The 134,988-nt window shown below is 35.2% G+C and overlaps 3 protein-coding genes across 3 annotated transcripts; 1 reads left to right on the forward strand and 2 right to left on the reverse strand.

Annotated features, from left to right (window-relative positions):
• Positions 1-10,835: 10,835 nt before the first annotated feature.
• LOC132565047 (S-antigen protein-like) lies at positions 10,836-18,821 on the reverse strand. The gene is made up of 2 exons (XM_060229652.1): positions 18,633-18,821; positions 10,836-11,678 (listed from the first exon to the last, which is right to left on the reverse strand). Exons 1-2 carry the CDS (start codon positions 18,819-18,821, stop codon positions 10,836-10,838), a joined length of 1,032 nt encoding a protein of 343 aa, XP_060085635.1.
• Positions 18,822-57,416: 38,595 nt separating this feature from the next.
• On the forward strand, positions 57,417-109,411 carry LOC132565031 (D(2) dopamine receptor A-like). Its single transcript, XM_060229637.1, has 4 exons — positions 57,417-57,929; positions 106,691-106,800; positions 107,709-108,658; positions 109,185-109,411. Exons 1-4 carry the CDS (start codon positions 57,417-57,419, stop codon positions 109,409-109,411), a joined length of 1,800 nt encoding a protein of 599 aa, XP_060085620.1.
• A 7,901-nt stretch (positions 109,412-117,312) lies between these two features.
• LOC132565048 (carbohydrate sulfotransferase 1-like) lies at positions 117,313-121,640 on the reverse strand. The gene is made up of 4 exons (XM_060229654.1): positions 121,559-121,640; positions 121,086-121,302; positions 118,293-118,648; positions 117,313-117,740 (listed from the first exon to the last, which is right to left on the reverse strand). The coding sequence occupies exons 1-4, from the start codon at positions 121,638-121,640 to the stop codon at positions 117,313-117,315; spliced, it is 1,083 nt and encodes a 360-aa protein (XP_060085637.1).
• Positions 121,641-134,988: the final 13,348 nt, after the last annotated feature.

The following is a 134,988-nucleotide window of genomic DNA, read 5'->3' on the forward strand; positions in this document are numbered from 1 at the left end:
TTTTACTGCACCCAGTCCGAGTGACTGATAAAGAAAAGAAATATTTTGATATTTATACTTTCATGCAAGAAGTCATCAACTGACGGACAAACTCGTAACACAGGGTTTCCAAAGATCCAGGTTGATGAAAATGAAGTTTTAGAGTCGTCAAAGTGATCTCAATGAGAAATATTCCATTTCTTTGTGTGATGTGAAGCTGGAGCTGGGCGGTTGGTTCCGTTGATGTCTACCTTGTTCTCATTTGAGAACGGGACATTACTTACTTTGATTGACTCAGGTTCCAGTTGCGAGTGTCGTCGATGAAACAGAAGACGCTTAATTTCCGGAACACCTGGTCTTTTTCTCTTTGTACCTTTTCAAGAGTATTTGTATAAATCTTTCTTCTGTTCATATTTTTCCCATGTTTGATTGAACTTGAGTATGGATTGGGCATATGTTGACATACCCAATAAAAGGTTAAACAAACAGTGTGTGCAGCTATTCGCTAGAATTTCATAAAAAGGAAATGTATATTTTCAATAGTAAGTATGATTTATTAAAGGCTGCGGTCAGCACATCTCACCGTCGATATTTGGACTTTCTGATATCGGCAAGGTTTGATTTTTTGACAGACGAGTCCTAATTTTAGGCTCAATAGCATCAGTGACCAATCGGAAAGTAAAACACATACATACAACTAGAGAGTTTGTTCCCGTATTCTATCATAAATAATTTATATATATGGGAAGAAAAATCCCCAGACAGTCTAATGTACTTAACAGCCATTCTAAATATTGTTCCACTTGAAAATCCTGAGGTAATACTTTCTTCATGTACTTCGGAAATGTTTTTAGCGAAGTATTTATTGAAGATCAATAAATGTTTCCCCTGGGTATACGGACTTTTGATTGAAAGAGCTAACATAGAAACATTTTAATTGGCTAAAATATAAATATACATGCAAAGAAAATAGTTTGATTGGATAAGCAAATATATGAAGCAGATATATAGAGAGTAAACAAACAAATCAGATTGTTTGTTCTCAGCTGGAAATTAAATAAATATATCATAAGGTTCGATAAATCAAGAGACTAGATTGAGTAAGATTAATAAATGGAGCAATTTGATTGGATGAACAAACACTTTGTATGTCGTAAAGTGCTGCTCGTGAGGTCGCTGGTACGGTAACCTAGTCACAGGACGAAAACTTCCAATATGGATTATATACAGATCTGTCATTATTACTGCACGTGCTGACAATTTGGGCACCAATATCGCTATTACAACATAACTTCACTGTAATATCACACACGGACAATGTGTAGCTGTATAGTTTATAGGTCCCAATTAACATTTGTGTGACATTTGCACTTAAGTTCATATGGAAGAAAATCAACATCAGAACCAATTTCAGTTATAATACAACAGATGTGGAATGTGGGATACACAGTCCGAGTTCACGTGAGAAACCTCGCTGTATAGTAGTGTTGATATTGTTCGAAAACAAAACAAAAATCTGTAACAATATTACATTTTTAGATATAAATCAGATAAACATATTAAGATGAATATATATATATATATATATATATATATATATAGAGAGAGAGAGAGAGAGAGAGAGAGAGAGAGAGAGAGAGAGAGAGAGAGAGAGAGAGAGACAGAGAGAGAGAGAGACAGAGAGACAGAGAGACAGAGAGAGAGAGAGAGAGAGAGAGAGAGAGAGAGAGAGAGAGAGAGAAGAGAAAGAGAGACAGAGAGAGAGAGAGAGAGAGAGAGAGAGAGAGAGAGAGAGAGAGAGAGAGAGACAGACAGACAGACAGACAGACAGACAGACAGACAGAGAATAATGATTATGAAAAAGGTTAAATGTTGGAAAGTATGACGAACCTCCACAATCCCCTTCCCCACCCCCAATCTCTTACCAATTGTCTGTTTCTATAGTTCGTATGATATATTTGTGATAATTACAGTTAGTACTAAAGTTTTAACTATAAATAGATATTACCTTTGTTTATAAACAACACAGAACAATAAAAACATAAGTCAACATGTTCAGGTCAGCATCATGTGCTTCATCAACGCCACCCACCATGGAACTCAGACAGAAAGAACAACTAAAAAATACTGACATTTCAATAGAATCTCAATTTGAACCCACATTCGATGAAACTAGGGCAACATACAAACAAACAAAAAAGACCTACACGGCGACTCAGTGTGCATCTGTTTTTAAGCGACGGAATGATAAAGTGTTCATCTGACTTTGTGTCAGTACGAACTCACTCATGATCAGGTATACTTCATCAAAACATCTTTTCCTTTAGGGAACAAAATCTATTTCATTCTTTTTTTTAAACTTTATTTACTTACAATTCACCGCAGCGCTCATCTGTTTTTCAAGTCACGGAATAAACAGAAACTCGACAGATCAAGTTTTTGAATTAATATGCGTTGCAACCGAAAAGTCGAATGGATAAAAAATTGCATCCTACAAAAATTCTCCAGACATAATCATGGTTCATCTTGATGAGGTGGTGCGTCGGATATCAAAAATAGGTCACTCTGACCTTCATTTTGACCTTTAATCTACATGAAAGAAAGGACCTGCTCACGTTTTGTTTACTCGTGTGTTATCTTAGCCCTATAAATATTTCACTCACATTCACTGCTGTGTTTAGTACTGCGCATGACCTTTTGTCGTATTTAGCGCTCGGGTATGCAGTGTATATCACAATTGTCATCACTGGTAACGAAGCCGGCCTACAGCTTGCTGTGTTAACATGCATTAAAACCTCGGGTATGTACAGCTAGCGATATGTAGCTGTAGGATCGTAGTCAGTGTTTTATTTCTGAGATTAACCAGAAAATTTCTGAAACTGCAGCACTTAACCTCTCCCTGACCAGTGTAGGCAATTACCGTTCATAATAAAAACTAGACATATAAATCGTGGGATATGTATCTGCACTCATTGACCTGCCGATGCCTCGGCGATTTTGTGAAAATAGTGACCTGTGATAGAATATGATAAGTTATCAAAACCTAGTTTGAGATACAATGACATGACTATTCAAGTCATTTTCCGATGAAGATTCGGATACTGGCGGAATGTATAGCTCAAACACAAACTGATATTGAAATGTAAAACTTCAAATACGACACTAACGAGGCCAACAAGAACGATGGATTGACCAGCGAAAGTAAACCTACATGTACACGTTTAAGATGCAGTTTTTGATAAAAAAAATATATATGACGAAGTTTTACAGCCGTCAAAGAGATCTCATTTATAAATATTCTGTTTCTTTGTGCGATATGAAGCTGGATGTGTTTGGTGCTCGTTTATTTGCCTGTTTGGTACGGTTGTTATATACATTGTTCTCATTTGAGAACGAACGTGACATTACCTACTTGGATTGACCAAGGCTTACATGGCGGGTGTCGTCGATGAAGCAGAAGACGCTTACTCTTCCGGAACGCCTGGCCTTATTCTTCTTGTAATTTTCTAGGATTGTCTGTTGTATATTTTATGTTTTATTATTCTTTTTGTTATTCTTTTATTGAATCAGTAGGATGTGGTTAAGGATTATGCGGTAATGTTTGTATTTTTATGTTGTTTTATGTACACATTTTGTCATAACCGTGTAAATAACAAATTTTCAAGAAATGAGCTTGATCAAGAATCTGCTGCTTCAGATTTTTCCAGTGTTCGTTAGATATCGTCTACCATTGAAATTCCACTTCAATCATTTGGTATTTTTCGTTCTATAATTGGATAATTTATCTGTAACCCTGGCAAAAAGTTGTAAAAAATGGAAAATAAAGCCCTGGTTGACCTACAGTCCACCAAAAGTGACTTCCACATACCCCTTATATCGAAGATTGTAGAAAAGACGAACAAGTGAATAGCACATTTTGACACAGAATAATGAATTAAACAACATATTTGACAACTTCTGCGATAAGTTCGTATCTAAAGTATTGGCTTCGTTTGGAAGTATTTTAATAATCGTTAACACAGATTAACATGTTCGTTTGAAAACAGGAAACCAAAATGACTTCTTACCGTAATCATTTCCAATCTCAAAATGTGTACTGGGAAATCTAGAAATCACTCAAACTTTCAGAGAGTCTTGGGAAAACAGATTAAGCGGTATGGATGTAGCGGCGTCCGCGGCGCTCTAAGACATCCACAGCACGTGCAGGTTTTGTTTATAAAGTTGTGTCAATATTGGTGTACCAATCCTTTCCTTAAGATGACAATACTTTATCAGTGAGTAATCTGACCACTTTTCCATAAGAAACCCCTTAAGGAACACCGTAGTTAAGCTAACAAATCATGTAGAGTTCAACATTTATAACTAAGTAATCTTCTTCAAGGAAAACATAAACACAGACGAGAAAACTTGAATGGACAGTAGTGTTTGATTTAAGATGTAGTCGAGAGTTATTTTACTTACATGCAGCTGACCAACGGTCAGGCTGAAGTATTGACAGGTTAATGTATTTCGTTCATCAAATTACGTGTTATGTTAAACATAATTCAATCTGCACGTGAGTCATATATTGAAATTTTTTTTTAATTTTGAAACTTAATGAAAACATTATTACCAAGTAAATGGTTTCTTGAATAAAGTTCACAACAAGATATTATATCTTACTGAGAGGCGTCTACCGATAATCAAAGTTAACCAGTCTTTCTAATGTAATTGACAGCTGTTGAAAGATTTTTAGCAGAGGGTCGAAAACTTCAACCGTTCGACCATCATCTGTTATACTTATAAATATGTATTTATACCGTAGTCTACGCACACTGTAGGTAGCTTTTAAGAATTGCATATTTGCTTGAACATCAATCTAACATGATCAATGGACTAACCCTGAACTTTGTACTGTGACTTATAATTCGAAATAAGAAAATGCAGCAAGGTAAGTATATCTAACATGTATGATGTTCTTTTTCATAAATATATATATATATATCCTGCAACTGGCGCTGCTATTATCGGAATACACCTGCTAGATATTTTTTTGTATTCAGCAAAGACGGGAAAAAAACTGTATCTTAGCACGTGCATTAATTCGTTAGAATTAGTTTTTTAATTTACTTAAAAATTACGCTTAACAATGTAAATAACTGTTGAGCTAACTGTAATGACCAAGTTATTTACGAAAATTCATAAAATCTCTGTTATATCCGTTGAAGTTTGGAACTACATTTCTGCGCGGAACAATAATTTATATAATATTAATTCCGGAAGTAGACTCCGTTCTGTTGCTGTGTTCCAGATATTCTCTCACTCTTATCTTATCATTTTCCGGATACAAGTCAATGCCTTGAATCCTATAATGACTGTTCCTTATGTTAGCACTGTCTTTGTCTTGGTATTTACTTTGAGGACGTGACATTATCTCGACTTATATTGAGTATCGTTGACTAATCAGAATACCGTTATTATTCGGAAGATGTCAATATTGGTTTACCAACCTTATCCTTAAGATGACAATACTTTATCAGTAAGTGATCTGACCACTTGTCCATAAGAAGCCCTTTTAGGAACACCGTAGTTAATCAAACGGTACCGTCGTTGTTTACCTTGTCGTCACTCTGACACCTATGTACTAGGGATGAGTAAGATTTACAAGGCTGATACTGAGAATAGAACCAAGTCTTCTGAACATAACTATTATAAGTTTCTGCTTCATCGAAGATAGATGCTAACCGATACAAATATTAAATTTAAAGTAAGTGAAGCTGAAACGTACTATGAAACGCACAAATATTTTTCCCGGTAGGAGATGACATTGTTATTTATGCCCCTGAATAAATAATCGCCTTCATTGTACTTAAAACTTAATCTTTATAAATATAATCATGGTCTTTACCGCAAGAACGATAAAAGCTCGATATGTAGCTCTCTGCATGACCTTAATCACTTTACATACTGGACCTCTGTGGACGTCGTTGGTGCTTGGGACTGGTCAGAGCAAAGTTAATCAACTCACGAGATTAACGGGCCACCAAATGAGACCGGAAGGTGGCTATCTTAACTCGGGCGCGTTCGTTAGCGGAAGCCATGCGTTGAAATACTGGTCACTTAATATTCCTGTCTAAATCTTTGGCTTAACTAAGGTCTTCTGTCACTCAAGGTCACGAGAGACATGCCCCTCTGTGTGTTCTCAATCCCTGTTATTTATCCTTATTTATTCTTCAATGAAGATCTTCAATCGCGACACCACCATATTTTCTGGTATAAATTATCTACTGAATCAAAACTTTTGCGACCTTGACCTACAAATCTCCATTCACATCTATTTATACAAAATAACTAATTGAAAGTCTTCGATCCCGAGGTCACCAATATTTCTAAAAGTAAGTTACCACCCACTACTTGTCCAAGCTCCACATCTCATACAAATCAGTGACAGCCGTTTTTTACCACATGTCGATTTTGTTTATCATGTTTTCTTTGCATTTTATTGTTACTCCAAAACAATGTTCGTTCGTGAGCCTGGTGGTTCCGTTACTGTTTACATTGTGCTCATTTGTGACTAAGGCTAACATAGAGGATGTCGTCAAGGATACAGAAAACGCAAATCTTTCCGGAACACCTAGTCTTATTTTTATCGAACAATTTTAACACTCTCCGTGTAAATAATACTTTATTATTATATATTTCCCCCTCGTTGTATTGAATTATGTTGTAATGATATGGACGATGAAGTTGCTTCATCAGTGGAAAATGGTGCTACAAAATAGATGTGTCGGTTTTATTGTGTTCTCCACATTTTTATTTTTATTTATTTTTCTTTTTTTTTATTTTAACAAAACTTTGTCAAAACTTTTATCATTTATGTGATTACTAGTGTCCCTAATTTGTTTTAATTGAATTTGAGGTTTTATGAAACTGACTGACAAATTCGTAACTCCAGGGTTTAGAAAATGTAAGTTGATGAAAATAATGGGGAAGATTTATTGACGCCAAAGTGATCTCATGGAGAAATATTCTATTTCTTTTTGCGGCATGAAGTTGGACGTATTTGATGTTTGTTAGTTTTGCCTGTTGGTTCCCTGGTTGTATACCTTGTTCTCATTTGAGAACCTGACATTACTAACTTGACCAAGGTTTACATGGCAGTTGTCATCGGCTAAGCCGAAAACGATTAATCTTCCGGAACGCCTGGTCGTAATATCTTGGTAATTTTTTCTCTGTGTAAATCTTTCTTTTGTTGATATTTTGCCTATTTTATGGACTTTGGTTTTAATTAGGATTATATTGCCATGTTGGTATTTTCTCAATGTCTCGTGAAATCCTTCATGTGCTATTCGCCATGAATCTGTCAGACGTACCGTTTTAAATTTTCATTTGCTCACATTTTGCACCTGTTTCCTCGATCCAAAGCTGTACGTTTTCGTTTACCTGAATGTTTTAATCCTTTGTTTTCCCTGTATATTTCGCTCTACAAAACTGTAGAATCCATCCACGACAATGTCCCCAGTGGACCGGGTAATTCGGTCACGTAATCACAAGCAAGATTTTGTTGCCTGAACAAATCATTCTAGCTACTAATTTCCTAGATATTCCCAGTCGAATCAAGGTTTCTTGGTGCGGCAGCATGATAGCAGAGTCGACAATATTCAATACAGGGATTGCATCCATGACGTCTTCCGGGCGTACGTGGTGGGATATAAGTAAGAGGACTTGTATAAGGGCGTACGTGTGGAAGACATATTAGAGGGCTTGTTTTACGCTATATAAGGGCGTATGTTTGGAAGACATATAAGAGGGCGTGTATAAGGACGTGCGTGGTGGGAAATACATATGAGCTGTACACGGGCGTACGTGTGGGAAATATATAAGAGGACGTGTCGTGTCTTATGCTGTATATGGGCGTATGTTTGGAAGACACATAAGAGAGCGGGTCGTACGCTATATAAGGGCGTACGTGGTTGGAGATATAAGAGGGCGTTTCGTGTCTTATGCTGTACATGACGTACGTGTGGGAGATATATACGAGGGCGTGTTTTGCGCTATTTAAGGGCATACGTAATGGGAGACATATAAGAGGGCGTGTATAAGAGCGTACTGGATGGGAGATATATAAGAGGGCGTGTCTTGCGCTATATAAGGGCATACGTGATGGGAGACATATTAGAGGGCGTGTATAAAGGCGTACGAGGTGGGAGATATATATAATAGGGCGTGTCCTACGCTATATAAGGGCATACCTGGTGGAAGATATATAGGAGGGCGTGTATAAGGGCATACGTGATGGGAGACATATAAGAGGGCGGGTCTTTCGCTATATTAGGGCGTACATGGTAGGAAATATATAATAGGGCGTGTCTTACGATGTACATATAAAGTTTTAACACATCTACATTCATATAACCTTTTCCTAACCATTCAGGATTTAGCTCGTGAAAAATTACTTTATATTGATAGGCTTTATTCATTTGTTTGTCTTATGTACTTTCTTTTTGTATATGATTTTAAAGCCCAAAGGGAAGTGTTGGCAGGAAAATCTCGTATGATCCTCAAGTGTCAGGTGTTGTGCTGACTTGTTCAGGTGGTATATATTATATGCATACATGTGTACGGAAAGAGCACAGTAGAAAATGTCATATAATAGAAGCTCATTTGAGAACGTGACCTTACTTACCTGGATGGCTGGTGTCAGCGATGAAGCAGAAGACGTTTACTCTTCCTGAACACCTGGTCTTATTCTCCTCGTTTTGTTTGAATTTGGGTTTGGATGATTTTGTTGAAATGTAGGTGTTTGGTTGTTGATTTTCGGTATCATCAGTGTTTACATGAAGACCTACAAAAACTGATGACTTGAAAATGAAGATGATGGAGAATATTAGTCCGCTCCATGATTTTTGCGCGTAAACGAAATCTGTGCACCGACTTGTTTAAGTGTGAAAAATGTAAAATGCATTTGTAGGAGTTGTAAACCTGGATTGTAAGTAACTGTAGAATGTCAAGACGTTTTTAATTTTAACATCTGACATCTTCTCTTTTATCTTCTCTTAAGGATCAGAAGGAGGAATAATATGGCATGGAACAATTCATTGTACGTGGGCATGTAATATGTAACATGACTTTGCGGTACCCTTAGTTAGGATGATAGATAGTTCAATAAAGAAACTTTCTAAAAGGCGATAATTTATCTAAGTAACCTTCAATTTGAGGGTTATTTATTCTCAGTGCTCAGATGCTGTTTCACTGTATCTGTGTGGCTCATAATTCACTGTGGATAATGCTCAGTGTATCCTCAGTTTAGTCTATATTTCAATGTAAAAAAAAGAAAAAGAAATTCGCGAAAATTTTTACCTGTGAAAATTACCGACTATAAGGTGCCCCTCTCTGGGAGGTACTCTTATTTTCAATACTGCCCTCTGTTCTGGGTTTAAAAAATTAAGGTGCCTCTCTCTGGGAGGTACTCTTATTTTCGATACTGCCCTCTGTTCTGGGTTTAAAAAATTAAGGTGCCTCTCTCTGGGAGGTACTCTTATTTTCGATACTGCCCTCTGTTCTGGGTTTAAAATTTTAAGGTGCCTCCTACTGGGTGGTACTCTTATTTTCGATACTGCCCTCTGTTCTGGGTTTAAGAAATTAAGGTGCCTATCTCTGGGAGGTACTCTTATTTTCAATACTGCCCTCTGTTCTGGGTTTAAAAAATTAAGGTGCCTCTCTCTGGGAGGTACTCTTATTTTCGATACTGCCCTCTGTTCTGGGTTTAAAAAATTAAGGTGCCTCTCTCTGGGAGGTACTCTTATTTTCAATACTGCCCTCTGTTCTGGGTTTAAAAAATTAAGGTGCCTCTCTCTGGGAGGTACTCTGGGGTCAAACACCCTCTGTTCTGGGTTTAAAAAATTAAGGTGCCTCTCTCTGGGAGGATATATTGGCTTTTTCACTGAAAACATACTGCCATCTGTTCTGGGTTATATATATATTAAGGTGCCTCTCTCTGGAGGTACTCTTATTTTCAATACTGCCCTCTGTTCTGTGTTTAAAAAATCGCCGTATCCCACGTGCCCTGGGGTCAACACACCTTAAACATTCGGATTTGTAATTAACATTCTTTATGAGTAGATATATTGGCTTTTTCACTGAAAACATGTGTCAGTATATCTGTGAATGTTAACATATAGTTATATATATATTGAACATCATCTGGACCAGAGGAAGAAACTTATTTAATTAGAGATAGGTCAGAAATCGACATCCGCGTGCTCATTTCAGGGATGTAACTAGTATTGATTGTTTATGTAGAAGTACACAACATATGTACATAATTGTGGTTTGGTTTTGGAGAGGTAGTTACATATTTCTGACGTTGAGTATACTTATTTTTATTGAAAACGTGGGTGTCATCATCTATTTATTCTCCAATATACTGTCTTCTCTTTCTTCTCCACCTCTAACTATGCCTCCTTTTTTGTATGACTACATGCCTCTCTTAGCTCTATACAGCTGCACCTCCATTTTTTGTTTTGACAAAGCCTCGTGAAGCCTTCATCTGTTGTTTACTCTTTCGCCATTGTTTAGTTGTTATTTATTGATCTATTTTTGTTTTCTCGTTCTTATTTTGTTGTCTCCCTGTTCTACTTCTTTGCTTTGTGGTCTGTTTGTTCCCTGTTGAAGTGTTGTTTCTTGCTTCCCTACTGTTTTCCCCCTGTTTTGATGTCCATTCATTCCCCTGTTTTGATGTCCATTCATTCCCCTGTTTTGATGTCTCCTCGTTCCCTTATTTTGTTGCCTCGTCGTTCCCTTGTTTTGATGTCTATTCGTTCCCTTGTTTTGTTTTCTCCTTGTTCCCCTGTTTGTTGTCTCCTCGTTCCCTTGTTTTATTGTCTCCTCGTTCCCTTGTTTTGTTGTCTCCTCGTTCCCCTGTTTTGCTGTGTCCTCGTTCCCTTGTTTTGTTGTCTCCTCGTTCCCTTGTTTTGATGTCTCCTCGTTCCCTTGTTTTGTTGTCTCCTCGTTCCTCTTTGTTTTGTTGTCTCCTCGTTCCCCTGTTTTGTTGTCTCCTCGTTCCCTTGTTTTGTTGTCTCCTCGTTCCCCTGTTTTGTTGTCTCCTCGTTCCCTTGTTTTGTTGTCTCCTCGTTCCCTTGTTTTGATGTCTCCTCGTTCCCTTGTTTTGTTGTCTCCTCGTTTCTCTTTGTTTTGTTGTCTCCTCGTTCCCTTGTTTTGTTGTCTCCTCGTTCCCTTGTTTTGTTGTCTCCTCGTTCCTCTTTGTTTTGTTGTCTCCTCGTTCCCCTGTTTTGTTGTCTCCTCGTTCCCTTGCTTTGTTGTCTCCTTGTTCCCCTGTTTTGGTGTCTCGTCGTTCCCTTGTTTTGTTGTCTCCTCGTTCCCATGTTATGTTGTCTCCTCGTTCCCCCTTTTTTGTTGTCTCCTCGTTCCCCTGTTTTGTTGTCTCCTCGTTCCCCTGTTTTATTGTCTCCTCGTTCCCTTGCTTTGTTGTCTCCTCGTTCCCCTGTTTTGGTGTCTCGTCGTTCCCTTGTTTTGTTGTCTCCTCGTTCCCATGTTATGTTGTCTCCTCGTTCCCCCTTTTTTGTTGTCTCCTCGTTCCCCTGTTTTGTTGTCTCGTCGTTCCCTTGTTTTGTTGTCTCCTCGTTTCCCTGTTTTGTTGTCTCCTCGTTCCCCTGTTTTGTTGTCTCCTCGTTCCCTTGTTTTGTTGCCTCCTCGCTCCCCTGTTTTGTTGTCTTGTATTTATTTCCTATAATTTCCTATGCTATATCCTCTGGTATCTTATTTACCAATTTACTTGTAAAATCCAAACAGCTTGAATATTTAAGATTGGTCTGTTTCATCGTATCAAAATTTGCATTTACATACTCAATACCTTAAGTGTAACACTTTATTGATCTTACCCCATATAAGGGAACCCTCGAAGATTTATTTTAACACTCGTGAAATTATTCATCATACTTTATGGGATCTCCTTTTCATTATCGCTCGCTAAGTGATAATTGGGCTCCCTGAGAATACGCAACGTGTTAACAAATAAACTGTTGCCATAATCATATTGCCAGTCAATGATATAAGGTAATCGGATTACAGGTTATCAGTATTTACATGCTTCTAAGGGTCATTATGTCAGAAGGCGAAGATTTTTACGATTTTACAACAAAGTTGAAGCAAAAGTTTACAAAGACGCGCAAGTGGAGGGCATATTTCAATGTAGGGATTGAAAGAAAAATCAAATGTAGAAAACGCCATTCCATATACAGATTTTATCGGCCTTCCGCATGATGTTCATTAAAGTAGTAACCCGCCGCTAGAAGGAGTCCTCGTCTCCAAATTACTCTTGCTGTTCGTAGGGCGATACACCGAACACATAATAGATGAATATGTTTATATAATCTTTATTTTAAGAATAAACACTTTTTCACCATCAAGAAAAAAATAGTGATACCGTGCACTTTTAGATATTGAAATAAAACTTACATTATCCTAAAATACCACGTCTGGTTCTCCTTCTTCATAAAGAAGGGGAGATAAATTTCATCGGGAAAATGTGCTTAAGTGGAAGAAACCTTACTTATCTTGTTCAGAATTCGTTCACGATGAGGCTGAGGATCGGGGACTTCAGCACGGCCAATCACTGTACATACCAGCCGTATACAAATATACAATACATCAGTCCAGGTTTTAATTAAAGGCTTAAAGCCGGGTTACATTAACTGTATCACGTGATATCGTAGTTCTAATTAAATGAGGATTTCTCTTTAGAAATGTTTGACATTGTGGCTTGTTATCTGTGTAATATCAGATTAAGGCTAAATGAAAACAATATGGAAGTGGGCATGTCGGGATGGTTGTGGAATTTACTTTTTATACATGTCCAATACCACGCAGATAACATCGGAATCCCAAATAAATGAAGACATGGTTCTTTAATAGTGGTAACATGTAAAATTTATACATAATTTTCTCTATAATTTGATTTACTTACTCACAATATGGTAAGACTGATATTAGATACGAAGTGGGCTATTTTCATTAAACATTTATTACCAGGTCTGGTAGGCATTTATCCATTATATCAATTGTATTTCAATTTGTTGAAATCAAACACATCTTCCTTTCATCAGTGCTTAATTGTGTAATATGTGTATTTTAGTATACTTAAATTTAAATTAATTCATTGCAAAAGCAAAATATAAATTGATATGACAAAGTTACTTACTTTCCGTAACCAATAAATACCTCCGGAATTGATTTATCACGATAAATTAGTTTATATATTATATATATATATATATATATATATATATATGAAAGAATTTCGAGATCAGAATGAGGTTACAGCAAAATAAGAAAGGCGTGGGTTAGGGACAGCAACGGGTACTTAACATATGTGTGCGAATAATTTTATTGAAGATCATATGTTTGATTTTCCTAATCTTGTCGTCATAAGTATTGAACTATTATATACATACAAATAACCTTTTAGTAACTTACTTCAGGTCTACGTGTATTGTGTTATTTGTTACCTTAAATGACACCGCGCATGCGTGAACGGAAGTCATTTTTGTTCGCAGTAGCGAGATTTTCAATAGTTCTGAACTTTTGAATATGAAAAGTGAATTGTTTAGGAAACAAATGACAGGGATTTCAGATTTGGAGATCATGTATCGGTTTCTTTCAATGAACATTAGTGTATATTTATAATTTAGATGTGTACGACATCCCACGTTGGTCGCCTATGATAGTTGATAAAGTAAAGAATTCAAGTGTCTTGACCACTTTCGTACGAAAGACGATTTAGGAAGATTAATTAGTTAATCTGTGTATACCACACGACAAAGGAATTCTTCAAACTGAAATTCATTAAAAGTCGGACAAAATATGAACAAAAGAAAGATTTGCACGGAGACTCCTGAAAAAGTACAGGGAGAAAAAGACCATGTTCTCCGGAAGAGTAAGAGTATTCTGTTTCATCGACGACACCCGCCACTTCATCACTTTACACGAGGTGTCTGTACAACTGTGAATTATAAACGATCTCGTTTAATTGAGATTCATGAATTCATACTATCTTATGACGTAACCAATAACTGAATGATTCATAATATCGCTTTGACCAAATTCATTTCTATTTTCGAAATATTCGTCATACATGTATCACTCAACTCTGTTGTTTCGGAACTCCTCGGTTCGTATTCTATACTGTTACACACTCACAGATGTTTACTGTTCTGAAGTAATAGTACACATTTACGAAGCTCTAAATGATTCTAATTGTAGACTAATTATAGAAATTCCATTGAAGACTCTAAGAACCATTGAGGGGACACTTGCTATGTCTTACTTGAAAGAGAAACAGTGATAAAACTATATCTTGTTTCGTTATTTATGTGTTCAGGGACTAGCACGGGGGCAATAACCAACTGACAATGCCTGACACACAGGCCAAATCATCCATCGTGTATTCCCACAATAAAACAATACAGCTCCTGAATATTTCAAATGCTTTGGATAATTAGTAAAGAAGCCGATATGTACAGTTGTGTTATACATTAACAGTTTTAATGCACGCGAGGGACCACCATTGTTGTTTACAACCTGAGACACGTTAGAAGATCTTTCCGAGTCAGTGTTTACCGAACGGCATACATTCAAACTATTGTCGCTTATTTTACCGTATAATATGTCGTTTTAGTGGTGGACTGATTTTCGCGAAAACGAACTTTGAAAAATTGTGTAAACTGATGTTAAAAATGCCAACATTGGATTGAATATTATTTAAGCCTTGAAAGCATAGAATACGGGGAGTTTTAAAAATTATGAAAATCTTAATTGTAAAAAGTATGGGAAAATGATGACCGTACAACGCAATTTCCACGCAGTATACCGGATGTGGTCCTGAAAAATCCGTAGTCTTGACACCGGAAGTAGTAGCAGTACCATGATTTAGCCGAACTCTTGTCAGGGGTAAGCTCTTCGTTAGTTCGGTTAATATAGAAAAGCTCTGATAATAGACGCCATTTATAAATTGTTTGAAGACCTTATTGCGATAACTGTGATTCATATTCATTTAAACCTCGAGTACAGAACAGAGATAATCACAAAAGAATGTTAATATTTATTTATTTTATTAATCTATTTATTTATTTATTTATTTACTTATTTATTTGTACAATTTTTAGAATCGTCAATTGAATAACAGTTACCGTTCATGTTAAAACAAAACATTTCTATTAAAAAAACACGTGTTATCGTGAATATTGGAGAGAAACTGAAAATATTAGACAAGTAAGTAGCATGTCCGCTTAGTTAGCGAGAGGTCAACCAAAGGTTATCAAAGCTATTACACCGCCATACGAAATGAATTAAAGTACATAAAAAATCCTCGCCTCGAAAAAAATTATTAACGATGTGTCGAGATAAGAAAGTCTATACAGGCGATGACAGTAATTTTCCCGATATCGCGGATTGAAAGAATCTTGATGAATTTACTCGTTATCAGTTTATCAAAACTGCTTTTTTAAAAACAAGTAACGATTTTGTAACGGGAGATGCCATTATTAGGAAGAGAAGATAACGGTGTATATTTTTATTTACGTGTTAACGAGAACTCGAACACTGATCGCTGGTGTGATAGTCGGCACTCCGTTCTGTGTGTAATTTACACAAGTGTTATATTTCAATATAAAGCGGTCTTGATGTCCAGACAATCAGATCACTTGAAAGGAAATTATCGCTTCAGACGTGTCCATGATAGCATTTTAACAACTTTTTGGAAAGATTCGATAAAATAATCAGAAACAGGAGTTCGAAATGGTTGCTGAAAATAAAAATTGGATTTTGAAATTGTTTGATGTGAAGGGTTGATATATAACAAAAAATCTAAACGAAGACTTTGAAAATATTTCAAAACCCAAATCACATTGCTCTGTGTGAAAGATTTTTTTTTATCGAATAATTTTATTTCGGAAAAATAAGCCGAAATAGTTCAATTTATTCCTCTATACGACCGATTTATTCCGGAACGGAAAGCATGTTTATTACTACAGAATCAATCATGTGACGTCATTAATGCATCACTTATTTATGACGTCACGGTGATTATGACAATATATATAAGTTATTGAATTATGACGTTATTGCTTCTCGTCATTTGGATTTTTTTTAATAATTATAATTTTGTTTGTTTTTCGACCGAGTACGAATTTCCTAAGTTGCTTCCTAGTTTATTTTACTCTATATCTTTTTAGCATCACTGGCGAGTCCTAGAAGGACGAAACAGCTGAATGATGCAGTGTCACTCTTTATATGACTCTGCTATATCGTCTTTTAAATTTGTGATGTTGATCACTATTGGTTTATGTGTCTTTTGTACAATCGTAAAAGTCATGCAATGTTTTATCTGTTAGAACACAAGCAATACGAAAACTGAGCATCCTTAATCAGAAGTGCTCTTTACTCGTATCCTTCTGGAAACTGATCCCGACGGATGTTCCCTTTCTAGACAATAAATATAAATAACAAATTAACATATATTTATCTGCCTCCCACTCTCTCACCTCAGAGAATTTGAAAATACCTTATATACTGGTCTCTTAATCCGCCCCAGCCTCGCGTCTTAACAATCTGTGACAGTTTTGCCGTTGATGAAGATCCAGTTGAAGGTTAAAGAGACACTATGTGAAGTCCATAAATACTTCAGACTTCATCAATGTTGTAAGCGACTCCCCCGATGATCGTATAATACGTCTGAAAACGGGGGGAAATTAACCTCTCTTTCATTTTCGCCTAAAAAGTGCAACGCCCGTTAAGCACAAAACGTTTATCCTTCCGAAACACATGGTCTTATCTTCCGTATATTTTTTAGGGATCTCTGTCTAAATCGCTCGTTTTTACTGATTTTCGTTCACTTTAAGTTTGAATTCGGGTTTTGTCGCCAATTCGCTCTATTCCTTGATGACCTTGTCTCCACAGTATTAGTCATCATCTCTTTCCTAAAATCATCAGGGCTCGATCAATTTTTTTTGCACCAAGACATTTCGTTGATAAAGATTTAGAAAACTAGGTACATGCGAACTAGGTTAAACTGGAAATAGAACTGAAATCAATTAGCCAAAGAAGACCTAGATGGGTCAGTCTATTGTCTTTTTATTAACCTCGTCGGCACAGACATAGGGGCACAAACACTGGCTGTAAGTAATAGCCTCACTTGTAAGTAGTCAGTGTATCCTATAGGTACATGAACTCCGTATTACCGCTAGTCGCTACATGTTGACAGGTTTTCCATTGTTCCGGATGGCCTTTCGACATCCGGATTTTGTCGGAGAGAACTGCATTGACCTCAGGATATATATAGGTATCACCAAAGGACAAACAATTCGCCTTAATTCAGTCAACAAATTCGATTTATCATTAAAGTTTTTGTAAACATCGTATACTATTATTTTTGCAGGGATGGTATTTTCGCTTTTTGTGACCGAAAAATATTAATCTGTGAAATTATACCATCCAAATTACGAAATTTTCATTCGTTAAAATATAATTCAACCATTTTTTTTTTTTTTCATGTTTTCTTAATTAAAAAATCGCAAAAAAATCTCGACCCATGAAAATTTCCAGCTACAATGTTTATGTACAATACTTTAATTACACTTAATATAGTGTTAAACATATTTTGCAAATTAGCGCAATGCGCATCCGCAATAATTACGATGTGATCAGTATGTTTAAAAGAGGTACATTCAGAGAAGCCAGCTCTGAAATCAGGGCAACGTTAATCTATATGTATGTTTATGAGTCATTGCTTTGTCAATCACGGTCGGTCCATGTAAGTAATGTCACATTCTCAAAATTAGAACAAGGTAAGAAACAACGGAACTACAGGCAAATTAAATTTTACATTAAGTTACACTGATTATCGATATTTTCGAGAAAAAAACCCCGAGAAACGTTGAATGAGCACGTTTTTCATGTCCAAAGCTGATTATTTGAAGTTCCGATTCCACTTTTAGCAAAAAAAAAAAAAAAGAAACAAGAAAAAAAACCCCAAAAAACCCTTTCCGAAGTTTATGAAGCAGACAGCGATTATTTGTAGTTCTAACTATAATAACTATATATTTTTTTTATTAAAGTAACAACGGTAATACTTTAAACCTATGGTATTAGGCGTCACTTGTCTTTAACTTAAAAGTACATCTCATTTGTTTACATAAGGTTTGTTTATGATATGGTTATCAAAACATGCATGGCAGGCACCTTGTTCGAGAATTTCGAAAATGACTAATTCCTGGCTAACATTAGATAAATTGTTAGCATTTCAAAACTTGTACGAAACTGACGGTAACAAATTAGCTTGGGCATGAAGTGAGATCGGAATAGAATGATGAGGAAGGAATAAGTATGTTATGACTACCAAACAGGTGTTTTTGTTTGTGTACCTGTAATGTTTATTGCAATAAAGGGTTAACCATGTTATGGCTAATGGACTTTGGCAAATATGCAAACAAATCGTCAGTCAAGTTTGAGCAGCAGTTCTGTTTGTGTTTAGACACCAATTATTGTTTCTTTATGTTTTGTGTGTATGAAGCGCAAAACCAATATCTATTCTTTGGTAAAATCAATTAAAATCAATATTACCTATTATTACGTCATATTAACGGATCCGCTTGACTCACCTCAATTTTATAGAATGACGTATCATAGACTGGTCTAATGACCCAGTGGTAACCCGCTCGCCTTTCACACAGGCGGCCGAGGTTCGATTCCAGGACTTGAATAGGTAAGAAGTCACATGCCATACCACGTGAGTTTTCACCCAGGTAACCAGTTTCCTCCCACAATAAGACCCCTTCGCGTTCTTGCATCCAGGCCAACCAGAGTGATTGAAATAAGTTTAATGATTGTTTTGCAATTCTTGTAAAATAAATAAGGTTTATATCATATTCCATATCCAAATGTGCAAAGACTTATTGTCAGAAAATACTTCGCTCTTTCTTGCTTTTTTCAAAATTCCTGATTGGTTTTATCTGTTCTGTTCTGTTTTTTTTTTTTTTTTTTTGAAATCAAATGCGACCTCAATTGGTGGTCACCAGTGCGTTTTAAACGCTGAATTACACCGACTTGGAAGCTCATGGTTACCAAATCAATTACCTCCTTGTTGTTCAGTTCCGTTCTGCTCCAATTATACAATATGTGTAAAAATGAAATTTCTGGTATATCCTGTCACGTGTCAGAACGTGTGTTTTATCATGTACACGTGATACACAGAGAAAGTACAAAAAAAACAATGGCTCTAACGATCTTAATTTATCTATCTCAATTTTGATCGTCCTCAGTTGCTCTCTACATCGCAATACCTTAATCCCTTAAACTACTGAGATACAGGTCGAAACAGCTGTGTTGCAGTTCACGTGTACTACAAAACAGCTATCAAGATATTAATTTTTTTATTTAATCCAAAGGTATATAACCAATTTTTTTTCTAAAGTCGATGTTTTTATGTGTGGATATTTTGAATAAAACGACGTTACAAACAAAAAAAACATGCTACGAATTTACATTGAAGGCGTTGATGCATAAAATCAACTGAACCATGCAGGTAGTTCGTGTATCGATGGAGCGATAGGTCATGTTTATAATAGATTAGGTTTTACATGTTACATACATAAACAGGCCGTTTTATACTATGAGTACTATTGTGTTCAGCACAAGTTACTTTTTGTGGTTTTACCAAAAAGTAAAGTAAAGTGTATCGATCATAGCAATTGTTTTCTCCGTCACGTCATTTTTTGAGAGATATAATTTTCCTGTTATACTGTGAAATCATAAATTTTCATGGGTTTCAAATTTCGGGGTTTTTCAAATAATTACAATTTCGTGGACATTTAATTTTGTTGATAAACAAAACTCAATCAAATGTCCTTAAACTAATTTCATGAATTCTTCGACATATGAATTCGTGTATTAAAGGTATCCGTGAAATCAAGGAAAATACATCCCCCACAAAAATTAATGATATATACAGAATTCTATTTTAAAAAAATCAACAACAACTACCAGCATGTCAGCATAATCATAATCCAAACTCAAATTCAATAAAACCAGGACATCCCTCGAAGTAACAAACAGCTAGTAAAGTAATATCTAATTTCGCTGCTCAGTACAACGAGACAGCGGTTCGGCTGTTTTTTGTAACATATGTGAAATAGCCGAGCATTCCATTTAAGTGTTTAAAATTTTGCGTCACGAACCGAACCAATCCTGTGTCACTGATAGATTTGAGCGACTAGACGCTCAACTCTAGAGTAAATTAGAATGCGTAACAAGTTTCAAGCCGTCTGGTGGTCCCAGTTAAATTTGTTTACTCTAATAAAGATGATTGGCTGTGTCCACATGGGAAATGTACCACCTGGAGAATTGTGCACCCCAACAGCATGTACTATTTGTGTACATTGGGGAAAGCACAAACTGAATTCGATAAGTGAGTGAGTTGTTCAAACCCTCAACGTTATCTCAGATAAATATTTTTGCATCAACCGTTAATTAATTTTCATGGCCTTTGTTACAGGGTGGACACCGCCGACGCAGTAATGCTTTGTGGAAATAAGATATTATCATTATTGAAATAGACCAAAAACCTTGTGAGACTCACTAAAGAACCCAACAGCGTAGCTGCGTATAAGCAATCTTCGATTTCCAAATTAAAGCATTATGTATATTGATGATAACAAGTCTGCTTGAGAAACAAAATCAACATAATTTTTATTTAAACGATATCACTAATTTTTATTTCATTGTCGTATTGGACGCAGCTGTTGCCTTTCCATATGTTGTTCCTAAATATTTCTTTACGTTGCAGTAAGTTCCCTGTTACTTTAGGTCCTGCTGTGGTGTTCCTGAATGTCCCTCCATTTTCCAGTTAGTTCCCTGTTACTTTGGGTCCTGCTGTGGCGTTCCTAAATGTCCCTCCATTTTCCAGCTAGTTTCCTGTTACTTTGGGTCCTGCTGTGGTGTTCCTAAATGTCCCTCCATTTTCCAGTTAGTTCACTGTTACTTTGGGTCCTGCTGTGGTGTTCCTAAATGTCCCTCTATTTCCAGTAAGTTCCCTGTTACTTTGGGTCCTGCTGTGGTGTTCCTAAATGTCCCTCTATTTCAAGTTAATACTCTGTTACTTTGTGTCCTGCTGTGGTGTTCCTGAATGTCCCTCCATTTTCCGGTTAGTTCCCTGTTACTTTGTGTCCTGCTGTGGTGTTCCTGAATGTCCCTCTATTTCAAGTTAGTACTCTGTTACTTTGTGTCCTGCTGTGGTGTTCCTAAATGTCCCTCTATTTCAAGTTAGTACTCTGTTACTTTGTGTCCTGCTGTGGTGTTCCTGAATGTCCCTCCATTTTCCGGTTAGTTCCCTGTTACTTTGGGTCCTGCTGTGGTGTTCCTAAATGTCCCTCCATTTTCCAGTTAGTTCACTGTTACTTTGGGTCCTGCTGTGGTGTTCCTAAATGTCCCTCTATTTCCAGTAAGTTCCCTGTTACTTTGGGTCCTGCTGTGGTGTTCCTAAATGTCCCTCTATTTCAAGTTAGTACTCTGTTACTTTGTGTCCTGCTGTGGTGTTCCTGAATGTCCCTCCATTTTCCGGTTAGTTCCCTGTTACTTTGTGTCCTGCTGTGGTATTCCTGAATGTCCCTCTATTTCAAGTTAGTACTCTGTTACTTTGTGTCCTGCTGTGGTGTTCCTAAATGTCCCTCTATTTCAAGTTAGTACTCTGTTACTTTGTGTCCTGCTGTGGTGTTCCTGAATGTCCCTCCATTTTCCGGTTAGTTCCCTGTTACTTTGGGTCCTGCTGTGGTGTTCCTGAATGTCCCTCCATTTTCCAGTTAGTTCCCTGTTACTTTGTGTCCTGCTGTGGTGATCCTGAATGTCCCTCTATTTTCCAGTTAGTTCCCTGTTACTTTGGGTCCTGCTGTGGTGTTCCTGAATGTCCCTCCATTTTCCAGTTAGTTCACTGTTACTTTGGGTCCTGCTGTGGTGTTCCTAAATGTCCCTCTATTTCCAGTAAGTTCCCTGTTACTTTGGGTCCTGCTGTGGTGTTCCTGAATGTCCCTCTATTTCAAGTTAGTACTCTGTTACTTTGTGTCCTGCTGTGGTGTTCCTGAATGTCCCTCCATTTTCCGGTTAGTTCCCTGTTACTTTGGGTCCTGCTGTTGTGTTCCTGAATGTCCCTCCATTTTCCAGTTAGTTCCCTGTTACTTTGTGTTCTGCTGTGGTGATCCTGAATGTCCCTCTATTTTCCAGTTAGTTCCCTGTTACTTTGTGTCCTGTTGTGGTGATCCTGAATGTCCCTCCATTTTCCAGTTAGTTCACTGTTACTTTGGGTCCTGCTGTGGTGTTCCTGAATGTCCCTCCATTTTCCAGTTAGTTCCCTGTTACTTTGTGTCCTGCTGTGGTGTTCCTAAATGCCCCTCTATTTCAAGTTAGTACTCTGTTACTTTGTGTCCTGCTGTGGTGTTCCTGAATGTCCCTCCATTTTCCGGTTAGTTCCATGTTACTTTGTGTCCTGCTGTGGTGTTCCTGAATGTCCCTCCATTTTCCAGTTAGTTCCCTGTTACTTTGTGTCCTGCTGTTGTGTTCCTGAATGTCCCTCCATTTTCCAGTTAGTTCCATGTTACTTTGTGTCTTGTTGTGGTGATCCTGAATGTCCCTCCATTTTCCAGTTAGTTAACTGTTACTTTGGGTCCTGCTGTGGTGTTCCTGAATGTCCCTCCATTTTCCAGTGAGTTCCCTGTTACTTTGGGTCCTGCTGTCGTGTTACTGAATGTCCCTCCATTTTCCAGTTAGTTCTCTGTTACTTTGGGTCCTGCTGTGGTGTTCCTGAATGTCTCTCTATTTTCCAGTTAGTTCCCTGTTACTTTGTGTCCTGCTGTGGTGTTCCTGAATGTCCCTCTATTTCCCAGTTAGTTCCCTGTTACTGTGTGTCCTGCTGTGGTGTTCCTGAATGTCCCTCCATTTTCCAGTTAGTTCCCTGTTACTTTGTGTCCTGCTGTGGTGTTCCTGAATGTCCCTCCATTTTCCAGTTAGTTCTCTGTTACTTTGGGTCCTGCTGTGTTCCTAAATAACCCTCTTTTGTCAAGTTGTTTTGGTCCTAAATGTTCTTCTATTTCTGAATTGCTCTAATGTTATTTGGGCCCCATTTTTGGTTTTTCAATTTTTTTTCAATTAGTGTTCCCTAATGACCATTTAAGTTCCGGTTGTTTGGTTGTTGACTTAAACTTAAGTATTTCCATACAAGCTCTTTGATGTCTCCTCTCTGTTCTTTCAGTTGCTGTCGTATTATTTTGCCATTTTAAAGGAACTGTTGAAGTTTTTTGTGTTAATTTGATATCACTTTTCCTATAATCGTGTCACATATGTTGAAATTTGTTTTTACATTGGTAAACAAACTCTCTTCAAATAGAGATTTGGTTAGATATTTCTCGTGAAACACTCACATCATTTCATATTCGTTTTCCGTCTGTCTGGGTTACTTTTCAGATTTTTGCACTTGCCAATGGGATCTGTTTCTTTTAACCGAGTCATAATAAAAATAAATGTTTGTTGTTGAAATATTTTAAGCTAATGACCATATTAAACTCATTGAATGATTATTGAACATCTGTTTTTATGTTTACGAATAACCTTTACTTACAATGGCCTTTCTGTACCTTGACACACCTGCTACAACTTTGTGTACTGTACGTTATATTTACGGTCGAGGTATTATGCTAATACCTAATACTACATTGACATTATAAAATATTTCCTAACGTCTATTTCTATAATGATCGTTTTGTTGTATAACAACATCTGTTATAATAACATATGTTTAGTTCATGTTCGACCTCTTATTGCTACAGTAACTGTAATAAACGTCTGAATCCGTCATCAATACGTGTATATTCTTATATTAAAAACCCATTGTACCTTTCTACTTGTGTTAACATATGTGAATAAGGAGGTTTCAGATTTTCCTCCGATCTCGTTCTTTGAGTTTACATGGTACAATGCAATAAAGCATATGTGATTGTTTATCGTCGAATTCATACGTTTGAACAAATGACGCAACTCAGATCTAAAGAAAAGGGAAAAAAAGACCTGACTGATAATGGAACCATAAAACCAACAAATTAGTCGGTAATTTGATTTACTTGAGGTTAAATCAAAATTATCCTCCAATAACCTAATAAAAAGAAGAAGAAAGTTCATCCTGAGATATGAGCAAAAATTTAACGAAGACTTCTGAAAAAAGAATACGGTGAATAAGACCTGTTGCACCGGAAGGCTAAGCGTCTTCTGCTTCCTCGTCCACTCGAACTACATTTTGAGCTTGATAACAGCTCTAAGATACGCATAATTGTGGATATCTATAATCAATGTCTTTTTATTGTTATATGTTTATATATATATTTATTCATTTTAAAACATAAATCATTTTTTTAATTATTATTGAACATTATTAAAAGGTTTTGCACTTTTTAATTATCATTTGATTAGGTTATCAATATGTACACATCAATAAAATCTAGATACCGGTATAAAAATGAATTAGATTGACGAAATGTCATCCATAACGCATATCTTATTTTTGGATATTGTTTCACTATCCAAGCTCATAGTGTTTAGATTCATTATTGACAGGTTTACCAATCTACCGATAAATCATGGATATTTGATCCACGTAATATTGGACATTATTCATGCCAACATGCGCCCCATTTTTCTGTGGCAGGTTATACTTGATAAATGTCTTCTTTAACATAAAACACATTCACTGGTTTGATAAGACCACAATGAAATGGTCGTCTGTGATGGCTGATGAATCGATATGAAAGGTATTATACCATGCTGTGGTCGACAAGATGTTATTAAAGCTTCGTGTGTATGATAATGTCATTCATTGTACTGATACCCCGAGGTTATGGCAGATAATGTCAAGCAAACAAACAGAATTCACATTGTGAACTTCAATTATCATGTTTATTTTACAACAATTATAAAACAAGTTTACCAACTTATATTAATCACTCTTGTCGGCCCAGATGGAAACGCGCGAGAGGTCTTACTGGGGGATTAAACCGGAGTACCCGGGGAAAACCTACCTGGTCGGGCAGGTGACTCCATACCTTTCCACGGCAATTGAACCCCGATTCATATACAGAAAAGAAAACATAAACACTTTTGACAGAAATGTTAAGGCGCTTTCAGATTAAATATTCAGGTGCTTTGTGATTAACTAAACATAATTGTTTCCAAATTAATAATTTTTCTCTATGTATATGTTTAGATATATGAAATATATTTCTCGAAACATATATTTTTTTTATTTTTTCAGTGTTTCCTAAAATTTAACTGCGTTTTTCAAAAAATATTGATAGATACTGCTTAATTGTCGTAATTGCATTATTAATATTGGGTAGAAATGACTGACCAAATGATATAGCTAACCGAATATGGGTTTGAAGTCGTGACATAACTGTATTCTGCTGTGAAAAAAAGATATCTGATAACACAGAATAGAAAAACGTGCAATATGAATTGCGGAGGCAAAATTACAGGTTGGTGTGAGACTGGCAACGAAGATCGCTCCTTAAACAATTGTACGCCACATATTGAACATTTTTTGCCACTAAAGTCCGTGTTTACTATTCACAACAACCATCGCAGCTGAAGGCATTGTCACGGACATGAAGGGTCGTCTCAAATATTGTCACGAATCTGTTTTTCACGTGCTTATTCCCTCTGGGTGGAATCATTCTTAGTCATCACTTTTGCGAATCACGGACAATTTTTTGAATAGAAGCGCCGCGTATATCCTTAGGTTCGAATATATTTAGGGATTTTCTTTGAATTGATATTATTTGTACAATACATATACAGCGTGGTTTGAAAAGAAACAAATATTTTCCCGAGGAAATACATCACCTTTCAAATATAACAATGTAGTCTTTCACTGGAAACAGTTGACGATGTCATCGCCAAATGTTAGATCTTGTTCACTGACCGCAAATCGGACATTTTGTGGAAGTAGAGGCTCATTAGTATAGTTACTCATTAGTTTAACGATGTATTGCATCGCATTTGTTCCTCTTATTTGTCATGAAGGACTCTTCAATGATGTAAAGGGCATGAATCGTAAAACACAGGCTGCAACCAAAGAAAAAATGAATTCGTTCAATACAAAAGTCAAAATATAGATTGGAAGGCGCACTTGGCCTATACTTCAATAGTAATTTTCATATATATTATCATTTCATAAAAAAAAACAAGTACAAGTGTACATTTTGAACCGTGACAGTATTAGAATTTAAAAAAAGCATGGCATGCAGGTTACTTCAAACCTGGGGGACTTTAAGGTCCACCAGCAGTGTCTACCAACAATCGGAAAGATTGTCAAAAATACGCAAATGAATAGCACCGTTTGATACAAATTTAAAATTGAACTGTCGAACATGTCTCTAGTCTTGCTAGTGGTGTAATAAAAATTTGGTTGACCGTGTTATATCTCTGCACCGTTTAATACAAATTTAAGATTAAACTGTCGAACATGTCTCTAGTCTTGCTTATGGTGTAATAAAAATTTGGTTGACCGTGTTATATATTGGCACCATTTGATACAAATTTAAGATTAAACTGTCGAACAAGTCTCTAGTCTTGCTAATGGTGTAATGAAAATTTGGTTGACCGTGTTATATCTCTGGTGATTTTATTGAATCGGCCATTTACCATTACTGAGTATAATTGAACATATTTCTCATTCTTCAAATATCGATGTTTTCTTGAATGCGTTAATGTATATTGGTGCCTACATGAAATCCTCATTTGTCAAAGTCTCCAACCTTGTTAAATGCATTATTGTTCCTCGGCGACTTCACATCTACAGCCTACTCAAACTAAAGTGTTCTGTACTGTTGATGATAAACCCTAACCAAACATTACTGACGAGTCCTAGAAGGACGAAACAGCTACATGGTGCATTTCAGTCCAATGCCTGGCTCTGTTGTTACTTGTTTCAATAGGTCCTATACACTTTTAGCAATCTAAATTTTCAGCTGAATTTTTTTTTTTTTTTTTTTTTGCTTTTGATATGATCAGGAGGCGTCTCTACTGTAACACTGGAACATTAAAAACTGCATTAAAAGACATTAGTATAGTTACTCATTTGTTCCTCCAATTTGTCATGAAGGGCTCTTCAATGATATAAAGGGCATGGATCGTGAAACACAGGCTGCAACCGAAGAAAAAATGAATTCGTCCAATACAAAAGTCAAAATATAGATTGGACGGCGCACTATAGGTCCTATTCACTTTTAGCAATCTTAATTTTAAGATTCAAATGTGTGGCACAAGCACTAAATTGCCCTTTGTCTCTATTTCAGGTACATTGTTGTATTCCTATGTCTTTTTTATGTCCTTTTTTCACCATGAACTTTTCCAAATTCGATCTTCAGCTAAATATTTTTGGCTTTTGATATCATCAGGAGACCTTTCTACTGTAACACAGGAACATTAAAAACCGCATTATAAGACACACCAGTGGATATATATTTTAGGTACGAATTTAAAATGAGATAAAAAAAAAATTCACCTGATGTCCTGTGTTACTTGTACTTACCATGTGGGGAGTCATGTTGACCTTTAATTTGATTAGTATGACTTTTTTTTAGTTAAAAAGTGTAAATAATTAAGCAGGTTTGTGTGCTAATGCAAATATGAAGACGAAAAAAATCTGTTTCAAATAATTACACTTTACCTGTAGTACAAAAGCCTGGGTTAAATCTTATACTGTTTGGTGTGCCTACTTGTGTTAGAGCCCAACTCCAACTGAGAGTAATTCTTCTTAAGAAAATAATTCTTTTACAATATTTGCGAAATAACCAGATGGAAGCATAGGAGGTCTTACTTATGTGTACTTTGGCTAAAAACGAGGCATTCGGGACACCTACTTTATTGAGCAGATGACTACGTCCCTTTTTACTTATGATCAGGGATTCGAACCTTGATCGTCTAAGTAGTAGGCGTTATGTTTTACCGACATCTTACGCGACCAACCCTGTTTAACAAAGCACGTTGTATGTTTTTACTTTTTAAATGTGATTTATTTTTAAACTGATACTATCACTCGTGTTGGCATAAGTGTCTTATGGTTCCTATCTCTGGGGAATTCAGAGTGTCCAGGGAAAACCTGTTTGTGGTCAGACGAATTCCTTAATTCATCTTCACGTCCGCTTGGGAACCTGATCCCTGATCCCTGACCTCTGACCTCCGACTCCGACACCCGGCCACCCTCGTTTAAAGAAGTAATCTACCGCCGCAATCAGTTCCATTAGCAATATATATCATATGTTGTTTCGGCGTTGGATCTTACCCTTGCTATCAGGTTTCTCAAAGTTTGAGAAAATTCTGGACATCTTATCAGGAAATCTGTCAAGTTGTAGCTGCCTGGAGATCTAAGGACTGTACATAACACGTAATATCCGACGGTAGAAGTAGTAAAAGACCTCTTTCCGATTACCTGATGTAAATAACAATGGCCAGCAATCCATTCCCAGTACTTCAATGATACCCCTTGTCCGTTATATGACAGATTTTACAGCGAGACACGTGTCGCTGACCAGCTACAACAATAGTGTATTGTTCATGGATAACCCCAGTGATGCTCTCAGAAACACAACTGTCAGCTGCACTTGTAGTAAAGGCGTTGGCTGAATGAAATCATCAATATGAGAGCAGGGATGGGTCTGATATTATATGATAACAAAACGATTCGATGATCCGGTATATGATAGTACATCAAATAATTAAGGAAGTCGTTATGAGGCCTCGTCCCAGATTCATTGTCGTACACAGTACAATTAATGTCAACTAAACCTAATAAACATACATACATACATACATACATACATACATACATACATACATACATCATACACACACACACACACACACACACACACACACACACACACACACACACACACACACACACACACACACACACACACACACACACACATACATACATACATACATACACACATACACACACACACACACACACACACACACACACACACACACACACACACACACACACACACACACACACACACACACATACATACATACATACATACATACATACATACATACATACATACACACACACACACACACATACATACATACAGGTGTACATACATACATACATACAGGTGTACATACATACATACATACATACATACATACATACATACATACATACATACATACATACATACGTACGTACGCACGCACGCACACACACACACACACACACACATACATACATACATACATACATACATACATACATACATACATACATACATACATACATACATACATACATACATACGTACACACACACCCTCACACACACACACACACACACACACCCTTACATACATACATACATACATACATACATACATACATACATACATACATACATAACTTGAAATCATTCGTTCAAAAGAGTTATGTAAATTACGTTAATGTTTCGTTGATCACGTGGTAAGATTATCAATCATGTGATTCGATATCAAGTCATGTGATAATACGTTTTGATCACGTGACCAGATGAATGATCACAGATTAAGGTGTGCGGTATATCGTGGTGAATTATGTTATTTTTTCATGACATGTTAAAGATCTATAACCTTACTATGAGGAACCTGTGGTAGATGTTATCTTTATAAATGTATGGGTGTGTCGATACGACCTAGTATTATGAGATATGGTCATTGGTTATGTATTAGTGCATTGGAAACAAATTACCTGATAATATTATCCTGATCGATTGTGATTATAAAAAAACATTAAATCATGAATTTATTTTTTTTATTTTTGACAGGTATGTGTGGTATACTTTTTTTTATCTTGAAAGAAATACTGATATTATAGGAAGTATAAGTACAAAGTGATATCATTTCACGTGATAAAGAATTCCGTGAATTCCAAATAATTTTATTCATCATTTTTTCATTTGATGTTTAATTCCCTTCATTTGGTTTGTCGATAGCCGAAATAGTTTTTTTTAAAAATAAACAAAAACGAAAGACAAAAAAATAAATAAATTAAATAAAATTTTAAAAAAAAAAAAAAAAAAAAACAAAATAATAATAATAATAAAAAAATAAACGAAAGTTTGTGCACATTTATTGGCATATGATTCTACATATAAGATTACACCTTGTCGGAGAAGATATCTTCTTTGTAAATAGTAAATATACTCGTTAAAATGAATGATACTATGTCGACAGATTTAACACCTGCTTGTAAATATATGTACATCAGACTGAGAATACATCAACATAGTTATATAACTCGATTCGCATTTACTATGATTTAAAAACACATAAGACCTGAATTACTCACGCGTGAATGTATAATTATATTGATAGTATCTGTAATAGTAGTTAATCATGCGTGTCCTTACCATTATACTTTTATTTTACCGATACAGACTGGTTCAAATTTGTTATGTGTTTTTTTCTATGATAAAAGATTTGAGTGCCACCTTTATATCGCCTTGTCAGGGTCCATAAAACGTTACATACCGAACGCTTAATTAAAAATACATACATTGATAGGACTTCAAAACGCAGAGGTGATCGTGAGCAATTCCAACTCACGCGCGCGGTGCACGGGCGACACTCATTAATATACGTTATCTGCCAGACCATCTTGAAGCCCGGATGTAGATAATGTAACCGAGCTTGTCATGTTTCTTGATGTTTTTGCGTAGTTCTAACCGACAGTATATGACAAGCGTGTACACGATACAGATTACCGCAGGAAATTATCAACCTAGATGTTTTGTGTGACCACGAGATTGTTGTCCGAAGTCTGGTTAACTTAAAAAAGGAAAACAATTAAGTTTTGGATAATTCTAAAAACTTGCATACGTTTTGAGAATATATCATAACATAATATGAATATTGAATATGAATATTGAAGCTTATAATCTTTTGTGCTACCTTATTCGTAAGTGAATTGAACTGTGATTTTCACTTCTTTTGAATCTGTCAAAGAAAAGAATAATTGCTTTGAACCAGGAAAATTTTTTCTTATTTTTTTTACTTCTTTTCTTAACCCGTCTTGAAATCATGCATATTTAATGAAAATTCAGACTGGCAATCACAAGGTTTAAATAAACACTCCCAGCATAATAGTATTGCATACATGCAACAGCGGGTTTAAACACAACTTCAAGAGCGTTTAATTTACTGTCTATATATTTCATCACGTTACGTTCACATGCATTCTAAACGCTGTTCAAAGAAACTTTTCGAAATAAATTAAGAAGATATGTTGCTTAAAGTGCAGTGTCATTTGAAATCAGCATCTGTCAATTTTATTGGTTTGCCTTCTTCTATTTCGCGGAAGATGAATGAACACAATGTGATATATTGTACATGTTACACCTGCTTCTTAAGCAGAACTCCTCATGTTTATTGTAGGGCTCCGTTCCTTTCATGATAATAAATAACGTTTAAATGCTATTGTTTTTCACCAAGACTGTCGCAATAATGAATTTACGACAGGTTGCAGATATCAAACTTTAGCTCGAAAATAAGTAAATAGAAATTAAATATATGAATGACAACGTTAGTTGGGATTCAAAAGCACCTGTCAAGCACACTGAAATCAAATGAATCGTGACCAAGAGGTGGTCATCTTTCTATAGCATACCATTTTTTTCAATTCAATTTCTATGTTACATTTGTCGTTTGTACGATCCATTGAAATGAAATCCATTATCTCAAGTTTGCAACAGCACAGAATCGTTGCAAGCATTATTGCATATACTTCCAGCAAACTTGATGTGTATGGGTGTTGCTTCCTGGATATATAACGTATGTTTGATTGCAAAGTCGTGCGATTCATCAGACCATAATTGTCATTCCTAAGAATTTTCATTGTTTAAACGTGTATTTCCATTCCAATTTTTTGCTTGAAGATCCTGGTCTTATTAAAACGTTTGGAAATAATTTTGAATATGTGACACAATTGTATCAAGAGTGTGCAAAAGACGCACATGAAGAGGTGTCCAATTTATATGATAGGTTGTACGCATAGTAATTATGGATGGTCTGCTATATGCATACAGCAATTTTAAATGAATGTTTATATATTGCATCATGCTCCAGGAATGGTAGATGAACCCTAGTAATATAGAGTTGGCCATTCCTTTACAATAAAACATCAAGAAAATAGCAACATGGCAACATAATAATAATTCAAACTCAAATTCCATAACACTAGCGCAAAATTTGAACAAAAGAAATATTTACACGGAGACTCCTGAAAAAGTACAAGGAGAATAAGACCAGGTGTTCCGGAAGAGTAAGCGTCATGTAAATGTGACATTCAACATTGTTGTCTTTTTATTCAAATGACGAAAAGTTGTTTTCTACCGATGGTAAGCAAATATGGACAAAAGAAAATTATAAGTTGCTGAAAAATTTGTGAATTTGTATCATATGTTTATCTTTGTGGACACGACTTTAATTACATATCGTAAATATTCATTTCATAGACATGTTAGTACATTGTGTAGTGATAGGTCCATACATAATCGGCTTCCTATATACATGAAACAAATATTATCTCAAATAACAATCACGTGATCATTGATTTAACATGCCCTCCTGATCGAGGTGATATAAACATACCCCGTTGCTATAGAAACGGATTCTGTGAAACCCTGACAAGAACAATAAATATTGTTATCAGTAGGATTTGACCTGACGTAGAGGTGTTGAGATAGTGTAATGTTTTGATATTGCTTACCTGATAATAGTTTATCACATAGACGTACTTATTGGGTATCACTTAATCCCATAGCATATAACTAGACATCTGTCAAGTGTTTTCCAGCACTATTTTGCAAAAAAGTCGATTTACAGAAAGTACGACGGCAGGTCTCTAACTCAAATGAAATATATATTCTGCTTATATTTATTTATATATCTATTCATCCATTTCATCGTAAGAAAAAAAACACGCATTGTCGATTATTATTTATCGACAAATCACCACTCCTAGAACATATCTACAGGCATGATCATTTTGTCGATATCGTTAAAACGAGAGCAAATATTAAAAACAAGAATTTTGTTCCTTGGTGACCCATGAAGGATAAAACATGATTAAAGCTTACTTATAAATACCCCAAATATTGTTCAGTGGGAAGTTTCTTTGCCCGAGATCTACTTAAAGTAACATGCCGCTTGGAGTGTTAAGCAAACATGGTAAATATTTACCTACATTAACTTTGTAGGTTATCATCAATATTATGTCAAACCCTTTATCTGGAACCATTTTTATCGATACAATGAACATTTGCTATTGCCCCTTGTCATAGTCTTCCTAGAATGTTGTACTTATGAGTGGAATATTGTAAAACTAGCAGTGCTTTTCTGTTTTCTTGTAACATTTCCGTCAAGTTGATCATTTGATATCACAACTAACTATAAAAGAATCTCATTATCTCGAAGTCGGTAGAACCGCGGGAAAACTATTCGACTTAAGTGAGTTCGAATGTTGAGTATAAAATTTAGCTGGACCGATGAAATACTTCGAATTAAACGAGGTTTTCTAGTTAAATAGTTATCTAGTTCGAGATAACGCGGTTCGACTCTAGTTAATTCTGTTGTTGTTTTATTGACTACGCTTAGCGAAATTATGGAATCGTGAAATAAAAATCAACATATGTCAGATATAAGGTAATGTTAATTTTCATTTCGCTTTGATGGTTTTTTTTTTCAATATTACTGTGGAGTTATTAATTTTCGTGAGTTTTCATTTTCATTAATTTTGTTAATACTCCTGATCATTAAGTATATGGACCAACGTTAATTACACATCTATGGCAGGGATATTTAGTCGAAATGATTTTTGTGAGAATTATTTATATACACACGAAATTAAGTGACCACAAAAAAATGAATCCCTGTGGAAAATATATGATTAAATAAAAGCTGTTAATCCATAAATACCTATATATATCTGTATTATCATCTCCTCATTTCTTTGATGGGTCTAAGGAATTCTTTAAAGGAGATAAAGATGGACATTTAATCACAGAAAATCACTGACAAATGATACATTGAAGATAATAAGTGTGTCGTTTACTTGATATTTCTGTAAAATCACACTTTTATTTTCAATTTTCTCATTAGAATGTCATCATGATTATAATTTGGAAATTTAGTTCTTGTTTGAAGAAAATAAAATTCTCAAATAGAAGTATTCGGGTCACGAATTTCATCGTAATGATATTAACTCCGGTCTAAATTCTAATGCTCATCACACCGTTTTACAAATTCAAACACGTTCCTGGTGTGACACTCCAGCAATAAGACATATTCAGAAAGAAATCACTATAGCTGCTTATATGTCTCAATAAATGTGAGATTATTGTGATCACGCTTTAGAAGTAAGGGCCTTGCCGACAAATATGCAGCACGTGACATTGTTATTGCTATTGTTACCGATTAGAGTGTCGAATGAAGTAACCATATTATAACCGCACAAGCCTCCATCTTTACTTGTATTTGGAAGTCGGCAACGACAAATATATTGAAAATTGCACAAAAGGCACACAAGTGAATAACATTTTTAAATACAAAATTAAGAGTTAGATACTGTAGAGACAAAAATTAATTTGACTTAACCACACAACTGTTTCGTCCTTCTAGGACTCGTTTGTACCGTTACATTATGCGGCTGTTTCGTCCTTCTAGGACTCATCGGTGATGCTACACCATACAACTGTTTCGTCCTTCTAGGACTCGTTTGTACCGTTACATTATGCGGCTGTTTCGTCCTTCTAGGACGCGTCAGTGATGCTACTTCATACAGCTGTTTCGTCCTTCTAGGACTCGTCAGTGATGCTACATCATACAGCTGTTTCGTCCTTCTAAGACTCATCAGTAATGCTACATCATACAGCTGTTTCGTCCTTCTAGGACTCGTCAGTGACGCTACATCATATAGCTATTTCGTCCGTCCAGGACTCGTCAGTGACGCTACATCATACAGCTGTTTCGTCCGTCTAGGACTCGTCAGTGATGCTACATCATACAGATGTTTCGTCCGTCCAGGACTCGTCAGTGACGCTACATCATACAGCTGTTTCGTCCTTCTAGGACTCATCAGTAATGCTACGTCATACAGCTGTTTCGTCCTTCTAGGACCCGTCAGTGATGCTACATCATACAGCTGTTTCGTCCGTCTAGGACTCGTCATGATTCTACATCATACAGCTGTTTCGTCCTTCAAGGACTCATCAGTAATGCTACATCATACAGCTGTTTGGTCCTTCTAGGACTCGTCAGTGATGCTACATCATACAGCTGTTTCGTCCGTCTAGGACTCGTCAGTGATGCTACATCATACAGATGTTTCGTCCGTCCAGGACTCGTCAGTGACGCTACATCATACAGCTGTTTCGTCCTTCTAGGACTCATCAGTAATGCTACGTCATACAGCTGTTTCGTCCTTCTAGGACCCGTCAGTGATGCTACATCATACAGCTGTTTCGTCCGTCTAGGACTCGTCAGTGATGCTACATCATACAGCTGTTTCGTCCTTCTAGGACAAGTCAGTAATACTACATCATACAGCTGTTTCGTCCTTCAAGGACTCATCAGTAATGCTACATCATACAGCTGTTTGGTCCTTCTAGGACTCGTCAGTGATGCTACATCATACAGCTGTTTCGTCCGTCTAGGACTCGTCAGTGACGCTATATCATACAGCTGTTTCGTCCTTCTAGGACTCGTCAGTGACGCTACATCATACAGCTGTTTCGTCCGTCCAGGACTCGTCAGTGACGCTATATCATACAGCTGTTTCGTCCGTCCAGGACTCGTCAGTGATGCTACATCATACAGCTGTTTCGTCCTTCTAGGACTCGTCAGTGATGCTACATCATACAGCTGTTTCGTCCTTCTAGGACAAGTCAGTGATACTACATCATACAACTGTTTCGTCCTTCTAGGACTCATCAGTAATGCTACATCATACAGCTGTTTGGTCCTTCTAGGACTCGTCAGTGATGCTACATCATACAGCTGTTTCGTCCGTCTAGGACTCGTCAGTGATGCTACATCATACAGCTGTTTCGTCCGTCTAGGACTCGTCAGTGACGCTATATCATACAGCTGTTTCGTCCTTCTAGGACTCGTCAGTGATGCTACATCATACAGCTGTTTCGTCCTTCAAGGACTCGTCAGTGATGCTACATCATACAGCTGTTTCGTCCGTCTAGGACTCGTCAGTGACGCTACATCATATAGCTGTTTCGTCCTTCCAGGACTTGTCAGTGAAACTAGGGGCTAAATTTTGAAATCTAGGAGGCGACTGAGGAAAATCCAAATTGATCTTTAACTTTAATGGGTTCATTGAAAAAGCGATACACAAGTGAATAACACCTTGTCATACAAATTTAGATTTTTAGCAGAGAGAAATAATCAGACAAAATTATACGTCCTTCTAGGACTCTTCAGTGATGCAAAGGACCTTTAAGTTTGAAACCAATAAGTCAACTAAGGAAAATGAAATTGATGGAAAGACATGTTAAGATGGGGAGGTGCATTTACCTCATGCTATAATTCCCTGATACTTTTCCTAAATAATTTCATACATAGGATCATTCTAAACCGTGCCACTATACAAATGAATTTATATGTTCGGATCGCGGTTAACCTTGGGAAGATCCAAACAAAAGCATAAAAATTCGCCAAATACTTCATTTATATATATATATGTCGAGGTCGTGTAGTGGGTCGGCTGTCTGGAATTTCTGTGACTAGGCGGTCTGGTGCAGCAGATCGTAAGTTCGAGGCCCGGACAGGACGCGAGTCAAAACTTGTCTTCATCTGTTAATTGTGTTACAATATCCAGAATATCTGTATATACATATTTGTTTCAATAATGAGAATAAGCTATACATATTTATGTAATGATTAAAAGTGACATTCACCAATTTGCCTCTTTCCCGTTTCTATCAAAACGATAATTTAGATAAATACTTCGTTCAAGAAATTTTAAACGGTATTCTAATTTCTAGAACATAACTAAAGGAAAGCTTGTTTCTTAAAAAAAATCAGATACAAAATGACGTGAAATTCCAGGGAAAAAGTTTTTACGGGGAGTTGTTTTATATAAGTGTGTAGGACATTGTACAGTAGACACGAGAAACAGGTCGGTATCTAGTGGTGAATTACTAGTACTGACAGGAAGAAGCAAGGAAATCAACAGGCTAGACACTCCAGAAAAAGGCGTCAATAAAAAAATGGTTTCATTGTTCAATTATTCTTGTAATTTCTTTTCGTGTAAAATGAAATCAAATTAAATTTTGAAATATTTCTAAAATTTCAAATTTCTGCAAAAATGTACAAAAATCAGGAACAGGCGTCACTTTTCAATATCAGTCGGTTATAATAGAATGAAGCTTGTGTGTTGATTGTTAAAACAATAGTTTTATGTTGTCACATCCGTACAAGCAGTCGTCATAGTAACATAAAACAATATGGAGTTGTCATCGTTGATTAGATGTATGAGATTGGTGTTAAATCCTCTTTTTCAGATAATTCAACCAAAAATTATAAAGTCATGAAGTAGAATTGAACCGTGATATTGTAAACTAAATTTATTTTTGGACAAAAGATTTGACAAAAGACACTAAAATAGAAAATCACCTTTCAAACACAAATTATAGCTAGACATGGTAAAGTCAAATAATGAATTAAACTGACATCATACAGATGTTTCATCCTTCTGGGAATCGTCAGAATGCTAAATGCCGATTTTTTGAGAACACGTAGGAGCACTTAGACATAGTGTTTCCAAACTTTGCGAGTTCACAGTTCTTCCATCCAAATTGAACAGCCATATTTCACCGCGCACCTTAATCCAATGTTTTGTCCGATTTTTAAACAACTGCAGGAAAAATACAGAAAACATTTTTGTGTGCTTTACGATGTTAGTCAACGTAATTCGTTCAGGTAAATGTGGGTTTTTTTCACACTGACGATGCCATTGTTTGTTACAAATAAGGCGATGCTTCCCGTAAATTTCAACTCTTATACGGATAAAAGATTAAAGTTAGCCGATCAGACCATACTCACAATCAATAAGATGTTTTTATACAGTACCATTGCTTATATCGACTCCGTGATACCGAGGTTCTAAGATTCTATGGTTATCAGAAATATTCTTAAATTTCAGTTATTTCCAAACACATGAAGTCGTTAGTTGTGTACTTGCTTTCATTTAAAATTCATCACTTTTCCATGTTTGTCAGTCCAATAGCCCAGATTACCGCACGTGGTTCGGTTTTGGAATTAGAGGGAAAATACCGCTTTATGCTGCTTGTGTCATTCTAAAGCTAGGTGCGTCTAAATCCAGCCTCGTTTTGGATACCTCCAGGGTTTACACGATATACCATTACAGTTGGGGATATTTAAATTATAGCCATTTTCAATAATCACATGGTCCCTCTTAGTTCGTAAGCTTAGATGTCCGTTAGTAATTGAACTGACTCGGAATGACCCTCAAGACCCAGACAAATGTTTGGAACTATGCATTTTTATAACCCTCTTTTCGTTGTGTACATATACTAAAGACTATCCCGGATCAAATTTGTTTTAATTGCTGCAGTGTCTACAACAAAACCAAATTCAACGTAACTCTTCCAAGGCGGAAGTACAAAATTGCGCTTACGCTATGTTGGCATCAGGTGGTTGCCAAGGTGATGCGAATCACGTAACGGATGAATATAATCCCATTTTGGTATCGTGAAACCATATCCTCATCTCTGTATTATATTCGTCGAGAGGATATTACCTAGAGCATGATATGATAAAGTCATCATATTTCAGCATGGTGTGTTCTTGAGATTTGTCGTGTCTTTTGTTCTTAAATTGGATGCGTCGTCTCTATGGTAACAAACGACGTTATTCTCGATGAAAAACCTTAAAACCCGGTGCGTTTACAAAAAATTTTCAAATTCAATAAGAGGAAGATGCAAATTGGACCCTACAACTATTAACTTTAATATATATATATATAAAGGAAAAGGGAAGACATGTTATGTAGATACAACATTCGCCAGACATATAAACGAGCTTTTACAAAAATGGGATCTCTCCAAATAAAATCATGCTAGTAACCACAGAAATACCATAAAACTCATTCCCTCTTTTTCTGTTTTTTTTTTTTTTTTTAAACATGCGGTATATGTTTGTTCGTCTACACTCGACATCTATCACGAAATCCACAATATCGGGGACAATCTCCGCGAATAAACAATCTGTGCAAAGTTATGAAATGCGAAAAAATGGCGGCGCCAAATAAAACAAACTGTTCTGATAAATTCTCGCGTTTTATTGTTTTCTGTGTCGGAAAATTGTGCTTGAATACTATCTACAGTTGATTTCAGCTTTATATGATGTGATAAATTTTTCTCATACACCTCCTATGTAGCTTAAATGAAATAGAAACTCGTTTTATAAGGTATAAATCTACTGACATAGGTGTTATCGTAAATACGTTTTCTACGCATATTTCTCTTCAAACATATATCATGACTTTATTGCGAAGGAGGAACGATAAATGTGCCGATTGATGATTTGAAATCAATATTTATTGGTCATTTTTATAGGAAGTAGAATCATTTGTCCAGCACTGTCACAAAGAGCATGAGAAATAAGCAATCGACCAAGTAGTTGTTGACGGTGCCTATTTCTATCAAAATGGTAAAAAATTCACATGAATTCCGAAAAATATTAATAATATCTTTGATAACGAGTTACATATCCAGAATCATTCAGAAAAGTCATCAGGCAAATAAATCAAGACGTTCATACGGGTTTGTTGATCATATGGTTCAGTATTGGTGAATGTCAACCCGTAACCTTCCTTACCAAACAAACAATGCTGTATATGCGTCATCACGGAATTATTGTTTTGCATCAGCGGCGTTATGGATAGTGTCTTTTTTCTGAATTGTATCATAATTATCAGGAAGACTAAGAAATGGAAGCCTTTTAATTGATGTATCTTAAGATTGATTTGTTTTGGTACAGAAAACAATGTCTTATAATCTTTGCTATTTTGATAGCTTGACGCAAACACTTTTGAAGAAAGGGGTCTGTATGACCGCCTTTTTAAAACTGATTTATCATTTTGTCCCATTTTTTTTGTTCCAAGCTTTGGTGCAAAGTATAGGTCCAATAATCTATTTTATAAACCTGTTTGTATCGTCTTCTCTTCACTCCTTAATAAGACAGAAACATTACCACATATGTTATCTATGATGTATAAAATGTGAACTGTGTAATCGGTTCTCATTTTGAGAACATGTCATTACTTGGGCAGGCCTATAATTTTATGACATGTTACGTTCGTGAAGTAAAAAAGGCATTGCACTCTTTCCGGAATGTAATCGATTTGTTTTCCAGTATTTCACGCATGTAAACATATATCTGTGTAAGTGACATCAGAATGATACAGTTTGAAACATTTTTGAATGGTTAATATTTTCGTGTTATATTTGTATAACAAGAAATGATGAAATAGATATTCTTTAGTTCCATGGAAGATGAACTATTCAAGAAATTAGATTACTTCTAGGACTCGTCAGTGATGCCAAGGGCCTAAATTTTGGGGCCTATGCTCGCTTATGTACGTCAATACGCATTGTGAATACTTGTACTGTAAAATCATAGTGCAACTTATACCCTACCACTATATTCCAGCACAAAGGAACACCTATTCACCTTTGTGTCTTTTGTTCTTTCCGTTGACGAGGTGATGTACCTTTCTGGTGATAGACTGATGACAGGGTACACGTTGTATTGTATGTACTGACGGCTTGGTATCTATTGTTTAATATATTGACATATATTTCTAGTGTTAATTTACGTCTACTTTATCACTTTAGAAGTTCACATCTGATTAATTACTTCCTCCGAATATCACAGTTGCCGGCCTAATATCGACCGCTGACCGACCAAATTACAAGTCAATGATGAACATTTAAACCACAGTAGTATGACCATCATTAGGTCTCTATGAGGTCGACTCATCGTTCCTTTGATACCTGTGATACACATTAATTGCGAGAGGCAATCTCTCCAAAACACCTGGTTTATAAATCTAAGACGCTGCTTTCAACTTTCCTTATCGCAGTTATATATCTGTTGGTATATCATCTTTACAATGCATTTATCGCTGCAATGGGTATGATGGTAAACATAACACTTTCCTGTTTTCAAGACATGAAATTCTGTAAATCTTCGGTAGCCGCACCAAAATCATATTCAAAGAATTTTGACGTAAAGAACATTCCGTACACTTCCACGCGAACAAAAACTGTAAGGAATATCACTTTCATCTAGTCTATTTATATATAGAATGAATTTATCAAACTACCGTAAAATTGGTAATTTTCGCGGGTCAATATTAACGCGATTTTATTTTCATATTTTCATACAATCGAATTCTATTTTAATGATTTAAAATTTCGTCCTCTGGATGCTTGGAACATCTTATACACACGTGTCTTATTATTTACGCGAATTGTCACGACCACTTCAATGTACCGGGAAATAGCGAAAATATCATTCCCGCGAAAATAACCGGCTATACGATATTTCTATTGCGTTTAAAATCGTTCCTGTAGATTGTATTGAATGTGAATTAAGGTTCGTATCTTACTTAGTGTTCAGTAAGTGCGCCTGACACGTTTACTTAGTGAAGACTTTTTTACCTGCCGTTTTATATATAGTATCAGTGGCCATGTGTTCATGGAACTGCCTCCCCATGTTATCATCACGACCCCTACGTTCATGAACACACTAGTGTCATTGAGAGGGATAGTGTATACACTGAAGAGAGTTAATGACTTTCTAACACATTCTCGATATCGTATTTACGTTTGGTTCCCGTCTTGATAAAACTACTTGCCACGATGCTCTCGTTTTGACATTGAAGCACGCAAACCGAAGTGTGGTTATTGCGTTTGTTAAAGGTTTTGCAACATTGCAAAAAGCAAACATTTGAAAGGTGATGCGAAGGCAATGAGTCGAAATGTCAAAATACTGCGAAAGTTGTTTTTTATGTTTTATTTTCGAAAAAAAAAATTATATTTCAATACATTTCATGTAGATATTTTTCATTGTTATAGCCTTCAAAATTATACTCGAACAGTTTACTTTATCTAAATGAAAAGAATACTTTTTTTTTCTTTTCTTGTTTCGCAGCCCTCTTGTCTTAAAGCATCTGTCGTCGCTCTCCCCTTTAAAACTCCGGAAATTGAGAGAAGATAGTTTAAACAAATTTACAAACATTGTATAGATGCTGAACTCGTCTTTCCTCTAACAGAATAGGTCCTGGAGCTGGTGTTTTACAGTATCTAAGTTTATATGATGTTAATGTTTTCACTCTTTTATTTTACAATTGGCCTATGTATAGTACTGTGTGACGTCATAGTATGTCTTGTAAAAGCAAATAGACACCCCACTCTGTACTCTCCCTTCTATTATCTCTACAATAATCTCAACTGACGGACGAACTCATAACACAGGGTTACAAAAGACGCAGGTTGTTGGAAAGTATGTGTAAGTTTTGCGATCGTCATAGTGACCTTATAGAGAATTATTCTGTGTCACTGTGTAATATGAATCTGGACGAGTTTGATGCTCGTTAGTTTACCTGTTGGTTCCGTTATGTAATATGAATCTGGACGAGTTTGATGCTCGTTAGTTTACCTGTTGGTTCCCTTATTGTATACGATTTTCTCATCTAAGAACGTGATATTACTTACTTGGATTGACCAAAATTTATATTACGGGTATCTTTGATGGAGCAGAAACGCTTACTCTTCGGGAACACTTGGCCTCATTCTTCCTTAACTTTTTAGGAGCCCTCGTTTAAGTATTTCTTTTGTTCATATTTTACCTAAGTTTTATTGAATCTGAATTTGTATTTTGATTCTGTTCACGTGTTGGTATTTTATTCTTTCTCTTATGCCACAAATCTGACTGTTTTGATTTAAGATTAAGACATACTTTTGTATGTAGGCATGCACGTCCTATCCAGTACAGGATTGAACTCTGTCTCTAAGCAGGTACTGCCATGGAATAAGAACACATTTCTTTTCTTCGTCAGTATCTGTTATCGTTTTCTCAATAGTCATCACACAATGATCCGTTTGATATCTTGAAACTGAGTTATCCCATTGGTCGATCTTCTTCATTGTTCATTGTTTATTGTTCGTCTCATTATCCCTTCATTGTTTACACTTCGGTACCCCTTGGTTGTTTTTATTCCATTATCATTTTACTGTTTACTAATCTGTACCTCTTTACTGTTTACTATTCTGTACCTCTTTACTGTTTACTATTCTGTACCCCATTTCTGTTTACTATTCTGTACCTCTTTACTGTTTACTATTCTGTACCCCTTTTCTGTTTACTATTCTGTACCCGTATGTTGCTTGCTTTCATATTGCTATCTCGTCTTGGTTTATTCTTCGGGATCCCCTGGTTGTTTTCATTTCGTTATATCTTCTTTGTTTACATTTCGGTGCGCCTCGTTTATATTCTTTCCGTTACTTATATTGTCGACACTTGTTGGTTGTTTTCATTTTGTTGTTTACACTTAGGTTCATTTATGTTGTTTCCAGTCGTTGTTTATAATAATGTTTAGCTGTTTTGATATTTTTTTGTTTACATCTCACGGCCTCTATATTTACATTTTTGTTGTGTCCGGAAACACGCACCTGTTGGTATTCATAATGAATGAGATATATTAACCTATGTCTACTACATAACAGTTAAAAGCACATAGTGTGTCAGGTGTAGATGATTTATTACTCGCATCCACACAGAGGGATATCAAACCACCCATTATAATTATCAATTAATGTAACCTTGTGATAGTCAATCTCCGCTAATGAATCTAGACAAGTGATATTCTTACCAGCCTCATCCAACATGAAACAACCAAATGATGAAATATCGTGCGTGGCGTGGACCAGGGGCAGGGGGAAGAATTCTGGAATTAAAAACCACTTACTGTCAGTGGCCATACCATTCTTCGGTAATCACTGCCCAGGCGAGTGTATCCCAAGGTCTGTATGACCTTCGGAAACCTCTGACTGAGAGATAAGTATCCCCTGTTTCTTCCAGGTGGCGTCATGCTAAACCGTAGGATCTCTACAGTTATCGGATGTGTTTTCATCAATGCTTGCAAAGGTTTCTGGACAGAAGACTATCTGATGTTTTAGTAGAACCTCAAAGAAAGTAACTTTTTTCTATCTCTCCTATAAAACGTATTGTTGGTATAATCACGACATCTTCCAGTCATGAAGAGCGATATGATAAGTGAAAATACCTTAGATCTTGTTTTAAATGGTTGGTCGGGTGCCGTAGGGGCAACGTTCTCGCCTTTCATCTTGGCGTCCAAGTTTTGATTCCCGGAATGGATGTGAACAGGTATGGAGGTCACCTGCCCGACCACAATTGTTTTCCCAAAATAATCCGGTTGCCTCCCACGTAAAGTCCTTGCGCGCGCTTCCATCCGGGTTAACAAGGGTAGTCGATATAAGTTGAAACAATCTATTTCTAAACTGCTGTAAAATGAAAACGAATGAACGAAAAAATTTTAAAAAGTAGATTGGGTAGTGCAATTAACTCACGATTTCTAACTTAATTGTTCGGTGAGTTCAATGAAACACCGATAACGTTTGTATAAGTAGTATGCTGCCACAATTCAAACGCCTCAAAACATGGCATTGAGAAATGATACACTCCACCCTTGGCACTCACACCGGCTTAGCATTTAATTCTCGTCAACCAGATCTTCCAACCATGGAGTACCAGCTAAACTTATACTAACTCTCCTACTGTTTTACTTTTTGCACATGTCAAATATATTCAAAACACTGTGCTGCCTGTTCAGATATTACAGAAAATTTGGAACATGAACGATGACACGATGATAACAGGAACCTACCATTTCTAGTGTTTAATTCCTAACGAGATTAAACATTCTAAAAGTATTTTTATTACTTCATGATTCGATATCAGAAATTGATGGACAGCGCAAGTATCAATATAACCTTTATAACGAATGTACATAAAAAGCACATGTCTGTTAAAACGTTCCGACGATTTTAAGCTGCGAAGGATCCTAAGTCAGAGGACGATACTGTGTTGTATAGACAATGGTTTTACATTAGTTGTCAAGTTTGGAAAGCAATTTATTCATCACAAATCTTGAACAAGCATTTTTTGACAATTAAGTCTTTTCTTAGCATGAAAATTGATTTTAAAGAAAACCATCCCGTTAAATACTTTCTTTTATCACAAAAGCGGCCTGTTATCCATTGAATTTACGCCCCGTAATAATTTTCTGTATATATCACTAGTGTAATATACTTTGGAGCGTTTTCATTCTTTGTACCAGTCAAAAATCGTTTATGATGTCATAATATGGACAATGACGTCACATTATGATTTGAAAAAAAAAAATCAATACAATATGACTGCATCTGCTTCATTTTTCCTCGTTTTTACACTGACGCCTGTCAGACCGTTTTCTTTTTTAGTTTTATGGGGTTTTTTCACTTCAGAGGAGTTAATTGATTCTGCCAAAAATATAAAACAATAATAAAAATACATTAAGAATCCGTTACATGAAATCTCAAATAAAAATTATTTGATAACCCTATATATCTTTTATATTTGAAGAGTAATATAAGCCGTGCTTCACCTTTAATTACTGTGACAATCTTCCTTTACTGTCAAAACATACCTTGATGGTAGTTTCTTTTACTGACAGTGACTGGCTACCCCATGTCGCTATGATAAGTCCGAATGAGGTTTTGATATTTCATTGTGATAACACTATAAACGCGTTCGTCAATAATCTCATCATCCCTAGATACCTTCTTCATATGTTAGAACGCCGCGATAAAAACAGCAGGAAAACAAAAACATCTCGTATAAGATAAATGAGTCAAGTTATATTTATCTCATTAACGAGAGCGTAATTATATGTTTGCGACCATCATTTTTCGTTCTTCATCTTCAAATTTCTGAGGCGATGATTTTAAAGTGATATCGTCAGACTTTAATATCACATTAACTGTATTTAATTTTTGCAATGAAGCTTTTGTACCAGTTGAAGTAGCATGTGAAGATATAGCGTAACTGTTTTTTTTTTCTTGAAGATTAAAACGGATCAAAGTAATGTGATGTATTGGAAGAGCTTTCAAAAGTTCAGAAATTTATCTTTATTACTTATCAAACTATTTTCTGATGTGAAATAGTTTAAGATTATTCTTTATTAAAATTTCTGCACTAGATAGATTCCGTCCTGTTTAAAGAATATTTAATGAGTGTTGTGTTATTTCGGCGGTTGTTTGAGTGCGACGGGGCGCTGTTACATACTGTTGTTCAGGAGATATGATAGAAATGCGGCATGATAACACTTGATAGGAACCTAATTAAATATTATAACTATCCTGCAATTGGGAACTCAATCGTTCATGAAGATTATGGCAGGTGTCGTTGATGAAGCCCAAAATGCTTACTTTTCCAGAACACCTGGTCTTATTCTCCATGTACTATGACATATCTAAAAGAATTACTGGTTTAATAACGAAGTATTATCTTTTGTGTATTTTTTTTACTACGAACTAAAATTGAGCTGGAAATAACTATTTGAATTATTTTTATATATTTTGTCTGTTGGGACAAATCTGATGTTTGAAAACCAGTTATACATACTATTCAAAATAGATATATGAGGCATCTGTACTGTTCATTTTAATCTTGAATTTATCAGTGCTTGCATTCGATTGGTTTAAAAAAGTACATCGCTTTGATGGTATGAAGTCCCATCACAGCGGGCGGTTTAATGCCGTGAGGATATTTATCATAGTGTCTAAGACTGATAACGGATACCATTCTAGCCTGTATCCAATACGCTATGTAAGTAATACAGGCTTAATTGGTATGTAATATGATCTATATGGAAGATAAGCTTTAATATCGGATGGTTTAGTACTGGATATTACAGTAACTCTGCATGCCAGGTTTAGGTACTTAAGAAAAGTGATACCATATCAAAGGATACACATATATGTTATACTTAGATAATTGTTACACATTCAAATCTTCCCGTTTATTGATCTTCTGTCATTATATTTTCCTTTGGTTTTTAATTTTTTCGATCTTTTTTATTTTCCTCAGCCGCCTCATTTGCTCGAAATTATTAATATCTAGACTCCTGACATCCATGACAAGTTCTAGAGAGACGAAACAGCCGGTCTCAACTGTATCTAATTCTAAATTTGTATTAAAACATGTTTTTAATTCCTGTATCATTTGCACAATCTACGTGCTATCTTTATTTGCTAAATTTAGGGAAAAGTGCATATTTTACTGTCTTTTAACATTCACTTTGGATTGCAATATTTCTTTTAACATTTAGCGTCAGTAAAAGAGCAAACCAGCAATGGATTTTGTAATTTGATTCTGATTTCAGTATCTCCTTAGTTTATGTTTAAATGCACCAATCAGAAAGTGTGTCTTTGGTTCGTCATTTTTCAGACTCAGTAATTGCTTCATCATTATATTACATTATATATTATCATATCACGATATCATTATTACGAGTTTATGGTTTATGATATTTGTTTCAACGTGCCTGCTATAAACCACAACGAGTTCGGCCTTATAGAAAATCAAGCTGAATTACAAGGTGGTGTGCTGAATGAGATAATTTGACACTAATTACTTGGATTGAACAAGATTTAGATTGTGGGTGATGTCGATGATGTAGAAACGCTTACTCTTCCGGATCACCTGATCTTTATCTCTTTGTACTTTTTCAGGAGTCTTACGTTTTCTCGTAGTTTTCATGATTTTTGTTTCTTTATTTGTTTTTGTTTTTTTTTTTTTGTTTTTTTTTTTTTTTTTTTTTTTTTTTTTTTTTTTTTTTTTTTGTTTTTTTTTTTTTTTTTTTTTTTTTTTTTTTTTTTTTTTTTTTTTTTTTTTTTTTTTATCTTGTTTTTATTTTTTAATCCGAGTTTGGATTATGATTCTGCTAACAGGGTGGTATTTTCTTTTATGGATTTGTACATTACTTAACTAAGAATGGAAGAACAATGGTATATATTGTTTAATTGATATGGATTACAAAGACACGCTATCAAACAAATAGTCAACAACTATATTATTTTATCGCGGATTAACGCGTATCATAAATGAAGGCTGATATTTATATCCATTTTTCCTGTCATTGATCATAAAAACACTGACAAAGTACACGTGAGACTATCCTATGTTCTATTGTGCTAGACGTGCTGTTGTTTAACATCGGATTGTAACAAACAATTGGCTTACACGAAGGGTAAAGCTGCGGGGCATGTTATGAGAATATATCATGTAGGTAAACTAGCTGTTCTACTTATGGCTGAGAGCAATACTCAACGCAGCAGCTTTCATACAAACACGTAAGTCAATCGACTCTAATACACAGCTGGGAATTGTAGAAAATGAGATGTTACAGGTAATTTATACAGCTACGAAGGATCTATCGATGTATCTCGACATATTGTGCTTTAATCAGTGACCGGAAATTATTTTAATGATCCGTGTCGAGTGCATCAAGTGTTTTATGATGATATTCTGTACTGGGTCTTATCTTTAGATCATGAATTCTGAGTTAAAATTGATAAATAGCATGATGAATCGTGTGATGTATCAACAAATACTATTCTCCAGTACACACAATTTCTTCTACAAGTTTGTATTTATGTTAAAAGGCAAGTGAACCTATGTCGTGAATTGGCGTTCTTCATTTGTCTCTCCGGCATTAATGCATTTCTTCTGGGATCCAATCTTGCTCTTTACGTTCTTCTAAAAGAAATCAAATCTGAAAATTACGAAATGTATTGATTTAAGGGCTATTGCATCTCTCCATCTAGATTTTGACTTCTCTTTCGATCTCTTTCAATTATCTCAGTTCTCTTCCAGGCTTCAACATTTAGGTCCTTAGGTGACAACTCCTAGAAGGACGAAACAGCTGTATGATGTAGTTAGATTTATTGTTTGACTCTACTGAATCTTATTCTATTCTTATCAAAATGTGTATGTCGCTAATGGTATATTGCGACAGGTGAGGACGTAGAAAGAGGGTGTCATTGGGCGATAAGGTATAACAGCGCTTTCATTGTGACTGACATTACAGTGAAATGTCATAACCTTCACACTGCATACTGACACCTCAATCGTCACATTAGACAAGGGACATACCTTTCTTTACTACCGCTGATTTGAAACTAAATGTCAAACAGAGATTAGTTGGCACAATATTTTTTTATTCTTTGGTAGGTGGCAGCTTGGGGACCAAACATCATCTTTCTTACTTGGGCAAATGTTCAGCACTGAAGCAAAATTTAAGAATTTATTTCCATGGTCGACGCAGGGAAAGAAAGCATTAATTTAGATAAAGACTACCTATACTAAAACAAGTGGATACTCCAATGTAGATTGGAGTCCAGATGCGCCTACATAATGACCTTTTCTTATTTTTTGAAATCACAAAATGACATATTTTTTTTAAAAAAATGGTATAGATGTTATCTGTCTGGAATTCTTTTAGAAATGACGTTACTGATAGAAGAGTCGAATTTTAACATCTTGCAAGTTAATACATACATTGATAAATATCTGATAGGAAAACCATTGCATTAACACTATTTAATGTAGAATTAAGTCAATAAAAACGAAAACGAGGAAACAGGGAAAACCAATTTTCCGAATGATTCTTACAAGAACTAATCAGAAAAGCGTAGAATAATACCGATCTGGAACATCAGGCCCTATTTTTCTGATACTATTTCAGAATCTCCGTGTAAATTTTCTTTTGTTCACAATTTGCCCTTAGTTTCATCAAATTGGAATTAAGATTTTACTGTATTTTTCTCCTTTACTTTAAACCGTATACATTTTGTAACCGTATAACACGTTTATTTCCATAGTGATAGTATTATTCTCGAGACATGTCATACACAACGTAATTGTAATACGACTGAGTGAATGATTCATAGATAGTAAGCAGACGTATCCCTAACCAGACAGCGAACACGAAGAAAAAAAATAAAATAGTTAATTCATTTATTTGTATTTTTACATATATCACAGCAAAAAGTATTATTTTCGTTAACACTTTTTGAGAAATCATAAGACAACCTGGGCGCAGCCAGTCAAAAACAATTACCCAAACAAGGGCATCATTATCTACGTTACGTAATAATATGACATTGTTCGATTATTTTTACAAGTGTAAAGTAGCAATAAGAAATTAGCATCAGATTTTGAAGTGACACTTGTATCAAAATATCTCGAAGAAAATATGAGTGGTAGATATTAAGTTTATTTCCGATATGAAATAATTCATCAAAAGTGTTAATGTTATCAAATTAAATCTGTAAATATGCCACGTTCATGCTATAAATACATCTTCTCATGTCAAAAACGATATTTCTAGCTAAATCCGAATTATAAACAGTATAACATGTCTATACATGGGTTTTAATGTAGATAAGAAAATTAGAGATATTTAAGATTGTGTTAACAAACATCAGAAATGAAGATTGCTCTTTATTAAACAAGATACACTTCAAAAGCCCATTTAAATTATTTAACGATATATTTATAAAATTTCCTGATCCATATGTAACACCCATCCTGATTGGGAAAATGTGTCCCTGGCTAGAAAAAATCTTTTTTTATTTATGTTTTTTTACAACGCCATGGTACGAACACTTACGCTGCTGTTGTTCGTTGATGTATTGGAGAGAGCATGCTTCAGTCTACTGTTTGTTATAGAGTCGTTGAACCTTGCTACTGCTGCTGAGATCAGCTGTTACAGCGGTAAATTTAGTTGTGGACGGCTTACACCTACATTTTCATATCAGATATCCCTTTCTTTGCCGTTATTCATCGGCGCACTGTGACGTTGCACTGTATTATAACGAAGTGATATTCTAAATGATTACCGTCAGTTTGTTCTGTTATAACACGTAATCGAGTGATTATGTACACAAAACAGATTCACGAGAGAATTGTATCAAAAAAACATGTTAGCATAATCATAATCTAAACTCGAATTCAATAAAACTAAAGAAAAACATAACAAAGAAAAGATTTACACGGACACTCCTGAAAAAGTCACAAGGCTAATAAGACCAGGTGTTCCGGAACAGTAAGCGTCTTCTGAAAGGTATCTTCATTATTAATGTTCAACGTATTAATGGTGATGGCTTCCTAACCTTAAAGCCTGTATTCCTAAATAATGATGTTCTTAAATTTACAGATTTTGGTCGTGCTTTCCTTTTCATTGTTGATAATATAAATCACTCCATGAAAATGAGTTAAAACTGGTAAGAATACAAACCAATATGTTGTATAGAAACGATTTGTTCACATTTTAGATCGATCGCCATTTCCTTTATTAGCATCATAATCAATCAGTGTGATCAGAATGGCACTATTGTAGAGTTTGATGAACTTTCCATTCCTTAATAGTAATAACAAGGGTTCCTTCCTATCTCGCCTGCCCAAATAGTTCTTTCTGTAAATATATTAAAGTTAATTCGACACCCTATTTTAGTACACATATTCAATCCCTTAACTATTGCAATCACGTTTTCGTACGAACAAAATTCCCTAGCGACTCTTCATAATCCGGTGATAGCTACAATGTTTATGATGTAATGGACATGCGTTCGACCTCACTAGCAGCTATCATTCTATTCCATTGTGTAATATCAAGATTTATAGTGAATTACCCTTAGTGTGTTCGGTTTATTTCTTATTATTTCCCTGGCTCTCACTTTGTGCTCATTACATTATATGTATTTTGCAAGATAATCAGGGCAGTGAACAGCTGTTGTCAACCATAAAGTGAAGTCAAAAGCTCATTCTCTTAGAAACCAACTACACTCTAGTGGAGTCAATTTTATTGTGCACTGCTTCCATTTTGTCGATTTTGAAAAAAAAAATAGGATTTGATCATATATTTATTTACTTTTTTTCTTCTTTATCGAACAACGTCAGCAATATTTCGCATCGTCGAAAAATAAACATACGTATTCATCAATATCCCTCTCGTCAGATTATTATTATTAATTCATTAATATTATTCTCTCAACATTTTCCCATTATTGTGGCGTTTTTAATATACCTGAATTTGACGTAACTTCTAGTGTCAAACATAAAATATAAAAATGCTTCCTTTCATTACTCAATATTTCTGTAGATATTGATGTTTTATATACAGTATGTGTTATGATTCATAATTAATTTACAAACTCACCCATAAATCATATCATTCTGATAAAACCCGATGGTTTAACATCCGTTAGATACGTCAAGGCCATTCTTCAGTCGTATGAGATATTGAACCCGAACATTTGCTATATACCAGTTCACCTTTTCTACTTTAAACTTGTTCTTTTGTTTAACGTATTGCCTCGTTGTCATTAATTTTTCTTCAAGGAGTTTTTTCTTCAGATCCAGTTTCAGAAACAAAGCCATAATAAATTTATTGTCGAAACGCAGATGTTTCTGAATTATCTCCTTCGTAGTATTAACATTTAGGAATCTACAGAGGTTTTAAAGTTTTTTTTTTCTTTTTGATATATAGAAATAACTAGAAAGGAAAAGTAATAAATGTGGGCAAAGAATACCTTTAAGTTTAAAAACAAATGTGTCTTAATGTAAATTTTTTTTTTTCAAATGTTATAGATAAGGAAGTTGGTAAAAGGATAAAATCTAGGTTACTAGAACACAATCATGGTTTACAAATTTTTGACCATTCAAAGAAATACAATGAAACAAGTCATCTAATTAAAAAATATTCCAAGATGCAACGAAGTAATTTGATAAAGTGGTTTCAAGCTGAAAGAAATATGTAATAATGGCAGCAATCCAAAATGGCGTTATCCTATTAAAACTTAGATGAAAATCTGAGTTGTGTTGTTCGACGCTACTCTTCGGATGCGATTTGTGGTGAAATGATTGTGTCCTTTGGTAAACATGCACTTTATCCCAATTGAAATGTCTTCAACGGACCTCCCGTATGTTGTTCAAGAAAGTAGTCATTAGTTTTCACAAGATCTCGCCTCAAAATGACCCTGACTATTTACAGGAAAATGAATCCAAAATAAATTCCAAATTAATGAACTCATATTGATCCGCGTATGCAAACTTGCTAATATTAGCATGTTGTATAAATTTGCAGCTTTCAAGGAAGTATTCCACCCGCGAAAAATACACACAGACCTGTTTTCTTAGAATCATAAGTAAAGTGCATAGAAGTGCATATTGCAAAATTGATCGGGAATTTGTCTAATTTAGTGAAAAATAGCGATTCAGTAGACGCTAAGAGCAGTAGATTAACAGAATTAGAAATCAAATTGTTTTTGCTAAAGTCACCACAAAATAACATGACAGGCCTTTCCTTATTTTGCAGGTTGGTAAGTGGATGCTGTTCCCATCAGTGATACTCCCAGCGTTATATACAAGACATCACGTGACTCACATGCGCCACATTGCTTCACGAGAAAGGAAATGCATCAGAGAGGAAACGTCTGCAATAGATGACGGATATTTGGAGAGAAACGTAAAGGAAAAAAATAATTGTGGCACATGACAGCTACGTTAGTGAATACATTGTGTCAGGACAAAGAGAGATTCCTCTTACAACAGGCTGTGGTGAATGTAGCTGTGTCCTGGCGACAATAACGAGAAACGGCATTGCTATCATATAAAGGGTGAACTGATTCGTCCGCTATCTGTATTCAGTTGCCGTCATACCTCTCGACCAATCATGTCGACTTTGACAGTTCAAATCCCAGCGGTGGTATTGGTTCGCGTCCTTCTCAAAGCTAATTAGTAAATTAATTTACAAACTCGTTCAGCGAAACGTCTTGTGATATCGCGTATCCTTGTCATGTTCTGAGGATATAGTAAGCTTTCAGGGTGAACTATATTTAGCAAATGGATGCATATAAAAATATATGTATAAACTCATATTGATAAGAAATATGCTTAATCAGCACAAAAGTAAGGGTGTGTAATGTAAACAAACATTTACATCTGTATGTATTTGACAGCTTTTTCAGATGTGTCAATCCTGCAACTTAGGTGATTCAACATGGAATTTGAATCGTATGAAACCTTACCAAGATAACAATATTCTAAATCGTCTTATTGAAATAGTGCTAGGAAATGTGCCCCAGTGTTCAACATAAAGGATCAATCATATGTTACATTTGTCAAAACAACAGGATTATGACCTCAACAAGATTTGTTTACCTTGAAGACAACCGTTTCCCTTGACATTTGGGTTGACATGGTAACATTTGTGTTCTTTTCATGGTCTTTTTTCAAGATGGTTGGATTATCCATGTTACGGTAAAATGTCAGAAAGACATCTTGCGATCTGTGATATGTACTTTATCTGTGCTATGATAAAAAAGTTCGAAGTATGACAATTCCTAACATTTTTTATCTGAGCTTTAAAAACTGTTCGGTTTACGGGTGCAGAAAATCAACTTCACTCAAGCAGTTCGAAAAGTTTAAATAAACGGGAAGCAGAAACTTTGATTCTCCAGTTGAAATGTCTTCTTTATAACTTTCAAAACCCAGAGTGAATTTTTATCAGGAATTACAGAAATCTGGCAGTTTGGTAGTCCAAGTATGAATTTGGTACAATAAGCCTAACTCCTCGTGCTGACGTCATATATCATATCAGTGTCTGAAATTCCAGTCAGACACTATCAGCACTGTCAGAATGTAATGCGTCTCATCAACAGTCCTATTCAGTGTCAAGTATTCTTTTAGGATATCCCGGACGTGCACCGATACAACCTTCTTATTCACAAACATTTATAAAGGCGTCAGCATTCTTTTGAGACCTTCTACTAAAATACATCCGATACATCAAGAAAGTAATGATTTTTTGATGGATTGAGTTTCCACTCTCTGCCATTAAATCTATGAAATATAGGAAGACTACAGTTTTCTTGCAATAGAGATTAAATCGGAGGAGATATCGGTGTCGTGGCCTCACCTGTTCTAGTACAAGAAACCTGTCAGGAAGTGTTGAGTATCGTGGAAGAAATGTATGATTGATTGGAGAAAAAACTCCATGGAATTTGTTTAAAATGTGTCTGTAAGACCAGAAGTACTTCTGATAGTTTTACTTCCATGAATATATAAGATACAGTTAGATGAAAGACTAGATGAAATTAAAACTCTTGTGATACCAAATCTTCAAAAAATATGAAGATAAGAGAGAGTTAAGTAAGACATCTGGACGTGCAGGTATTCACTTCACCGCCACCAAGAAGGAATTTTATTTGAAAAGCAAACTGTTTATATCCTCTTAAAGATAGATATATTTGACGTTTTACCGACACGGAACAAGTCGCCTCGTGGAGCTGAATGAATAACGGAATCATTGAAATCAAAAGATATTAAAGACTTTCCCACATATGGACAACCAGGAATTCCACTACTTTGCTCAGGAAGACTTGGAGATTTTCCTTGAACTTGACTGTTTTCAGTGGCACTGGCAAAGGCATGTGCGGTTTATATATTGATATGTTTAACGTGTACTGTTTATTGTCAATGAATTTTGCTGAAGCCGTGTCTGATATAGTCATTAATTATATATTACTTTGATGACAAAGTAGACTTCACATCTGTGATTCCAATCTAACATATCTAACATGGAAACATGCATTAACAAAAAAGATCAACAAAGGTTTCAAGTTGTAACATCTTGAAAAGGTTTATTTTTCAATTGATGTGGAGTGACTTGACTTGATGCAGAGAGGGAGCCTCATGGTGTTGTTGGTATGGTATAGAAACAAAAAAAAACACTATATCAACAATTCTATTTAAACATTCGTATCTAGATACTGATTTCCTTATCAAGGTAGCAGAGGACTGTTGGAATATATGATGGAATGATTTGATAACGCCCTACCTTATTGCCATAGTGACCATTGTAGCGCATTATCACCTCTTTAATGGACAATGCTCAGTGTGGTATGACGTATATGGAAACTGTTATTCATTATTCAATAACGGAATAATCAGGACCCAAACACGGGATTTACATTTATGTGTTTAATTATTAACGTCACGGTATTTAATTGTCGGATCTGTCTGCTGTTGGAATGAACATATAATTAACGACAATCAGCAAGCTAGTTGCAATTGTTCTGCATGGAATCACAATGGATATATATGAAAATACATATCTGTAATTAGTGTGCTACAAAGATTAAGTTATGATGAATGAACAACGACATGTGTTCTACAAACAGGATTATATAGAGTGTCTGTGAAATAGGAATTCATACGGAAATATCAAGTGTTTGTGTATAACAGACAGCATATCCGGAGATATTTAGAATTCTAGGATCAGAAGATATAACAGGGATACTACACTCGTTAAGTTATTGAAGATATTCCATACGGCGTCCCATAGGCTATTTCTCAGGTCCGGCCATGTTAATTGCCACAGTCTTGGCGACCTTACCCACAGCGCTGTAGGATTGTATATGTTATGACAGAAACACCTAGCAGACACCACCAGGCGATAGCCGTGCGCCGGCTTGTTAGTGCTAATCGCCATTGTCGCACACCTGTTGGTTGTACCGTTTATTGGTATAGTGGCTGTGAAAGCTGTCTCCGGTTGTAGAAGCCTGCTGATACGACAGGCACGCGCTCACGAGCTACTGGTGTGTAGTGATACTGCCCACAGTGGGTATAACAGATTTCAGCGCCTGTGAATAGGCAGTACAATACACTGAGCAAGAGGATATGATTCGCTGTACTGGACGGTGTTTATACATGCAAGCACGCGCCTTAGTATAGGCTCTGAATCAGGTGCTGGAGTTTTCAGTTTGTACAATAAACTGACAGGTCACATATTCGTTTGGTAGTCATTGAGAAAAGACGGTAAGAGCTCAACACTTCAAATTTGTTTATAGGAATTAAATCGACACTTATGTTTGAAAAAATACAACGTTTTACAAAACAGCACGATGTTTATATCAACCGTAATGAGTTGGAAAGTGTTTTATCTATATCTCTTATAAAGGAGCGTTGTTTAGAGACTGTTAAGCAAAAAATGTCGATTTTAAAATCATCGGATGACGATTCTTTTTCTTTCTCAAATTGAAATAAATGAATCAAAAATCAGATATTGGATAGTAAAAACAAATCTAGAAAAATATCAAACGTTCACATTTCATAAAAAGACTGATACAATCGGTCAACATGCTGAACGGTAGTGTTGGTCGTGGAAACATGGATAGGGGTTCGATTCAAGACTACAATGTAGGTGGAGGAGGAGGTGGTGGAGGAGGAGGTGGAGGAGAGTTAAATTTAACCGGCATCAATTCCGAGGATTTTATTATACAAAATACAACGAATTTTCCATTTCACCGTGAAACAACCGATTTCAGTTATTCCGATTTCTGGCCTTTTATTTCGTGTGAAGATAATGACACAGTCGGCTGCAACGAGTCCCTACATCTTAACAACATATCTCTGTTGAACGAGACAGGTTCCCGAAATGGGACCCTGATAGGCGAAGGGGCGGAGTATCGATACTGGACCCTATTTCTCCTTACCTTTCCGTTCTTCACGGTATTTGGGAATGTCCTTGTAGTGATGAGTGTTTATCGAGAGCGGAGTCTGCGCACTGCCACCAACTATTTCATCTGTTCTTTAGCAGTGGCGGACATCATGGTTGCTGTCATGGTGATGCCCTTAGCAGTGTACATGGAGGTAAGTAAATGGAACCCACATATCGAACGTAGAAATGAATAAAATTTGTTTTCTTTTACTACAAAAAAAATACGAAATAACATACTGTAAATCACTTAGATTTCGCGAGTGCTTTATTTCGCGAACTTACCTCTTCAGACATATTCGCAAATATATGAACGCTGGTCTAGAAAATACTTTAAATTTGGGAATAATGAGCTGTTAGAGACATGGAATCTTCAATACTCAGACATCATGGATGTCATCCAGTCATTTTCGTAAAAGTAATCGCGAAGGATTCGAACTAGCGATTTATTCTCCTCGTGTATTAACGCGAAAATAAGTCCAACGCGAAACATAAGTGATTTACAGTATAACAATCATACATATTCGCCTGTAGGAGAAGTTCTCTTCAAGCGTAGGGAAAATTGCCAAGATAATAACTCAAAGTTAGCAGGTGTCCTCGGCCGGGCAGGTGTCTCGGTACATGTAATCCGAAAGACAAAGTACTTTATCTACTGATCCACAAAATGTTTGAATAATTAATGTAGTTGGTATCATTGACACTACGACAATAACGAATCATTCAGAAATATTGTTGTGTAGCTAGGAATGTACACGACTTCGTTTAGCTGTGTATATACTCATCAGTGGAGTTTATTCATTCACAACCCATAGAATTGTAAAATCGTATTTAGTTAACAACAAGGAATGTACCAACATGTCAGCAGAATCTTCATTAAAATGTGATGATACTGCGGCAACATATGAAATAGGAAAAAATAAAACAAGAAAAATTAGGTGTTTCAGAGGATGAAGCCTCTTTGCTTGATCGACGACACTTCCCATGAAAACCGTTGTCATCCCAAGAGAGTAATGATACAATTGCAAGATTGTGTGTTATTGTTCATAGGATTCTTATAACTAAAGTAAACACAGGTCTTCGGTGTATTTGTATCGTCATAATATCTCTTAGCAGCTCTTCTGCTTGTCTTCTGTGGTCGAAATTTAACGAACCCTTATCTTAGCTTAATTGTTACAATGCAAGGCTTCAAAGAGGCTTCCAGAGCGTTTGGTCTTGTTCTCATGGTCCTTTTTGAATCGGCAGCTGAGCAAACCGCTGTTTTGGTCGAGGTACATCCTAGTTTAACTTAATATTTTGTTTGATTGTCGGTATTTTCGTGATATTTTTGGTTATCAAAACAACCGCATATCATTCAGCAGTAATAGAGAACGTAGAAATTATTGCTAACTATTACTTGATTTGATTATATGGTGCAGTTGTACTCCTTACGTCTGGTTCATGTTGAATCTACTGCTTGCTATTGTTAAAGGTCGTTGTGAAGTAAAACTCTGCTGGTGGACTTTTTTTTTTCTTCTTTCGATTTGCTTAAAAGCAACACGCCAACCATGTTCATTATATAAATAGTATCAACGATTTCAGTAATACACATTTACTTGACGAGAATTAAAACTGTTCCAATATCTTATATTTATTTTTTGTAAGAGTTATAGGGTTAATAATCCTATCCTTTGATGTGTTAACCTTTGTTTTGTTTGGTTTTCCTTTTTTTCGTCGCGATTTGACAAAAATGTATACCTTCTCCTAAATGTATTATTCAAGTCGAAAGACGAAATTGAAAAAAAAATAAATAATAACCTAATTGTCTTAATTAAGTAATTGATTCATCTTTCATATCTAACTCCCCGTTTTACCATTTTTGCATTATTTCCCTTCTTCATTTTTTGTATTTCGATAAATTTGTTATTAAGCATTGCTGAAGATTCCAAAATGACGAATCAAAAAATTGTCAGCTAGATATATTATACAGAATGGATTTTACCTTAAGTAAAAAAAGATTTTTACTGTTCATTTTTGCATCATCGACTCATCCTTAATTCATCAAATCTATTTATTATTAGACACATGTGATAAGAAAAGACTAGCAATAATAAAGAACAGAACAGTTCGGGTTTTCCTTACTCGCCTCAAAGGTTTCTCAATGTAGGCTATTAGCATCACTGACGAGTCCTAGGAGGACGAAAAAACGGCATGATGTAATATCACTGACGAGTCCTAGAAGGACGAAAAAACCTGTATGATGCAGTTTCATTCACTGCTTGAACCTACTGTATCTATATATGAATTTCTATGTAAAGGTGTCGTTCACTTGTGTGTCTTTTGTATAATCTCTTTATTGAAAGGTGTCATTGTCTTGTGTGCCTTTTGGACATTTTTTGTATAAAAAGGTTTTTTTTTCACTTCTGTGTCTTTTGTGCAATTTTTATATTAAAAGTTTCTATTCTATTAAATTATTGTATGACTCTGCTGTGTCCTCTCTAAATTTGTATTAACGATGCTATTCATTTGAATGCCTTTGTATACGCCCTTTTTATAGAGTTGTCTTTAATTCCTTATATGTCCCTACTATATCATAATCGTGTAAAAAGTTACCTTTACGAGTGTCTTTTGTACAACCATTTTAATTAGAACTTTGCCACGTCTTTTACGAACATGTCGTTAACAAAAGTTTATTGTCTGAAACGTTTGGTATCATAAACCTTTGTTTTGAAACTGTTAGTACAATCAGTTAATGTGCAATATCAGTTTTACTAAAAAGAGTTCTCAGTGCTGGCAGCATGAAAAGACATGCACTGGGTGGTCTTGACGTTCTACTAAAATTATCCGATTTATAAAAAGTACGAAATTTATCTAATTATTGGGCTAGTGCACCTTCCTATCTAGACATTCCTCTCGATCAATTCTTATTTTTCTCGGTTGCTTCTTGTGTTTTAACAATTTAGGCCCTTAGCATCACTGACGAGTCCCAGAAGGACAAAACAGATGTATGACGCATTTTAATTCTCTGCTTGGGCTGCATTAAATCTAATTCTAAATTTGTATTGAAAGGTACTCTTCACGTCTTTGTGTTTTGTATCATTTTCGTGTTTAGAACACAAAAGTATACTTAATTAGAGCGTTCTCGATGTCTAAACGTAATACCAGATAAAAGGTAGTATACTTTTAGAGTATTTCCTAATGTCAGGGAAAAGTTGTCGATTTAAAACGAAATCAACCAGATGGTTTATATTTATGACACTATGTTGTATAATGTAGGTTTGCGGTAGGCCCAGCATGATTGATATAGATATATTTAATGGTTCATTATGACGGGTAAACTTGCTTCCACTGCGGTGCAATACTATTATAAATCTATTTATAGCTCCTATATGTAAGTTACACTGCTTGTGTTCTCTAGAAACCATTCTATAACGTAATCCATTTACAAGTAAAAGCCAGCCATTTAAATGTCTTTTGAAGTCGTTATGTGATCATCATTATTACTTTTGAAGTAGGAATATATTCAATTTGATATCACTGATATCACTATAGAATAAACTGGCTACTAGATTTTATAAGAACTGTCCATCATATTTCTGCTAGGTTATTTCCCCTTAATTGAGATTATAATTTTTTATTTTCTATATATTTCCTCCGTATGGATTCTAGAGATACTGACCTTTTCGTGAGTAATATATTATCATTCAATGTCCTTTTCAGTAAAATGTTGCACATAGATACTGAAAATATTGCCATTTTTGAGGGCGCCTTGTTTGCTCTTTTATCTTAAAAGGAAAAACTCACAAAACTATGAACATGTAAATCGTTGAATAAGAATATTTCAAGAAATCTCAATTAAGGGGAGATAACCAAGACTTAGATTGGATGTAAGACATCTGTGTTATAGTATACCTTTATATACTTTACCAAGTAAATATTTTAATATTTCATACGTCTTAAGACCCTTTTTTTAAACAAAACAATATCAAAAGTCTAAAAGAAAATGTATGTTAATATTGATTTCGACGTAACGAAACCCCTGAAGTCGCATTTACTTTTTTTTGTTCCAGTTTAAGTTTGTATTCCTTCGATTGCTTGTGAGCAACGCTATATTCCTATGACTTTGTGGGTTACGCTATATTTATATAACTGTGTGAGTAACACTATATTTATATAACTGTGTGAGTAACACTATATTTCTTTAACTTTGAGGGTAACGCTGTATTTCTATTACTTTGTGGGTTACGCTATATTCCTATGACTTTGTGGGTAATGCTATATTCCTATAGCTGTGTGGTATCGCTATATTTCCTGAACTTTGTGGGAGACGATATATTCATTTCTTGTTGATGAATTTTGCCTCAGACAAGTCATTACTTTACCCTCTACATTTTACTAAAAATTAACAGTTACGTAACTTACAATAAATTATCGTTATCATGACACGAGTAATGACAATACGAGAAATATACGAACAGTGAAGCTTTTAACTGAAGGGTGTCAATGGTTGTCGTTTTGTCTAAGAAAAATGAGTCCAATGTTAATATGCGTTAGGCTACTAAATGTTCAGTGAAACTGACGAACAAGGTTGCTGAAAATTATGGTTTACAGTTGTCATTGAGAATTATTCTATTTTTTATGCGCTATGAATCTTGGCGTGTGTTTTTATCGTTAGTTTGCCTGTTGGTTCTGCTGTTCTATACCTTGTTCTCATTTGAGAAAATAACTTTACTTACTTGGATTGACCAAGGTTTACATGGCGGGTGTCGTCGATGAAGCAGGAAACGCTTACTCTTGGGAACACCTGGTCTTATTCTAATTGTACTTTCTCAAGAGTATCCATGTAACTCCTTCTTTCACATTTTACACCAGTTTTATTAAGATATGATTATGGTTATGTTGACATGTTGGTATTTATATATAAACTGAAACATCCTTTTTTCATCATTAATGTTTGATTCATATAGAACATAGAGTAGTACAAGTTCTGTCCAAATCAACCTGAGACAGTAATGGCGCTATGTATCTATTTAAGTAAGAGAAATAAAGCCAAGATATTATATCTGTAACCACTGGTCCCTGCAACAATGTACCTTCTGAAAGTATTCTCCTATACCTCTTACAAAAATAACAAAGCTGGTACTATACAGTTAATGGTCTTATAGCAAACTCTCTGTGACACATTGGTTCCAACGACTTGGCTTGTAAGTGTAGCACCTGGTCATTTGGACAGTACAAACAAAGCAGTCGACCCAATTTGACATAGTCTTTTGTTTGAGCTTTGGTCTAAATTGCATTTTGCATGTATCAGAAAAACATTCACAATGAGATTGGACTAACGTACATAGTTATACAATATGAAATAGTGTATTTGTAGAATCCAATATGTTTCATGTCAAAATATAATTAACTTAAACTAGAAGCAGTAAAGGTGAACATACGCTGACCATATTGTTAGCATTCAAAAGTCAATTGACAAACGGAAGCGGAAGTACATCGGACCGGATATGAATTATGGAAGCATTTATAGAGAGTTACATTCTAGTACAGTCTCGTTCGATAAGCGATGTACAATGTGATTGATTCTTTTGGGGATCGCACAAGTCCAGGATATGGTAATTGGAACGGTTTTGTTGTTGTACATCAAGAATCGATTTGATTTTAATACATCATTCTGTTCAATTATCTGCAAGCTTACATCAGTAACCTATTATCATATTTGATCATCTGAGTATTACATAGATCAGGCCTCACATTAACGATTGTTAATGGTACGGTGCTGTTACCAGAGATAAATATCACTGAATGATATTATCTAATTATAAAACTACACGAACTTATAACCTTTCATAAATAAAAATCTGATATACATTGTTGATAAATAAGTAATCAAATTTGATATTTTTCACCTTTCAATGCTAGGATTCCATAAATCAATAATATACTAAACTAGTTATGACATGATGAACCATCAGAATAAAATGATGAAATACATACGTTTACTGCCCCATTATTCAATTTTCGTAACTTCTCGATATTGGATAATTAATAAAAGATATGTGAAATAAACAACATGAAATAAACAACATGAAATATATGTACACAACACGAACAGGTGAAAAAGACTCCTTTAAAAACTTATCTACTACATTCTTGTCGAAAATCAGATACACCCTATGTAAGGAGTAGTTACTTTTAACAATATCCAACTTTATTTCACAACAATTGCAAACCAATTTTTTTTCCAACTTACAAAATGTATATTAATCACCCATGTTGGCCTGCGTTATGGTTAGCCCGCGAGGGGTCTTACTGTTTACGGAAACCAGAGTACTCGGGGAAAACCCACATGATCGCACAAGTGACTCCATACCTTATCACGTCCGGTGCGGGAATCGAACCCCGCACCACCCGACTTCCCACAGTAAGGACTTAACAACAATAAAAAATAAACTATTGCACGAAATATTTTTTATTGTTTCGAATTTCCTTTCATTTATACGTTTTGAAAATCGAACCGTCTTATACAAGTATGCTGTTTGAGTCTGATTTTTGTAGACTTTTTCCAGTGACAAATCCCTCTTTATGTATCTTTTTCTATTGCGGTATTTACAGACGGTGGCAACATCATGAGGTTTGTTCGAACTTTAGATATAGTTAACCAGACAAATTCTTTTCAGTTTTTGGGTCACAGTTTCCAAGTGCGATATAAAGTTAGATTGACGTGTTTGATGATCGTTAGTATTCCTAACGGTGTTATTATTGCTGTCCTTGTTCTCATTTAGGAACGTGACATAACTATTTTGGCTTCACCTAAACCTACATAGCTGATGTCGTCTATGAAGCAGAAAAAATTAAATTTGTGACTTTTAATCTGAAGTTTAATTCTATCGTTTGAGATGAAAATCGCAAAAATTTTGGCCAGGAAAAATAGTCAGCTATACAGTAATTAATTTTATAGCTTACTTATCCACTTTTGATATATAAATACTGATACATTTAAGTATGAATTCATATTAATACTGTACGCTCTGTCACTTGTGTATTGTAACCTATAAAAAAAACATACTTCAAAATCTCGTTAGAGGTTTCAAGGACTTATCAGGCTATGTAGAATTTCAACCAATGAAGTGTCTTGTTATTCTAATTTTTTTGCTGTAAAGGCAGGAGAAATCAGCTTCCATTAAAGATTTAAGTGTCAGTAATTAGTGACTACCTACTTCAGACCTGGCTTATTACCCCATCAAGGTCGCTGTCTCACTGTAGAACGTTATCATAAAACTTTGTTTGGAAATTTTCCTGTCTATTTTGAATGCTTCTCTACAAAACGAATGATATTTTTTATGAATGTTACCACTTAGTTTTCATCGCTTGCCTCCTAGGCACCAACAGTTTTAATGTTTTCCCATCAACAATGAGACCTGGAAGACCGAGACACTGGCATGATGCAATTTGATTGATAAGTTCACTAAAATGTACTGAAAAAAAAATATATTGTATTGAAAGGTACTAAACAATTCTTATATTGTATTGCGAGGTACTAAACAATTCTTATATTGTATTGAAAGGTACTAAGCCATTCTTATATTGTATTGAAAGGTGCTAAATAATTCTTATATTGTATTGAAAGGTGCTTAACAATTCTTATATTGTATTGAAAGGTACTAAGCCATTCTTATATTGTACTGAAAGGTACTAAACAATTCTTATATTGTATTGAAAGGTACTAAACAATTCTTATATTGTATTGAAAGGTTGTACTGAAATGTGCCTCTCTTGTACAATCTCTGTAGGAAGTTATTGATAATTTACAATTTTGTTGGATTTAAGTCCGAGCAACAGTTTGTGTTATATTTAAGGACGGTCGTTTTTACAATGGGTTCACTTAGCGGCGTTTTTGTATTGCCATTAAACTGAATTTCCTGAACAGGATGACACGACACCCAACCTGGTTTATTGTACTGAAAACTGGTGAAGTAGTCTTTACCGAATAGCAATTTCAGCTTTTCAAATATGAATGGATATTTGTACTGAAAAAAAAATCGTAATTTTGTGATTTCATTTCATTTCTATTTTCTCTAGAAGCAAAACTTTACAATGTGACTGTAGTGTGAACGCAGTCGCTGGCCTAGAACTGATATGTAATATACTTAAAGTATCATACATAGTATGTCTGGTTCATAAAAATAAAGGAGAAAATTAGGACCCAATAATATTTCCTATTCTTTTTCAAAACTTAATTTCTATTGAACTGCTTGTCGCCGTGTCTAAACACGAATCCATAACGAAGGTAGAAATAAGATTAATACATTGACATAAAACGTAGTGGGGATAGATACACCGTCGCTTGGAGTAATCACATCATTGTGTTTCAGTCTCAACCCTCACTGATGTAATAGGTATGTACATGGCAAATAGGAGGAAACCAATTAAAATTCAAGTACCTACATAGTCGCAATGTCAATGCTGAGTTAGATTAGTAAAATGTATCATGCTTTGCCGTGAGCTGTCTGCAGAGACGGAGTCAAGTACACAAACAAAAGGCGTGTTCAATTTAGAAAAATGTCGATTCTTGTTTAAAATGTGTCTTTCTTTACCTAAGGTCCTTCATGCAATTCTTCATCGCTCGGAGATTAGACAACGTGCCACAGTTTCGTGGTTATAATTGATTTCCTTCTTATCAAAGCTATATTCCTTTTATTTCTTTATGTGTCTATTTTTGAGAAAAATGTCAAAACTGAAATTCCGAGATCTAGATTGATTTAAAATTTGTGTTAAAACTGATAAAAGATAAGGGAAATTGATTATAATGAATTGTGTTATTGAAATGAAGTTTTGAATGTGTTTTGTGATATCTTTAGTATGTAGAAATATGTCAGTTATTGACAAACCGCCGAGAGGAGGATTCCAAAATTGGTTTAAGTGTGATGTGATCAAAAAGAAACCAAATGTCGCCTATAGGTGCCGACTGTTTACTATTCTAGGGATTTTCTATCAATATCTGTGTCAATTGTTTATTCTGATAGTTGTAGAATATTTACACAAGAATATCCATTAATTGTTGTAAAAAAAAACTTTTCCAAAAACATGAAAATGCCAACAATAATTATATTCTAGATTCAAATCTAATAAAACTAGGGCAAAATATGAACGAAAGAAAGGTTTACATAGAGACTCATCAAAAAGTACACAGAGAATAAGACCAGGTGTTCTTAAAGAATAAGCGTCTTCTGCTTCATCGACACCACACGCCATATGAACTGAGGACAAAAATGGATGAAAAAAAAGAGGAAGAATTACGATATAAAGAGATTTTTAATCATTAAAGCATTCTGATTTATTAGGAAATATTTGATAGAAAAGAAAAGAGAGAACCAAGTGTTCCTAAATGGGAAGCATCTTCTGACATTTGACACTTGCTGGTATAATGTCGCCCGTGACTGTCGACAGAATATTGTGCAATCCTTCCAACTTCTGGATTTGTAAGAAAAGACAACACACTAGAACTCAATCATCGAGGTTTGTGAGAAAAGACAACACAATAAAACTCAATCATCGAGGTTTGTGAGAAAAGACAACACACTAAAACTCAATCATCGAGGTTTGTGAGAAAAGACAACACACTAAAACTCAATCATTGAGGTTTGTGAGAAAAGACAACACATCACAACTCAATCAGCTAGGTTTATGAGAAAAGACAACACTCTAGAACTAAATCAGCTATGTTTATGAGAAAAGACAACACACCACAACTCAATCAGCTATGTTTGTGAGAAAAGACAACACACCAGAACCCAATCAGCTATGTTTGTGAGAAAAGACAACACACCAGAACTCAATCAGCTAGGTTTGTAAGAAAAGACGAGACACTAGAACTCCATTAGTGTTTTTTTTTTATATGTTATCGTACGGTATTGAATTTTAAACAAAGAAATTACGTGAATTAGTTTTGTGTTTAATGACTTTTGATGGTAGAGTCATTAGTAAAACGTTCGGGAGGTTTTTTATCAACAATCAGATACGATTTTGTAGACAATGAAGCGATCACCAAATCAGAGTTGTAATCTTACAATGAAACACTGCTTACAAGTACAAATGCTCATCCAAAGGTTTATTTTGGTTTCTTGAAAAAAAAAACAGCGGAAGGTGGAGAGTATGGATTAGTTTGCCCTTCCTAAGCGATGGCGCAATATCACTTACCGCTCACAGGGAGCGGTGCTGATCGACATTCTTTCATGAAAAAATGGTTTTGACAAGTATCACATCTTATCAAAAGGCTCCTACCAATTCATATTCTTGATTGAACCTCTGACAATGACGCATTTCCGTATTACTTTAATCTATGTTCGGGCTGTTGTTCAAATATACGCTTAAAAACATGTATGATTCAAAACCTGTGTATCATTTCGAGGCTTATTAAAGGAGGATGGGTATCTCGATTCTGATTTCAAGGGCACACATTATTCCGAGACTTAATAGAGGAGGATGGTGTATCTCGATGTTGATTGAAAGTGCACACATTATTTCGAGGCTTAATAGAGAAGGATGGTGTATTTCGATGTTGATTAAAAGTGCACACATTATTTCGAGGCTTAATAGAGGAGGATGGCGGATCTCGATGCAGATTAAAAGGGCACACATTTATTTCGAGGCTTAATAGAGGAGGATGGCGTATCTCGATGTTGATTAAAAGGGCACACATTTATTTCGAGGCTTAATAGAGGAGGATGGCGTATCTCGATGTTGATTAAAAGGGCACACATTATTTCGAGGCTTAATAGAGGAGGATGGCGTATCTCGATGTTGATTAAAAGGGCACACATTTATTTCGAGGCTTAATAGAGGAGGATGGCGTATCTCGATGTTGATTAAAAGGGCACACATTTATTTCGAGGCTTAATAGAGGAGGATGGCGTATCTCGATGTTGATTAAAAGGGCACACATTATTTCGAGGCTTAATAGAGAAGGATGGTGTAATTTCGATGTTGATTAAAAGGGCACACATTATTTCGAGGCTTAATAAAGGAGGATGGCAGATCTCGATGTTGATTAAAAGTACTCACATTATTTCGAGGCTTTATAGAGATGGATGGTGTATCTCGATGTTGATTAAAAGGGCACACATTATTTCGAGGCTTAATAGTGGAGGATGACGCATCTCGATGCTGAATAAAAGAGCACATATTTTTTCGAGTGTTAATAGATGAGGATGGCGCATCTCGATGCTGAATAAAAGAGCACATATTTTTTCGAGTGTTAATAGATGAGGATGGCGTATCTCGAATCTGACCAAATGGACGTATATTATTTGGTTACTTATTAGAGGACGCTGGTCTATCTCGATGTTGATCTAAAGACCATTTCTTATTTGGATTCTGCTGAGAAGATTGTATTGTATCTCGATGTTGATTAAGATCATACGAATCATTCCGATGTTTATTAAAGGAAGGGCAGTATGTCTCGATGCTGATTAAAAGAACATACCATTTTTATGACGCTTATTACGGAAAATATTTGTACGACCTCGAGACGAGTTTAAAGAGGACGCGCTATCAAGGGTATGGTATATAGAATGCGCGTTATCGCAAAACTAATAAATAAATGACCTTTTATCTCGAAACTGATTAATAAATTACATGTTATCACATAGGAATCAGCGAAAATGATATGACGCACGTAATATAATAGAGACGTAGACACACAGTTAATCAATAAAGCATTGTTTCCAATGTACATTTGTGTAATCAGATGTTCTGTGCATTGGATAGCCAAGACTAAATGATAAACTATTACCAATGTTAACGGTATATTATCGGGAGCGGTCGAACTGAACAGATTTAATATTACTCAATATTAAACCCGTCTTTTTCTCGGTTTACTTTTTTCATGGGTTTTCCTGTAGTTGTATCCTCTGTTCATATTTTGCCTTGTTTTCAACAGATTTCAGTTTGAATTAAGATTCTGTTAATACATTTTTATTTATTTCTTGGTTTTAAACTTTCTCAGTACGTACACATTAACACTTTCTATGATATGAATGTATTCATTTCTATTCGAACCGGTGTGCCATTTTTCAATTCGGTGACGTCCGACCTTGAGACTTGGTGCTGTCGGGGTTATTTATCTTACTAATGAACGAAACCAGGCCTATAAAGACACAATTCATGTATCTGATGATAGTTCAGAATACACACATGTTCTTAACTTTTTAGATTATCTGTCCTAAAGAGTCAAGATGACATCTATCCTTTGTCCGTCGCTGTCCACTGTCCGTCCGCCGTCCGTCAGCCGGATGTATACTTTTACTTCAAATGTCCCTCCTCCCATAAGCCAGCATCAGTGAGAGAGGGGGAATCATAATATGATATTTTGACTCTTAGGGGCCTAAGGTTAAGGCTCGATAACGGAAATTCGGGATGAGGTTTTAAAATTATTCTCCTCTTATATGCCTGGTGTAATTTCAACCAAATTTGGCCTAAAACACCATTAGTAGAATACAATCATTTTTAAAAAAAAATCCTGAATTTTTCAAATTTAGTTTTTTGTGAAGTGCACCTACTATTTCTGTGTTTTTGTCAGATGACAGTTAATGCCAATGGGCCGTTTGTTTTGTCACTCAGTATCGTGTGACCTTTTGTGCGTGTTGGGTTTATTGCAATACAAATCTGTCTTTTTACATTTTTCCAATCTAATAAAGTTTTTTTTTTCAGTGGACAACTAGGTTTCCACAACATAGGCCTTAAGTATAACTGAAGGATATGCCAGCTGTATTTTGTTGTGTAAATTTCCGTTTGACTCTGCTATATGTAAAAATTGACTGGAAAGGTTTTTTGTACATTTTTTAAAATTAAATCTTTATTTATTTCCACTTACGTATGCTATATATAGCACCACCAAAGTTATCTAGTGTTAACAATAAACACGTTGATTTATTAAACCGGATACAAGTTAGACATCGCGCTATCTTTTAACATTACGTTCGGGACGCCCATATAATTAATACAAAGATTTTTTATATTATTACAATGTAGTACACAAAATTGAAAAACATTAACGACTACCGACTATTGATAGTTTAAAAGCGTTATAATTCATGTCTCGTCATAATTGTTAGAAGGTAAAGGGGGTGTGTCGTGCTATTTTAAACATCAAACAATCGTAAGATGGCTGTTGTAAGTACCATGACCTCGCCGGTGAGTTCATCAGCATTGTATTTCTTATATGAAGAATGATTTCGGTTTTTATCAATCGTGTTTTTACTTTTTGAAATTGTACCGAGAAGAACTTCCAATGAAGTAATATATAAACTTGTACACCACACTTAATTTTATAAAAAGACACGACAGTTTCATCAATTTGAAATTTCAGATCTTAAAGACGAATTTCAGCAAAAAACGACCATATATATAAACTTGAAATTTATTTTTTTTTTTATTTAGAATTCAAATTGAAAAAGGTGGCTTCCCAAATAAATTGAAATGTCAAGAGTTCGATGAACGGTATGATAATCGGTACTATGTATTTGAAAAAAGGAAAAACTGATTTTGAATTTCAAATATTCCCTCAGTTCATGTCTCAATCCAGTTAAACTGACCCAAACAATGTATCAGTTGTAAGGATCTGCTACGGATTTAGCCGCAGTTATTTTAGAATATTTAACTGGTTAACGATTTATTCGGACACCAACTTGTTATTTACCGATAATCTCTGATAACCTATCATCGTCAACATGAACAGCACTTGGATCCCGTCATTTAGACACGATAGGAACATGTCGGTTTGTGTGTAGGTGGCGCCGTCTGTTCGTCAAAACAGGTAGTGGTGGAATTACCTGCTTACTGTCTTTCACCTCTTTTAAGATAGAATTCCGGTGATTATCACAATCTACGGAGGAATCTATCCACACGCACGAGAAATGTCACCACACCGTCTCTGTAATCACCTGCCCCGGATAGTACAGCAGACATCGTGTCGGCAATACATCACGAGCGAATTTCGTTTTCTGTCCTCGAGTACATGTCCCTGCCTCTTGTTTTGTGCTAATTTTAGTTCGGAATCTATCAAAACATGGTTAGTTTTGTCCTTGTATATGGATGTGTCATTTCAACATATTATTTCAATATATGGACTTATTTTAACAACTCAGTATATGTAATTATTTTAACAACTCAATATTTATACTTGAATCTGAGTAATAACGAAAGAAATGAAAATAAATTCACACAAAAATAGTGATTTCTCTCTCTCTCTCTCTCTCTCCCTCTCTCTCTCTCTCTCTCTCTCTCTCTCTCTCTCTCTCTCTCTCTCTCTCTCTCTCTCTCTCTCTCTCTCTCTCTCTCTCTCTCTCTCTCTCTCTCTCTCTCTCCTCTCTCTCTCTCTCTCTCTCTCTCTCTCTCTCTCTCTCTCTCTCTCTCTCTCTCTCTCTCTCTCTCTCTCTCTCTCTCTCTCTCTCTCTCTCTCTCTCTTTTATGTTTTTACACTGTTATGTGTTATGTTTCCTTCGTTGTTGCATCAGCTTACGCCCTTCAAATAAATTAAAAGCCACGTACAAAAGCTACATCATATCCAATTCTCTATATCACAACCTATTAAATAGTTTTCTGAAAAAAGGAATGAAATTTTATGAGTGTTCATAACCACTAATTAACTGTTATCATTTATGTATAAATTATGCAACACTTGTATGTTTTCAAAGAGTTTTGTCATTCGTGTCTCATTGAAAGTGATCTGTAGTTCCACTGATATATTGACTGGCTTGTAAATACACTTCACATCAATGTATACATATTTAACACAATTTGTAATCTCGGAAGTGAAATCTCTGTGCCTTTAATAGGATCAAGAGAGCATGCGTGCGAGAGGGAGGACAGTTTGTAAAGTCGGAACTCGTGACCAGTTCAAGCTTCCTGATTGATCACTTCGAAATAAATTGTCACGTGATATGGCCAACACTGGTCAGAGATATATCCATAATAGAATTGCTGTCCGTGAGTTTGACCAATGGCTGACCATACCAATAGGTTGTACAAAAACACATCTTTCAGTACGTATAAGAATGAGATACAGTAGAGACCAATAACAACCACATGTACATCATACCGTGGTTCTGTGTCCTTCTCTCCACCCATCAATGATTAGTCCTGGAACAGCTGTTTGATCATTCTCTTTGTTCTATTTACTTTTAGAATTGTATTAAAAGGTGCTATTCACTTTAGTGTCTTTTGTACAGTCTGCTAGGATTCGTCCTCGATCCCGAGGGTCTAAAATTAGAAACCAATATGCCGAATGAGAACAATTAGATGTGATCGCGAGAAAGTTTTAAATCTGGATTGGGAGATTCACTTATCCCATAATTCGATATATCACATTTTTCCTACTATCGTATACTGCTAAAAGAGTTTGAAGTGCATGTATGTGTAAATTCTGAACTGTGCCACTATTCAAATGATTTATATCCTTTAATTGTGCTAAGAAGCATTTACTTGTAATGATATGATATTAGTATCCTAACATTGAATTGTATAAACTTTATCGTAATTAATATTCAATATCGCACATATAAAAAACACCAACAAAGTGACCGACATGTTAGCTGAATTTTAATTCAACCCAAATACAATCAGACTAGGGTATGTTACGAACAAAAGATTAATGTACTTCTGAAAAATACTAAGAGATTTAGACCATGTGTTCAGAAAGGGTAAGCGTTTTCTGCTTTATCGACCACACTCATCTCGTTAATCTTGGACAATACAAATAATGTCTCAAATTTGCATTCAGTGATTCCGTAAGTGTAAGACAGGATGTACTTTGGACATTTTTTATTGATGAAAAAAAACCTTCGAAATGAAGGCTTATTGAAAAATAATGTCCTTCGAAAATACATGCACATATTTTTTTGTATTTGAGGCAAAACCGCGAAAATTATAACCATGGAAAATAATATCATGTACAGTAATCATCGTTTATGTCAATATTGTATAGTCCTTATTAACACTTTTTTTTGTCTTTTACATGGTGATAATATTTGTTATCCTCCAACTGGCACTGCCATTGTCAGAATAAACCTGCCACATATAGTATTGCTGTATTCGGCAGTGATGGAAAACAGCTGTGTGGTAATTTAACAGAGGTTACTTAAAATTCACCTTCGGAAAATAAATAGCTGTTGAAATAAGGGATTTGATATGTTGCTATGAATAAGTTTATTTACGAAAATTCATGAAATCGCTGTCATATCCGTTGAAGTTTGGAACTACGTTTCTGTGTGGAGGAATTATTTTGGCATATGGTAGAGGCTCTCCATTTTTGTCTTTCTTGCCCTCGCCAAAATATAGCTGATATTTTAAGACACTGACCATGTACTCTCTCTATCCATACTTATGCTTAATATATTGTCTATATCGATATTTGGGTGGCGTTGACATATCCGATGTCACGTGTTACACGTTGTCTATATCAACACTTGTTGTATTGTGTTAATGTTAATGGTGATATCAAATTATTGAGTTCCATCGAACGTTATATTCATATTAGTATTGTACATTTAATTTATCTGAAGGTGACGAAAATGTTTAAACTTATATACAATACCGTGCATTTTAGTCAATTTTAAAGCTTCTAATAGACAATGATATCTAAATTCTTAAGATAAGAAACAAAATCCATTCGTATGAATCATGATCAGGTTTCAAGGTCAATGTTTACACAGTAGTAAGACTCTGATTTGTGTATGAACCACGTAGCTCATGCGGTACCTCTTTCCGGAAATGAGGTATAGTCTGCCGTCCGGAAACCTTACGCAAAGACGGGAGTGTACAACACTGATATCCGGTCACGTGATGCGAGAATCCTTATTTCCATCGCACTCCGCCATTACTTGCCTGAGTTATATATCAATCAACGAATATATATGTGTGTGTATATGTATATATATTATATAGATATATGTAGAGACTGATAAACACACCGAATCCTCAACTCCACACACTGAGGCAGAAAAGTAAACATCTGATATGTTATGCATCAAAACGACAGCACAGATAAAACGTAAATATTTTGTACCCTGTAATTGTTATTGATCAATTTCTTTGAGATATTCTATTTCCACGTACGGTACAAGTTGGACAAAGTTACTAACATGAGCTTGACCTGACCAAGTCTTACTTGGTGGGTGTCGTCGATGAAGCAGAAGATGCATACATTTTGCAACATCTGGTCTTACTCTCCTTGTACTGTTGCAATTGTCCCCGTAAAGAAAACAAATGATATTTTGCCTTCGTTTTATCGAATTCGAGATTGAATCAAGATTCTGTTGACATGTCGGTATCTTCTTTATATCTCCAAGTAGAGTTGGAACAATATCAGTTTCGATTATCAAACCAGACAGGTAATTGGTTTGTCGGATATTTGCCTAGTCCTGTATTGAATAGCTTATTAACCAAGTTTTCGCAACATCTAATTGCTTAGTCATATCATCGGGCCGACATGATACACTGTAAAACCATAAATTTTCGTGAGAGATTAATTTTCGTTGAAATATTGGGTAATCTAAATCCATGAATTTACATGGTCACGAAATGATATACAGATACATGTTAATATGGTTTATAGTACTAAAAGATTTATCCAGAAATCCATTTACTGACGAAAATGTTTATTTTTGGAAAACCACGAAATTTTAGCCCCGCGAATGTTTATAGGAATTAGAGTATCCAGAATAGAAATAAAGAAATAAAAATACCAAGAATGCATTTCTTTTGGAGGTGTTGATTGTTTATATCAAAACGTGAGAAAACTATTTGGGTTGTTTTGGTAAAAAGTTTAAATCTTTTAACGAGGAAAAGGACAGTCTCACACTGATTAATAATACTGTATCTACATATCTCTATATGTGCGTACCGCTTAAAAATAATTCTTCTTCATGGATTTTTAATATTAATTCAATTCCATGAAATGATAAAATTTCAAAGTAACAGAATTTTAGAAGCAGTTAATTTTGTGAATTCTACACGAAATTAAGTGAAAACGAAAATGCATATTTTTGTAAAACTCCGAAATTAAAGTCCAAAGAAAAAATAAGATTTTGCAGTATCTAGAAAGAACCTATCTTCTCAATAGGACTTAATCTTTTCACAGCACTTAAAACTGAAATGTCCATAACACCAGATATGATGTGAAGACCAATTCAGGACCCAATCCTTTAGCTCGGACTCGGCCACGGATAATACGTATACATGGGCTACGCAGGCCTCAATAAGAAAAGGCCAGTCCAGATCGCAGTCTTCCACACGCGTGATCTCACAATGAAATGATATCAATTCGGCGTGGTATTGTATAGATTGTCAAAATATAAAAACATTGTAAGGACGCTGATAAGAGAAAGCTTTCCTCGTTGATACTCGCCACAGAAAATTGATTCCCCTATAACACCTTGTAATTAGATCTATCCGAGCGCCAAATCTCATTACCTACCTACCTGTTAAGGAAAGCTGTCCTTGTCGATGACCCCCCGATATCGTTATGGGTTGGTATTATAAGAATATACACAGGTCTTGTCAGAGCAGCGTTGTCACGCCTGCCAATTCACGAAAGAATCTCCCCAGAATCCAACACTTTTTCTCTTAGCATCAACAATACAAGCGTTAAGCGGAATATTGCAAATGTCGACGACCAATTTATAAGTGATTAAGGTATTGAACGATTCAGTGGCTGGAAACTGAGTGTTGTATCATACGACACCCTGACCATATACACAAACAATGTTCCGTTGCTGCTCAAATTAACACATGTAATTGTCAGTATCTCCGCGTCTATATACTTCAATATGTATCTATCTTTCAAATCACTGATAAAGATTCGTCATTTTTTTAATCAATGGGTTCAAGGTCCTCCAAAGCCGATGGTGGAGCGCTGACACTTCCTGAACAAATAGTCGTATTCTCCGTCTCCTTTTTCAGGAGTCCTCGTGTAAATTTTGTTTCAGTTCATATTTTGCTCTCGTTGTATTAAATCTAAGTTTGGCGTATGATTATGTTATCATGTTGGTACTTTCTTGCTGTTTTAGCATATAAAGAACAATTTTGTTATGAAATCTTTGTAAGCTACATTAAAAAATACATAAAAAAGTGATATTTTCGATATTCCTGATTTAAAATTGAAATCAATGATAATAAATCCGATTAATATTGAAACCTTATTCCAATTCTCCCGATTAATATCGAAACCTTATTCCAGTACTCCCGATTAATACCGAAACCTTATTCCAATTCTCCCGATTAATACCGAAACCTTATTCCAATTCTCCCGATTAATATCGAAACCTTACTCCAGTACTCCCGATTAATACCGAAACCTTATTCCAATTCTCCCGATTAATACCGAAACCTTATTCCAATTCTCCCGATTAATATCGAAACCTTATTCCAGTACTCCCGATTAATACCGAAACCTTATTCCAATTCTCCCGATTAATACCGAAACCTTATTCCAATTCTCCCGATTAATATCGAAACCTTACTCCAGTACTCCCGATTAATATTGAAACCTTATTCCAAATCTCCCGATTAATATTGAAACCTTATTCCAATTCTCCCGATTAATACCGAAACCTTATTCCAATTCTCCCGATTAATACCGAAACCTTATTCCAATTCTCCCGATTAATATCGAAACCTTACTCCAGTACTCCCGATTAATATTGAAACCTTATTCCAATTCTCCCGATTAATATTGAAACCTTATTCCAATTCTCCCGATTAATACCGAAACCTTATTCCAATTCTCCCGATTAATACTGAAACCTTATTCCAATTCTCCCGATTAATACCGAAACCTTATTCCAATTCTCCCGATTAAGACCGAAACCTTATTCCAATTCTCCCGATTAAGACCGAAACCTTATTCAATTCTCCCGATTAATATTGAAACCTTATTCCAATTCTCCCGATTAATATCGAAACCTTATTCCAATTCTCCCGATTAATACTGAAACCTTATTCCAATTCTCCCGATTAATACCGAAACCTTATTCCAATTCTCCCGATTAAGACCGAAACCTTATTCCAATTCTCCCGATTAAGACCGAAACCTTATTCAATTCTCCCGATTGATATCTAAACATTGTTCCAATTCTCCCGATTAATATTGAAACCTTATTCCAATTCTCCCGATTAATATCGAAACCTTATTCCAATACCCGCGGTTAATCTTTCTTTCAATACTGCCGATAAGGCTCCATGTTCCCGACCGCCAGGTTATGATTCTCCGGGAATAAAAATTCTGCCTTATTATTCGAAAGAAAAGAGCGACACACACTTCTTACACCGAAAAGACGACAAAAACAAACAAACACACAAACTTATCTTTAAAGTGTAAAACATCTGTGAAGTTTTGTTTATCAATGCATGTTTTGTTTCTTAAAAGAAAACAGTTAGTGTATAATCAGTAACGTTGGTGAGGTTCTGAAATATTCATCAAATTACTTTTTAAAAATATGTACAGAAACAAATTACTTTTTTTAAAACACGTACAGGAACAGTATTTTTTCTTGTAATTGGATATGACGCCGTCGACTTACAAGAAAACTCAAAACCACCGGAACAAAACGTCAAACTAATTCCGGAACAGTCTGAAATGAAAGTTATGAACCGGAGATGATTGATCTACAGTGACCTGGGATCAATGTAATAAACTATCTACATTGTGCATTTGTGCTTAAATTCTAATCTAACATGCTCTCAACATGTAAAGGAGAAAAAGCCGAGGATTTCTTTCCGTATCTTAAATCCGGTCCGCAATATTATATTGACTAAATTTGAAACCGACCCACTACTCGGTCATCAATCAGTTTGCATTAACCGAGTCAAACGATGCTAAAATGAATTTCTCGCAGATCGTCGGGGACAACATTCAATGTTTAACCTCGCTTTCTGTAGAAGGTTTGACTTTCAATTACACCGTTTTTTCCAGATTTTTTTGCCTTCAGTCTGGGCAATGATCATTTTTCCATGCCTTTTTACGTAAGATTAACTGTCTTTCAAATTTGGCAGAAAAATACAGTACTTTTATACAAGGTATCTATATCTTGGTCCCGTCGAAGGTAGGAAACCGTAAAATGTTAATTACCGTCCTTCACCTTGTTATACGTGTGATCAATCATTCGGTATTGAACTGGCTGTGTTGCAACTCTCTAATTGGGTCAAATTATCACGTTTAGCTTTGACATATCAGATTAGTGATAAAGTCCCGGCGGAATTTGAACGGTATCCAACATTAGACAAACTATACATAACCTAGCCACATTTCATATGTTCAGAGCTCCAGCTGCCTCTCTTAGTATCGAACGGAAGAACAGAATACAACCCATTGTTTCAAAGCCAGGGAAAACGATGTTCGTGAAAATTAAGAAGTGTTGGTTACTCGGAGGGTTACCCAATGACAGACCAGGTCCCTGTGAATTTAGCTTCATTTCCATTCCTGCACCCTCTCTAACTGCAATTTTTCTGTATTTTCCCATGCCGAACGCCATGGTGGGACATTAACAGATAGTTTTGCTATGGCTATGGTACGGTAACATGTCTCAATCTTATCAGGTTTGTCCATAGATATGTCATTTACTGTAATGAGAAGTTCGACCCTGACTATCGCCGGTTTCTAGTACCGAACTTAAAAAATATTAGAAAACGGTAGATAAATAAGTATATTTGTTCTGGAAATTTGAAAAGAACCAGAAAATGCTAATACGCTTACAGAATCTTAATTCAAACTAAAAAAAATCAATAAAACTCCCGACATGGAGAAGAGAACTATTTACACGGATGGTCCTGAGAAAGTACGAGCGTCCTCTGTTTCATTAGTTTAAGAAGGTAGGTTTAGTTTAATTGACAAATGAAATAGCCTTCAAAGGTAAAACGTAGAATAGTTTTTTGAGTAATTACCTTAATAAAAAAAATGACTGACCCAGTTTGAGGGAGATTTTCTTTGCCTTAATTGGTAACATACTTTAATTAGTGAGAAATCGATGATTATTGCAATGGGTTCAATTTCTAGATCCAGTACAACAGGGGCATTCCTTACAGAAGCAATTCCTTTTCCCGCCTTTCCTTGATTCTAACTGCTCCGTGTTATAACCCTGACTCTAATGTTTCGTCTTTACCCTGATTCCAACAGTTCTAATGTCTGTCTCTGTGGTAAGCTGTCTTTACCCTGATTCTAATGGCCCCAGAGTTTATGGTTCTTAAGGTGAATCGTTCGCGTGATTTTAATACTCCTGATGGTGCGAGTAACTGACTCATAAACTACAGGACTAGTTGTCGTTATGACGTTCCACGTTGGTAGTTTATAGTTTTATTGTCGATATTGATGGCGTAATTACAACACAGTCTGTCCTAAAGCCTCATACATTATTGAGTAAATGTTCACTGTTGCTCCTACACACTCTGGGTTTGTTTATATATAAACCCTAACGGAAACACTTTTAAACAATGCATTGTGGGTAAAAAATAGTAAACGCGTCATCAACATGAATATGTTATACAACTGAAGGGGAAACGTCTTGCCTATCACGTGACAATTACATCATTGATTAACAATGTACTACTCTGTTGACGTTCTGTAATTTGCCAGTTTATATTAATTTACACGTAGGGTTGGAGCCTCACTATACCTAAATACATCATGCGTTTTGTGCTTCTGTTGGTCTCTCCTTCATTATTAGAGTTCTCATGTGAATAGTATATGTATGGTGTTAAACTTGTGACCCTCTGAAGTTCTACTATCACTAAATAACCGTTAGGGTAAACCATGCTTTTGTCTCCCTGATTAATTCACGACATAATTGTCCTGGTACATCTATTGCATTTTTATGGTAATAGCTGCTTCCGATTCATCAGTTCGTGACCTTTCACTCAATGACCTTTCACTCCGTGACCTTTCACTCCATAACTCCGTGACCTTTCACTCCATGACCTTTCACTTCGTGACCTTTCACTCCGTCGTCATCCATGGTTATTATCATAGACATTTCGCCTTTTCCTGTATTACTATTTCCTTCGCGCTAAACCTGTGAGCCATCATTTTTTTTTATATATATAGACAGTTATTGCTCGTGATAGAACTATAAACACAGTATAATGAATCTTGTACACACAAGCGAATAGAAAAAACTTCTACATAAATCCAGGGCCAATAATGAACCAAAACCACACACCTCCCCCGAACCACGCCCCCACACCCACCCCCACGACCCGCCAGTGACGCCAAGGGCCCGAACACCGATGCTTAAAGTGATTGAAAGGAAGATTAAAACTTTAAAAATGAAGTGCAGCAGCCTCACAGTCCAATAAAACACGATAGTATAACACCGTTCAGGGGGGAAAATAGCAGAAACAGTAAACCGAATAATTTTAATTCAACCATAAAGTCGTTTTGACCTTTCAGGACTTGTCATCGACACTAAGGGTCTATATTTGGAAACCTAGGAGATGACTGAGATAAGCTAAAATAGATAGATAGAAAGGTCAATATCTAGGTTGAGAAATGTACTTGCCCTCAGAACTCAATCAATTCGATAATTTCACACATCTATCTTTCAGATTGAAGGGTAAAACATTGGTGTTTTATATAACGATATACATATATAATTTATCTGACGATTTTTTTTTATTTATTTTAACTTTATAGTTTGTTTATCGCCACAGCACATCAAAGATTTCCGTAGGGGACGATAAAATTTGAGTTCTGAACTTTTTTGTTCTTTTTATCGCAATTATTTGCTTACTTTTCCCATGATACCATGTCATCTTGTCTTCGTTGAGGAACGCCTCCAGGCCGGTAAATGCCAGACTTCTTAAAACTAGGCGTCTTTAATGCTCAGTATTGTGGAAGTGAAAGAATGGTTCGCATATTGTCAATAGTGTGAATCGACCAAAGCTGTTGATAAGACGTTAAACGACAGGTCAAACAAAGTAACACTGTCTCTGTCTAAAAACGATGTCATTTCCATCCTCGTGTGATCTCAACCCAAAGTGCATTGTCAATCCAATCATCCATTTATTTTTCGATGTGCAGTTACACAATTATTAACATTGATCAATTTTGCTTGTGGTCTTGTGTTTACGATTGGATGTAATCGCACTGTTCCACATCAAAGTGCACATGGAAATTATAGTTTTAATCTTGTCAAAAGGATATCAACACAGAGACAATAGTTCTTTCCCATTTCATTGTGGCATTCTGTAGTCGCCACATGGCCACTCTTGTTCAGAGATGCATAAACACGAATACACATACTTCAATAAGGCGGAGTAATCCAAAAATCTTGTTTATACTCCAGACACTTTTCCCCAAATAAAGATTGAGTCGACATCAAAGATCACTGACTATTATCATTTTAGTCCGAGTGGCTGAGAAATCAATCCATACATATGAAGTGAAATTTTGTACAACCATGCAAAAATGTTTCCATGAAAGTAAATAATAAATAAAAATGTACACTGAATTTGAATCAAACAGCATGACAAAAAGGAAACAGCAACATAAAAAAATCCATTAATGGTTAAAATGAAGAGGGAAAGATGCATTAACCAGGATTTTGAACACTTGAAACCCAAGAAAAAAATATCTACTTCAAGAGTGCTAAATAAATGCTACAGTGGAAAGGTCGTGGTGATGAAGTTTGAAACTTTTGTATGTCGGTAGATAGTTTCCTATATTAACAATAAAGTCTCCCAAATTTTGGGAGACAGACAAAAAGTGCATAGGGGCGTATTACAAAAATAGTGTATGGAGGCGTATTACAAAAATAGTGTATGGGGGCGTGTTACAGAAATAGTGTATGAGGGGCGTATAACAAAAATAGTGTATGGGGGCGTATTACAAACATGGTGTATGGGGCGTATTACAAAAATGGTGTATGGGGCGTATTACAAAAATAGTGTATGGGGGCGTGTTACAAAAATAGTGTACGGGGCCGTATTACAAAAGTAGTGTTTGGGGGCGTATTACAAAAATGGTGTATGGGGGCGTATTACAAAAATAGTGTATGCGGGCGTATTACAAAAATGGTGTATGGGGGCGTATTACAAACATGGTGTATGGGGCGTATTACAAAAATGGTGTATGGGGGCGTATTACAAAAATAGTGTATGCGGGCGTATTACAAAACTAGTGTATGCGGGCGTATTACAAAAATAGTGTATGAGGCGTATTACAAAAATGGCATAGGGCGTATTACAAAAATAGTGTATGGGGGCGTATTACAAAAATACTGTATGTGGGAGTATTACAAAAATAGTGTATGGGGGCGTTTAGATACATATCCGTGTCCTAGTCCTAGAAGGACGAAAAAGCTGTATAATATAGCATCACTGACAAGTCCTAGAAGGACGGAACAACTGTATGATGTAGCATCACTGACGAGTCCTTAAAGGACGAAACAACTGTATGATGTAGCATCACCGACGAGTCCTAGAATGACGAAACAGCTGTATGATGTAGCATCACTGTCGAGTCCTGGAAGGACGGAACAGCTGTATGATGTAGCATCACTGACAAGTCCTAGAAGGACGAAAAAGCTGTATAATATAGCATCACTGACAAGTCCTAGAAGGACGGAACAACTGTATGATGTAGCATCACTGACGAGTCCTTAAAGGACGAAACAACTGTATGATGTAGCATCACCGACGAGTCCTAGAATGACGAAACAGCTGTATGATGTAGCATCACTGTCGAGTCCTGGAAGGACGGAACAGCTGTATGATGTAGCATCACTGACAAGTCCTAGAAGGACGAAAAAGCTGTATAATATAGCATCACTGACAAGTCCTAGAAGGACGGAACAACTGTATGATGTAGCATCACTGACGAGTCCTTAAAGGACGAAACAACTGTATGATGTAGCATCACCGACGAGTCCTAGAAGGACGAAACAGCTGTATGATGTAGCATCACTGTCGAGTCCTGGAAGGACGGAACAGCTGTATGATGTAGCATCACTGACAAGTCCTTAAAGGACGACACAACTGTATGATGTAGCATCACTGACGAGTCACAGAAGGACAAAACAGCTGTATGATGCAGTTTCAAATATTATCTAGATATGTTATATCTAATCTAAGTTTGTATTAAATGGTGATATTCTTTTGTGCGGTTTGTACAATCTCCCCCTATATATTATTATTTTTATAATTGGTCATTTCGGATTAAGGCGGTGTTCCAAACTCCCTTTGGATGGCAGTGTATCTATGTAATATCTCATTGATTGGTTGATTGAAATGATCACAAACAGAATCAAGATAGAATCTTCGATATAGTAAGATATGCTTGTACCATATTAATACACAGTAATGATATTACTTAATGTTGTGTGATGTTGTTAACTAATTGTCTCCCTTTTGACTTCGTTATACGGAACAACATCGGATCCACCATTGTACGACGGTAAATGTCCGGACCAATTAGTCGTCATCTACCACCAAGGGAAACTTGTCCTGACATCTGTCTAACACGTATTCTAGTTCACTTCGTATTCCCACGGCGAGGCGTGAACTTATCACCGGGCTGATGTTCCGGGGTGGAAAGTGGAAATTGTTAAAGTAGCAACGTATTATTTCAACTCCAGATAATCACCAAGGAACATATTGTGTAGTTTCGTTTCCTTGTAATCTAATTCGTAATTGCATATCATGTGACACACATTTACATGTCATGTGACACACTTACATGTCATGTGACATACATTGACGTGTCATGTGACAAACATTTACATGTCATGTGACACACATTAACCTGTCATGTCACAAAATCCACATGACAGAGTCATTTGACATAGACAGGTCATAGAAGTGGCCCTTGCGTGTGTTTTGTTTAACTATTTGTCCTTTCGTGATTTAGACTAAACATGAAATAAAAGAGAAAATATTTCTATACTGATTAAATTATTCACCATATTTTCTTAATGAAAATCGAGCGGAATCATTTTAAGGGATATTTTTGGATAATAATAATAACACTTAATTGTATAAGTGACTTTTTTGTGAGACAGATGATATCAAATAATTACGACTCCACCTTAAAACGTAATCGATTCCCGCACCCAGAATTTATTGATAAAATACTTCCGGCACATCAGCTTGATCTATTCTTAGTTTTATATCAAAATGTCATAGAGAAATATTTACATGAAATATCTATCTGATTGTTGATTAGCGACTTAAATATTATCTGAAAATAATGTAATTTTTACGGTAGTCATGAAAGGTTCTAGGATTCATCATACTAATTTTATTATCAAGTTCTCCGCGATTTTATTCTGAAATCAAAAAAGCGAACATTAGAGCCCGCGAAAATATATATATATATTTACAGTACTAATGTTTTGACCTGTCTTTCTAATATTTAAAACTTACAATCTGGTCAACAAGGCAAGTACGTAGAGCAGTGAAAAAGAACTTAGATGGACAGTGTTTGGTCCTGTATAATCTGTGCTGAATTTGTTTTAAAAGATTTTTCTTGTTATCAATAATGATAATGGAGATTTAGTGTTGAACAAGGCGAGCGTGTTGAGCCTAACGGTGTCTGTACTTTTGAATCATCAGTAGAGTGCATTGTTTACCATTTGATATAGATATACTGTTTTTGTCTACATGTTTATCTGATACTAATGGCCTAGCTTATTTTGACTGAACAATGGAGATTAATGAGGACAAGACGAATCTGTTACATCAACCTGCCGAACTATTGCGTTTTACATTTAAACTGCCTAACTATCAGCTGTATACATCGTAAAGTTAAAAAAAAATCTTCTACCTCGTTAGGATAAAATCTCTAAACGATCTCTGTAAGTGACTAATAATGAATGTTGTTTACTCCGTACCTACATAATAAGATCTACATAATGGGTTTAGCTATAGAGGGGGTCCCGACATCAACCATTAGCCTCGTTTTACCAACAGCAGACTTCGATAGACTAGAAAAATTGCTCCACCGATCATTTCATCTTAAAGTACTGCCCATGGCGACTGGCTGTGTGTTACAAAGATGGATGTTTGATGAATCCGTAAAATATAAATAATTTTGTATTAAGAAAGCAGAGAGAATTTACAAGGTTTGACCTGTGATTACAGACAGAATATCTTTTTTCGTCCTCGTTGGTAACTATTGGTAACTATGTCAACAAAGTGTTTTCTGTCTATGTACGAATGCGGTCTTTACGTTTTATCACAAATATACATAAACAAAGTTTTTTTTTCGCTCGATTTTTCAATTTAAAGATTCTGTTTAAGGTATATTTCGTAATCATGGGCGTATTTGATGCTCGTTCTTTTGCCTGTTGGTTCCGTTGTTTTGTACCTGGTTCTCATTTGAGAACGTAACATTACTTACTTGGATTGACCAAGGTTTACATGGCGGGTGTCTTCGATGAAGAAGATGACGCTTACCCTTCTGGTTCTCCTGGTCTTATTTTGCTTTTAGTTTGTCATAGATCTCTGTGTTTAAATAATTATTTCGATCTAGTTTCTTCGAATTCGATTTTGAATAAAGACTGTTAAGATGTCCGGGTTTTTTTATTTTTTATTTATTCATTTATTCATTTTTGTTGTCGTATTCATGGTGTTATTTAAATTTAATTGGATGGTTTACTTTTCTGTTTTGCTGAGAACATTATTTACCCTTCTTCTCACTTTATATGCAACTTACAACTTCTATGATTTTTTATATTTTGTTAAAAACTTACAAGGAGAATTCTGTCTGATTGGCTTTCACAACGACCTGGTTTTTTAGAACTAAATACCTCCCTTTTTTAGAAGGCTATGCTGAACGAAAGCATTTCTAGTTACCTGGGTAGTTTCACTACAAACATGTACCAGGAGGCTTATTTGTATTCATTGCTTTATTTAACGCTATTTGAAAAAGGAAATAGACATGTTCCTAAATATTTAAAGAGATCCCGTCAGTATTACAGCTTACCACGTGGAGGTCTGGTGAGGCGCTCTGTACGAAGGGCTCAGACGTCCATCTTAATATTTACTCTACTCCCGGCGTGTCTTTACACAGTTTAACGGAGCCGTGCACTTTTAACAGCAATGATACTTGTCTGTGTGTATCGCCACCAAATTTATATATATTTGTAGAAAGACGTCTCATTGATGAAATAAAGAATTTATCAATTAAAAGAGTGAAGTCTAGATTACAATATATATATATATATGTATAATAAAAGAATCAAATTAACGAGAAACAATAAGACAATACTAACAAGCCAACATAATCGTAATTAAAACTCAAATTCAATTAAACTAGGGCCAAATATGGACAAAAGAAAGATTTACACGGAAGCTCTTGGAAAAGTTCAGTGAGAATAAGACAAAAGCATACAAACAAAAACTGATAATTGCAATACACGGCGTATTTTTTTGTTTTTGTGCTTTTTGAGTATGAAAGCATAATCCATAATTTTTTTTATCTTTTAATTTTTTTTCTTCATAAAAGCACTCGTTTTTTATTGAACTAACACGGACAAAATAGTGTATAGATATATGCCTTTTCTGGGTCAAATCTCCTGTTACTAACAAACATTTAATGAAAGCATGTCTATTAAGGACTCGATTTTCACTCGATTTTCTTCGTTAGCATAGAAATGTGCATTTTCGGGCGTCAGCAACTTTTATTTCTTGTATGGAGTCCTCAAGGACGAACAAGTCACCGGAGACACTGTTTATAGTGATAACTGCTGTTTATTGTCACGCTTTCTATGGGGAGTTCAAGTTTATACCCATCATTGTCATTTGTGCTGGGTATCGCTATCCAGATCCCATAATATTTCATAATTCTATTATCAACACAACCTTAAAGATCTCGTTAATAAACACAAAGCGAATGTAACTGTCTTTATATTCTCATGTTAGTTTGAGACTATTTCAACGTTAATTGATATAAATGTTGTGAAACTAACTATCAGGTTATTTTAATCACCCCTGTTAACCGGATGTAAGCGCGCGAGGGGTCTTACTGCAGGAGGAAACCAGAGTACCCTGGGAAAACCCACGTGGTCGGGCAGGTGACCCCTTACCTTTCCACGTCCGTTCCAGGAATCGAACCCCGAACGGCTAGTGTGTTACCAATCCGTTAAAGACTGTACAGAAGACACAAAGTGAGCAACTCCTTTGATTAAGATTGAAAATTAGATAAGGTAGAACACAATGATTAATTAAACTGCATTATACAGCTGTTTTATCCTCCTAGCACCCATCAGTGATGCCAAGGGCCTATTTTATGAAACCTAGGAGGCAGCGGAGGTTACAGCTCTTAGCATGACTGACGCCGACGATTCAATTAATCATTTGACTCTATTCTACCTGATTCCTAATTTGCCCCGAATATTGCTTTTCATTTGTGTGTGTTTTGTACAATATTAATGAACGGGCACTTATGACATTTATACTGAAGCTGAAATGTTTTATGTACTGTATATATACTGAATGTTTATGTTGGTGACTTGGGTGATTGGGGCCCAGAATAGGTATATGTGGTGGTGAATTGAGGGGATTTGGGGCCCGGAATAGGTATATATTTATCTGAATAATAGTGGTGGTGAATTGAGGGGATTAGGCTCCGGAATAGATGGATATGTATATCTCAATGTTTACTTCAGTGAATGGGAGTTGAGGCCCGAAAAGGGCATATATCGATCTGAATATCTAAACATTTATTTGATATATTAAATCATTAAATATTCAATTTGATTTATATAAAGAAAGGTAGTTGAAATGCAGAATAGACATATTGTTATAGAAATAGGTTTCCCTGTAAGTAAATGGGAGTTTCAAATTTTGAATTGGCATAGATGTACGTTAAGCTTAGGAACCGATGGTTTGAACAATTGTATGATGTAGCATCTCTGACGAGTCCTAGAAGGACGAAACAGCTGTATGGTGTAGCATCACTGACGAGTCCTAGAAAGACGAAATATCTGTATGATGTAGCATCACTGACGAGTCCTAGAAGGACGAAACAGCTGTATGATGTAGCATCACTGACGAGTCCTGGAAAGACGAAATATCTGTATGATGTAGCATCACTGACGAGTCCTAGAAGGACGAAATATCTGTATGATGACGTCAAATCTTAAATTAGTAATTTAGGACGTAATTAACTTTTTCTTTTGTGCAATCTTTACAACACAATGTTTCAATGGATGCAGTTGAATCAGATTGTTGTTAGCCAAAGAGATCTCATTTAGAACATCTTAGTGCGAGTGTTATATGATATCAAATGTGTATTTCTGATGAATTCGGTGTTGTTGACCTTGTTCTTATTTGGGAACGTGGCATTACTTACTTGGCATAACCTAGATTTTCATGGAGGGTGTCTACTGTGAAGTAGCAGATGCTCACGCTTCCGGAAAATTACTTGTCCTCTTTTTGTTTAGTCCTCTTGGCTTTGTTGATAAGTAATATCTTTATCTATCATCTTATCCTTTATTTAATCGGAGTTGGGTTTAAAGTAAGCTAATTTTGAATGTATTCCTCAAAAACACTGTCTTTGTATTGAACAATAGCATTCATGTTGTCTAAACTGACAAATGTCGAACCTAGTTACCTCGAACTCGGTGGAACCATGGCAAATATTCGAGATAACCGAGTGTTCGATTTAAGAGAGTTCAGGTGTTTTGCCTAAAGTTAAGCAAGGACCGACGAAATGCTTCGAATTAAACGGGATCTTCGAGTTATACGGGTTTGAGATAATGAGGTTCGACTGTATAGGTATAATATGACATTGCCAATGCACCAGAATAATTTTAAATGTCTGTGAATATAAGAAAATCACTAAAATATCTTCACATTTTCTGTTATTTATTTGCCAATTTCAAGTACATAAATAGAGTATCATTACTTCTACTTAAGTATCAGTGACGGAAACAAGATAATGATTTCTAAAGACAAAGGCGTGTGCAGCAATTATGGTCTTATTCACAAAAAATACCTGTAACATAAGTTTCACCTGAAACTCCTCCAAGTCAAATGAGTGCGTACCTGTAATTTGTTTTTATAGCTAATAAACGTATAACTTATTCCTCTCTCTAACTGAGAACGGTTGATGTTTATTCATATGCCATTCCCATGGGAGGATATTGTTGGAAATATTCATTCTGTGTACGATACAGTAGTTGAACTTAAAACAGAATTTTCATGTTCTACAAATTGGTTAAACAACAATTAATATATTTTTGTGTAAGAATAGTCAATATCGATGTACTTTTAAGTTATAGCCAATAAATAGATAGGTTTGTATTCTGACCCGAAATTGTGTTCTGTAGTGCAATGAAAATTAACACATTGCTAGCACTCAGTCAACCTTTCCCTCTCATTTCTGTTAAAGAGCGTTTCATGAATATTGCAATATACAAAACTTCTTTATAGAAAATGACTGTATGAGGATAATAAGACTAAACCGTTTTTAATTAATGATTCGTGATTTCAAATTAAGGTTTTGTCAAACATATTGGTCTTCGAACATCCTGGTTCGGATGTGCTGTAGGCTGTTCTAATACAGAAAGCGTGATATATTATTTATGGGTAGTCTTTGACGGAAACATTTTTATTATCAACAACATAAATTTTTCATACAAACAAGATGAAATATAATTCTCTTCGTTAGCACAATCTTAAAAAACCACGATATTTAATTATAGCTTTTAACAATAAAATAACAAAGGCTTAGACTCGGGGTGTTACGTGTAATTTTTGACGAAAGTTCATCAGCTACTGATATCAGACATTGTTAATTTGTAAGAGCAGCGACATTACAATTCTTTAGGGAATCTGTAATCTTCCTCCAACCTTTTTTTTAGTTTGTAACCTTTTTTCTCTGGTTTCATGTTATTCACAAAGGGATTGCCAGGGTTTTTTTTACCTTAGATTTGTAAATGTTGTAATATGCAATCAGGTTTTATGTCTGACTTGAGTTTTTCAATGAAATTGCTGTTTATGTTATACACTGTAGCGCAACACTGTTAATATGTAATCTAGTTTTACGTCTGGTTTGGAGTTTTCAGTAAGTAGATTGTTTTTATCATTGCCTTATACTTAGTTAACATGTAACATTGTTTTACGTCTGACTTGAGCTTTTCATTAAGTTGACTATTTTGATTATTGCCAAAGCTAATATTTTACTCTGTTTTTGCTATTGGTTCGTTTCTGCCAATTTGTAGTCTTTTTTTTCTATCGAAAGCATTACGTTCCTGCATAGCTGAAATGTATACTATAATTGTATTATATAATGCATTTATCTTCAAAAATTACAAATTGTTATTTTATAAGATAAAGTTATATTTCCGACAAAATTTTGGGAATACTTTTAATAAATATCTAATACACAGTACTTATTTATTATGTTTGAGTCATCTGTTGATGTTTCTTATTGTTTCTTAAATGTTCAAAAAATCTACTAAAGACGTAACAGCTGGATTCTGATCTGTAGCCATTGCCAGAAAATATAAAACAAGGTAGTGCATGTTTTGTATAGTGATGAAAGAGAGCAGCTAAATCATAGAGTAGTTTCGCGAGTTACTTAAGACATTGTTCCATTCTGCCATCAACTACCTAAAGACTTTGTCTAAAATGTAAAAACTTGTGCTTAACACTTTTTGGATATTGAACAAATAAGAAATATATTTGTATCAAAAACAAGACATTCGTCGACATCTTAAGTTAATTTCATATGGAAACCTTTCACTCTCATCGACTCTAATTTAGCCAGTCTTTATTTCCTCGATTTTGTGTGAAAATTCTTACCTTTGGATATCTGTCGGTTTATCAGGACACATCATTTCCTTTCGTCAGTTAGAACACCTGTTCACTTCAGTGTAAACTGTCAGAGGTGATTACTGCATTACTTATATACTTACGTGTAAGTAATGTTTCTTGTCTCATAACTGGATCAGGTCATAGAATTCAGCATCAACTCACGAAGCTCGTAATTGGACAAGTCCTATAGAACAAGCCGGATCTAAATGAAAGCATTAGAATTTGTATTCAGATTTATCAACTCTTCAGACACGTTCAAATTATCTTGCAGTGAAAATATTGAATTGGACGTCTTTGTTGTTCTGTTTCATTTTCCATTCATCATTTTTTGAGGAATGTGACACGTTTCTGTTGTTGTCTCCTTATCATTAATGCTATTGCTTAATGACTTGTCGTTGAGGATGAAATGGAATATGTAAATTAATCAGACAAATTATTAATTTTTCGTTGTTGTTTTAGTGAAGATTGTTAGCAAGCAGCTGTCAAAAATGAGGCCATATTCATCCTTAAGACGTATTTATGGTCTGCACATGAAAGAGACGGATTGTCTTTATAAAAACATAATATTCTAGCGATAAAAATATATACTTTTTTTATGTTATTAAAATTAATTGTTTATGCGTTTTAACTGACATCAGTATGATATTAATTATCAGATTGTCTAATTATTCTATCTTGATAATAACATAAAAGAAATATGTGTATCTCAAAGACAATATTTTCCCTGTTTTATCCGCCAGTGTAGTAAATCATATTTATTAAATCGTCAAAAGCTGCTATACAATAGAATAATGAAATTAATTCAAATTATCCACGTGCAATGCTCAACCACGTGTTTCATGATTTATAAATAGCAATTTGTCTTACAAATCATTAAAGCGTTTTTATTTACCAGCTTTTGCTCACGAATGCCTTATTATTACGAAAATCAATCGTAATCACATCCTTGGCATCAAGCGTCTCAATGATACTGATGCAGCTTGCAGTTTATATGAGGAATTATGCACATACCACTGACGATATTTCAATATAAAGTTAGGCGCGGCAAAAACAACTATCTTAATGAAGAAAACACCTCCTGTAAGCTTTTCATCTTTAAAGCTAGCATTATAAACCAAAAGGTAAGTTTCTTTAGTTCCAAAACAAATCTGCGTAATGGCCCATATATACATTTCATTGTCATGGAATTATTCATCAAGGTTTTCATCTAATCGTAAAAGATATATTAAAACAATAATGAATTATCGTAAGGATATTCCGCATCAAGCTCATTTATCCATGATGCAGCTTCAAACAAATAGCTTTATAACGGCTGGAAATTGAAAGTTATTTTTTATCTCGGACAGACACGCCCCCTTTCTTTCAGTGTCTATATACAATCAACATTTTATAAGTTGCTTTTTTCTTTTGCTCCTTCAGATATATTGTCATAATTGATTAGAGAATGTTATCTTAATGATATAGAAGAAATCAAATAGATAAAAATAAAAGACAATAAATATTGAGTACGGGCATGCGTACTAATGCAATGTTTAATCATGACCTCCTATTCCACACAAAGTGTGGCTAAGTGAAAATATGATAGATCTGCAAATTGAAAATGTTAGCTACAGTCCAGAGTTAGAAAAAAAAACAGACAACAATAGGTGAAAATTTGGCGTAGTTGAACAAATTCAGCATTTTCAAGAAGGTAAATGAGATAAAGATATAAAATCGGAAGGTTTCAGAAGATTGGGTGTTCCAAAAACAACAATGATCATACTGACATATCAACAGAATCTCGATTCTGACTTGGATATAAACAAAAGAGAGACTTAAACGAAGACTCCCGAAAAAAATACGAGAATAATAACACCAGGCGTTCTGGAAGGGCAAGCGTCTTCTGCTTCATTTAAATCCGAGTTTGTAATGTCCCCAACGACGATCAAGGAAAAAACTACATAGGAAACAACAGACATACTAACGAACATCACAAGCGTCCATCGGTTTCTTAATGATTATTGTAGTCTATATAAAACTTCCTCCTAAACTGCATCAATCTGCGTCCCTCGAAACCTTGTCAGTTACAAGCATCTCAATTGCACGAAAATCGTGATATTGGGAATAAGTCATTGAATATTGAATCACCTGCGACATGTAAGTAAATGTCATTGGCTAGGGATGCAGGGATGTTGCTATCCATTGCTAAATCAAGGTATCTCAACAATGTCATGTTATCTAAAAGACAGCCGAGGTAAGAACTATGAACCAGTAAGACATTCCTCTATGAATTGGATTAAGGAGAGGGAAAAAATGGTCGGAAACTGATTTACACCAGACTTAAATGCAGCCATTTTGCTCATAGTAGTTGTATCGCAGAAATAATTCTACATTTTAAATTAAGAGTTTCTTCGGATAGAAACAAAGGTCATATATCGTACAGCATACGTTGTGGTTGATATGCTCGGGTAAACATCTCGATTCATGTGTGGAGGTAAACAAAGCAATTCCTGGTTCGCGGGTTGAGTCCAGCATGGAATTTTGAAACAGTAAAGCCATTCTGTTGACATTTGCTTCGTGGATAAATTTGACTCGAAATTCCACTCATATTAAAACTTCATGTCAAATGCTGAGTAGTGTTTTATCTATGGATTAGAAGTACCCTCGAAACCAACGCAAATAACCTCGAAACCAATGGAAATAACCTCGAAACCAACGCAAATAACCTCGAAACCAATGGAAATAACCTCGAAACCAACGCAAATAACCTCGAAACCAATGGAAATAACCTCGAAACCATCGTAAATCCCACAAAATTATGGGATTTCTTGGGTTTTTTATTTTTATTTCTTATAGGTTGATAGAGCTAGGCTTGATCACAATACAAAGTGGATCGACGCCATCTTCATCCGTTTTATAAGTAAAATAAGTTTTAAAAAATACGATAACGTCAACGTAATCAATCACGTGATGTGTTTCGTTGTCGATCTCTGTAAGAAAAAACAACAACACGCTATTCTGTTACAGATGATATTATCTTACACCAATGTAATATATTCAGTGGACCCAGTGTCTGAAATAAGTTAGAACATTTTTTTGTTTATTTTTGTCACAATGTATTTAATGAAAAATGTCTATTCTCGATATATTTAGAAGATAAGATATAAAAAAAAATTAAAGTAGTAAACATAATTTTTTTTACTAGAGATTTAGTTTCTGAAACAACGAATGGGTTTTATAGCCTTATAAATGCTAATGGCTCTCCACACTTACAAGGTTTGAGCGTCTGCAGGATAAAGATCAAACAGATCACGTGCATGTGTTCGACAGCGCAGACCTCCCATCCATCATTATTATCATGTTATCTCTCGGTTTTACTTTACTAACGAACATGTAAGTAATTGTAGATACATAATAGATCTCTAAATTATCTTCTGGTATTTTCTTTTATGATATTACGGTTCAGTTGTAGGTAGGATTTTGTCCATTGCCCTATAAAGAGATAGGCGTAGATCCATACGGTCAATCTATCATTGACCTTCCTTGTCGTGTTCATTTGGTCGGTTCTACATCATTTATGCAAGAAATGTATTGGCAAGGTAACGAAATTAATGGATACAAAATCGTATTATGACAAAATCTTTCGTGTGTGCTGATATTATCGATAGCATACGTAAGATATCCAACAATATGTAGCGGGGAATGGATATTCCTTCTGTTCGATAATCGATTTTGTGATTGATTTCTAAAATATTGTGAATCTTTCGACAATTTCTTCTAAATGAGATATTTAAGGACTTGTGAATTCGAGATATGTGCAATGTTCCTCTATTTGAGATATCTAAGGACTTGTGAATTCGAGATATGTGCAATGTTCCTCTAAATGAGATATTTAAGGACTTGTGAATTCGAGATATGTGCAATGTTCCTCTATTTGAGATATCTAAGGACTTGTGAATTCGAGATATGTGCAATGTTCCTCTATTTGAGATATCTAAGGACTTGTGAATTCGAGATATGTGCAATGTTCCTCTAAATGAGATATTTAAGGACTTGTGAATTCGAGATATGTGCAATGTTCCTCTATTTGAGATATCTAAGGACTTGTGAATTCGAGATATGTGCAATGTTCCTCTATTTGAGATATCTAAGGACTTGTGAATTCGAGATATGTGCAATGTTCCTCTATTTGAGATATCTAAGGACTTGTGAATTCGAGATATGTGCAATGTTCCTCTATTTGAGATATCTAAGGACTTGTGAATTCGAGATATGTGCAATGTTCCTCTATTTGAGATATCTAAGGACTTGTGAATTCGTGATATGTGCAATGTTCCTCTATTTGAGATATCTAAGGACTTGTGAATTCGTGATATGTGCAATGTTCCTCTATTTGAGATATTTAAGGACTTGTGAATTCGTGATATCTGTAATGTCCCTCTATTTGAGATATTTAAGGACTTGTGAATTCGTGATATCTGTAATGTCCCTCTATTTGAGATATTTAAGGACTTGTGAATTCGAGATATGTGCAATGTTCCTCTATTTGAGATATCTAATCTGTAATGGACTTGTGAATGTTTCTATTTGAGATATTTAAGGATATCTGTAATGTTCCTCTATTTGAGATATCTAAGGACTTGTGAATTCGTGATATCTGTAATGTCCCTCTATTTGAGATATCTAAGGACTTGTGAATTCGTGATATGTGCAATGTTCCTCTATTTGAGATATCTAAGGACTTGTGAATTCGTGATATCTGTAATGTCCCTCTATTTGAGATATTTAAGGACATGAATTCGTGATATCTATGGTGTGTCCCTCTATTTGAGATATTTAAGGACATGAATTCGTGATGTCTGTAATGTTCCTCTGAGATATCTAAAGACTTGTGAATTCGTGTCTGTTGAACATGGCGGTTCCAGATAATTATATATTTTTCTGTCTGATTGGGTTGAGTGTTTTGAAAACGATATGACTAGAGACTGTGTTTTCAAACGAATATTTCTCCACCTCCTGGCAACTTGTATATGTTTTTTTAGATTTTTTATCCTATATATGATATTCCTTATAGTTATATAAAGTGTTCTTTGATAATTCGTTGTATTTCCTGACTAGACAACAAATTAACAATCTTACAAAAAATTGTTTATTGACGAACTGATGTTCCTCTCGTCTATATGTGCTGTGTATTAACCGCATCTTGTGTCTCCCGATTAGAAGCTAGAATGATAGAATTCGAGATATTGTGTTTTCTGATGAGATTTTGTTTTTCGACGAAATATTGTTTATGTCTCGTGACTAAATATTGACTCTCGTTTGATACATGACACCTTTCGGTATATATCTTTTCATTACGTCTGACACATAGCCAAATACAGTTCGTTTAATTTTCATATTTTCATCTTACCAATTTAACATTCCACAAGCAATCACGCTACAGCAAAATATAATTCTCCTTCCTGTTAATATCACTTTTCGTCATGTGTTTGTATATTTACTGTCACAATCAATTACTGATGTTATTGTGTGTCGTGTAACACAGATGACAGTATGATATTGCGAAGATAATCACACAGAAGTCACGATGTGAAATATGACACCAGTTTACATCTACTGTTGTATTTCATGGCGTCACTGAAACAAATACGAAATCTAACAACGTGTTTGAGGTAAATATCATTGGATTCTAATTTCATGGCACGTTCTAGTCATCATGGATTTTACCAGATCTATTCGACAGTTCCTTTACAGGAAAATCTCTCTAACATCTATTTGTATTACATCGGAACTTTGTTATCTCGAAGTCGGCGGGAAACTTCGAGTTATTCGAGTAATCGATTTAAGTAAGATTTTATGTTTGGTGAAAAATTTTGTCCGGGATAGACGAAATGTTTCGAATTAAACGAAGGCTTCTAGTTACACGAGTTCGAGATAACGAGGTTTGACTGTATAATCATGTATTTAGATTAAATCAATGCCAACTTATTTTCAACAATGATATCATTACAACTGGTAGCGTTATTTTTAAGATACAAATTGTTTTTTTTTTTTTTTTTTTTCATTTTCCTCCATCCTCGAAAATAACGTGAAGAACAGAAGACTCCATCAATATAACGTTCATGACTCTTGAGTATTAAAAATGAAATATATGGGTCAGCAACATGGGCTGTCTCTGTTTGTTTATTTATTTGTTTGTTGTAGTTGTCGTAACTTACTCATCATACGCACGGAATGTAAGGAACGACAACTCTAGGTAGAAAATTGGTAATACCGTATGTAAATTGGATACACTTCTTGTCGCCATATATCACATCTCTTGCTCAATTCAAACACTTGATACAATTGCATTTGTCATATATGTGTGATTATAGACTAAAGTATCGATACAGCATCTGTTACGGTGCTGCTGGAGGTCTTCTGAATGTATAACGTGGTGAGGCTCTGTAGGAGAGAGATACTGGATAAAAATTCACGAATTTCGAAGATATGATATGAGGAAGTTATGGCAAATTTTAAATCAAATTTTATACTTATTTAATGATTATGTTTTAATTATGAAATAAGAAAGTTCACAATTTTTGTTTTTCTCGTTAAGCGGGGTTATACATCTATATATATAAGTATTTTCAGAAAAAATACACAAAAACGAAATAAAGTCGAAACTCGTTATCTCGAAATTCAATGGACCTTGGAAAATATTTAGACTTATCCGTATTTCGACTCAAACAAAGTGTATAAGTAAGGTTGACGATATCAGTTTCCTAACGTTGATTACGATTGAACGAAGTAGGGCTACAATAACACGCAAACAACGTAGTTTATATGCATACGTTTTGCGTCATGGATAAAAAAAAAGGATTTAGAGGTATGTTATATTTTTTTAATTTATTGATACTTTTAACTCATTCTTGGCTATAATTTGTCAGGTTATGTATCTTCTCTAGTAATTTTTTTTCCAGAAATGCATCTTAATTACGAACAATGATAATTCTAAGTCAGTGAAGTTGCCCCATATTGGGTTTCAGTATCCTTAGATGCGCATCAGCATGCAGTAACATCCATGGTTTGATAAAGTTAGTGGGAGTGTCTTCTAAGATATGACTCGCGTAGCGTTTACAACACAGAGTGTAACAATTTCACTGCTAATAAGATTTCTTTGAGGTTCTATATTTGTCAGGCGATCGCACTGAGGCAAATGAATAAGATTAATGGCGGTATGATAGAAGATATTTCCCAAAACGCTGTATTAAGATATGACAAGAATTTTATTTCATTGTCCCTCTACACAAACAACAACAAACACGAATTTATTTGTATTCACGTCTTGCAATATTGTCCTTGAAGAACACGTTAAGTTAATGGAATAATAAAAATGGTTGCCTTCTTATATAAAAACATCCTGTTGACATCACTGTCGTCTGTTATATATACATCCTGTTGACATTATGTCGTCTGTTATATATACATCCTGTTGACTGTCGTCTGTTATATATACATCCTGTTCACTGTCGTCTGTTATATATACATCCTATTGTTGACGTCACTGTCGTCTGTTATATATACATCCTATTGTTGACGTCACTGTCGTCTGTTATATATACATCCTGTTGACATCACTGTCGTCTGTTACTGTTATATATACATCATGTTGACATCACTGTCGTCTGTTATATATACATCATGTGGACATCACTGTCGTCTGTTATATATACACCCTCTTGACATTACTGTCGTCTGTTATCAGAAAACTCGTTAGGTTTGACAACATAAGACATGATATAGCATTGCTTTGAATGCAATGAAATTACACAATGTTAGTTTTAGATACAAAGCTGTGCAATTTTTATGTTTGTCTCGCAGTTTAGAGAACATTCTTTGATCCTCCTTGTTTTGAAGGCGTGTTGTATGTCTACACCAGTACATGCATACAAGAGGATACATTTTTTCTTTTTATGACTGATTGCCAGTCCGTCTGTTTGTTCCTGTGTGCGTGCGTAATGGAATATTTGTGTTAGTCCGTCGCTGGTCTTTTACTCGCCAGTGTTGTTGCGACATAAAACATAGTTTTTCCAAAGTTCAGTAAGTTCATTGTTCTATAAATATTCAGAATTCTTTTATTATACGGACTTATGCTGATTCAGATGCATGTAGTGGTAACGAGACGGATTCGGTGTTAATTTGAAATCATTATGGCTGCTTCTCCATCATTCAGCTGTATTGTTTATTTTTTCTCTCAGCTCTGTTTGAGATTAGAACGGTGAATTAGTACATTTCTGTCAAAGAATGCTCCTATTTGTCGGTGTTAAAAGTGATTAGCTTCTTCGAAGTTTTATTTGATTTTCGTGTCGCAAAAGATTTTCTCAAGGTTCTTGTAGGAGATTTCCGTGATCACGTGCTAGGGTGATTCAAGTGCGCCATTGTGATGTTTAACACGTGTATGACAATAACATGCAGACAAATTTAGTTATCGCTGTTGACGTTTTCACATTTCGTTTCTTTATCCTGAAGTTGTATATCTATAAATCAACAATAGATGAATGAAAAAAAGAAAGTAGGGAAGAAGGAAAGAAAAGAAAGAAATAGTTGGTTATAATAAGAAAAACGAATATACCGAAATTTACGGAATTAATCATACGGCTAACGCATCTCCCTATCTAAATCATAACGTTTCTTTTGATTAGTGTTGACCTCCCACAATTTTTAAAAATAAATTTTAAAATAAACCATGAAATGTTTTTCATAATATATGCTTAACAATTAAATGCACAAAAAAACTAAAGTAATTTGAGATTAATAGTTTTATTTTTACAATAATGAACGCATATTTAATTTTACCATATAAGGAAGAGAATTTAATTACACCGCCATTTCGTCCTTCCAGTATTCTTAATTGATGCTAGGGGCAAATTGTTGAAGTTCTTGAGGGAAATTTCAGGAGAAACAAAATGATTGATTTAAAATGGTTTTCAAATTGTTTCTTTTAATACACGATTATTAAAGTTATACATGATAGGTAAGTAATGTTGGTTGTGTTTTAAAGTATTCGCATCAAACATAACAAAACGTAATCTAATATAAAGATACATGCGTGATTTTCTATAATGTGTTGTTGTAAAGCTTACAAAAAGGTTTCTTACGTTCCAGAATTAAATCTCGAAAAAATCTAATTACGGTATTCGTCAAATGAGCGAAAGGTTGTTTTTCTTCGCCAATGAAAATTAAATACTCTTATCAAAACTTGCAACTTTTTTATAATTGACAGAAAGATTACTAATTAATTAGGATCGTGATGAGTTGGCAGAACGGATATGTCTTAGGGCCGCTTAGGTAGTTTATACTCGTCTTTGCTTTATGACATCACATGTTACCACCGGAAACAATGACGTGGTCACACGTGGTCACGGGAAACATGACGAGGTCACACGCGGTAATAGGAAACATGACGGGGTCACGAGTGGTAGTTAGAAAAAATGACGGAGTCAAGCGTGGTAACGGGAAACACCATAGAGAGGTCACACGTATAGTAACGGGAAACACCATGGAGAGGTCACTTATAGTAACGGGAAACACCATGGAGAGGTCACAAGTATAGTAACGGGAAACACCATGGAGAGGTCACACGTATAGTAACGGGAAGCACCATGGAGAGGTCACACTGTAGTAACGGGAAACACCATGGAGAGGTCACATATAGTAACGGGAAACACAATGGAGAGGTCACAAGTATAGTAACGGGAAACACCATGGAGAGGTCACTTATAGTAACGGGAAACACCATGGAGAGGTTACACGTATAGTGACGGGAAACACCATGGAGAGGTCACACGTATAGTGACAGGAAACACCATGGCGAGGTCACACTATAGTAACAGGAAACACCATGGCGAGGTCACACGTATAGTAACGGGAATCACCATGGAGAGGTCACTCTATAGTAACGGTAAAACAAATGGAGAGGTCACTCTATAGTAACAGGAAACACCATGGAGAGGTCACACGTATTGTAACGGGAATCACCATGGAGAGGTCACACTATAGTAACGGGAAACACAATGGAGAGGTCACACGTATAGTAACGGGAATCACCATGGAGAGGTCACTCTATAGTAACGGTAAAACAAATGGAGAGGTCACTCTATAGTAACAGGAAACACCATGGAGAGGTCACACGTATAGTAACGGGAATCACCATGAAGAGGTCACACTGTAGTAACGGTAAAACAAAATGGAGAGGTCACTCTATAGTAACGGGAAACACAATGGAGAGGTCACACGTATAGTAACGGGAATCATCATGGAGAGGTCACACTATAGTAACGGGAAACACAATGGAGAGGTCACACGTATAGTAACGGGAATCACCATGGAGAGGTCACACGTATAGTAATGGGAAACACCATGGAGAGGTCACAAGTATAGTAACAGGAAACATAAGGGGGGTCACATTTTGTAACGGGAAACATAAGGGGGTCACACTTTGTAACGGGAAACATAAGGGGGTCACACTTTGTAACGGGAAACATAAGGGGGTCACATTTTGTAACGGGAAATATAAGGGGGTCACACGTGGTAATTATGTATAATGATGGGAACACGTCAGTATACATAATTACTATGATACCAGGAAGTATCACGATAGGGACTACATTTATGATACAGGACACTGGGGTTTTTAGACTTCAAAGTGTGTATTGGCTTATCGTGTTTTAGTTTATTTTGTTTGGCATCGTTTTACTTTTGTCAGACAATTTAACGATATGGTATAGATGGAAAGGTCAAACTGTTTACCGGTAATATATTAATATATAGAAATAAGGAGGATTTTCCCCATTTTTTCTCTCTTTAATACAATGCTTTGTACGTTGTATCGATATTTCAGGAACAATATACGGTATCTATTAACACATTTAAAGTCGATCGCGGGAATAAAAAGAGAAGTGGAGCAGACTGTTTCACCTATTATTTTGTGCCAATTTTTAAAAACATTGAGCTGTGAAATAAAAATCAGCTTTTACCGCGTAGACGACGTGACATTATCGTCCCTGAGGCAAAACATGATATTTCAATTTAAGGCTAGCCCAAGCTATGACAGTCTATCATTTGTGAGTGAGCGAATGAACGCTGGGGATGACGATGCTATGTACCAAAAAAAAATCACGTCTGTTATCATATTTTGCCTATTTGTACTCCTACAAACATTAGATTGAATTAGATTTAAATATTATACACGTATCAATTTTTAAACGATAAATCATACTCAGTAAACATAGTATATTTTCTAAAGTATGAATAATAATCCTGTAAAATCATCAATTTTCGTGGGTGATTTATTTTCTTCGAAATCAAGTGTTAACAATTTTTTAACCACGAAAATTGAGAACAACAAAAATATATACTTTTACAGTAAGGTTAGATTTTGAGACATGATGCTCTGCTTTATAACCTTTCTGTAGTTTCATAAATTGATACAAAAGGGTTCTGAATAACAGCTGTTCATAAACCACCGTATTTATTGATCCGTTACTATTTATAGACATATTCTGATAACCCTTCAAAGGGTACATCTATTTCCTTGAGCACCGTCTCCATAAAGTTCGCTTGTCTATTCAGATAAATTCTAAATTTGCTTGTTTCTAAAGCAGGATTTCATGCCATATAATTCGTCACCTTGGTAACGATTCACGACCAAGTCTATAAAGCTAAGTTTCGCTAAATAAATCATGATTTTACCGAGAGCGTTATCGTCCAATCGCTGAAACCCGGCTACTTATAGTTTTGTGACTTCGTCGTGTGGACATTTCTATCATCTTATCCTCTGACGGATTTCTATAAACCCTTGCTCTGAAAGGATTCCTCTCCAAATGCTCAATCGGTAACCAGACATGCGAAATATCTGAGATCACCAAATGTTAAAGTTCACAACTTATAATGACGTCATCAATTTATGCAGAAAATAAAACAAAAACATTCTAAACAATAAGTGTTTTCACCTGTTCGAGGTTTTGCGTTTCCTACGTCATGAAGTTGTGTGTATCCGCATTTAACCATTTTATCATCCTATTTGAAGTCAGTCAGAACATTCCGGAAGTTCCTCGTACCACTAAGCTTCTGTTTTTGTACATTCTTGGGTATTTGTTTTTTAAACAACTGTGTAACAAAGAGTCAAAAGAAATGGCATACGTAGACATTTTGAAAAAGACCAGGTGTTCCAGAAGAGTAAGTGTCTTCTGCTTCATCGACGACACCCGGCTTGTAAGTTTTAGTCAATCCAAGTAAGTAATGTCATGTTCTCAAATGAGAACAAGGTATACAACAACGGAACCAACAGGTAGACTTACGAGTCACGAAAAAGAACATTTAACCAAAGATTATGGCGACGATCGAAAAATATCCTCACAGCTGTTATCAACCGGAATCTTGTATTTGAAGCTTTTTTTCAGCTGTATTGATACCTGTCAAGGAAATTGCAGTGTTGGGGAACAAGTCAACGAATATCAAATTAAATGACAATGAAGAAGGTCGCCACCGGAAGCATAATTCATTAAAAAAATAAAATAATAAAGTTTGATACAAAAAAAAGTAACTAGAGGGCAGAACATGACTTAGAAATAAAACGAAAAAGGAAACAAACAAAAAAAACGTAGTATTGAATATACTAACGTTACATGGAAATAAATACATGTAAAATGTCATATTCTGGTATATTCTGAAACTGGGTGAAATATGATTGAACTTATAAGCAAAGTTTTTGCCCAACACTAGCTATATCCTCAATATCATTAGATAGACTGACTATTCACTAACTTTCTGATATACGGGTCATTTCAGTCTTGTCTAAAAAATGAACAGGTCTAAACAGTTTTTCACTGAGAATAGGAGAAGAGATTATTTATTTTTTGGAAAAACAACTCTTAAAAACGATTATAAGCTAGGCAAAAAACGAATGAATAAATAAAAAAGCAAAGCACCCCCTCCCCCTCCTAACAATGGGGGAAAATATCTTTTAAAAATCTACAAAATGGACGGGCAAGACCAACTCTAGGGAATTAACAACGTTTTGAAGAATGGGAAGAAAATGTGTTATTAAAAAAATGCTCTGCGGCAGCATACAGCATTTGTTTAATCAATTTTTGCAAAACGTATTTTCAAAAATAAACACATATATCAAGCCATATAGGGTTAAAGTACATGATGGCGGAGACCTAAGCCTTGTCAGTGTACATTAAATGTATATGATAAATCTGGCCATTTATCAATAGGTCTCCGACAGTCAAAACTTTAAATAATTACCTAAATGGAAAAACACCACTGTCTGTCGTTCTGAAGATATATGGATGTTACAAGGGAAAACAGACTTCAAAACAGACATCAACATGATGATAGGAAACCATATTTAGTCTGAACAAAAATTCAACATTTAATCAGACGAAGTCACCTATCGATTAAAGATGATAACATCTATTGACTTAGAGATAAATCTTCAGCACAGAATCTTCAATAATCTCATGTTCGCTCTTCTAACTAACTCTAGATCCAAACATTTGTTTAAATCGTGTGTCTAAACCCGTTCAATTTGCACCGTTTATATATATGATGAATATTCTGATGAAAAGAACTTTATAAAAGTTTTTTTTTAATATCGGATCTATATCGCGGTATTTAATTTCAATGAAATTCTAATTGTATGACAAGTATACGTCCTTATCTCTACTTAACGTTTATGTTGATTTTCCTATTTTGTCTACTAAGGGATTCCACACTTAAGGCTCCTAGCATCAATGACGAGTCTTAGAAGGACGAAACAGTAGTATGATGTAGCATCACTAACGAGTCCTAGAAGGACGAAACAGTTGTATGATGTAGCATCACTGACGAGTCCTAGAAACAGTTGTATGATGTAGCATCACTGACGAGTCCTAGAAGGACGAAACAGCTGTATGATGTAGCATCACTGACGAGTCCTAGAAGGACGAAACAGTTGTATGATGTAACATCACTGACGAGTCCTAGAAGTACGAAACAGCTGTATGATGTAGCATCACTGACGAGTCCTAGAAGTACGAAACAGTTGTACAAAGTAGATTTTCTCATTATTCGGTTATGATATATAAAATTTTCAAATTTGTATCCAAATGTGTCATTAACTTATGTGTCTGTCGAACATACAATTTTAATATGATTATCATTTTGTCTTTGAATGCCTGTTTAAAAATAATTCAAATTTGTAAGATACAAACGTGTTCGAAAACGCTTCAATATTTCTCAGGACAAACCCGGATAAAGTAAAATCGTATGTACGACTACAACAAAAGGAAAGAGAGAAGAGCTACAACATAGTGATAAACAGATATACCACCAGGAAGTCATCGACCGACTCAAACAGCCGCACACTACAAAGTACAGATGCACTTCAGTACAGGTTTAACTTAAACAATGACACGTATTGTAGATAGATCCGGCTACTTTAATCCGAATGTCGAATGATGGCGACCGGTCATCCTGTTTCATTATCTCTAGCCAAAGTTTCCTATTTTCTATAAGACGTCGTGTATTTCAATGATTATCACTAGGTTTGCGGATGTGCGTAAGCAGTTAATATATTATTTATGAATAACCTTGATCTTCCTCAAGGCTACAGAAGACATGATTAACAAAATATTTACAAAGCTTTTTCTAAAGATATGTACGGCATGCATTTAAATAATGTTTACGTCTGACAGTTTTGCTGAGGATTAGCAAAACTTTATGCTGAAGCAGTCACGGTATGCAACATTCCTGGTGATAATTTATGTTGTAAATATCACAATAAAATAATGCTTGGCATTCAAAAATTCAAAAAAGCCGGTAATGATTTCCTTGTGTTGAAGGACTGAATTGCACGCCAATGCACGTGCAAACTTCTGCGTTTGTTTGTTACGAGATTATGTTGTGTACGTTACGTATATGTATCTACCTCATTGAAATGTTTGTATGTTTATAGGTTGAAATGTTTCTATGTTTACAGGTTGAAATGTTTGTATGTTTACAGGTTGAAATGTTTGTATGTTTACAGGTTGAAATGTTTGTATGTTTACAGGTTGAAATGTTTGTATGTTTACAGGTTGAAATGTTTGTATGTTTACAGGCTGAAATGTTTATATGTTTACAGGTTGTCCAGATATGGTTGCTTAGCGACCCACTGTGTGATGCCTGGGTCGCATCTGACGTCATGGCGTGTACAGCCTCCATTCTAAATCTCACAGCCATAAGTGTGGACAGGTAAGTCACTTCCGCAAGCACATTTTAGAATTAATCATCAACGATCATCAACGATCTAGTCTCAGTATTCATAATTGAGAATAATTATACAAAAATGGATTGATCTTAAAATTGTAAAGCAAGTATGATTTTTTTCATTACTGTGAATTATTCAATTTTCGCGAGTGATTATATTTTACGTTTATTTTCGAGTAACGACATTTGCGAATTGAAATACCTTGCTGATTTTGTCCTTACATAGATATTTTTGTAGTGTAGTAACAGTGAAATCATGTTTCGCGAATAAGACAATCGCTTGCCTTTCGGTAAATTAGATACTCGCTAAGATAAGAGATTTACAGCGAATGTTTGCTGTACAGTGTTGTTAAACTAGAAAATTCCATTTTTCCCCTGTTTTATATTTATATTTTGTACCAGTGTTAATCTGGTTTGTATTCACAAGACAAAAAATACGATGTTATTTTAACGCCATGTAAATCGACGTTACGCCAACACTTCGGTCGTCACCTCAGATAACACACACTATAGCTTAATATCAATCATTTAGACGATCATGATTTTCAGAAAGCTCTTCCAATAAATAAACCTGCTTGAAAAAAATCTTTATTTCTAATTGTTAGAGACATTTTATATAATTATCTAAAAAATATCTTCAATGTTTCTGTTTAACGGCTCTTAAATTAACAGAAGCAACCCTAATTCTTTGCCATCCATATTATATTCACAGTTCCAATAGACGTGTTCAGACGACTGTTCCACAGTTAAAATGTCAAGAAAATTTAGCGCATTTGGTCACTTCAGAGACATGTTTTTTTTTTTTTTTGCATATAAAATTTTGAATGATTTTTAATGTTTGATCGTGTAAAATGTTTTATAATTTATGTTTTTATTTTTCTTATATATTGCAGATTTATAGCCGTTACACAGCCTATAAAATATGCCAAACATAAAAATTCCAAACGTGTTTTTGTGACGTTAGCTCTGTGTTGGATTATCTCGGTTGCCATAGCAGCACCAATCGCGCTTGGTGTTAATTATTCCGAGTTACGTAAACCAGGGTATTGTACATTTTTCAATGCTGACTTCCTCATTTACTCTTCAATGGGATCCTTCTATATCCCCTCGTTAATAATGATATTTCTATACTGGAGGATATATCGTGTACTTCACCTGCGAACACGTGCACAAGCGAGATCAAAGAAAGCACGACAAATAAAGCATGAAACATCTGCAACTAATGTTATAGCTAATCCAGCGACTGTGACTGCAATTAAAAGTGAGCCGACCGTTACAACCGGCCTGGCCAAAAGTGTGGATAACGGTAAGCTCGCCACTTATAACACAAACGACAAAAACAACCAAGCCAAACTGTCTATTCCGATCACAGAGTCCGACGACGTCTCGGTCACAAATGTGGGCACAAACACCGACTCTCAGTCGAGTGAACGATTCAACGAAGACGAAAAAGTGCCAAAAACACCTATAAGTGACGGTGAGGTCGATATAGACGATGATAACGGCGACGAAAAAGGTAGTGGTGCGCTAATAGTTAACAGGGTAGCCGTGCGAGAGGTGGAGGTGCAAATTGGCGGAAACGGAAATGGTACTTGTAATACAACACTGTGTACGGAAAATGAGACAAAGTTCGGAACGCCTGTACAAAGAGTGGTTATAGACCAAGCTAGTGATGATAATGTTTGTATAAGATCACCAGGCAGGAAAGGACTTCCTCACCGCAGAAAGGAAAAGAAAGGGGGAGGGAAATTCCACTTCCACATGCGCACGAGCCGAAAAAGGAAAGAAAAATCGTCATCAAAAAGAGAAAAAAAAGCAACTAAAACACTAGCTATTGTATTAGGTAAGTAATATATATTGTGTTAGATAAGTAATATATATTGTGTTAGGTAAGTAATATTTATTGTGTTAGGTAAGTAATATATATTGTGTTAGGTAAGTAATATATATATATTAGGTAAGTATTATCAATACGTCGGTTGCTTCCTTTCAATTACATCCAAATGTTAGCATCTCCTGAACCGATCTATTGGTTACAAATTCAAAGCGAAAAAATTTGTTTTTGATTCAAAGAAAATTAACCTTCACTGAGAACATTCTTGAACAGATAAACCAGTATTATTTGTTTATATGTATGTTAGCGTTCATTAAAAAAAGTCTGATTTTGCATGCGATTACTCCAAATAAAAACAAAACATAAGTGACGTATCAAAGAATGACGTCACTTTTTTTCTGCAACATATCTTTTTTTTTTCGTCTGTATTCTAACATTTTCTCGTTTTGTAGTCGATCAGAATTCTTTAACCAATAAAAATACGTTTATTCTGCTTTGACTAAATTATATCTTAATCACTTTTTTCTCGTTGTAGGTGTTTTCCTATTTTGCTGGGTTCCCTTCTTCACAATAAACATCATTAATGCGATATGCATCCGTTATGAACTCTTTAGTAGCCCTATGTGTAATATAGATAACTTCCTGTTTAGTTCTTTTGTCTGGCTGGGTTATATAAACAGTTTTCTCAACCCAGTCATCTACACCATATTTAACCCTGAATTTAGGAAAGCTTTCAAGAAAATCCTCACAGAGAAGTGCTAGCGAAGAACCAGATGATGTGGAGCGAATGTGTAAGATTGTGTCCAGTGGTACTAGAGAGAACACCTCTAAATGTTTATCTAGAATTTGTTTATTTATAAATATCACCATGCACATGTAATAGTATGTTTTGATATTGTCATCAAACCACCTTAGCTTCTTTTTAACGGAAAAAAAAAAAAATTACCTGTTATGCTCTGATTTTTTTAGGATTTACGCTACAAACATCGTCAAGTTAATTGAAATAATTTTATCCTCTCATAAAAAAACGTTTTATTCTTCATGTATGTATTGGGATAATGAAGTAAAAATAGCAGACAAAGATGTTGTGAATTTACTGTAATGGACTGGGGCCAGTAATTCTAACTTTTAAATCGTGTGCGACAGTGAATTTGTTTGTTTTAGAATACTGATGCCAAAACGTGGTTTTTGGGGTACTAATATTTATCACTGGAGGAACAATCTAGTTTTGTAAGCATTTCACTTATTTATAACGCGTAGAAAAGCACTTGTGACATTCATGTGAATTTCTGTTTCAACATTGACACTTCCGTTTCAAAATCAACCGTTCCGTTTAAATATTATCACGTCACTTCCGTTTAAAATATAAACACCTCAGTTTCCATAACGATATTACTGTTTCAGATTGCGATATTTTTATTCAAATTTTGCTTCAATATGGACATTTAATGGAATATCAGTTTACATTTGATGAAATATCAGAAGAAAATGTTTGGCAATCGTATTTGTTCCACTTAATCATGTATTTGACAAAGTGAAAGTTCGCCCTGGATACAATTTATCTCACAATGTGTTGAAGTACCTAAATATATTTGATGTAGAAATTTGTGTTAAATGTTCAAAGAAATCTTTAAGTGTGTATATCTTAGTAACTGGAAGCCTTAAATATATAGGAAGGAATTTAAATGTTTGTAGTTGTGAGCAGTATGGATTTTGAAGGGTATTTTATGCTGAATACAGATAAAAATTGTCTCCATTTATTTAATTTGTCTTTCATTCTTGTATTTAAAAGATCTGTTCCTTTGAGTACAAAAAATGTATTTCAATATTCCATGTCAAGTATGTTTAGGTCTTACATTTAGTCGGTTGTGAAAATCAAGTTTTTACTTTTTGTAATATTGAGATAGAACGTTACACGATCACAAATTTATGATACAGCTATACCACGAATCTTTTAATATCATATTGTTTTGGTTTTTTTTTCGTTATGCAGAGTTATCTGCTCTTGTAAAAAAAATATGAATTGTTACGTCATAAGTGAGAAGAGTACACCAATTTATGACGTTTTTACCACAATCAATGACGTAACAATCAATACCTGCTCACAAGAGCAGATAACTCTGTATTAGCAAACGGAATTACTGTGAAGGTTGTTATTTTTTGATAGGTTCGAGTTTTCGCTATCTTCTAGAATGTAATAAAACCTGAAAAAAGATCAAGGGAAAATGAAATTTATAAAGGAAACAAATGTTTATTTCAACTTAAACCAATTTCATTGACAAAAGACCTTATTTAAGAAGATTAAACATAAGTCTTGTCTATTTATGTCCTTAATTGTCAATTGGCTGACTTCTGCGAAAAGCACATTGCATTTGTATCAAGATTTCGGTAAAATCACAAAACAAATCCCATTTACCGTGTTTAAGTCGACATTAATTTCACTTTTTTCTGTCGTTACGGTGATCATTTTTAAATTAATGCAAAACTTAATTATTTTCAATGGTATTCGTAAATTTCGGTGGTGTATCGATTTTTAACTTTGAAAAAGGTTGACATTTTTTTTCGCGTTTTTTTTTTTAATTATTATTAAGTTCCACCATTAACTTATAAATGAACCTTTTAAACATATCTGTTATCATTTTGGTTTTGAATCAACGACACTTCATTCACCAGATTGAAACCAAGACCTAACGACCATGATGTAAAAGTTTTAATGCGATGTTAACTTTTGCGTTGCGAAATTAATACCCTCGCGAAAATTAACAACTGTACAGAACAAACAAACCTGTTCTGCCTGTATCATAGAACTGTTTTGATGAAGTTGTCTTCCTTTCGTTATTTTGTTATTTTAATTGGTATGAAAGGAAAACTATGATCTGCTTTACTCAAAAACAATACTCAAAGTTATTTTAGTTTACGGTCAGTCGATCGGAATTCGTTTTGTTTTTGAATCCGAATTTTATATATAACCTCGCGTCAAAATGAACGTGCTGATGACAAAACGTCACCCATCGCACTGCATAAACCTTAACAAGAAGGATGAAAGATATATCCATTTTAGTATACCAACAGAAGATAAAAGAGGCGGAAATGTCGTTTTAAGGAAGTGGATGCTCAAACCTATTTACATTTTGTGTATTGAAATTATAAGTATTGGTATTCAATCTTTGTTCAATGTTGAATACAAGCTAAGAAATTGTGAAAATTAACGGGTTGTGTCTTTCAACTGACACAGACCTTGACAATGATTGACACCTGTCATGGAGAAATGTATTTCTTGTTACAAATGTTTGTGAACTAGGATTATGATAACATGTATAGAAAAAAGAGGTTTTGTATCAAAATATACATAATTATATGACGAAATATACCATTTCATATATCAATGGTTTTTTTTATGTATATGCAGTTGTGTTGTCTATGTAAACAACACAGACATGATGGTGTGATATATTTCCGGTCCCACAAAGTCTATTGTCGCGCCACCTATCGTACAGTTATACCTAAGTAGTCATATCGTTCGCCAGTATATATTGTTTACATATCGGTAGACAATATAAATAGAGAATGTAACAAATATATCAGATATATATATATATATTATAAAACTGTACATAATTTACCAGTATACGGGGACACAATAAAAGCACATGAATTTTACCTGTTGTTGAGAGTCTTTATTTAACGTTCCGCTGTGGTACTTCACTCAACTCGCCATATTTTCCAACTAATTTTTTTCGTGTGTTTTATTTGATCATATCATGAGTAACACTACAGGACAAGCTCTTAATGTAGATAATATGTTAATTTTAAAAAATCAACATTAAATATAAAGTATAAATGATATGTTGAACCTTTTTCTAATCAATTAAACTTTATTTATTTTACAACAATTGCTAAACAAGCTATTTCAAACTTATATTAATCGATCTTGTTAGTCCGGATAGGGGCGGGCGAGAGGTCTTATTTTAGATAGAACTCGGGGAACCCATGGAAAGCCCACGTGACCGGGCTGGAAACTCCTTGCCTTTTCATGTTCATTCCGGGAATCGAACCCAGAACTGCTAAATGAAAGGCGAGAGTGTTATCCCTACTTATCATGGCATGTTCGCCTACTAAGTTTAATAGAAATCAGTCGAAAACAGTGAGAGCAGATCTCCTGACAAGAATAACATTATTGAAAAAAACAAGGGGCAATAACTCTTATAAATACGACGGAACAAAACTGCAGTTTAGGAAAGTACAACTTCATGTCATGGCTATTTTGAAATAAATCGGTTGAGGAGATTTCCCACATAACCAAGGGCATACATCAGAAGATACGGGGTCATATGAAAACTCCGTGATGTATATCAGATCTGTTTGTTTCTTGTACGACCGTAGAAAATTTTAAAAGAATTGAACAAATAATTCAACATTCTTGCCTTTTCTACACAATCCCCAATAAAAAAGACGCTAAATTCTGTGACGAGAACACCTTGGTATGGAATATTATTAGAAAGTTTCATTTAATCGAAATCATAAACTAAATATATGAACCCCCGCCGTACTGTAGATACTACTTATTGTGAGTACGTAGTTTCATCATAGCTATTTCATGTCCTGTAATTCACGAGTTTATATATAATGAGAGTATATATGAAATAGAAATCAGAATTCATTATCAGTTATATGAAAATAAACCAAACAGACCTTAAAGCTGAAAAAACAGCAAGTCAAAAAAACCCGAAAATTTAGCAAAATTCATTTTTAGTCAAATAAGGAAAACGACCGAATCATATGTTAAATATTCAACGAAGGTATGGTCTAGATTATAAGTAAATTGGTCGTTTGGGAAAAAATATGGCTAAATGCATATTCTAACGCTGGAAAATATGCTAAAAGTTAAATCTAAAACCATGGCAAATATTATAAAATTACGAATCATTTGTTTTATTACTTCCTGGTAAACAACATCTCATAACAGGATCTATTTAAAAAAAATCAGCATACTTAATCGACTATATGACAACACACTCAGTAGGTTTAAACACAAGAACTAAACGCCGGATAAAAAAAATCAAACAAAACAAAAACAAACAAAAAATGGGTGAAGATTAAGCAATAAAAACTTGTATTATGGTGTAAACCAAATGTCAAGTCAATGGGATGCTTGGAAAAACTTTTTTACTCAAAATGCATGGTTGGAGCAGGATAAAATTGAGTTCATTATTGATATAAAAGGGGAATAACTCTATAAAAAGGCTGCAAAGCCATTTCACAGGGCCAATGTCCATGTTGTACTTGCAATTCTCATATTTAAAAAAAAAGTTCCGTTATAAACTGAGCGAATGCATAGCCGAACAAAGTTGGTCTACACACGGACGGCTCGACGGACGGACGGAAGGAAGGAAGGAAGGAAGGAAGGAAGGAAACAATAAAAAGGAAATATTAAAATGGCGCAGACATTTTAGCTTACTTACTTTTCGACAAGAATGTAATGACTATGCAGGTTAAATTAGGATAATACCTAAACTTGCCTTAAAGGAGTCAACACATTGCCAGTAAAACTCTTGTCACAAAATTTCTAAACTGCAGAAAAAAATTTTCAGAAAAAAATCAACAGCACAAGCAAACAATATTAAATAATAATAAAAAGCAATTAATCGACGTATATAACTGTAACATAAAACTTATGTACATAATTAAATGACAATATTCCGAAAGGAAATGAAATGCACGATTGATAATAAAAACAATAATAACATGGTAATTGTATTGTTGTTTTAGTCACTTACACCCAATGATAACATTTCCAAAAAAATTAATTAATTAAAATTAGAAAAAAAAAATCAAACTCATTTTGTAATTAACTTTGGAGGAATGTTCCTTTTCGATGTCGATATATTAGTGACTACCTGACAATATATACCTTCGCTTTTATCAAATGAAAATGGAAACATATATTATTGCAGTGTATTTGTTTTTATATATAAAGATATATGCAATATTTATACGTGCGAAAAGATAGACAAACACTATGCAATTATATACATTTTTCATTTTCATTTGATAAAAGCGAAAGGTATTTATTGTCAAGCAGTCATTTACACTAAAACTCGGGTGGTACGGAGCGCGACGAACCTGTGCATATCGTGGTCAAAGGCAGATAACTCTTACTATTTTTCTTGTATTCAAAATAGAGAACAGAAATACCGACTGGTATATCACATCGATGTTGTTTAAATACTCATGCTGTTGTTATATTAATTAGCCAGATATACTGATAATTAACTATGCTTTATATTACACGAGACCTAACAAGAAACCCGGTCAACTACACACACCTTGGGTAAAATCTATTTGATAATAGTTAAATTTTAAGTTGATAATTCTGTTGGTTTCCTTCATCCACAAACTCCTATGTCCACTAACATTTAAAGTTAGTAAAAGTTAATTTGATTGTTTATCCACGAAATCAAGTCTCTGCGAAATATGTATGTTTATTGAAAAAAACACTCACACACAAAAATTTAGTCCTAAGAAAATAGCATGGACAGGCATGAAATATATTGACAACGTGTCCTTCTTACACCGCAGTCATCAGTGTAAGTGTTGTGATGATTTTTATGTCACTTTTTGTGCTGAAAATTTCACCGTACCAAAAACTGTCATGTTCTTAATTTGAATCAGTAAGTGTTGTTCAGTACATGTGTTAATAGTATACAATTTTACCTACAGATTAACAAACATATGTACTAACAATACATTTTACAATTTTTTATACGTAATCTTTTTAGTTCCTTTTTCCGTCCTTCCTTTCGTTTGATTAGAAATATCCATTGACCTCACAATTTTTTACAATTCATTCTGTTCAGTAGACATTAGCTATACCAAATTCTCCGTCACTTTCTCATTTTTTACCTGCCTTTTAACACTAGTTAATCACATGGTAACTGTATTGTTACTCGATTAACTATTTGTTATAGTCTTTAAATAGTTACTGCGAATGTTGCTATTTTCAAAACTCGCGAAAAAAATCGCGAAACTATATCATTTTCTCAAGAAATACAGCCCGTTAGCGTCATTTTTTTTATTACAACCGCAAAAATTTGAACCATAAAAATAATCAACGCTTATTGCAAACCTTAAACATGCATCAAGGACACAAATGCATGGCACATATCGATAGATATTTAGAGATACATAAAGATATAAAGAAATAGTCAATTACAAGTCTTAGGTATCAAGATTTTGGAGAAACATGAAAATTAAAACCGTCGAAAAAAATTACAGTCGTGTGAAAAATAATGAAAAAATGTATGTAAAATTATTTGTGTTTGATACATAAAGATATAAAGAAATAGTCCACAACAAAAATTACATTAAACAAAATGTCATGCCAAGATTCACTTTTGTGTCTGTTTTACAATTTCTACTGACGAAAGTAAAAGAGCTCGAATGAATAAGAATGATACAGGCAACAAACATGTGAATAGATATTGTGTAATATCAAATGACTGACAAAGATTTTGGAGAAACATGAAAATTAAAACTTTAAAAACGTAACTTACTTTTCTCGAAAAAAAATACAGTCGTGTGACTGTATATAAATAATGATTTCAATACTTTCTTACTTTTTTTTAAAAAATTGTATGTCAACAAAAAATTACAATATATGTGAGGGCTGTCACTCACCACACATACACAAATTGTACACGTACATAAAGCATTGGAAAAGATATCAGACTTTATTTTGAAATACAGATTCGGCGTGGATAGGGAGTGGCGAGAACCGCCCCACTAACAACCATGTTCCATGTCGAATCTGTATATTCACAATACCATTTAAACTTCTACATTCTTGATTGATTGCTTTTAATTCTATCTGTCGCGAGAACGTCAATTACTTTGTAAACAGCCAATCGTTCGCAATGCCCCCCCCCCCAAAAAAAAAAAAAAAAAAAAAACAAAAAAAACAAAAAACAAAAAACAAAAACAAGACAACATGAACATGTCAATACAATTATAATCCCAATCCTAAGAGTGAATTTTCTGCCAAAGCGTCATTTGTATTGTTATAGGAAGCCGATGAGTAATGATGTTAGTCACGGTCAAAAAGGGGAGTAACTCAATTTTTAGTAAATACATTTTTCAGTTTGTTTCAAAGACAGATATATTGCGGACACCAATTGCGACAAAGAATCGAATACTAGTTACCTCCCCTTAATCAATATGTATGCCGAGTGTTGTATTATATATACGGTAATAAGAGCGGTCTTGTATACCTGATGGGTCCGTTGTTGTATACCTTGTTCTCCTTTGAGAACATTACATTATTTACTTTGACTGACCAAGGTTACAGGGCTGGAGTCGTCGATGAAACATAAAACGGTTACCCTTCCGGAACGTCCGGTCTTCTGTTGTTATGTTATGTTATGGTGATGACAGATGATGTTATGCTCAACGGTGTAGTAACTCAATTTTTAGTGGGAACTCTTTCGTGTGTATGAATAAAACGTGAGATTGAAATAAAACCATGAAAAAGACATGTGTTGCAGTGCTTCCCAAACAAAACACCAGTCTACAACGCAACATAACAATATTATTCCACTTTTAATATATAAAATGAGCGGGTTTATTATTTCCAGAAATATAAACGAGGTCTAACCATTACGAAGTTATTAGTTTCTCTTAAGTGTCATGCTCTTATAGAAATGGTTCGTTTTATTATACAAACCTTTACAATTTATATCGATAATATTAACAATCCTCCTACTGAGTTGCCTTTTCCATGTGTAGATATTACCAGAAGAATTTCTGCTTTCCAAACACAATCCATTGAACACTGAACATCCAGTTTTCCGTCCAGCTCTTGTGATAGAATCGATATGGTAACGAATTCGTTCCGTATAACTTAGTCCGTAAATTTTATACAACCTCTCGGAAGTTTCCAGGGGTCGCGCAGCTAGAGTCTCGTAGTATAAAGAGTTCATTCTATTATGGAACTTTGTTCTAAATCTCTCGGCTGTATCAATGTCCCGTGTTGTTGATTCACACTCAAATTTTGCAATAGAATGTGTGTTTTCGTTTAGGTTCACTCCAAATTTACCTAAAAATTGTAAATAAACCAATAACTATACGACAAATACCAAACGTTTGAACAAATACTTTACATATGTGTGTTAATGTAAACCTTCAACAGTTTTAATACTTTAAACAAGACCAAATTAAAGACATACAGCGATTTGATTTACTTAGTAAAAACAAACATTCTTTTTCTTTTAAATTAAATTTGTTATTATTAAAGTTTTCGCCATCAATATTACTAACACAGATATTTTCAATAAAATTTGAATGTAAAGAAAGTCTAAATCCTGATAGACGTAAGTTACATGCTTATAACACGATTTCTTAAATGAAATCAAATTATTATACATAATTGTAAAATGTCATTTTCACATTCCAGAAAAAACGTGACATCTAGATACTGAAATATTTGTCAATGTTAACATTCTTGTTATTTGGGGGAATCGAACCCCGAACGCTAATGTTAAAGAATGATGTGTTACCACTGATACACACGACCACCTATTACGATGACTACACTCTCATCATCAGTTTCAGTCACCAACATGAACACCATATTTCAAGAAACGCTTACTTTTTGAGTACAACACTGCTCTCGGGTCCCGTACCAGGTGTAGTACATGTAAGCTAGGATACGTCTCCATCAGACCACTGAGGTCCGCCATAGTTATTCTCACTGTTTTAATCACGATGAAACGCGACGTTTGGCACGCCAATTCGAGAATTCTCAGACATTTGGCAGCAGCTTGTTCTCTCGGGATTTTATTGTTTGATTCTTTGTCTACACAGGTTAAAAATGACGCATGTTTATGACTCATCCACTGTAAACCGTCGGTGAGAGTTCTGTAGTCCAGAGACCGGAAGTTACATGTCATATAGGCTTCAAGGACAGCTAAAGACCTTGCAATAAACGTATCATGGGTAATCTTCCTGCATGGAAAAGAAAAAAAGACAAAAACGTGCTCCAATAGACATACATGTGAATTACATCTTTAAATTCAAATATTTGATTTCACCCAAAATACTGTAAACCTAGAAATTACTACTAATTCGGCCAGTGCTATTTCTGTTTATACGGTAAAAATTGTGGGTGCGCTCTGTCATCATTGCACTCATTTTCCTTAAACGATATTGCTTTCAAATTTGATTGCACCAAATTAAGAAAGTTTACATTATTTAAAAAGAAGTCCGAAAGTCCGAAGATTTCGCGTCAGTGAGATACACGTACTGTAGTTTTACTAATAAAAAACAAACAAAACACACATAAAAAGTTAAATATCAAGGATATTTTCTTGAAAGGTCATTTATTTTGTTGATAAGGGGTAAATGATTTGATTTCACTGTCTTAAGATAAAAGATATTTCATATCAGTAGATTTGGACGGACCCGCCTCTTCATTGATGGTACGATAAACTAACAACACATTGAGATTAGGTAGTCATGTTTGATACAACGATTACCTACCAACATCTGTTTACTCACCGTTCAATAAACAAAATGTGTTCTGTACTGTATAGACATGTGGATCGATGGGGATGTGATTGTACGCCTTATTTATGTCAAATCTAAAGATTAAAGTCAGACAAATGAGAAAAAAATCTACTAAATCTTCAAGTCCACGATCTGATTCGCGATATCGACATTTTTATGAAAATTGGGACAAATCCTGGACTTACAGAAAATCCACAACATTGAAATAAACAGAATGATATTGATATCGCATCTTTATAAAAGCGATAAAATGCTTAAACGTGGATATAACTATAACCTTAACCCTAACCGACGATTTGTAAATGACATACAAGTTAGGGGCACGAGAGACACCGAAGATTATACAATAGACATACAAGCAAGGGAGGGACACAAGAGACACCGAAGATTGTACAATAGACATACAAGCTAGAGAGGGGCACGAGAGACACCAAAGATTGTACAATAGACATACAACATAGGGGCACGAGAAACACCGAAGGTTGTACAATAGACATACAACATAGGGGCACGAGAGACACCGAAGGTTGTACAATAGACATACAACATAGGGGCACGAGAGTCACCGAAGATTGTACAATAGACATACAAGCTAGGGCACGAGAGACACCGAAGATTATACAATAGACATACAAGCAAGGGAGGGACACGAGAGACACCGAAGGTTGTACAATAGACATACAAGCTAGGGAGGGACACGAGAGACACCGAAGATTGTACAATAGACATACAAGCTAGGGAGGGACACGAGAGTCACCGAAGATTGTACAATAGACATGCAAGCTAGGGGCACGAGAGACACCGAAGATTGTACAATAGACATACAAGCTAGGGAGGGGCACGAGAGTCACCGAAGATTGTACCATAGACATGCAAGCTAGGGGCACGAGAGACACCGAAGATTGTAGTAATTTAGAATGAGATACAGAAGAGCCAAATAGTTATTTAAACAAGAAATATGACCCCATCAAAAGCACAATCCAAATCATAAACAATTTTTTTTTTGTTTTGCCAATTCTGATTTTCGTTTTTGAATCGCCTTTTATGTTTCACAAGTTTCGGTCCTTAGTAATTGATGAATCCTAAAAGGACGAAAATGCTGCATGGTGCAGATTACTCATTATTTTGGCTCTATATCATCTAATTCTAAATATGTATCAAAAGATGCCATTGAATTTATACAATCTTATATATATATATATAATGTCGCCTATGTCGGTTAAACTAAATTTATTTTAAATTTCATTACCAGTACTGATATACATATATTTATATATCTGTCTCTCTCTGTCTCTCTCTGTGTGTGTGTGTGTGTGTGTCTCTCTCTCTCTGTCTCTCTCTGTCTCTCTGTCTCTCTGTCTCTCTCTCTCTCTCTGTCTCTCTGTCTCTCTCTGTCTCTTTGTCTCTCTCTCTCTCTGTCTCTCTCTCTCTCTCTCTCTCTCTCTCTCTCTGTCTCTCTCTCTCTCTCTCTCTCTCTCTCTCTCTCTCTCTCTCTCTCTCTCTCTCTCTCTCTCTCTCTCTCTCTCTCTCTCTCTCTCTCTCTCTCTCTCTCTCTCTCTCTCTCTCTCTCTCTCTCTCTCTCTCTCTCTCTCTCTGTCTCTCTCTGTCTCTTTGTCTGTCTGTGTCTCTTTCTTTCTCTATCTCTCTCTCTGTCTCTGTGTCTGTCTGTGTCTCTGTCTCTCTCTCTCTCTATATGTCTCTCTATATCTTCTCTCTGTCTCTCTCTGTTGATGTCTCTCTCTCTCTCTCTCTCTCTCTCTCTCTCTCTCTCTCTCTCTCTCTCTCTCTCTCTCTCTCTCTCTCTCTCTCTCTCTCTCTCTGTCTCTCTGTTCAGGAATATATTAAACACAGTGACGTAGTATCATCATCAACTTACACGGTGTCCCCATTAAGTAGTTGCATTGATGTCATATTGTTACTCAGCATACTCTCCAGCGCGTGGAGTGGCTCAAACACGTAAAACGATTGGACATCCTGTTGTATGACGTCACCGGTCAAGGACGAACCACTCCTTGAGTGCGAAAGAACGATGAGTTGTCGGGAGTATGGTGCAGACGATGTCACGTGACTACTGTCTCTCGGATAAGATGGCTCTGTGTAGATAATAGGTATTGCTATGACAAAAACGGTTTCTATTTCATACCTAATTTGTCACATTAAAAAGTGAAATTTATTTCCTTTAAATAGTAAAAGTGATTTTTCATCATATAGTATCTAGAATTGATTAAATATTTTACACACTTTCACTAAGCATTTTTTTCATATTCAGCTGTTGTACTTTGGTATGAAAGACACTTTAATCGCGTGAGGTGGTTGAGACAAAAATAGCCACTTAGGTAAATATCATACCTATCTTTAAGTGTAAACCCATTAGAATTACACAGTAAATGAATAGTCCTCCAGCAACTGAAACTTTACCGCAGTCGATCATCACCCTGGAATTCTGGACAGAAACGAAACATTGTTAGACCACGTGGCATAGATATTGTATCAATCAGAAAAGTAAGTAATATAAGCTGTAAGCTTGTTTTCTCATCCCATACGTGTTATATGTAGGTGTTGAATTGTGGAGTATTGAATAAAAATACTGTTTAAACTAAACCACTTTAAATATAGTTTTATTCATACAGTATTACGTTAAAAATTGATATAACCTAATATTTCAGAAAACACAAAAAAACATGAGACTTAGAAAAAGCTTTGAAATCCAAGATGGCGGTACTTCCTAAGCAACACCCCCTCCCCCACCAGTAACGTGTTATCATTACCCATATAAACTTAGAAGCTACTTTTCCATGGCACATCTATGTAAACGGATTACTTTAAACAATTCATGTACAACGATTGCGTTTTGAAATTAAAATTGAATATATTTGAATTCTACAAAGTAAGGACTTATATTAATACAATTGCTTCAATAATACGAACTTCAATAATACGAACTAACCGACATTACTTATCTCGATATCATCCGAAGTTCCCTTTATCTCGAAATTATTCGAAGTTCCCTTTATCTCGACATCATTCGAAGTTCCCTTTATCTGGAGATCTTTATCTCGACATCATTCGAAGTTCCTTTTATCTCGACATCATTATCTCGACAGCATTCGAAGTTCCCTTTATCGCAGACAAGAACGGGCGATGATCCGGGCACACAATGACGATATCTACTAATCCGTTTCAACAAGCGATGATAAAAAACGACCAGAAAGGTCGATGGTTGGCTAAAAAAAGCCACGAGAAACAGTCACCAGAAAACTCTATGGCCGACAGTGACAAGTTTGTTAACATATCCACTAATTTTCATGAAACGGAGGTGGACAGATCAAAACGGCAGGCAACATTTATTCTTAAGGGGGAGAGGGGAAGCAAAATGGCCGTCGGTCGTCTCGGTATACACTAGATGAAGGCCAATCTAACATCGTTTGACAGTGGCGACAGAATTGAATGATCAGCCAGAGGTCTTACCTGTATATGTTCCTTAAGCGTTCGAGGACAAATAAGAATTGCTGCAAGTCCTGGTTTGTTACATAACAGATGATTCAGAACAGAACGATCAAGTATCCCGTGTAGTGCCGAAGACGAATTACAATTGTCAAGTGTCGGAAGAGCTTAGGACGATCAGATCCCTTAACAAACACTGAAATAGACTAACTCAAGCGGAGATGAACGCATTCTTTGAACCAGATGGTGCCCTGTGTTTCATATTTTTTAAAGTCAATATTATTGAAGCTCTGTTTCTATCCGGCGATGTATTTTCTGTGCCTGTGATGTGCCTCCCTCGCGGCGAGTTGACTGTGACAGTTGTGTGCCTCGTCACGGACAGTATTGCTGTTCACTATGTATAAATTACAGACTGATATATAGGATTATATACTGTTACATTTTTTGTAGTCTCTACAAACTACACAATGGCGTCTCGATAGGGATTAAAACTATTGATATTCTGAAATGATATCTCATAAATGAAATACGAAATTGATTCACAAACGGTTTTACACCAGGAGTTCCATGATTCAGCAAAGTAGAAACAGAATTATTTCGTCCGAAATTTTTTTCGTTGTCTAAAATCACGAAAAACATTTGTCTCTTAGGTTTCAAATTGTGCCGTTAATCTTCACTGACGAGCCACAGAACGACGAAACAGCTGTTGGATGTAGCATCACTGACGAGTCCTAGAAGGACGAAACAGCTGTAGGATATATCATCACTGACGATTCCTAGAAGAACGAAACACCTATATGATATAGCATCAATGACGAGTCCTAGAAGGACGAAACAGCTGTATGATATAGCATCACTTACGAGTCTTAGAAGGACAAAAATGCTGTAGGTTGTATCATCACTGACGAGTCCTAGAAGGACGAAAAAGCTGTATGATGTAGCATCACGGATAAGTCCAAGAAGGACAAAACAGCTGTATGATGTAGCATCACTGCCGAGTCCTAGAAGGACGAAATAGCTGTATGATATAGCATCACTGACGAGTCCTAGAAGGACGAAAAAGCTGTATGGAAAGTTGATGTTAGATATTGTGATGACATCCGTATCAAATATCGACCCCCAGTACACCCCCGCCAACGCTAAAAATAAACACAATTGAAATTTATATATAAGAAATTTAGAGCAAAGAAAAAATATCATATGAATCAAATTGTATATTGAAACATAAGAAATTGAGAAATTCTAATTAACTTCACTGAAATTATGATTAAAGAATTTTCATGAAATTACAACGAAATGATATGATAAAGCTAGAATTTATTTATTTTTTCATCCGTTGAGAAATTATTGTAAGGTTAAGTAATAGATGATATAAAACAATTAGATCCTCCTCAAGCTGTTCCACTGAAAGACTTTTATACGATTCCTATCGACCATAAAACCGGTTTCAGATTATGATAAAAACAATAAGATATTTACTATCTGTCTTCGGCATCTGTAACGGAATACCGTCTCTAAAACATCCCAGCTGTGCCGTAGCGCGTAGATAATAAAAGCCAGCCACCATCAAGGTATTTTTTATTGTATTTTCATGAAAACATGTTTATTGTAACAACAGATGAAATATTGCTTTATTTCCTTTATATATCATTGATGTAATATTGAGGCAGCTGACAGGGAACGAAGTAATACTATCTCGGACATGGTCAAAATTTTCGCACTTTTTCAAAAAGCTTAAGTCAAAAAAGATTTTTTCAGATTTGATGAAACTGTCTGAAATTTTCTTTTAAAAACATTAAACGTAATAGGTGACTGGGAAGATAAGAGAAAAATCCTGGAACGATAGCAGACTTGAAGTTTTCGAGGCGCTTTATCATGCCTGGTGGTTTCGATATTGATTACCTTTGTTCTTATTTAGGAACGTGGCATTATGTACTCAGATTGATCAATGGTGGGTGCCATCAATTAAGAAATCTATTAAGGAAAAAATTGTTGCAAGATTAAAGAAGACTTTACAAAAAAGATAATAAAATAAAAAAATAAAAATAACAAAATTAAAAAAATAAAATAAAAAAAAAAAAGAAAAAAAAAGTTATGTGAGATACTTTCACCATAAACTTGTGTATAATGAGATGCTATAGAATTTTATTTGAGACTACAGTATCAATTTTAACACAACAATTGTTTACAAATAGATAAAGTTGACACCTAGTAATGAATAAACCTGCATCGTATAGATCTATACAGACAAAGTTTGCCTGAATCATATAGGGATCGCAAGAGTAGCCTCTGCTGGTGGACTCAAATCCTCGAAAATACCAAATGCCAGCATAATCATTATCCACTCTCTAATTCAATAAAACTATGGTGAAATATAAACAAAAGAAAATATTTACTAGTGACTCCAAAAAAAATACAAGGAGGATAAGACCAGATGTTCCAGAAGTGTGTGCGACTTTTGCGGCAACGACGTTACCACCAAGTCAATCCAAGTAAGTAATGTCACGTTCCCAAATGAGAACAAGGTATACAACAACGGAACCAATAGGTATGTGTCCGAACATTAACACGTTAAGGTTCATATCACAAAGAAAATAAAATATTTAGAATAGAAAAGTTTTACAATTTCACCGTTTTTAAAACAGATGATATTGTAAATGGAACCTTTAAGTATTCGGCAACACAGCTAACGAGAATGTTCGTCAGTTGAAATTTTCACCCGTCAGAATCGACATCAGATATATAAAAAATACGAAACTTATTGAATTATTGACAATTTCTCTCTATAAGTTTGATAGAAGGTGGAAGACACTGCTGGTAAACTTTAAGTCCCCGAGGTTAGCCTTAATTTGCACGCTATGTTTCATTCATTCGAATACTGGCACGGTTCAAAATTAACGGTATTCTGAAATTATCTGAGATATGAAAATATGAAATTTATTTCATCATGGGGCTACAGCATCTCCCTGTCCAGATGTTAATCTTTCTTTTGATCACTTTGGATTTTCCTCAGTGTCCTCCCAGGCTGCAAATTTCAGGCTCTTAGAACGTCACTGATTGGTTCGAGGAGGACGAAATAGCTGTATGATACAGTTTAATTCATTGTTTGGCGCTAATGTGCCAGACTCTAAATTATTGAAGGTGCTGTTCACGTGTGTGTCCTTAGTTGCTTCCTGGATTTGAAAACTGAAGACCATAAGCATCACTGACAAGTCCTAGAAGGACGAAACAGTTGTATGATTTAGCATTACTGACGAGTCCTAGAAGGGCGAAACAGTTGTATGATGTAGCATCACTGACGAGTCCTAGAAGGACGAAACAGTTGTATGATGAAGCATTACTGACGAGTCCTATAAGGACGAAACAGTTGTGTGATGTAGCATCACTGACGAGTCCTAGAAGGACGAAACAGTTGTATGATGAAGCATTACTGACGAGTCCTAGAAGGGCGAAACAGCTGTATGATGTAGCATCACTGACGAGTCCCAGAAGGACGAAACAACTGTATGATGCAGTTTGATTCATTATTTGCTCTGCTGTTTCTAATTCTAAACATGATTGTAAGTTGTTTTGTTTATCTTGTGTATCTTCTGTAAAACTTTAAATAAGTGATCAATACAATACCCCTGTAAGTCCTCTGGGTATATTGGGATTCTGACATCCAAATGTTCTAGTCTTTGGAGTGCTGTGAATGGTTAAACATATTATTCCTAATTACTAACCTAATAGATTTTATACTTGGAAATATTGCTGGACTTATTACTATTTGTATTAGTGTTATCCTTTAATGTGTCTCTAGTATAATCGTTTGAAGTTAACCGTGATACAACGTCTTTAAATTTACAAAATTCCTAAAATTACAGAGTAACTGAACCTCCCAGTCGATAGTTAAACATTAACACATTACCTTTGAGTTTGTTAAATTGCCTTTTAAATTTCCGCAGTTTAGATCCTTCAGCTTTTACCTAGACATTAGTGAATAAGGACCTTTTAAATGTAAATTTAGAATCAGCTACACAGGAACCAGGTTATAAATCATATAGGGCCTAAACGTTTGAAACCTAGGAGGCGACTTATTCAAAAGTGGACAAAGAAATGCCGAGATGGGGAGGTGCAGGACTAGCCCTGTCCTTCTTTTGTCGTTTTCATATTTCTGATAATTTCATACAATATTTAATCTATTAAATTCATGAGATTATTGGGTATGAGAACCTCTCAGTTAATAGTTTAACATACTTTTCGATTTATTTGAGATTTTATCAACTCGTCCTGCAAATTTCTATAAATTATGGTCATTAGTTTACTGTTGAATATAGAAAGCCCAAAACAGATGTTTGATGTAGTCTAATTCACTATTTGATAAGTATCTAATATTTAGTTTGTATTTAAATGTGTTATTCATTTGAAAGCCTTTAGTGGGATTCTTTTGGAATGGACGGTACACTTCAGATTTAAAAGAAATTCGAATAGAATGTGCTAACTGTGTGTCTTTGATACAGATTTACCTCAGTCGAGGGCAAGCTTTCTGTAATAAAGTCTCGTTCGTTTGCAATGTCAGCCTAAGATCGAGATATATTGATCATAAAATAGGTACAGATCGTAGATTCTCTTTCTCTTATAATGTAGGGTCGAAATAATGCAAACCTTTTACAACTCAATAACTACGATAAAGATGAGAAAAACTCGGGACCGAACAAAACATTCGACTCATCCGATATATTCAACTTAAGCGTGTTCGACACAAGCGAGTTCTATAGTAGTTTCAGTTCCAAATTGCTCTGTTCCATCAAATTAACCCCGTTTGTGGTTCAGCGTCAGAAAGAAAACTGAATACAATGTCATTTCATTTGTTACGTCAATTGGCTCCAAATATCGCGTGAAAGTACCAGACAGATCAGCCAAAACAGAAAAATCTTGCACTTGGTAGCACGTGGGATTTTACACGTGGTGATGAGATAGGTTGATTTCTGTCCGAGGTTTGAAGTTAGCAAACACGAGGCTTGCTGTGTGTATGCGTCTTAAAAATCTTTCCCGGTGGTTGAGAACACCCTATCTTACCATCAAGAAGGTGATTATATTTTTTAAACTGATACCTTAAGTATGTATTTGTTGTATTAAGACAACAATACTTCGCGCCGTTGTCGTGATTGGATTCTTGACATGACGTCAGTGAATTGTTCTCATCGCGTTATGCCGTTGTCATGCCAACACAGCACCTTCTAACGAAAGAATGAGTTATAGAAAACATTTTGATTTTCAATATACTATTTGTGATTGTCTGAAAGGACGTACACTCCAGTACGTTCAGAAAATCAATTTTGTCTCTCTGGAGTCCCTATTTTTCAATGTCAAAACTGGAAATCCAAATCAGCTGTTGTTGTTTACGTCGTGTGTACTTATGTACACTGTATCAACTGACCACAAAAATTCAAAAAATGTTTATGCATCGATATTAACAAAACAGATATATAACAATATGTTGCTTCCTTATCTTTGCGTTTTTTCCAAATTTTTCTTATTATCTATTTTGCCTTCTGAACAGTTTTCAAAACTCTTATTTGAAGAAATATACTAAGGCAAAAAAGTAACTAAACATGTCGGGAGGGGGGGATAATTTTACAAAAATTTAGTAACTTGATGGTCATTTTTTGAACGTAATGAGCAAATGCATGGGATTAGGTCAACTGCACGTTCGCTATTTACATCATTACTGGAAATATGTTATTATCTGTTACAATGTTTACTTACTTTTGCACTTCAGTATACTTATTTACATGTGTACATAAATGTTTGAACCACAATTCAGATAGTATATCGATTCACTTGAGTTGTTTACCGTACAGAACAAATGGCTCGTGGCCGTGTGTATTTCATTTCAGCGAGTATACATACCAATCTTTGTGATAGAAATAATATGTGTTTGGTCAGAAATCATTTCAGTAAGGCAAAACTAACATTCAATCATCTCGCATTATTTGATGAAAGAAATTCCACAAAATCGATCATATAAATTCACAAATATTTTTAATTAATTTTTCCGAACTAAATAACAACATTAATCAAAGCGTGAAATAACTCACACGCACGCCAGGTAAATACCATACTTATATATACAGTGCACTTATCAACTAGATACGGGGCTTTTAAACTTACCGCAGACTTTTAAATCAGGTTGGATTTTCATTTTATGAATAAACAGTGAGGAGTGATATACTTGAGTGAGTTTTGGCGATATGCCCGTGCATGTTTGTACAGACGTAGGCGAAGTGGATTGTTCCGCGGAACAAAGTAGTTCCAATGTAAACTATTTTCTATTGATTGGTGTGTAGTATTCGAGACACGCGAACCGAGAAGTAATATTGCTTTCATTTCACCGCCTTATAACGGTGTGTTGGCTTTCTACACAGGTGTGTGTGTCGAAATCACTCATACAGGTAGATCTACTACTTCAAACTTAAACTGGAAAGGTGTAGCACTTGGAATCATCTTCTATCATACAGTATACTTATCTATATCGTCTTTAGAACGTGACAGGTAGATCTGGGTGATATAAATAGTGTGTGTGGTTCGCTGGATGGTTATACCGGATCGTCGGAATCTTAGGAATATACATCATCTGCTGCAGTGACTGAGACAAGTCATTCAACAGAATAACACACGTAAGTTTACCATGGTATTCTCTACAAATCATTTATAACATCAATTAAGTGTATTTAATATTTTACATCACCAGCCTTCATTTCTGAGAATTTTTTTTTAAAGATTCCGTAAATATTTACGTTTTTTAAACTGCGATAGTAAATATGTGGGTGTTTTTCATGAAATAAATTATGAATAAAATGTGGAGCACGTGCTGTGGTCTCTAAAATAAACATATAAAGCACATATTGATATATATATATATATATATATATATAGTATAGTATAGATTTTTTACTGTTTCATGTGAAAAATGTATGATTTAAAGCAAATGTACTGTTGTACACAGACACACAGATACGTGTTTTATAAAAGATAGAACGATAAATATGTTTGCAGACAATGTACTTCAGCACATGCAATTATTGAATTTCAGCTGCACCGTACAAGTTCTATAGAAGATGTTTCTTCATTCAGAATGCTCTCTCAGATATATTTTGACAAGAACTTTGAAATGTTTACGATGCGGATGTGATGTTGATTTCGGCGTCAGTGTTTTATAACAGATTACCTGTCTTACACAGACACATCTATACATGCTAACAGTCTATACTACGTTACATTGACTATGTAAATTAAGATTTTAAACCTGTAAACCGTTTATAAATATGAAGTGTATTTAAACAGTGCTTATCCCGTGTTCTCTCGACTGACGTGTTTAAAGGATTCCTAGTGTTCCCGTCTACTATGTGTCCGATATCATAAAAAATGATGAAAAATAAAAACAAATTGTTTAGGTATTATGGTAAGGAAACAGCTGTATGTAGTAAATGATGCAAAATTTGTTTTATAGTAAAATGGGAAACAAGATTGTACAAAAGACACACATGAGAATATCATCTTTTAATTTGAATATCGAGTCTGAGATAGTAGGACCAAATAATGAATTAAACTGCATCACACAGCTGTTTCGTCCTTCTATGAGTCGTGAGTGATTCTACATCACACAGCTGTTTCGTCCTTATATGAGTCGTGAGTGATTCTACATTAAAAAGTTGTTTCGTCCTTCTATGAGTCGTGAGTGATTCTACATCATACAGCTGTTTCGTCCTTCTATGAGACGTGAGTGATGCTACATCATAAAGCTGTTTCGTCCTTCTAGGACTCGTCAGTGATGCTACATCATACAGCTGTTTCGTCCTTATAGGACTCGTCAGTGATGCTATATCATACCGCTGTTTCGTCCTTCTAAGACTCGTCAGTGATGCTACATCATACAGCTGTTTCGTCCGTCTAGGACTCGTCAGTGATACTATATCATACAGCTGTTTCGTCCATCTAGAACTCGTCAGTATGATGCTAAGTGCCTTCATTTTGAAACCTAAGAGGCGACTGAGGAACACCCAAAGTGACCGAAAGAAACATTAAAATCTCAGTGGAGAGATGCAGTAGCGCTATAATTCTGTAAATTTCGCAAATTTCATAAATCTTATAATTGTAGAAGAACGGTGAGAACATATGTATATTCTGAACCGTGCCACAATTCAAATGAATTAAATCGTATCACGCAGTTTACGACAAACCTCGGGGATTTAAAGTCTACCAGCAGTGTCTACCAGCCGTAGAAACACTGTAGACATAATTTTCATCAACAGGTAACAAAAGGATATTGTCGTTTACGTCATGTTTAAACAAATTGTTTTTATCACTAGCCATTTTATACGGTTGAAAGGTATTTGGACCGTCAAGTATAAAATAAATACGTGTGTGACACTAGGTACGTGGGTCATCTTGACCTGTTATTGACCCTACCGTGACCTTCTCAAATAAAAAATAGCTGGAATCACCTACATACAGATGTGATAACTGTACAATACATACAGATGTGATAACTGTACAATACATACAGATGTGATAACTATACAATACATACAGGTGTGATAACTATACAATACATACAGATGTGATAACTATACAATACATACAGATGTGATAACTATACAATACATACAGATGTGATAGATATACAATACATACAGATGTGATAACTATACAATACATACAGATGTGATAACTATACAATACATACAGATGTGATAACTATACAATACATACAGGTGTGATAACTATACAATACATACAGGTGTGATAACTATACAATACATACAGATGTGATAACTATACAATACATACAGATGTGATAACTATACAATACATACAGATGTGATAACTATACAATACATACAGATGTGATAACTATACAATACATACAGATGTGATAACTATACAATACATACAGATGTGATAACTGCACAATACATACAGATGTGATAACTATACAATACATACAGGTGTGATAACTATACAATACATACTGATGTGACAACTATACAATACATACAGGTGTGATAACTATACAATACATACAGATGTGATAACTATATAATACATATATATGTGATAACTATAAAATACAAACGGATTATAAGGTTTTTTCCAAAATGATCTTTGAAAACACTCTGTCACCATTGATTTTGAATCATCATGACCAGATCTTAAATGCCTGGAGTTTGCTAACACTATAAATATGATTAAAATTGACAGACACACCAGTTATCAACTTCCGTGTCCTACATCAGACAGACAATAAGGATCCTTACTATACTTAACACGGACCGTGACTTCGTTCATTTAAATGAATGGCAGGCCACACGCACGTGTGGACAAAATCGATATTCATCATATAATATTATCGATATATGTATATCATAAATTGGCTATAGATATCCGTTAGTTAAAAACTCGTGTAAGTTCCAGCATGAATAACAATGAAATACAGAGTACAAAATGTACTGACCCTCATGTCAGGGTTCACTTACATCAGACAGTGATAAAGAGTAGTTCATAAATTTCTGTGTTCTATCGAGTGACGTCATGTTCATGTCAAGTAAAAGTAAAATAAGAAGCCCCGAAAATTTCTGTATTTTTATCATTATTTCATATCATTATTATCTTTATGTTATTTTTTTTTTAAATTGAACCGACGAGCGTAAATCTTCCTTTTCAATAAGTAAAGCATGACCTAATTCAGGTGGTATTGTAACTGGTACAGGTAAATCTGATCTATCACAATAGTCCACCTGACCGACATACATAATATATAATGCCGGGGCATCTCTAGGGAGGAATTAACCTGTTTCAATGATTAATTATTAATGCGTACATGATCGTAATAATGCTCCCATACTGTATCTGTGTGGTAATGTTATAAGGATAGGCCTAACATAGTTCAACTCGAGAACAATGATTTTGTCTTTGTTCCTTCTAGTGCATAGAAACGTTTCCAGGAGAGTTTGGTTGGAGAGTATATTTCTACATCCGGATTCTTGGGTGTGTCCACGATGTCCTTTTTCCCAAATTTCATATCCTATTTTCTCGGAATCCGCCGATAAGATTAGTATTTTACTTTCTTTTGCCGGTGTAAAATGGGATACACAACACGTGACCTCCATCATATTATTTACGATGTCTACCACCACCATATGTGGCACCCGCCATTTTGTCTCCGGACACCGCATGTGACACTTGTCGTGTACCAGAAAAAAATATCCCTTGACATCGCTGCACCTACAACATATCTTCAAACGTTACCTTAACAGTCAATAACTTAAATCTATGATCTTTTGCAGACATCGGACTTCTCGCCTTGGATATTGTCTGACGATTGTATAGACATGTCCGCGGGCAGCCTTCTGTATTGACAACACTTTGTAAACTCTATTATGACATTTCCAGGCGTCATGGTTAAGTTACATTAGCGGAGTGTTAAACAGTGCCACGTTGACGTGAATGGGATTCTGTTTGTACTGTATTCTGGTACTGTTTGGTTTCACAATGTCAGATACTATTTGTCATCCTTTGGTAAATGGTTCAAATGTTGTGTTGCTTTTGTTGGCACCATCTGTGCTTAATTGATTTCAAAGATGGCGGAGGGAAAAAAAGTTTTGTAAATATGATCAAATTGATATCAAATATATTTAACTCCGACTCCTGTAAATTTAGGATACATGACGTAGCAGTGACTTTCTATTCGTATTTGTACCAGGTGACCCTTAACCAAAAATTTACAACAGACGACAAACACCACAATATATATAAGATTATATGACATAGCCAAATTTTCAAACAGGTGAAATTCACTGGCTTGGCTTGGTGCCCAATTCTTCTGTCTTGAGTAATAAAATTTACAGTCGAACCTCGTTATGCCGAACTCGGTAGAACCATGGGAATACTTCGAGATAGCCGAGAATTCGAATTAAGTGGCTTTGAGTGTTTTGTGTAAAGTTAGACAGAGACCGGCTAAATGTTTCGAATTAAACTTGATCTCGGGTTATACAAGTTCGAGATAACGAGGTTTGGGTGGTAAATGTAATCAACAGTGTAGTAATACGGTGAAATTCCAATACAGTATTACTGATTACAGATACACTCGGCATGAATGGATGTCGTACATTTCATAGAAAATAAACAGCAAAACAAAGCTGTAGTGACGACAATCATTGTAAACAGATCACGTTAAACATATCATGGTAAACATCCATGTAAACGAGTCATCCAGTTATGCGAGTTCGAGATCTGGACTTATCCTCATTGTACCTTTCAGGAGTTTCAATATTTCGTTTGTTCATAGTTTGACCTAGTTTTGAATTTGAGTTTGGATTATGAACTATAAGTGATGACGTAATTTTATTGTGAAGAGGTCACCTTCAATCTAGATCTTTTCTTTCGAATACTTTGGATTTTCCGCAGTCGCCTTCTATGCTTCAAAATATAGGCCCTAAACATCACGGACGAGTCCTAGAAGGTTGAAACAGCCGTATGATGCAGTTTGATTCAATATTTATCCCCACTGTCTCAAGTTACCTAAATTTGATATAAATGCGATACTATAGAATCATACATTTTCATGAAGTTTAATTTTCGTGGTTTTCAAAAGAATCCCTTTTCGTGGACATTTGATTTCGTGATCAACATCACCAAATTATTTTTATCGTTTCGGGCTTAAAATGAACTCATGACTTAAGAGTTCCCCTGACTGAAATCAACGAAAATGAATATCTCACGAAAATTAATGATATCACAGCATTTTGATTACAAGGAGATAAATGACTGTCGTTGTGTTATGAGTTTTCACAATAAGCTGAGGATTTAGGTAGTCTCTGTTGTACGTGTGACCATCACAATAAACCAGTGTATACAGGTCTGGGTCAGGTGCCCGACTTAACCGGCTTCCTGATAATGTCCGATATCGTGAAATTTGACACTTAACATTCGAACGTGTTCGTGTCATCAGTTATTGACGAAATGAAATCAGCCGTGATTTCCAAATGGAAGGCTACTTTCAAAACACTTTTTCAAATACTTTGTAGTCCTTGGTGGCATACAGGACATATTCTGAATAGTTATGGAAATAGTTGAAAGCAATAAAATTGAGCATGATCGGCTGATTGCCAAACTTACCTGTACAATAAAAATACAGGTGTGACACGGGATAGGCGAATACACATTTAAACATACCCATCAATAACGAAAAGTTCCTAATACCAAAAGTCAAACAGATTTGGGAGGAGAGGGAGGGGGCAATCTTACCGAGATAAACAAACAAAATCTAACGAATTCGTCCAACCCTTGTAATT

Source organism: Ylistrum balloti, unplaced genomic scaffold (assembly GCF_031769215.1).
Source record: "Ylistrum balloti isolate Yb309-2 unplaced genomic scaffold, AGI_CSIRO_Ybal_v1 Utg369688, whole genome shotgun sequence".
Classification (NCBI taxonomy): Eukaryota; Metazoa; Mollusca; class Bivalvia; order Pectinida; family Pectinidae; genus Ylistrum; species Ylistrum balloti.

What these genes read in the sequence shown, in the direction of transcription:
- LOC132565047 (XM_060229652.1), bottom strand. Translation starts at nt 18,821, where the DNA reads ATGCAAGAACGCGAAGGGGTCTTATTGTGGGAGGAAACTGGTTACCTG. An exon ending in CGTCATTCTATAAAATTGAG is followed by an intron (nt 11,679 to 18,632) that starts GTGAGTCAAGCG and finishes ACAACAAAACAG; the next exon opens with GGGAGCGAGGAGGCAACAAA.
- LOC132565031 (XM_060229637.1), top strand. Translation starts at nt 57,417, where the DNA reads ATGCTGAACGGTAGTGTTGGTCGTGGAAACATGGATAGGGGTTCGATT. An exon ending in CCTTAGCAGTGTACATGGAG is followed by an intron (nt 57,930 to 106,690) that starts GTAAGTAAATGG and finishes ATATGTTTACAG; the next exon opens with GTTGTCCAGATATGGTTGCT. An exon ending in AACACTAGCTATTGTATTAG is followed by an intron (nt 108,659 to 109,184) that starts GTAAGTAATATA and finishes TTCTCGTTGTAG; the next exon opens with GTGTTTTCCTATTTTGCTGG.
- LOC132565048 (XM_060229654.1), bottom strand. Translation starts at nt 121,640, where the DNA reads ATGATCGACTGCGGTAAAGTTTCAGTTGCTGGAGGACTATTCATTTAC. An exon ending in CTACTTAATGGGGACACCGT is followed by an intron (nt 118,649 to 121,085) that starts GTAAGTTGATGA and finishes TTTTCCATGCAG; the next exon opens with GAAGATTACCCATGATACGT. An exon ending in AGCAGTGTTGTACTCAAAAA is followed by an intron (nt 117,741 to 118,292) that starts GTAAGCGTTTCT and finishes TACAATTTTTAG; the next exon opens with GTAAATTTGGAGTGAACCTA.